Source organism: Xenopus tropicalis, chromosome 8 (assembly GCF_000004195.4).
Source record: "Xenopus tropicalis strain Nigerian chromosome 8, UCB_Xtro_10.0, whole genome shotgun sequence".
NCBI classification, from domain to species: Eukaryota; Metazoa; Chordata; class Amphibia; order Anura; family Pipidae; genus Xenopus; species Xenopus tropicalis.
This window is the reverse complement of record NC_030684.2, coordinates 144,036,234-144,149,093: the sequence shown is the minus strand read 5'-3', so window position 1 is coordinate 144,149,093 and position 112,860 is coordinate 144,036,234. Positions and strand designations below refer to the sequence as shown.

General features: G+C 52.5%; 7 protein-coding genes across 15 annotated transcripts; 3 read left to right on the top strand and 4 right to left on the bottom strand.

Moving 5' to 3' along the window:
* Positions 1–7,512: 7,512 nt before the first annotated feature.
* smad4.2 (SMAD family member 4, gene 2) lies at positions 7,513–21,987 on the bottom strand. The gene is made up of 12 exons (XM_031891857.1): positions 21,652–21,987; positions 21,402–21,432; positions 15,792–15,966; positions 14,645–14,665; positions 14,300–14,527; positions 13,093–13,251; positions 12,898–13,002; positions 12,757–12,810; positions 12,495–12,678; positions 10,749–10,917; positions 10,500–10,638; positions 7,513–8,491 (listed from the first exon to the last, which is right to left on the bottom strand). The coding sequence occupies exons 1-12, from the start codon at positions 21,831–21,833 to the stop codon at positions 8,280–8,282; spliced, it is 1,659 nt and encodes a 552-aa protein (XP_031747717.1). The 5' UTR covers positions 21,834–21,987; the 3' UTR covers positions 7,513–8,279.
* A 9,176-nt stretch (positions 21,988–31,163) lies between these two features.
* Positions 31,164–39,665, bottom strand: chtop (chromatin target of PRMT1). Its single transcript, NM_001011274.1, has 6 exons — positions 39,556–39,665; positions 37,604–37,685; positions 36,095–36,248; positions 32,363–32,546; positions 32,160–32,285; positions 31,164–31,675 (listed from the first exon to the last, which is right to left on the bottom strand). Exons 2-6 carry the CDS (start codon positions 37,666–37,668, stop codon positions 31,479–31,481), a joined length of 726 nt encoding a protein of 241 aa, NP_001011274.1. The 5' UTR covers positions 37,669–37,685; positions 39,556–39,665; the 3' UTR covers positions 31,164–31,478.
* Positions 39,666–41,755: 2,090 nt separating this feature from the next.
* s100a1 (S100 calcium binding protein A1) lies at positions 41,756–63,737 on the bottom strand. Of its 3 annotated transcripts, none has more exons than XM_031891672.1 (3): positions 63,676–63,737; positions 42,542–42,749; positions 41,756–42,012 (listed from the first exon to the last, which is right to left on the bottom strand). In XM_031891672.1, the coding sequence occupies exons 2-3, from the start codon at positions 42,680–42,682 to the stop codon at positions 41,869–41,871; spliced, it is 285 nt and encodes a 94-aa protein (XP_031747532.1). In that variant the 5' UTR covers positions 42,683–42,749; positions 63,676–63,737; the 3' UTR covers positions 41,756–41,868. The 3 variants fall into 3 exon arrangements, with proteins under 3 accessions (XP_031747532.1, XP_031747531.1, XP_004920660.1); XM_031891671.1 differs by lacking the exon at positions 63,676–63,737 and adding an exon at positions 43,117–43,517; XM_004920603.4 differs by lacking the exon at positions 63,676–63,737 and adding an exon at positions 42,994–43,104.
* s100a13 (S100 calcium binding protein A13) lies at positions 46,893–53,652 on the top strand. 3 transcript variants are annotated; one of them, XM_031891667.1, is made up of 3 exons: positions 46,893–47,193; positions 50,325–50,481; positions 53,428–53,652. In XM_031891667.1, exons 2-3 carry the CDS (start codon positions 50,332–50,334, stop codon positions 53,563–53,565), a joined length of 288 nt encoding a protein of 95 aa, XP_031747527.1. In that variant the 5' UTR covers positions 46,893–47,193; positions 50,325–50,331; the 3' UTR covers positions 53,566–53,652. The 3 variants fall into 3 exon arrangements, with proteins under 3 accessions (XP_031747527.1, XP_031747530.1, XP_031747529.1); XM_031891670.1 differs by lacking the exon at positions 46,893–47,193 and adding an exon at positions 47,242–47,319; XM_031891669.1 differs by lacking the exon at positions 46,893–47,193 and adding an exon at positions 48,683–48,785.
* Positions 57,751–62,446, top strand: LOC116406777 (protein S100-A13-like). The gene is made up of 3 exons (XM_031891666.1): positions 57,751–57,859; positions 61,797–61,990; positions 62,232–62,446. The coding sequence occupies exons 2-3, from the start codon at positions 61,826–61,828 to the stop codon at positions 62,367–62,369; spliced, it is 303 nt and encodes a 100-aa protein (XP_031747526.1). The 5' UTR covers positions 57,751–57,859; positions 61,797–61,825; the 3' UTR covers positions 62,370–62,446.
* A 237-nt stretch (positions 63,738–63,974) lies between the features above and the next one.
* s100a16 (S100 calcium binding protein A16) lies at positions 63,975–97,178 on the top strand. Of its 5 annotated transcripts, XR_004219797.1 has the most exons (5): positions 64,011–64,101; positions 70,201–70,294; positions 94,767–94,815; positions 96,154–96,297; positions 96,972–97,178. XR_004219797.1 is itself a non-coding variant. In XM_031891589.1 (4 exons), the coding sequence occupies exons 3-4, from the start codon at positions 72,874–72,876 to the stop codon at positions 75,964–75,966; spliced, it is 306 nt and encodes a 101-aa protein (XP_031747449.1). In that variant the 5' UTR covers positions 63,975–64,063; positions 70,201–70,294; positions 72,855–72,873; the 3' UTR covers positions 75,967–76,416. The 5 variants fall into 5 exon arrangements, 4 of the variants coding, with proteins under 4 accessions (XP_031747449.1, XP_031747447.1, XP_031747448.1 ...); XM_031891589.1 differs by lacking the exons at positions 94,767–94,815; positions 96,154–96,297; positions 96,972–97,178 and adding exons at positions 72,855–73,023; positions 75,811–76,416 and having other exon boundaries at positions 63,975–64,063; XM_031891587.1 differs by lacking the exons at positions 94,767–94,815; positions 96,154–96,297; positions 96,972–97,178 and adding exons at positions 72,855–73,023; positions 75,811–76,416.
* A 3,753-nt stretch (positions 97,179–100,931) lies between these two features.
* On the bottom strand, positions 100,932–103,502 carry LOC100494786 (protein S100-G). The gene is made up of 3 exons (XM_002942677.5): positions 103,395–103,502; positions 101,507–101,653; positions 100,932–101,128 (listed from the first exon to the last, which is right to left on the bottom strand). Exons 2-3 carry the CDS (start codon positions 101,645–101,647, stop codon positions 100,982–100,984), a joined length of 288 nt encoding a protein of 95 aa, XP_002942723.1. The 5' UTR covers positions 101,648–101,653; positions 103,395–103,502; the 3' UTR covers positions 100,932–100,981.
* Between the last annotated feature and the right edge of the window lie 9,358 nt (positions 103,503–112,860).

The window sequence follows — 112,860 nt, the reverse complement described above, 5'->3', positions numbered from 1 at the left end:
TCAGTGGGGGGAATTGGGGTGTAATTAGGGTGGGCCTCAGCGTGTGGGTGTCAGTGGGGGGAATTGGGGTGTAATTAGGCAAACGCCTCAGCGTATGGGTGTCAGTGGGGGGAATTGGGGTGCAATTAGGCAAACGCCTCAGCGTGTGGGTGTCAGTGGGGGGAATTGGGGTGTAATTAGGCAAACGCCTCAGCGTGTGGGTGTCAGTGGGGGGAATTGGGGTGTAATTAGGGTGGGCCTCAGCGTGTGGGTGTCAGTGGGGGGAATTGGGGTGTAATTAGGCAAACGCCTCAGCGTATGGGTGTCAGTGGGGGGAATTGGGGTGCAATTAGGCAAACGCCTCAGCGTGTGGGTGTCAGTGGGGGGAATTGGGGTGTAATTAGGCAAACGCCTCAGCGTGTGGGTGTCAGTGGGGGGAATTGGGGTGTATTTAGGCAAACGCCTCAGCGTGTGGGTGTCGGTGGGGGGAATTGGGGTGTAATTAGGCAAACGCCTCAGCGTGTGGGTGTCAGTGGGGGGAATTGGGGTGCAATTAGGCAAACGCCTCAGCGTGTGAGTGTCAGTGGGGGGAATTGGGGTGTAATTAGGCAAACGCCTCAGCGTGTGGGTGTCGGTGGGGGGAATTGGGGTGTAATTAGGCAAACGCCTCAGCGTGTGGGTGTCAGTGGGGGGAATTGGGGTGTAATTAGGCAAACGCCTCAGCGTGTGGGTGTCAGTGGGGGGAATTGGGGTGTAATTAGGCAAACGCCTCAGCGTGTGGGTGTCAGTGGGGGGAATTGGGGTGTAATTAGGCAAACGCCTCAGCGTATGGGTGTCAGTGGGGGGAATTGGGGTGTATTTAGGCAAACGCCTCAGCGTGTGGGTGTCAGTGGGGGGAATTGGGGTGTAGGTAGGCAAACGCCTCAGCGTGTGGGTGTCAGTGGGGGGAATTGGGGTGTAATTAGGCAAACGCCTCAGCGTGTGGGTGTCAGTGGGGGGAATTGGGGTGTAATTAGGCAAACGCCTCAGCGTGTGGGTGTCAGTGGGGGGGAATTGGGGTGTAATTAGGCAAACGCCTCAGCATGTGGGTGTCAGTGGGGGAATTGGGGTGCAATTAGGCAAACGCCTCAGCGTGTGGGTGTCAGTGGGGGGAATTGGGGTGCAATTAGGCAAACGCCTCAGCGTGTGGGTGTCAGTGGGGGGAATTGGGGTGCAATTAGGCAAACGCCTCAGCGTGTGGGTGTCAGTGGGGGGAATTGGGGTGTAATTAGGCAAACGCCTCAGCGTGTGGGTGTCAGTGGGGGGAATTGGGGTGTAATTAGGCAAACGCCTCAGCGTGTGGGTGTCAGTGGGGGGAATTGGGGTGTAATTAGGCAAACGCCTCAGCGTGTGGGTGTCAGTGGGGGGAATTGGGGTGTAATTAGGCAAACGCCTCAGTGTATGGGTGTCAGTGGGGGAATTGGGGTGTAATTAGGCAAACGCCTCAGCGTGTGGGTGTCAGTGGGGGGAATTGGGGTGTAATTAGGCAAACGCCTCAGCGTGTGGGTGTCAGTGGGGGGAATTGGGGTGTAATTAGGCAAACGCCTCAGCGTGTGGGTGTCAGTGGGGGGAATTGGGGTGTAATTAGGCAAACGCCTCAGCGTGTGGGTGTCAGTGGGGGGAATTGGGGTGTAATTAGGCAAACGCCTCAGCGTGTGGGTGTCAGTGGGGGGAATTGGGGTGTAATTAGGCAAACGCCTCAGCGTGTGGGTGTCAGTGGGGGGAATTGGGGTGTAATTAGGCAAACGCCTCAGCGTGTGGGTGTCAGTGGGGGGAATTGGGGTGTAATTAGGCAAACGCCTCAGCGTGTGGGTGTCAGTGGGGGGAATTGGGGTGTAATTAGGCAAACGCCTCAGCGTATGGGTGTCAGTGGGGGGAATTGGGGTGTAATTAGGCAAACGCCTCAGCGTGTGGGTGTCAGTGGGGGGAATTGGGGTGTAATTAGGCAAACGCCTCAGCGTGTGGGTGTCAGTGGGGGGAATTGGGGTGTAATTAGGCAAACGCCTCAGCGTGTGGGTGTCAGTGGGGGGAATTGGGGTGTAATTAGGCAAACGCCTCAGCGTGTGGGTGTCAGTGGGGGGAATTGGGGTGTAATTAGGCAAACGCCTCAGCGTGTGGGTGTCAGTGGGGGGAATTGGGGTGTAATTAGGCAAACGCCTCAGCGTATGGGTGTCAGTGGGGGGAATTGGGGTGTAATTAGGCAAACGCCTCAGCGTATGGGTGTCAGTGGGGGGAATTGGGGTGTAATTAGGCAAATGCATCAGCGTGTGGGTGTCAGTGGGGGGAATTGGGGTGTAATTAGGCAAACGCCTCAGCGTGTGGGTGCCAGTGGGGGGAATTGGGGTGCAATTAGGCAAACGCCTCAGCGTGTGGGTGCCAGTGGGGGGAATTGGGGTGTAGGTAGGCAAACGCCTCAGCGTGTGGGTGCCAGTGGGGGGAATTGGGGTGTAATTAGGCAAACGCCTCAGTGTGTGGGTGCCAGTGGGGGGAATTGGGGTGTAATTAGGCAAACGCCTCAGCGTGTGGGTGCCAGTGGGGGGAATTGGGGTGTAGGTAGGCAAACGCCTCAGTGTGTGGGTGCCAGTGGGGGGAATTGGGGTGTAATTAGGCAAACGCCTCAGTGTGTGGGTGCCAGTGGGGGGAATTGGGGTGTAATTAGGCAAACGCCTCAGTGTGTGGGTGCCAGTGGGGGGAATTGGGGTGTAATTAGGCAAACGCCTCAGCGTGTGGGTGCCAGTGGGGGGAATTGGGGTGTAGGTAGGCAAACGCCTCAGCGTATGGGTGTCAGTGAAGTCACAATCATGGGTACAGCCGTCCCGGGGGGCTAATCCCAAGCATCTCCTTTGTGTCGGTGTCTCAGTGCCCCCCCGTGAGGGTTCGACCCCCACCAGGCTGGACTAGCCATTTGGGCACTCTGGCTAATGCCAAAGGGGCTGCTGTAAACCTCAAATCGCAACCCAGACATGATCCCTATAAGGCAGAACAGTTTACTCTCATGATCCCCTATAAATGGGTTCAGTCGGCCGGAGGATCCCACAGACACGGTGAAGGCAAGGAGAGACGAGCAGGTCCAGTTCTGTTGGGCCGGAGAGTGCTGAAGGGACATCTCTCTATTCAGCCTTACAGTGTAAGCGATGGATCTTCAGCCCTAGCGAGAGTGCTACCCCTGCTGCCACAGGGTGGCGCTAAAGGGACACCACCGAACAATATTGAAGGGGAGACCTGTGAGGGTTGGGGGGCTCTGTGCCCATGAAGGAGAGACCTGTGAGGGTTGGGGGGCTCTGTGCCCATGAGGGAGAGACCTGTGAGGGTTGGGGGCTCTGTGCCCATGAAGGAGAGACCTGTGAGGGTTGGGGGGCTCTGTGCCCATGAGGGAGAGAGCTGTGAGGGTTGGGGGGCTCTGTGCCCATGAGGGAGAGACCTGTGAGGGTTGGGGGCTCTGTGCCCATGAAGGAGAGACCTGTGAGGGTTGGGGGGCTCTGTGCCCATGAGGGAGAGAGCTGTGAGGGTTGGGGGGCTCTGTGCCCATGAGGGAGAGACCTGTGAGGGTTGGGGGGCTCTGTGCCCATGAGGGAGAGACCTGTGAGGGTTGGGGGGCTCTGTGCCCATGAAGGAGAGAGCTGTGAGGGTTGGGGGGCTCTGTGCCCATGAAGGAGAGACCTGTGAGGGTTGGGGGGCTCTGTGCCCATGAAGGAGAGACCTGTGAGGGTTGGGGGGCTCTGTGCCCATGAAGGAGAGACCTGTGAGGGTTGGGGGGCTCTGTGCCCATGAGGGAGAGACCTGTGAGGGTTGGGGGGCTCTGTGCCCATGAGGGAGAGACCTGTGAGGGTTGGGGGGCTCTGTGCCCATGAGGGAGAGACCTGTGAGGGTTGGGGGCTCTGTGCCCATGAAGGAGAGAGCTGTGAGGGTTGGGGGGCTCTGTGCCCATGAGGGAGAGACCTGTGAGGGTTGGGGGGCTCTGTGCCCATGAAGGAGAGACCTGTGAGGGTTGGGGGGGCTCTGTGCCCATGAAGGAGAGACCTGTGAGGGTTGGGGGGCTCTGTGCCCATGAAGGAGAGACCTGTGAGGGTTTGGGGGCTCTGTGCCCATGAAGGAGAGACCTGTGAGTTTTGGGGGGCTCTGTGCCCATGAAGGAGAGACCTGTGAGGGTTGGGGGGCTCTGTGCCCATGAGGGAGAGACCTGTGAGGGTTGGGGGGCTATGTGCCCATGAAGGAGAGACCTGTGAGTTTTGGGGGGCTCTGTGCCCATGAAGGAGAGACCTGTGAGGGTTGGGGGGCTCTGTGCCCATGAGGGAGAGACCTGTGAGGGTTGGGGGCTCTGTGCCCATGAAGGAGAGAGCTGTGAGGGTTGGGGGGCTCTGTGCCCATGAGGGAGAGACCTGTGAGGGTTGGGGACTCTGTGCCCATGAAGGAGAGAGCTGTGAGGGTTGGGGGGCTCTGTGCCCATGAAGGAGAGACCTGTGAGGGTTGGGGGGCTCTGTGCCCATGAAGGAGAGACCTGTGAGGGTTGGGGGGCTCTGTGCCCATGAAGGAGAGACCTGTGAGGGTTGGGGGCTCTGTGCCCATGAAGGAGAGAGGTGTGAGGGTTGGGGGGCTCTGTGCCCATGAAGGAGAGACCTGTGAGGGTTGGGGGGCTCTGTGCCCATGAGGGAGAGACCTGTGAGGGTTTGGGGGGCTCTGTGCCCATGAGGGAGAGACCTGTGAGGGTTGGAGGGCTCTGTGCCCATGAAGGAGAGACCTGTGAGGGTTGGGGGGCTATGTGCCCATGGAGGAGAGAGCTGTGAAGGTTGGGGGGGCTCTGTGCCCATGAGGGAGAGACCTGTGAGGGTTGGGGGGCTCTGTGCCCATGGAGGAGAGAGCTGTGAGGGTTGGGGGGCTCTGTGCCCATGAGGGAGAGACCTGTGAGGGTTGGGGGCTCTGTGCCCATGAAGGAGAGACCTGTGAGGGTTGGGGGGCTCTGTGCCCATGAAGGAGAGACCTGTGAGGTTTGGGGGGCTCTGTGCCCATGAAAGAGAGAGGTGTGAGGGTGTGGGGGCTCTGTGCCCATGAAGGAGAGACCTGTGAGGGTTGGGGGGCTCTGTGCCCATGAGGGAGAGACCTGTGAGGGTTTGGGGGGCTCTGTGCCCATGAGGGAGAGACCTGTGAGGGTTGGGGGGCTCTGTGCCCATGGAGGAGAGAGCTGTGAAGGTTGGGGGGGCTCTGTGCCCATGAGGGAGAGACCTGTGAGGGTTGGGGGCTCTGTGCCCATGAAGGAGAGACCTGTGAGGGTTGGGGGGCTCTGTGCCCATGAGGGAGAGACCTGTGAGGGTTGGGGGGCTCTGTGCCCATGGAGGAGAGAGCTGTGAAGGTTGGGGGGGCTCTGTGCCCATGAGGGAGAGACCTGTGAGGGTTGGGGGGCTCTGTGCCCATGGAGGAGAGACCTGTGAGGGTTTGGGGGCTCTGTGCCCATGAAGGGAGACAGCTGTGAGGGTTGGGGGGCTCTGTGCCCAATGAGGGAGAGAGCTGTGAGGGTTGGGGGGCTCTGTGCCCATGAAGGAGACAGCTGTGAGGGTTGGGGGGCTCTGTGCCCATGAAGGAGAGACCTGTGAGGGTTTGGGGGCTCTGTGCCCATGAAGGGGAGAGCTGTGAGGGTTGGGGGGCTCTGTGCCCATGAAGGAGAGAGCTGTGAGGGTTGGGGGGCGCTGTGCCCATGGAGGAGAGAGCTGTGAGGGTTGGGGGGCTCTGTGCCCAATGAGGGAGAGAGCTGTGAGGGTTGGGGGGCTCTGTGCCCATGAAGGAGAGACCTGTGAGGGTTGGGGGGCTCTGTGGCCATGGAGGAGAGTGCTGTGAGGGTTGGGGGGGCTCTGTGCCCATGAAGGAGAGACCTGTGAGGGTTGGGGGCTCTGTGCCCATGAAGGAGAGAGCTGTGAGGGTTGGGGGGCTCTGTGCCCATGAAGGAGAGACCTGTGAGGGTTGGGGGGCTCTGTGCCCATGGAGGAGAGACCTGTGAGGGTTTGGGGGCTCTGTGCCCATGAAGGAGAGAGCTGTGAGGGTTGGGGGCTCTGTGCCCATGAAGGAGAGAGCTGTGAGGGTTGGGGGGGCTCTGTGCCCATGAAGGAGAGAGCTGTGAGGGTTGGGGGGCTCTGTGCCCATGAAGGAGAGAGCTGTGAGGGTTGGGGGGCTCTGTGCCAATGAGGGAGAGACCTGTGAGGGTTGGGGGGCTCTGTGCCCATGGAGGAGAGACCTGTGAGGGTTGGGGGGCTCTGTGCCCATGAAGGAGAGAGCTGTGAGGGTTGGGGGGCTCTGTGCCCATGAAGGAGAGAGCTGTGAGGGTTGGGGGCTCTGTGCCCATGAAGGAGAGACCTGTGAGGGTTGGGGTGCTCTGTGCCCATGGAGGAGAGAGCTGTGAGGGTTGGGGGCTCTGTGCCCATGGAGGAGAGAGCTGTGAGGGTTGGGGGCTCTGTGCCCATGAAGGAGAGAGCTGTGAGGGTTGGGGGCTCTGTGCCCATGAAGGAGAGAGCTGTGAGGGTTGGGGGGCTCTGTGCCCATGGAGGAGAGCGCTGTGAGGGTTGGGGGGCTCTGTGCCCATGGAGGAGAGAGCTGTGAGGGTTGGGGGGCTCTGTGCCCATGAAGGAGAGAGCTGTGAGGGTTGGGGGGCTCTGTGCCCATGGAGGAGAGCGCTGTGAGGGTTGGGGGGCTCTGTGCCCATGGAGGAGAGAGCTGTGAGGGTTGGGGGGCTCTGTGCCCATGAAGGAGAGACCTGTGAGGGTTGGGGGGCTCTGTGCCCATGAAGGAGAGAGCTGTGAGGGTTGGGGGGCTCTGTGCCCATGGAGGAGAGCGCTGTGAGGGTTGGGGGGCTCTGTGCCATGGAGGAGAGAGCTGTGAGGGTTGGGGGGCTCTGTGCCCATGAAGGAGAGACCTGTGAGGGTTGGGGGGCTCTGTGCCCATGGAGGAGAGCGCTGTGAAGGTTGGGAGGCTCTGTGCCCATGAAGGAGAGCGCTGTGAGGGTTGGGGGGCTCTGTGCCCATGGAGGAGAGACCTGTGAGGGTTGGGGGGCTCTGTGCCCATGGAGGAGAGAGCTGTGAGGGTTGGGGGGCTCTGTGCCCATGGAGGAGAGCGCTGTGAGGGTTGGGGGGCTCTGTGCCCATGGAGGAGAGAGCTGTGAGGGTTGGGGGGCTCTGTGCCCATGAGGGAGAGACCTGTGAGGGTTGGGGGGCTCTGTGCCCATGAAGGAGAAAGCTGTGAGGGTTGGGGGGCTCTGTGCCCATGAAGGAGAGACCTGTGAGGGTTGGGGGGCTCTGTGCCCATGAAGGAGAAAGCTGTGAGGGTTGGGGGGCTCTGTGCCCATGAGGGAGAGACCTGTGAGGGTTGGGGGGCTCTGTGCCCATGAGGGAGAGACCTGTGAGGGTTGGGGGGCTCTGTGCCCATGAAGGAGAGACCTGTGAGGGTTGGGGGGCTCTGTGCCCATGGAGGAGAGAGCTGTACCCACACACAGAGGGACGGCAGAGTTATAAGTAACAGTACATAAATATTTTATTTAGAATACGTCGGAAGCTATTGGGCAGGTTCTGTATAATGGGAACCCTTTGGGCTGCACACACGGCGCTGCTGTTCGGTAGCACATTTGGCCTGGAAATGATACCACAATACAAAACAAATAAATGTGGTTGCTGCTAAAAAAACAAACAAATCCCAAGCATTGGAAAAGCAGCAAAGGCCACGTGTTAGTACCAATGGGGCGGGAATGGGGGGGCAAAATGGCTGGGGGGGCAGTGAGAGAGGAGCCCAGGCAGAGGGGGGAGGGGGGGGCTGAGGTAGCCACATCATTTTAAACGGCACATTAAAAAAAAGCATTTATACTATCTGCATTTTATTTACCCTTTAAACGCCAGGGAAACAGCTGGGGGGGTGTCCTCCAGGCACCAAAGAGCCAAGTGCTAAATATCAGACCAAAAATAAATCTTCTGACCAAAAAAATAAGGGACATTTAAGCCATAAAAACACAGTTCCTCTCTGTCACCCCAAGGTTCTGCGCCTCGGGGCCCGGATCAGCCCAACTACAGTCCGACGGGTTCCACCCATCAGCGGGAAGATCCAAGGGGAGGTTAGCGGTTCCCCCCGTGCCCAATGGTTCAGCCGAGACCACAAGTCTATAGCAAAGGTTGTTCTTGAGCTAAAAATCTGATGAATCCTGATTGGCTCGTTCTTGGTCACGTCTCACCCGGGCCTTGGAAGCCGGTCTGCCATTGGCTGGCTGACGAGAGCTCGGGGTCTGCCATTGGTTAGTTGACGGAGCTGGGGTCGGCCATTGGCAACGTATGGAGAACTTCATCCAGAAGCTGCAGGGCACGGTGAAGGTGGACCTCTATCCAGCAGGGGGTCTGCTTGATGCTCTGCCGGGGGTAATCGGGGCCCCACCCCTTGACGAAACTCAGGCGCAAGATACAGAGGCGCCGCAGGTCGTCCACCCCGATGCCGGCGGCAGCAGACAGGCCTAGGGAACAACATGGGTTAATCATGGAGACAGAGGTAATTTGAGTTTCAGCAGCTATCTGGTTGCTAGGGTCCCCAATTACCTTAGTAACCAGGGAGTGGTTGGAATGAGAGGCAGGTATATGAATAGGGGAGGGGCTGAATAGAAAGATAAGGAATAAAAAGTAACAATAACAATAAAACTGGAGCCTCACAGAGCAATAGGGTTTGGCTGCCGGGGTCAGTGACCCCCATTTAAAAGTAGGAAAAACTATATGAAATAAATAATGAAGACCAATTGAATAGTTGCTAGGAATAGGACATTCTATAAAGTACTAAAAGTTAACATAAAAGATAAACCAGCCCTTTAATGGCTACTCGCCCATAGTTCTAGGGGTACCCCCCATAAGTACTGAGCAGTATCCCAGCTGCCCTTTAGGCAGAGGGTGACAGTTGGGCACCACTGGTTTAGGCCATCGCCTCTATATGCGTAGATTTTACCCAGGAAACATACATTTAAAGGGGCGGTGACTCATCTTCAAGGTAACTGTTAGTATGTTATAGAACTAAATCAACTTTTCCATTGGTCTTCATTATTTATATTTTAGCGTTTTTGAATTACTCGGCGCCTTCTTCTTCTGCCTCTTTGCAGCTTTCAAATGGGGGTCACTGACCCCGGCAGCCAAACCCTATTGCTCTGTGAGGCTCCAGTTTTATTGTTATTGTTACTTTTTATTCCTTATCTTTCTATTCAGCCCCTCCCCTATTCATATACCCGCCTCTCATTCAAATCACTCCCTGGTTGCTAAGGTAATTTGAGCCCTAGCAACAGTATATCTGACCCCGGCAGCCAAACCCTATTGGTCTGTGAGGCTCCAGTTTTATTGTTATTGTTACTTTTTATTCCTTATCTCTCTATTCAGCCCCTCCCCTATTCATATACCCGCCTCTCATTCAACCCACTCCCTGGTTGCTAAGGTAATTTGAGCCCTAGCAACAGTATATCTGACCCCGGCAGCCAAACCCTATTGCTCTGTGAGGCTCCAGTTTTATTGTTACTTTTTATTCCTTATCTTTCTATTCAGCCCCTCCCCTATTCATATACCCGCCTCTCATTCAACCCACTCCCTGGTTGCTAAGGTAATGTGAACCCTAGCAACCAGATAGCTGCTGAAACTTCAAACTGCAGAGCTGCTGAACAAACAGGGAAATAACTAAAAAACTACAAATAATAAAAAATGAAGACCAATTGCACATTGTTTCGGAATATCACTCTTTACATCATATTAAAAGTTAACTCAAAGGTGAACATCCCCTTTACAAGTATGATGTAGAGAGTAATATTCTAAGACAATTTGCAATTGGTCTTTGTGTTATTTTTAATTATTTCACGTTTTGCTGCAGTTTAAAAGTGCAGCAGTTAGCTGGTTGCTAGGGTTCACCTTACCTTAGCAACCAGGGAGAGGTTTGAATGAGAGGCGGGTATATGAATAGGGGAGGGGCTGAATAGAAAGAAAAGGAATAAAAAGTAACAATAACAATAAAACTGGAGCCTCACAGAGCAATAGGGTTTGGCTGCCGGGGTCAGATATACTGTTACTAGGGCTCAAATTACCTTAGCAACCAGGGAGCTGTTTGAACAAGAGGCTGATATATGAATAGGGGGAGGGACTGAATAGAAAGATAAGGAATAAAAAGTAACAGTAACAATAAAACTGGAGCCTCACAGAGCAATAGGGTTTGGCTGCTGGGGTCAGTGACCCCCATTTGAAAGCTGCAAAGAAGAAGGCAAATAGTCACAAAACTATAAGAAATAAATAATAAAGACCAATTGAAAAGTTGCTTAGAATTGGCCATTCTATAATCTATGTCCCTGCTGTGGTTTCCATTAAAGTCAACGGGGCTGGTAGAAACCCACTTACCTAGCATAGGGGTTCTATGAGCTGCCCAAGGGGGGGCAAATATAGGAAAGAATGGTATAACTAGAGGGCAAATAGGCACCCAACAGCACATTCAGGCGCATTACTTACTGACAGCAGGGGCGATGCCACCCACTGACCCAGGGCCGGGTATTGTGCCGGCCACGGCCGCCGCTTGGGCCGCCGCCGCTGCTTGAGCCGTAGCCGCCTGTTGCTGCATCTGTCGGTGGCACTGACGCAAGTCGAACACCTGCAGGGGGAGAGGGAAATAAAGTTATAGCACGGGGGGGGGGGGTAATCCTGTGCACCCAGATATCCCACAATGCTTTGCACTGGTTAGTAAATAGCAGGGCTCTTTACCTTAATGTAGGCGCCCGGGTAAATCTTGTGCACGGCGTCCCCCGGCGCTCGCCCCGCCTCCCTGTCCAGGTAATAACTCTGCACGAACACCGCGTGGTCACTGAGGCACCTCATCCACACGTCGCCCTCTCCCCGACACTCAAGCTGCACCCCCTTCCCAATGTGAAGTCTGCAAGGGGTTAAATAAACTTTTAGTATGATACAGACAGTGATATCCTTAGACCATTTGCAATTGGTCTTCATTTTAGCCGCTATCTGGTTACTAGGGTCTTGTTTACCTTAACAACCAGGCAGCAGTTGATATATGGAGTGGAGAGGAAGGGAATAGAAAGAGAAGTAATAAAAAGTAACAATAATAATAAAAATGTAAGATCACAGAGCAATAGGTTTCGGCTGCCGGGGTCAGGGACAAACTAAAATTTAATGTAAAGGTGAACCCACGTGCCCAATGGGTTTCTGGGTCAGGGCCGCCATCATGGGGGCACAGTCGGCCCGGGCAATCTTCACTTCATTATGGGCCCTGTTATGCTTATTCAAATCCGATTGGTCGCAACCTTATAAAAGGGCCTGTTTAGCAGAGGAGCCCAAAGTTGCCGCCAAAGAAGACTGTCTTCCGGAGGCACTGTGTATGGGGGCTATTGGGGGCACTGTGTATGGGGGATATTGGGGGCTATTGCGGGCACTGTGTATGGGGATATTGGGGGACACTGTGTATGGGGCTATTGGGGGCACTGTGTATGGGGGCTATTGGGGGCACTGTGTATGGGGGATATTGGGGGACACTGTGTATGGGGGCTATTGGGGGCACTTTGTATGGGGGCTATTGGGGGCACTGTGTATGGGGGATATTGGGGGGCACTTTGTATGGGGGCTATTGGGGGCACTGTGTATGGGGCTATTGGGGCACTGTGTATGGGGGCTATTGGGGGACACTGTGTATGGGGGCTATTGCGGGCACTGTGTATGGGGATATTGGGGGACACTGTGTATGGGATATTGGGGGACACTGTGTATGGGGGCTATTGGGGGGCACTGTGTATGGGGGATATTGGGGGACACTGTGTATGGGGGCTATTGGGGGACACTGTGTATGGGGGCTATTGGGGGCACTGTGTATGGGGGCTATTGGGGGCACTGTGTATGGGGGCTATTGGGGGACACTGTGTATGGGGGCTATTGGGGGCACTGTGTATGGGGGCTATTGGGGGCACTGTGTATGGGGGCTATTGGGGGCACTGTTGGGGGCTGGGGGCTATTGGGGGCACTGTGTATGGGGCTATTGGGGGCACTGTGTATGGGGGCTATTGGGAGCACTGTGTATGTGGAAAAACTGAGGGTCCTGTGTAATGGGGGCCCTTTGTATGGGGGGCAATTGTGGGCCCTGTGTATGGGGGGGCACTGTGTATGGGGAGCAAATGGGGGCCCTGTGTATGTGGAAAAATTGAGGGTCCTGTGAATTGGGGGCAATTGGGGGACACTGTGTATGGGGGGCAATTGGGGGATACTGTGTATGGGGGGCAATTGGGGGATACTGTGTATGGGGGCAATTGGGGGGGGGCCTGGCCAGCATAGCATATGGGGGGCCCTGATACTTTTTATGTCTGTGTGTCCTCTGTATTGCTGGGAGGGGCCATGGGGGGGCCCAGAAAATTTTGTTGTGAGGGGCCCCGTGATTTCTGAAAGTGGCCCTGTTCTGGGTATCCATATATAACGTAGCAACCAACAGTTGTCAGGGAGACTGCTTACCGTGCGCGCTCGCTAGTGTCTGTGCGATGCACGTTAGAAAGCTGGCCAAGGCAAAAACGGTCACCGCCAGAGGGGTCAACGTATCCGTCCACCGTGACCACGGGGCAGTTAGACGGCACTTTAAATATCTCTCCAACCTGAACGTCCATCTCGAAATAGGCAACGGAGCACCAGAACTCTGGGCCTGACACAGAAGGTAACGGGTTAGATGGGAGGTTCAGATGCGGTCTCGCACAGTCGCTGCCCTTCATACGGCCCTCACCTGGGTGGTTCGATACGGGGTGCTGATACTGGGGGGAGCTCTGGTGAAGGGGCCCTGCAGGGGGGGGAAAGATATTTGAAGACACAGGGCAGGAAGGTGGAGGGGCAGGCAAGTAGGAGGAGACGGGAGGGGAAGGCGTACAGTAGTGGTTTGGGTGGTGAAGTGGAGGTTGCTGGTTTCCTCTGCCGTTCTGCTGCCCCCCAGGGCTCGGGGTATATACGGCTGTGCTGCTCCCAGTCCATGAAGCTGGTAAAGAATAGGGACTGTGAGTACAATATATTGTATATATACATCTGCCCCAAACAGGGCAATTCCTGGTAACTGGTATGCACTCACCATGGAAGGGCTGCTTGGGTGGGGAAGGGTAACCATTCTGCTGGGAGTTCTGGCCCGGTGTGGAAGGCGGAGATGTGGATACCATCTGCTGGGGGTGGGATGGAGCTATCTGTAGGAGCCCCTCGCCATGCAGGGGGACAAGGGGGCAACCAGGAGCCACTGGAATGGGGAAACTTGTTTTTAGAACTGAACCCAGAGCTCTAGGTGAGACCTTACCCAGGGATCTATAGGTGGTACCGCTGTCTCTCTCTGCCCCCTGGGGATCTGCTCTGTAGAACCCAGAGCTCTAGGTGAGACCTTACCCAGGGATCTATAAAGCGGTACCGCTGTCTCTCTCTGCCCCCTGGGGATCTGCTCTGTAGAACCCAGAGCTCTAGGTGAGACCTTACCCAGGGATCTATAAAGCGGTACCGCTGTCTCTCTCTGCCCCTTGGGGATCTGCTCTGTAGAACCCAGAGCTCTAGGTGAGACCTTACCCAGGGATCTATAAAGTGGTACCGCTGTCTCTCTCTGCCCCTTGGGGATCTGCTCTGTAGAACCCAGAGCTCTAGGTGAGACCTTACCCAGGGATCTATAAAGCGGTACCGCTGTCTCTCTCTGCCCCCTGGGGATCTGCTCTGTAGAACCCAGAGCTCTAGGTGAGACCTTACCCAGGGATCTATAAAGCGGTACCGCTGTCTCTCTCTGCCCCCTGGGGATCTGCTCTGTAGAACCCAGAGCTCTAGGTGAGACCTTACCCAGGGATCTATAAAGTGGTACCGCTGTCTCTCTCTGCCCCCTGGGGATCTGCTCTGTAGAACCCAGAGCTCTAGGTGAGACCTTACCCAGGGATCTATAAAGCGGTACCGCTGTCTCTCTCTGCCCCCTGGGGATCTGCTCTGTAGAACCCAGAGCTCTAGGTGAGACCTTACCCAGGGATCTATAAAGTGGTACCGCTGTCTCTCTCTGCCCCCTGGGGATCTGCTCTGTAGAACCCAGAGCTCTAGGTGAGACCTTACCCAGGGATCTATAAAGTGGTACCGCTGTCTCTCTCTGCCCCCTGGGGATCTGCTCTGTAGAACCCAGAGCTCTAGGTGAGACCTTACCCAGGGATCTATAAAGTGGTACCGCTGTCTCTCTCTGCCCCCTGGGGATCTGCTCTGTAGAACTGAACCCAGAACCTCTAACTGGTTATGTCGTACAATGAAACATCACCTTACGTACTTACCAGAGGGAGACAGAGGCATGTTGGGATACATGCTGATAGCAGTCTGGGGGCTCTTGGGCAGGGTGAGTGGGGGCAGCGGCTGCCGATAGGGCTCTGACTGAGGCATTGGAGGAAGGGATGCATGTTTGATGGCAGGTGGAAGTTCCTGGGATGTTGGGAGACACGAAGATGCTTCCATTTCACACTCATGGGCATACTCCTCTTTTACTGACCGGCATGGAGTGGTTGCTAAACACAAGCGGAAAAACAGACTAGTGTGAATGAGAAGTCGAGTGAATAAGAAACAAATTAGGGAAAGCTCAGTTGGCTTAGCGTTGGGTGCACATAGAAATACTGGTTACTCACCGGTGCTGGGGATACTCAGACCTGGAACAGAAAGAAAAGCAATGTCAGACTATGAAGGGAAACCAGTTCCTTCTAGCTTGGCCTTTCCATTGGCCTCCCGCTACTGTAGGTACAAAGGGCACCCCCGATCCCAGCAGGACAACCCCCGATCCCAGCAGGACAACCCCCATTCCATGCAGAGCACCCCCATTCCCCACAGGGCACCCAGCAGGGCACCCCCGTTCCCAGCAGGACAACCCCCGTTCCCAGCAGAGCACCCCCGTTCCCAGCAGAGCACCCCCGTTCCCAGCAGAGCACCCCCGTTCCCAGCAGAGCACCCCCGTTCCCCACAGGGCACCCAGCAGGACAACCCCCGATCCCAGCAGGACAACCCCCGATCCCAGCAGGACAACCCCCGATCCCAGAAGGACAACTCCCGATCCCAGCAGAGCATCCCCATTCCTAGCAGAGCACCCCCATTCCCAGCAGGACAACCCCCATTCCCAGCAGAGCACCCCCATTCCCCACAGGGCACCCCTGTTCCCAGCAGGACAACCTCCGTTCCCAGCAGGACAACCCCCGTTACCCACAGGGCACCCCTGTTCTCAGCAGGACAACCCCCATTCCCAGCAGAGCACCCCCATTCCCCACAGGGCACCCAGCAGGGCACCCCCGTTCCCAGCAGGACAACCTCCGTTCCCAGCAGGACAACCCCCGTTCCCAGCAGAGCACCCCCGTTCCCAGCAGAGCACCCCCATTCCCAGCAGAGCACCCCCATTCCCAGCAGAGCACTCCCGTTCCAAGCAGAGCACCTCCGTTCCCAGCAGGACAACCCCCATTCTCAGCAGATCACCCCCGTTCCCAGCAGGACCACCCCCATTCCCAGCAGGGCACCCCCGTTCCCAGCAAGAGCACCCCCGTTCCCAGCAGGACAACCCCCGTTCCCAGCAGAGCACCCCCGGGCCCAGCAGAGAACCCCCGGGCCCAGCAGAGAACCCCCGGGCCCAGCAGGGCACCCCGTTCCCAGCAGGGCACCCCCATTCCCAGCAGGGCACCCCCATTCCCAGCAGGGCACCCCCATTCCCAGCAGGGCACCCCTATTCCCAGCAGGGCACCCCTATTCCCAGCAGGGCACCCCCATTCCCAGCAGGGCACCCCTATTACTCACCAATGCCGGGCGAAACCACCCGCTCATAGTGATAGGGGTTGACGCAGACGCTGTCGTACTTCAGGTCGAAGGCAAACTGGCAGAACTTGACGTGTTTCAGCTCATTCTTGTGCAGGTCCGGCCAGCGCCACAAGCGCGCGTAGATCACGTGCGGGAAACCTTTGCGGCCCGCTACCTGCGATTAAAGGCAAACCAACTTTTAGTATGTTATATGATGATTCTAAACAACTTTTCAATTGGTCTTCATTATTTATTTCTTATAGTTTTTGAATGATTTGCCTTCTACTTGTCAAATGGGGGTCAGTGACCCCGGCAGCCAAACCCTATTGCTCTGTGAGGCTCCAGTTTTATTGTTATTGGTACTTTTTATCCCTTATCTTTCTATTCGGCCCCTCCCCTATTCATATACCAGCCTCTCATTCAAGCCACTCCCTGGTTGCTATGGTAATCTGGACCCTAGCAACCAGATAGCTGCTGAAACGCCAAACTGGAGGACCTGCAGAACAATTATTGAAATAACTAAAAAAAACTTCAAATAAAGACCAATTGCAAAATCTCAGAAAAGTTAACTCAAAGGTGAACCACCCCTTTAAGAGTCTGTTGCAGGGAATGCTGGGAAACACCTCTGTTCTAGAGCAGCTGGGTAAGGAAGATTTATTCATAATAATCCCAAGACCTGTGTGGGAGAGGATGCTGGGAGATGTAGTTGTATAAATTGAGAATCCATCCGACACCGCCCCCCCCCCCAATTCTGTGGTTATGTAAGAATACGGGCAGTGTTGGAGACTCGGAGACATGTGGGGGGAGGTGTGCGAGCTGCGCCTCCTCCCTCTTGTTTATATTAAGCATCTCGTCCCCTCTCGCACTCCTTCCCCTGGAGGCTTCTGAGCAGACAAAACAAACCCCCCCCCCCCAGTAACTGCCAGACAGTGACTCATCAGTACCGGCGGGCTGGCAGCTAATTGCTCAGGAGGGAGAAACTCAGGGTGAGAGCTCTGAGAATAAGTGGGGGAGCACAGCGAGACTCCCAACCTGCAGCCCTTCTACTCGCGTCAAGGTGTCTGGGAGTTGTAGTTTAATGGTAGCAGGGTATTGCTGCTCAGATGAATAGAGAGGAGAGAGGTCAGGAGGTTAATTATATGTGGGGGTGAGTATAAGTGCGCCCCTATCCCCCCCTAACTGGCCTTCAGGCTGGGCCCCCTTAGCCATGAACAAGGTTACAGATATATAGAAACATTGGGGTAACAGTCACCCCGGCTATAGTTCCAGGAGACCCAGGCACCAATAAGCACCACCCCATCCCCCCCTACTGGCTTCGGCTGGGCCCCCTTAGCCCATTAACAAGCGTATTACAGCATTATAGAAACCATTGGGTAACCAGTTCACCCCGCTATAGTTCCAGGGGTACCCAGGGCACAAATAAGCACTCACCCAAATCCCCCCCTAACTGCGCCTTCAGGCTGGGCCCCCTTAGCCCATAACAAGGTTACAGATATATAGAAACATTGGGGGTAACAGTCACCCTGCTATAGTTTCCAGGGGTTACCCAGGGCACAAATAAGCACTCACCCCAAATCCCCCCCTAACTGGCCTTCAGGCTGGGCCCCCCTTAGCCCATAACAAGGTTACAGATATATAGAAAACATTGGGGTAACAGTCACCCCCGCTATAGTTCCAGGGGTACCCAGGGCACAAATAAGCACTCACCCCCAAAATCCCCCCCTAACTGGCCTTCAGGCTGGGCCCCCTTAGCCCATAACAAGGTTACAGATATATAGAAAACATTGGGGTAACAGTCACCCCGCTATAGTTCCAGGGGTACCCAGGGCACAAAATAAGCACTCACCCAAATCCCCCCTAACATGGCCTTCAGGCTGGGGCCCCCTTAGCCCATAAGCAACTAACAAGGTTACAGATATATAGAAACATTGGGGTAAACAGTCACCCCTGCTATAGTTCCAGGGTACTCAGGGCACAAATAAGCACTCACCCCAAATCCCCCCTAACTGGCCTTCAGGGCTGGGCCCCCTTAGCCCATAACAAGGTTACAGATATATAGAAACATTGGGGTAACAGTCACCCCCGCTATAGTTCCAGGGGTACCCAGGGCACAAATAAGCACTCACCCCAAATCCCCCCCTAACTGGCCTTCAGGCTGGGCCCCCTTAGCCCATAACAAGGTTACAGATATATAGAAACATTGGGGTAACAGTCACCCCGCTATAGTTCCAGGGGTACCCAGGGCACAAATAAGCACTCACCCCAAAATCCCCCCCTAGACTGTCCGTTGTAGGGGGAGAAACCAGAGCAATTAATGGCAACAGCCACCGGGCAGGAACAGGTTAATAGGGGAAAGGAATCAGCTGGGGGAGGGGAGCAAGTATTTAAAGGCAAACCATACCCAAACAACAAACTTGTAATAAAGGGAGAGTAAGAAGCACCTATAGTAGCAGTAAGGGATAATAGCCTCTGGGAAGGGACTGGGGCTGTGGGATAGCAGGTATAGTAGGGAGAGATGGTGCCTATAGTAGCAGTGGGGGATAATAGCCTCTGGGAAGGGACTGGGGCTGTGGGATAGCAGGTATAGTAGGGAGAGATGGTGCCTATAGTAGCAGTGGGGGGATAATAGCCTCTGGGAAGGGACTGGGGCTGTGGGATAGCAGGTATAGTAGGGAGAGATGGTGCCTATAGTAACAGTGGGATAATAGCCTCTGGGAAGGGACTGGGGCTGTGGGATAGCAGGTATAGTAGGAGAGATGGTGCCTATAGTAGCAGTGGGGGGATAATAGCCTCTGGGAAGGGAAGCAGGTATAGTAGGGAGAGATGGTGCCTATAGTAGCAGTGGGGGGATAATAGCCTCTGGGAAGGGACTGGGGCTGTGGGATAGCAGGTATAGTAGGGAGAGATGGTGCCTATAGTAGCAGTGGGGGGATAATAGCCTCTGGGAAGGGACTGGGGCTGTGGGATAGCAGGTATAGTAGGGAGAGATGGTGCCTATAGTAGCAGTGGGATAATAGCCTCTGGGAAGGGACTGGGGCTGTGGGATAGCAGGTATAGTAGGGAGAGATGGTGCCTATAGTAGCAGTGGGGGGATAATAGCCTCTGGGAAGGGACTGGGGCTGTGGGATAGCAGGTATAGTAGGGAGAGATGGTGCCTATAGTAGCAGTGGGGGGATAATAGCCTCTGGGAAGGGACTGGGGCTGTGGGATAGCAGGTATAGTAGGGAGAGATGGTGCCTATAGTAGCAGTGGGGGGATAATAGCCTCTGGGAAGGGACTGGGGCTGTGGGATAGCAGGTATAGTAGGGAGAGATGGTGCCTATAGTAGCAGTGGGGGGATAATAGCCTCTGGGAAGGGACTGGGCTGTGGGATAGCAGGTATAGTAGGGAGAGATGGTGCCTATAGTAGCAGTGGGGATAATAGCCTCTGGGAAGGGACTGGGGCTGTGGGATAGCAGGTATTAGTAGGGAGAGATGGTTGCCTATAGTAGCAGTGGCGGGGATAATAGCCTCTGGGAAGGGACTGGGGCTGTGGGATAGCAGGTATAGTAGGGAGAGATGGTGCCTATAGTAGCAGTGGGGGGATAATAGCCTCTGGGAAGGACTGGGGCTGTGGGATAGCAGGTATAGTAGGGAGAGATGGTGCCTATAGTAGCAGTGGGATAATAGCCTCTGGGAAGGACTGGGGCTGTGGGATAGCAGGTATAGTAGGGAGAGATGGTGCCTATAAGTAGCAGTGGGGATAATAGCCTCTGGGAAGGGACTGGGGCGTGGGATAAGCAGGTATAGTAGGAGAGATGGTGCCTTATAGTAGCAGTGGGGGATAATAGCCTCTGGGAAGGGACTGGGGCTGTGGGATAGCAGTATAGTAGGGAGAGATGGTGCCTATAAGTAGCAGTGGGGGATAATAGCCTCTGGGAAGGGACTGGGGCTGTGGGATAGCAGGTATAGTAGGGAGAGATGGTGCCTATAGTAGCAGTGGGGGGATTAATAGCCTCTGGGAAGGGACTGGGGCTGTGGGATAGCAGGTATAGTAGGGAGAGATGGTGCCTATAGTAGCAGTGGGGGGATAATAGCCTCTGGGAAGGGACTGGGGCTGTGGGATAGCAGGTATAGTAGGGAGAGATGGTGCCTATAGTAGCAGTGGGGGATAATAGCCTCTGGGAAGGGACTGGGGCTGTGGGATAGCAGGTATAGTAGGGAGAGATGGTGCCTATAGTAGCAGTGGGGGGATAATAGCCTCTGGAAGGGACTGGGGCTGTGGGATAGCAGGTTATAGTAGGGAGAGATGTGCCTATAGTAGCAGTGGGATAATAGCCTCTGGGAAGGGACTGGGGCTGTGGGATAGCAGGTATAGTAGGGAGAGATGGTGCCTATAGTAGCAGTGCGGGGATAATAGCCTCTGGGAAGGGACTGGGGCTGTGGGATAGCAGGTATAGTAGGGAGAGATGGTGCCTATAGTAGCAGTGGGGGATAATAGCCTCTGGGAAGGGACTGGGGCTGTGGGATAGCAGGTATAGTAGGGAGAGATGGTGCCTATAGTAGCAGTGGGGATAATAGCCTCTGGGAAGGGACTGGGGCTGTGGATAGCAGGTATAGTAGGGAAGAGATGGTGCCTATAGTAGCAGTGGGAATAATAGCCTCTGGGAAGGGACTGGGGCTGTGGGATAGCAGGTATAGTAGGAGAGATGGTGCCTATAGTAGCAGTGGGGGGATAATAGCCTCTGGGAAGGGACTGGGGCTGTGGGATAGCAGGTATAGTAGGGAGAGATGGTGCCTATAGTAGCAGTGGGATAATAGCCTCTGGGAAGGGACTGGGGCTGTGGGATAGCAGGTATAGTAGGGAGAGATGGTGCCTATAGTAGCAGTGGGATAATAGCCTCTGGGAAGGGACTGGGGCTGTGGGATAGCAGGTATAGTAGGGAGAGATGGTGCCTATAGTAGCAGTGGGATAATAGCCTCTGGGAAGGGACTGGGGCTGTGGGATAGCAGGTATAGTAGGGAGAGATGGTGCCTATAGTAGCAGTGGGATAATAGCCTCTGGGAAGGGACTGGGGCTGTGGGATAGCAGGGTATAGTAGGAGAGATGGTGCCTATAGTAGCAGTGGGGGATAATAGCCTCTGGGAAGGACTGGGGCTGTGGGATAGCAGGTATAATAGGGAGAGATGGTGCCTATAGTAGCAGTGGGGGGATAATAGCCTCTGGGAAGGGACTGGGGCTGTTGGGATAGCAGGTATAGTAGGGAGAGATGGTGCCTATAGTAGCAGTGGGATAACAGCCTCTGGGAAGGGACTGGGGCTGTGGGATAGCAGGTATAGTAGGGAGAGATGGTGCCTATAGTAGCAGTGGGGGGATAATAGCCTCTGGGAAGGGACTGGGGCTGTGGGATAGCAGGTATAATAGGGAGAGATGGTGCCTATAGTAGCAGTGGGTGTGTGCCACAGAGCTTACAATCTAGTACCAGAGGGAGCCCAATCTGCCCAGTACAAGGGATGATTCCCTGCAGGTTATTGGATGCTAAGCAGGGAGGGGGTAGGGGGGCAAAGGAATTCAGTGTGGGGATAAATGGAGTTGGGGGGGGGGGGGGTGGGACAAGTACAAATAAATACAATGAGGGGCACAGACCACACAGGGGGGCAGCTGTGCAGACAGTGAGAGGCACATATGTACAGAAATGGGTACCCCCCCGCCCCCACTACAGTACCCCCCATATATTGCCCGTGGGCTCCGGACATCACCAATACTAGGCTTTACTTGCCCTTTACCCACTACAGGTAGTAACGGTGCTTGTAGTTTCAGAGCAGCTTGGGGTTCAGCTTGTGAACTACAACTCCCAGCATGCCCCTCAGCCAGCACAGCTAGAGCCTGTGAGAGGATGCTGGGAGCTGTAGTACAACAAGAGCAGGATATCCCTTTTTTAGAGTGTAAGCTCTTGTTACCGAGCTCCTTACCCCTTCGGACAAGCCTTCCCCGTAGATCTCCTCATCCCCACACACGCCGGGCACTCGGTGCAGGGCCAGCTCCAGGCTGGCAAACGCCATCTTTCCCCCTTAGTTTTACACCTCCATGGGGGGGGGGGGGGTTTATTGGCCGCCCGAACCAAACGCTGGTTCCTGGTACAAAAAGCCGGAGCGTGCTCAGTGGCGCAGGTAAATACCCAGCATGGGTCTCAGGTGCAGCTCATCTCCCTTGTTAACCCTTAGCAGGCTAAGGCTGAGATTACTACTAGGGGTAATTAATCCCAATTAAGAGCCATAAAGCTGCCCTGCCTCTGCACACATGCTGCTTAGCCACTCATTTAAATGCATGTTACATGGCTGCCCACTAACCAGTGTAGCCTGCAGCATGCATAGAAATGATAATTAAACCCCCCTGGCACCCCACAGCCCTCATCTGCAAAATGAATTTGACCAATCAGCAGCCCCCATATCTATAGCTGCTGCTCTGGGGGGTCCCGCTGTGGGGCCCTTGCCCCTAGTTACACCCTGATGCTTACAGGCTGCAGCATCATACACAGAGTGCCAGCTTGTGCCCCAATGCCACCCCTTTGCCCTCTCTGAATGCCAGCAGCTAGGGGAGAGTCAGGGTAAGCCCAAAGGGGCATTAGTGGGGTACAAGCAGCACCCCCTGCCTAACCGGGGGAATGAGAGCAGCCCAGAAGGGACAAACAACCTGAGCTGTGGGTTATTAGAATCCGATTACTGGGCCTCAAGTGGGACAAACAGTGGTACCAAAGCCACTAATATATATATTGGTATTGGGAGTCAGAGAGTGCAGGGGTGTTAGGGAGAGACAGAGAGCACAGAGATGGCAGGGGAGTCAGAGAACACAGAGATGGCAGGGGAGTCAGAGAGCACAGAGATGGCAGGAGAGTCAGAGAGCACAGAGATGACAGGGGAGTCAGAGAGCACAGAGATGGCAGGAGAGTCAGAGAGCACAGAGATGGCAAGGAGAGTCGGAGAGCACAGAGATGACAGGGGAGTCAGAGAGCACAGAGATGGCAAGGAGAGTCGGAGAGCACAGAGATGACAGGGGAGTCAGAGAGCACAGAGATGGCAAGGAGAGTCGGAGAGCACAGAGATGACAGGAGAGTCAGAGAGCACAGAGATGGCAGGAGAGTCAGAGAGCACAGAGATGACAGGGGAGTCAGAGAGCACAGAGATGGCAGGAGAGTCAGAGAGCACAGAGATGGCAGGAGAGTCAGAGAGCACAGAGATGACAGGGGAGTCAGAGAGCACAGAGATGACAGGGGAGTCAGAGAGCACAGAGAAGGCAGGGGAGTCAGAGAGCACAGAGATGACAGGGGAGTCAGAGAGCACAGAGATGACAGGGGAGTCAGAGAGCACAGAGAAGGCAGGAGAGTCAGAGAGCACAGAGATGACAGGGGAGTCAGAGAGCACAGAGAAGGCAGGAGAGTCAGAGAGCACAGAGATGGCAAGGAGAGTCGGAGAGCACAGAGATGACAGGGGAGTCAGAGAGCACAGAGATGACAGGGGAGTCAGAGAGCACAGAGATGACAGGGGAGTCAGAGAGCACAGAGAAGGCAGGAGAGTCAGAGAGCACAGAGATGACAGGGGAGTCAGAGAGCACAGAGAAGGCAGGAGAGTCAGAGAGCACAGAGATGGCAAGGAGAGTCGGAGAGCACAGAGATGACAGGGGAGTCAGAGAGCACAGAGAAGGCAGGGGAGTCAGAGAGCACAGAGATGACAGGGGAGTCAGAGAGCACAGAGATGACAGGGGAGTCAGAGAGCACAGAGATGGCAGGAGAGTCAGAGAGCACAGAGATGGCAAGGAGAGTCGGAGAGCACAGAGATGACAGGGGAGTCAGAGAGCACAGAGAAGGCAGAGAGCACAGAGATGGAAGGAGAGTCAGAGAGCACAGAGATGGCAGGAGAGTCAGAGAGCACAGAGATGACAGGGGAGTCAGAGAGCACAGAGAAGGCAGGGGAGTCAGAGAGCACAGAGATGACAGGGGAGTCAGAGAGCACAGAGATGGCAGGAGAGTCAGAGAGCACAGAGATGGCAAGGAGAGTCGGAGAGCACAGAGATGACAGGGGAGTCAGAGAGCACAGAGATGGCAGGAGAGTCAGAGAGCACAGAGATGGCAAGGAGAGTCGGGGAGCACAGAGATGACAGGGGAGTCAGAGAGCACAGAGAAGGCAGGGGAGTCAGAGAGCACAGAGATGGCAGGGAAAGTGAAAGAGCACGGAGATGACAGGGGAGTCAGAGAGCACAGAGATGACAGGGGAGTCAGAGAGCACAGAGATGACAGGGGAGTCAGAGAGCACAGAGATGACAGGGGAGTCAGAGAGCACAGAGATGGCAGGAGAGTCAGAGAGCACAGAGATGGCAAGGAGAGTCGGAGAGCACAGAGATGACAGGGGAGTCAGAGAGCACAGAGAAGGCAGGGAAAGTGAAAGAGCACGGAGATGGCAGGGAGAGTCAGAGAGCACAGAGATGGCAGGGAGAAAGCACAGAGATGGCAGGGAGAGTCAGAGAGCACAGAGATGGCAGGGAGAAAGCACAGAGATGGCAGGGAGAGTCAGAGAGCACAGAGATGGCAGGGAGAAAGCACAGAGATGGCAGGGAGAGTGAAAGAGCACAGAAATGACAGGAAAGTTAGAGAGCACAGAGATGAAAGGGAAAGTGAAAGAGCACAGAGATGACAGGGGAGTTAGAGAGCACAGAGATGGCAGGGAGATTATGGAGAATGAGACACAACATAGATGGCAGGGAGAGTAAGAGGCAACAGAGGTAGGAGGGAGAGAGCACAGAGACAGCAGGGAGAGTCAGAGAGCACAGAGGAAGCAGGGAGAGAGCACAGAGACGGAAGGGAGAGTCAGAGAGCACAGAGACGGAAGGGAGAGTCAGAGAGCACAGAGACGGAAGGGAGAGTCAGAGAGCACAGAGACGGAAGGGAGAGTCAGAGAGCACAGAGACGGAAGGGAGAGTCAGAGAGCACAGAGACGGCAGTGGAGTCAGAGAGCACAGAGACGGAAGGGAGAGTCAGAGAGCACAGAGACGGAAGGGAGAGTCAGAGAGCACAGAGACGGAAGGGAGAGTCAGAGAGCACAGAGACGGAAGGGAGAGTCAGAGAGCACAGAGCAGACAGAGGGCACAGGGCAGTGTGTATGTATAATGTCTGGTTACTCACGTTTCTGGCAGCTTCTCACCCTCAGTTTCTATTATGAGGAACCCTGAATGATCATCTTCAGCCAGCAGCTCCGAGACTGTCCCCACCGTAGGTCTCTCCTATTCCCCCTGTGCTACCCCTCATATCTCTCTATGGGTACCACTCTCACCATCGCTATTGGCCTCCTCACTCTCTCCTAATAGGTACTGGGCCCTCAGCCTTCAGCTATAGGTACTGGGCCCTCAGCCTACCCCTATAGGTACTGGGCCCTCAGCCTACCCCTATAGGTACTGGGCCCTCAGCCTACCCCTATAGGTACTGGGCCCTCAGCCTACCCCTATAGGTACTGGGCCCTCAGCCTCCACCTATAGCTACTGGGCCCTCAGCCTACCCCTATAGGTACTGGGCCCTCAGCCTACCCCTATAGGTACTGGGCCCTCAGCCTACCCCTATAGGTACTGGGCCCTCAGCCTCCACCTATAGCTACTGGGCCCTCAGCCTACCCCTATAGGTACTGGGCCCTCAGCCTCCACCTATAGCTACTGGGCCCTCAGCCTACCCCTATAGGTACTGGGCCCTCAGCCTACCCCTATAGGTACTGGGCCCTCAGCCTACCCCTATAGGTACTGGGCCCTCAGCCTACCCGTATAGGTACTGGGCCCTCAGCCTCCACCTATAGCTACTGGGCCCTCAGCCTACCCCTATAGCTACTGGGCCCTCAGCCTACCCCTATAGGTACTGAGCCCTCAGCCTTCAGCTATAGGTACTGGGCCCTCAGCCTCCTCCTATAGCTACTGGGCCCTCAGCCTCCACCTATAGCTACTGGGCCCTCCGCCTCCACCTATAGCTACTGGGCCCTCAGCCTCCACCTATAGGTACTGGGCCCTCAGCCTACCCCTATAGCTACTGGGCCCTCAGCCTCCACCTATAGCTACTGGGCCCTCCGCCTCCACCTATAGCTACTGGGCCCTCAGCCTCCACCTATAGCTACTGGGCCCTCAGCCTCCACCTATAGGTACTGGGCCCTCAGCCTCCACCTATAGCTACTGGGCCCTCACTGTCTCCTTACAGATTATGGGCCCTCAGTCTGTCTCTGACCTGTGCCCACAGATACCCAGCTCCTTATTCCCCACCAACAGATATCTGACTCTCCATGTAACAGATCTGCCCCTCACTCCCCCCCACTGTGGTTACTCTGCCTCTCACTCACTCTCTCACTGCTGCCTGTCCCCTCACTCACACTCACACTCTCTCACTGCTGCCTGTCCCCTCACTCACACTCTCTCACTGCTGCCTGTCCCCTCACTCACACTCTCTCACTGCTGCCTGTCCCCTTACTCACACTCTCTCACTGCTGCCTGTCCCCTCACTCACACTCTCTCACTGCTGCCTGTCCCCTCACTCACACTCTCTCACTGCTGCCTGTCCCCTCACTCACACTCTCACTCTCTCACTGCTGCCTGTCCCCTCACTCACACTCTCACTCTCACTGCTGCCTGTCCCCTCACTCACACTCTCACTCTCACTGCTGCCTGTCCCCTCACTCACACTCTCACTCTCACTGCTGCCTGTCCCCTCACTCACACTCTCTCACTGCTGCCTGTCCCCTCACTCACACTCACACTCTCTCACTGCTGCCTGTCCCCTCACTCTCTCAGTCCCTGACTCTCTCAGTAACTAACTCTCTCTTCTCCCTCACTCTAACCCAGTCCCAGACTGTCTCTTCTGCCTCACACTCTAACCCAGTCTGTCTCTTCTGCCTCACACTCTAACCCAGTCTGTCTCTTCTGCCTCACACTCTAACCCAGTCTGTCTCTTCTGCCTCACACTCTAACCCAGTCTGTCTCTTCTCCCCTACACTCTAACCCAGTCTGTCTCTTCTCCCCTACACTCTAACCCAGTCTGTCTCTTCTCCCCTACACTCTATCACACTCTCTCTCCCTCACACCTTGGCTCCTCCCACACAGAGCCCGGGCCGCGCTGTAACAATAGGTGAAGCCGGTCCCCGAGTCAGTCGCTTTCCTGGAAGCATTAGCCAATCACGGCACGGCTTTTATTAGTTGGCCCCGCCCTCAGCCAATCACAAAGCTCGTACCTTGCGAAGCTGTTTTTGCCAGACGCGCACAGACTTGTTTACTTTGGCTCCGGAGCGGTGTGTGCCGCGCTGTAACTGGGGGGGGGGGGGGCTGGGAGCGGGCTCACTGACTGGCATTGCCGTAAACACGGGTGCAGCGAGGGGCCCTGTGCTGAGAGGGATATGGGGAAAGGAATTCCCTTATCCGGGGTGGGTGTAAGGGCTTGGCGCTACAAACAGGCCGGGGCACTGGGACTGGCCCCCCCTCTGCCTGGGGTATAGGGACAGCCCCCCCTCTGCCTGGGGTATAGGGACTGGCCCCCCCTCTGCCTGGGGTATAGGGACAGCCCCCCCTCTGCCTGGGGTATAGGGACTGGCCCCCCTCTGCCTGGGGTATAGGGACTGGCCCCCCTCTGCCTGGGGTATAGGGACTGGCCCCCCTCTGCCTGGGGTATAGGGACTGGCCCCCCCTCTGCCTGGGGTATAGGGACTGGCCCCCCCTCTGCCTGGGGTATAGGGACTGGCCCCCCCTCTGCCTGGGGTATAGGGACTGGCCCCCCCTCTGCCTGGGGTATAGGGACTGGCCCCCCCTCTGCCTGGGGTATAGGGACCGGCATTGTGGGTAATGGAGTCCTGGCAGGAGAGTGGAACCATGATGCATTATGGGATAGGCACAGTTACACAACTATAAACCCAGTGAGAATGAGGGATGAATGGATATTGGGGAGTTGTATCAGGAGTCAGAACCAGCAGTGCAGAGAAGGGAAAGGGACAGACACAGTGACAGTTACACATAACTATAAACCCAGTGAGAATGAGGGATGAATGGGTATTGGGGAGTTGTATCAGGAGTCAGAACCAGCAGTGCAGGGAAGGGAAAGGGACAGACACAGTGACAGTTACACATAACTATAAACCCAGTGAGAATGAGGGATGAATGGATATTGGGGAGTTGTATCAGGAGTCAGAACCAGCAGTGCAGGGAAGGGAAAGGGACAGACACAGTGACAGTTACACATAACTATAAACCCAGTGAGAATGAGGAATGAATGGGTATTGGGGAGTTGTATCAGGAGTCAGAACCAGCAGTGCAGGGAAGGGAAAGGGACAGACACAGTGACAGTTACACATAACTATAAACCCAGTGAGAATGAGGAATGAATGGGTATTGGGGAGTTGTATCAGGAGTCAGAACCAGCAGTGCAGGGAAGGGAAAGGGACAGACACAGTGACAGTTACACATAACTATAAACCCAGTGAGAATGAGGGATGAATGGATATTGGGGAGTTGTATCAGGAGTCAGAACCAGCAGTGCAGAGAAGGGAAAGGGACAGACACAGTGACAGTTACACATAACTATAAACCCAGTGAGAATGAGGGATGAATGGATATTGGGGAGTTGTATCAGGAGTCAGAACCAGCAGTGCAGGAAAGGGACAGACACAGTGACAGTTACACATAACTATAAACCCAGTGAGAATGAGGAATGAATGGGTATTGGGGAGTTGTATCAGGAGTCAGAACCAGCAGTGCAGGGAAGGGAAAGGGACAGACACAGTGACAGTTACACATAACTATAAACCCAGTGAGAATGAGGGATGAATGGATATTGGGGAGTTGTATCAGGAGTCAGAACCAGCAGTGCAGGGAAGGGAAAGGGACAGACACAGTGACAGTTACACATAACTATAAACCCAGTGAGAATGAGGAATGAATGGGTATTGGGGAGTTGTATCAGGAGTCAGAACCAGCAGTGCAGGGAAGGGAAAGGGACAGACACAGTGACAGTTACACATAACTATAAACCCAGTGAGAATGAGGGATGAATGGATATTGGGGAGTTGTATCAGGAGTCAGAACCAGCAGTGCAGGGAAGGGAAAGGGACAGACACAGTGACAGTTACACATAACTATAAACCCAGTGAGAATGAGGGATGAATGGATATTGGGGAGCTGTATCAGGAGTCAGAACCAGCAGTGCAGAGAAGGGAATGGATATTGGGAAGTTACCCAGAATTCCATTATTTTTCATTAGGCTTTATGGCCTGTTTATAGCCTGATTGCCCTCTGGTTCACCACAAGGGGGTAGCAGTGCGCTTGAGGGGCACAAGTGGCGCCAAATGGGCTGTGGGCGGGGCCTGTGTAACAGTGGGCTCTCTGTAGCAGAATCAGCCAATGAACAGTACTGAATAGGCACAGACAGAATTGTGGGAATTAGGGCAGAGCTGCTTTCTGCTACTTTATTTCCAAACTCAGAACCAGCAGTGAGGAGATACCATTCCATGTAGCACCTACACACAGTACAACCCACATCGGATTCATAGGGAGTTGCTGAAAAGTCTATCAGTTTACTTCCCCTTTAATATCTTCCATTGGGCAGGGTGGTTAGCAGTCTAATCCAATAGCAGTCTAATAGTGACTGGGGTCACTGACCCCCCGCTAGCAAATGGCGGACCAACATATTCCTACTTTCCTTTCCAGGCTTTCTACCAGTCATCTGCTATTGGGACCCCCAAACTGCTATCTGGTTGCTACAGTATTACATCCTAGCAACCAGACTGCAGATGGAATTCCATGCCTGAAGGGGCTGCTCAGCAAATTGTTTCAGTATGATGTAGACATTGATATTCTGAGAATTTGCAATTGGTCTTCATTTTTTATTTAGCTTTTTGTTCAGCAGCTGCTCTCCAGTTTTGAATTTCAGCAGTTAACTGGTTGCCATGGTGTTTACCTTAGCAACCAAGCAGTGGTTTGATATGAAGAGGAAGGGGCCTGAATAGAAAGCCAAGAAATACAAAGTAATAATAATGGAACTAAGCTCAAAAAGCAATAGTTTCTGCATTTGAAAATATGAAACTAAAAATAATGAAGACCAATTGCAAAGTTGCTAGGAATAGGGCATTGACATAAGTTAACGTAAAGGTGAACCACCCCTTTTCAAAAGAAAATTATTTCCAAGACTTACACAAAAGAACTAATTGCAAACGTTTAGAATGCTGCTAAAATGTGAATTGTAAGGTGAACTTGCCCTTTAATCCATAACTGACTCTCACCGGCTCACCACCGGAGGGCACTGTTTTACCAACTGTGAAAGAGACTAACAAGGCTGTGGTGCAACTAAGGAAGCTGGCTACTGACTATTTCTGTATTATACCCCCCCCCCAAGGGAAACCCTATGTGGGAGCTGCCCCCTAGCCCCCCTCTATGAGTATAAGGATATAACTCGTGCCATCATTATGAACTGGGCTGTAGTTTAGAGTGGACCCTAAAAAAGGCAAGAACAGTGTCAGGGTCGGACTGGGCTAAAACCCTGGTGGGCCCCCACCCTTGGTAGGTCCTGCTGGCCCAGACCTGATTCCGACACGGCAAGGGCCCCTGGGGCAGAAGCCTCTGTAAGCCCTGCACCCCCAGTCCGACCCTGAATAAAGCCCCGTTGCACCTCTGAAAGCCCTGCACCCCCAGTCCGACCCTGAATAAAGCCCCGTTGTTCCTCTGTAAGCCCTGCACCCCCAGTCCGACCCTGAATAAAGCCCCGTTGTTCCTCTGTAAGCCCTGCACCCCCAGTCCGACCCTGAATAAAGCCCCGTTGCACCTCTGTAAGCCCTGCACCCCCAGTCCGACCCTGAATAAAGCCCCGTTGCACCTCTGTAAGCCTTGCACCCCCAGTCTGACCCTGAATAAAGCCCCGTTGCACCTCTGAAAGCCCTGCACCCCCAGTCCGACCCTGAATAAAGCCCCGTTGTTCCTCTGTAAGCCCTGCACCCCCAGTCCGACCCTGAATAAAGCCCTGTTGCACCTCTGTAAGCCCTGCACCCCCAGTCCGACCATGAATAAAGCCCTGTTGCACCTCTGAAAGCCCTGCACCCCCAGTCCGACCCTGAATAAAGCCCCGTTGTTCCTCTGTAAGCCCTGCACCCCCAGTCCGACCCTGAATAAAGCCCTGTTGCACCTCTGTAAGCCCTGCACCCCCAGTCCGACCATGAATAAAGCCCTGTTGCACCTCTGAAAGCCCTGCACCCCCAGTCCGACCCTGAATAAAGCCCCGTTGCTCCTCTGTAAGCCCTGCACCCCCAGTCCGATCCTGAATACAGCCCCCTTATAAATAAAGGCACCCCGACAATGGCCGGAACAGCACCACACAATACAAACCCACAGAAAACAAGTTTTTACAAAACGCACAAAACTTTATGAGTGGTATCCAAGTGCAGCAGCATACCGAGGGGCAACGTAAACTTTGCACAAACTGACGGCAATCGAACCCAAGGGGCGGCACGGGGCCGCGGGAACTTAGTGTGCCAACCTGTCGCTCGCCTCCGTACATTCAATGGTTAATAAAATAGAGTCAAAAGAACAAATAGGTATGAAAAATGTAAAAGGAACGCTAAAACCAGGGGGCGGTACCAAAAGGAGGCGTGGCACAGTCGTGCGCGTGCTGGTAAGAGTCTGTTCCTTAGAAATATATAAAAACATTCGGCGGCTCAGTCGTTGGACTCGGGGTCTGCCTGTGCCATGTAGGCGTCCAGCTCGGCATCCAGGTGCCCCTTGGTCTTTGACATGTACGCGTCCAATTGGTTATCCAGCTGCTCCTTGGTTATCGCTGGGCGGGCCACGCCCCTTCCTCTCCCTCGTCCTCTGCCGCGCACAAAGCCCCTCCCTCTGGTCATGCCCCCGCGTCCTGCGCAGAGGGAAAGAGGCTCAGTAAGGGGCTACCACTTAAGGCACACAGCCAGGAGGTGGGGGTAAAGTTTAGTAAGGATCTCAGGTGCAACCAGTCCTGCCTACTGATCATTGGCCACAGACACCCCAGGGTTATATACTAAGGAGAGTATCCCAACACATATGACTGGGACACACAGATACCCCAGGGCTATATACTAAGGAGAGTATCCCAAAATATCTATCAATACCAATGACTGACACACAGACCCCCCCAGGGCTATATACTAAGGAGAGTATCCCAACACATCTATCAATACAGATGACTGGGACACACAGATACCCAGGGGCTATATACTAAGGAGAGTATCCCAACACATCTATCAATACAGATGACTGGGACACACAGATACCCAGGGGCTATATACTAAGGAGATTATCTATCTGGTACCGCCAGGCCCTAAGGTTGATGTACTACACAGGTACAGGATCACGTCACTTACCTCTTGCACTCATACCGCCTCGGCCCATAGCCCCTCTCATCATTCCCCTCCCGGGACCCCCGCGGCCCCGCATCCCTCTCCTCAGACCCATTCTGGCTACTCCACCTCGGCCTCGGAGGTTCTGCCCTGAAGGAGAAGATACAAGTTAGGATTACACGTTCCATAACCCGGCAGTGTTAGGGTGCAGGGAATCCAGAACTAACCCCTCATAGCCATGGCTCCCCTGGCCATTCCTCTCCCCCCGCGGCCAATACGCATCATCCCTCTCTGTGCGCCTCGTAGTCCCATTCCTGCTCCTCTCATCCCTATGGCTCCGCGTACGAGACCTCCCACCGGCCTTCCCAGCCTGGCCTGGATATTGCTCTTACCGAGACGCTGCTTTAGGCTCTAGCGAGAGAAAGGGACAGTGTTAGGCAGGGAAATTCAGTAACATAAGCTACATCCATAGACAGAAGCCCGAGAGCCAATGAGCAGCCTCTATAGAGGCAGTTTCTTCCAATCAGAGATATAGCGGTGCCACCACAGCACCACCCTACACAGTCATGTTCCTGGCCGTTTGGCCGAGGGACGGAGGCTTTGGTGCTAGAATGTTACACAGCCTCCAGTCCAAGCACCGGAGTCCCTATTGCCAAGCAATAGAGGGGGGCAGTGTAAGGCACCCCACTCACTGTAACAGGACACAAGGAGGCATCTATACGATTCCGCTGAGCCTATGTAGGTCAGGCCTCACTTAGTATTAATCAGAGGATCAGCCAACACAGAGGCCATGGGATACCATCAGATACTGTATCAGCCTGGTATCTCACTGAGGCAAAAGCTTCATATAATATATTTATTACTTTACAGTTACTCTGGCATACTAGCCCAAATGGCCCGGAACCCGTCTGGGTTGGTTGGGTGAACCGTGGCGGATCGTTACACTTGTACCTGCAAAAAAAGTTGTGTATTAATAATGGTGTCTTATGTAGTTCTGCCTCTCCCCTCACTCATCTACTGCTTCTGTCTGCTTGCTACTCAGGCGCTTAGTAATGCCTGGGTGTACCCCTGCCTCACCATGGGCCTCTCCTCAGCTACAATCAACTGTATCTTCCAACCTGGTGTTTATATACTTCATGCCCTCAGTCTGTGAGGTTCAGATGCCAACAGGATACTAGTGTTCAGCATAGTTATACATCCCCCTAACTGGCCTTCAGGCTGGGCCCCCTTAGCCCATAACAAGGTTACAGATATATAGAAACATTGGGGTAACAGTCACCCCGCTATAGTTCCAGGGGTACCCAGGGCACAAATAAGCACTCACCCCAAATCCCCCCCTAACTGGCCTTCAGGCTGGGCCCCCTTAGCCCATAACAAGGTTACAGATATATAGAAACATTGGGGTAACAGTCACCCCGCTATAGTTCCAGGGGTACCCAGGGCACAAATACCCACTCACCCCAAATCCCCCCCTAACTGGCCTTCAGGCTGGGCCCCCTTAGCCCATAACAAGGTTACAGATATATAGAAACATTGGGGTAACAGTCACCCCGCTATAGTTCCAGGGGTACCCAGGGCACAAGCACTCACCCCAAATCCCCCCCTAACTGGCCTTCAGGCTGGGCCCCCTTAGCCCATAACAAGGTTACAGATATATAGAAACATTGGGGTAACAGTCACCCTGCTATAGTTCCAGGGGTACCCAGGGCACAAATAAGCACCCCAAATCCCCCCCTAACTGGCCTTCAGGCTGGGCCCCCTTAGCCCATAACAAGGTTACAGATATATAGAAACATTGGGGTAACAGTCACCCCGCTATAGTTCCAGGGGTACCCAGGGCACAAATAAGCACTCACCCCAAATCCCCCCCTAACTGAACTTCAGGCTGGGCCCCCTTAGCCCATAACAAGGTTACAGATATATAGAAACATTGGGGTAACAGTCACCCCACTATAGTTCCAGGGGTACCCAGGGCACAAATAAGCACTCACCCCAAATCTCCCCCTAACTGGCCTTCAGGCTGGGCCCCCTTAGCCCATAACAAGGTTACAGATATATAGAAACATTGGGGTAACAGTCACCCTGCTATAGTTCCAGGGGTACCCAGGGCACAAATAAGCACTCACCCCAAATCCCCCCCTAACTGGCCTTCAGGCTGGGCCCCCTTAGCCCATAACAAGGTTACAGATATATAGAAACATTGGGGTAACAGTCACCCCGCTATAGTTCCAGGGGTACCCAGGGCACAAATAAGCACTCACCCCAAATCCCCCCCTAACTGGCCTTCAGGCTGGGCCCCCTTAGCCCATAACAAGGTTACAGATATATAGAAACATTGGGGTAACAGTCACCCCGCTATAGTTCCAGGGGTACCCAGGGCACAAATAAGCACTCACCCAAAATCCCCCCTAACTGGCCTTCAGGCTGGGCCCCCTTAGCCCATAACAAGGTTACAGATATATAGAAACATTGGGGTAACAGTCACCCCGCTATAGTTCCAGGGGTACCCAGGGCACAAATAAGCACTCACCCCAAATCCAGTTAAAGGGGAAGTTGACCATTAAGTTACTTGTGTTTTTTTCTGTGCCACTTTAGCCCTTGCCCAAACACTGGGGGGGTAATTAGAGTGCATATGACTAATGATGACCAGCTCTGTGTATGTCTCTGTACAAGCACCTAAAGAACAAACCAACCCCCCACTCTCCCCATTACTGGGCAAATAGTCAGCCTTGAGGGCCACAAACCTTACGGTCCCAGTAACATAGAACTCTCTAAGAGATCAGCATCTCACACTTAACCCTGTGTGTCCCACTCTACATATTATGAATAAAATCATAGCAATTAAAGGTGTTGTTCACCTTCGAGCTAGCTTTCAGCATGATTTAGTGGGGACAATTTGCAGTTGGTCTTCATTTTCTATTATCTGTAGTATTTTTTAATTTACATTTTTGTTCAGCAGCTATCTGGTCGCTAGGGTCCAAATTACCTTAGCAACCAAGGACTGGTTTGAATGGTATATAAATAGGAGGACCATAGGGCGAGGGCAGACGAAGCATTTATCCACTTCTCTCAGCCCTATATCAAAAGATTAGTAACAATAACACTGGAGCCTCACAGAGCAATCGTTTTTGGCTGCCGGGGTCAGTGACCCCCCTTTTGAAGGGGAGGAGAATTATAAGGCGGCAGCAAATGATTCAAAAACTATAAAAATAACGAAGACCAATTGAAAAGTTGCATAGAACGGGCCAAAGGGATACCCTTGAATGTAAATGAGACGACAGAATGGATGGGGGGGGGGGGGGGGCTTTTCTTAGGCAATAGGAAACAAATGCCTGGCTATTCCTCTCACTGGGGGCAATTAAACCTTTCAAGTGAGCAGATAATAGGGCAGAGGCTGCCCTCACAATCTCATTGGCTGTTAGAAGATTCCACACATTGCCTATGGAACAATGGAGTGAATAAGCCATAATGGCTAGTGCCTATATCAGTGTGTCTAGCTCAGGTCACAGACCCTGCTGTATCGGCCATTCAGCCTCTAGTAGAGAAACCGGCCAACTGGACTTCATGTGGGGTCCCCCTGCTACTGCTGCACCTGAAGGCAGGGGGGGCTACACACATTTTGGGGGGTTACCGCATTGAGGTAAGCAGCAACCAATGGCCTGCAACGGCCCATAGGCACAGTATTTATATTTACTATATGTTTGGCCCATAGGCGCAGCCCCGAGTGCCAGCTGTCGGCAGCTAATTACGCCGGCTGCGGCACGAGTGCCTCATTAGCGCATAAGTGATAAACGCGAGGAAAGGGGATACCCCCATAAACGCTTCACGTGCAGCACAACACGAGTCGGACATAAGAGAGTAGGTAAATAATTAAAGCAGTCGCATTGTTACAGTGGCGAGAGTATTGTGTGTGTATATGTTTCCCTAGTCGTGCTTACCCCCCGGGGGGGGGCTCTCACCTGTTTGAGCTTGAGGGCCGCCTGCACAGACGGTCGGTTCTCCATCTGCTGAGCAAGGCGTCGGTTCTTAGCACTGGCCATGTGCTGCTGTTGCTGCATGGTGGCGCGGATATTCACCGGCATCGGCTGTTTATTCTTCAGCATATTAGTAAAGCTTCAAGGTCGAACAGAAATCAGGGGGGGGAAGGGTTTAATAACTTGCAACAGACACTACCCCGTACCTCAATGCCCCACCAGAGGGCGATCTAGATGCCATCAACTTTCGGGGAGGGGTACACACGCCTCCTCCATTTCCACAACAGTAATAAATAGGAATCCTAATACCCGGGGGAGGGGAGAGCGGTGCTGGGGGGGGGCAGGATATATATGAAAGAGAGAGAGGGGGGGGGGGGGGGGTAGGTGGGTAAGAGACAAGACAGAAGAGCTCAGTATAAACGTGGTGCATCTGGGAACCCAACAGTATGCCGAGGCATAAGGGGTAGTTGTGTTAAAGGGGAAGTTCACCTTTCAGTTAACTTGTAGTAGGTTATAGTGTGACCTATTCCATTGGTCTTCATTAGTTATTTGCTATCGTACTTCCATTAATTGTCTTCTTCCAACTCGTTTTCAAATGGGGGGTAATTGTAAGTAACAACAACAATAAAAGTGTAGCCTTGCAGAGCAGTAGGGGACTGGCGGCCAAAAAACGACTGCTCTGCAAGGCTACTATTTTATTGCAGCGGTTACTTATTTTTTCTATTTAAGTCCTCTCCTACCTATATAGCACTACCTGGTTGCTAAGGTAATTTGAACCCTAGCAACCAGATAACTGCTGAAATTCCAAACTAGAGCATTGCTGAACAAAAAGTGAAAAAAAAAAAAAACGAAGACCAATTGCAATTTACTCTCTACATCATACTAAAAGTTAACTCAAAGGTGAACTTCCCCTTTAATACCAACTGCACCAGTTACGGGAAAGACCATGGCACGAGAGGGGTACAGATGGAACAGGAAGGCATGAATGGGATGGTTAAACCCCAGGGGGACCCCAAGAAATGAGGGGGTGCAAGAGCAGACACATGCAGGGAATGGACTGAGCAAAGCGGTTGCCTCTTACAAGACCCTAGAACGAGGTTAAAGGGCCTCTGGGCAGGGAGAGAGACCCCCGAATCATGCCTCTTACAGGAGCGACCACACGCGGGCATGTGTCGCCCCCCGGGCACGGCAGCGGGTGTAACGCAGCGCAGGTAACATGCTACCAGGCCGCAGCTGAGATTCTGACCCATGTACATACGTGTGGAAGAGAAGGGGGGGAGTGAGTGTATCACATTGCCTGATTATACTTTACCAACTGCTAGTGACAATCTCACACACAGGCCCGGCCCCCTGTGGTACAGCTGCCGCAGCAGCGGGCGCCCACTTTTGTGTTTAAGGGGGGGTGGGCACGGGGCGAGGCATGCCCATGTGAGGCAGTGTGAGACACGGGCTACATATGCTATAGCAGCTGCCCGGCCTGTGGGGCTTCCTCACCGCTCATTCAGCGACAGCTTTGTGGTACTCTTTAGCACAACTTTAGATGCAGACGGGGCGGCCATCTTGAAGTCTGGCAAACCTGCAAGGGACACAGCAAAGTTAGTCACGTGTTTGTAACACACAGTCCCCTTTACTCTAAACAGGGAGTGTAGGACATGAGCAGCACTGGTACCGACCCAACCCTGCCCCCCCCCGAACCACTGTCCCATAAACAGAACTATACCTCTCAGCCCCCCAAAGCCCTTTAGTACCCTGCCCCCCCCAGAACCACTGTCCCATAAACAGAACTATACCTCTCAGCCCCCCAAAGCCCTTTAGTACCCTGCCCCCCCCCCAGAACCACTGTCCCATAAACAGAACTATACCTCTCAGCCCCCCAAAGCCCTTTAGTACCCTGCCCCCCCCAGAATCACTGTCCCATAAACAGAACTATACCTCTCAGCCCCCCAAAGCCCTTTAGTACCCTGCCCCCCCCAGAATCACTGTCCCATAAACAGAACCTATACCTCTCAGCCCCCCAAAGCCCTTTAGTACCCTGCCCCCCCAGAATCACTGTCCCATAAACAGAACTATACCTCTCAGCCCCCAAAGCCCTTTAGTACCCTGCGCCCCCCCAGAATCACTGTCCCATAAACAGAACTATACCTCTCAGCCCCCCAAAGCCCTTAGTACCCTGCCCCCCCAGAATCACTGTCCCATAAACAGAACTATACCTGCTCAGCCCCCCAAAGCCCTTTAGTACCCTGCCCCCCCAATCCCCCCCAAAGACTAACCCTCTCCAACCAAGCCTTTAAAACCCTTGCCCCCCCCCCCAAAGCCCCTTAGTACCCTGCCCCCCCCCCCCCAGAAGCCCTTTAGTACCCTGCCCCCCCCCCAAAGCCCTTTAGTACCCTGCCCCCCCCCCAAAGCCCTTTAGTACCCTGCCCCCCAAAAGCGGCTAGGACCCTCCCCCCCCCCAAAGCCCTTTAGTACCCTGCCCACCCCCCCAAAGCCCTTTAGTACCCTGCCCCCCCCACAAAGCCCTTTAGTACCCTGCCCCCCCCCCAAAGCCCTTTAGTACCCTGCCCCCCCCCAAGCCCTTTAGTACCCTGCCCCCCCCCCAAAGCCCTTTAGTACCCTGCCCCCCCCCAAAGCCCTTAGTACCCTGGCCCCCCCCCAAGCCCTTTAGTACCCTGCCCCCCCCCCAAAGCCCTTTAGTACCCTGGCCCCCCCAAGCCCTTTTAGTACCCTGCCCCCCCCCAAAGCCCTTTAGTACCCTGCCCCCCCCCCAAAGCCCTTTAGTACCCTGCCCCCCCCCAAAAGCCCTTTAGTACCCTGCCCCCCCCAAAGCCCTTTAGTACCCTGCCCCCCCCCAAAGCCCTTTAGTACCCTGCCCCCCCCCCAAAGCCCTTTAGTACCCCTGCCCCCCCCCCAAAGCCCTTTAGTACCCTGCCCCCCCCAAAGCCCTTTAGTACCCTGCCCCCCCCAAAGCCCTTTAGTACCCTGCCCCCCCCCCAAAGCCCTTAGTACCCTGCCCCCCCAAAGCTTAGACCTGCCCCCAAAGCCCTTTAGTACCCTGCCCCCCCCCAAAGCCCTTTAGTACCCTGCCCCCCAAGCCCTTTAGTACCCTGCCCCCCCAAAGCCCTTTATACCCTGCCCCCCCCCAAAGCCCTTTAGTACCCCTGCCCCCAAAGCCCTTTAGTACCCTGCCCCCCCCAAAGCCCTTTAGTACCCTGCCCCCCCCCAAAGCCCTTTAGTACCCTGCCCCCCAAAGCCCTTTAGTACCCTGGCCCCCCCTCCCAGCCCCCCAAAGCCCTTTAGTACCCTGCCCCCCCAGAATCAGTCCCATAAACAGAACTATACCTCTCAGCCCCCCAGGCCTCTATGCCCAGGGGCGTGGGAAGCAGTTACCCCCGGCCCCCCATTCATACCCCAGCACCGAGCCCGGTACCCCCTCCCCTCACACTCACCGAGCGGCTCTGGAGTCCGGGGTGCGCTTGGCTAACGGACGGGATCCCCCCAAATAAAAGCAAGAGGGCTACGGTAGCACTGACTCTCCCTGCCTATCGCTCTACTCCCGACACACAGCACAAAATGGCGCCTAACACTGACCCTACGCCGGCAAAATGGAGGCGGCTTTAATGCGTCGAGCCACGTATCTCCATTCCCCGCCCCTTCCGAGCCTCTTAGTGGATGGTTACTATGGATACCTGCCCGGGATGGGTGTCCATCTTGGGAAGGGAAATGCGCTACAAATCAACGAGAGGTCGCCGCCATCTTGGGATGGGCACGCAAAACACTCACCTACATAACTGACTAGTTTCATTTTCAGCAATTGCGCTCTTTACATTGCAGAATCTCAGAATGTAGGGGTTGCTAAACTATATCTGACGTTATTATTAGCTAAAAAACAAAACTTTGTTGTTTCTGAGGTACAGGTCCTGAACTGAACTGTGTTACATGTGCTGCTTAATGGCAGCATTAATGTGTCTATGAACATTCCCATTCATCCAGGCCATGATATACAGTATCTAGCAGAATTAAGTCTAAAGCAACTGGACTTTTCTGAGTTTTTTTCTTGAAAACATTTCACCACTCATCCCAGTGGCTTCTTCAGTTCTGAAGAAGCCACTCAGATGAGTGGTGAAATGTAAACTCAGAAAAGTCCAGTTGTTTTTAGACTTAATTCTATAATGTCTTATTTTCACAGCCGCTGGTCTTACATATCAACTGGACAGGCCTAGCAGAACCCACTGATGGTACTGGACTGAACTCCCATGTTCCACACTAATATAATGGACCATTTCTCATGAATGTCTCCGTTAGGCAGCACACACTAATGTCTTTGTTAGAAGCCGGTCTCATTCCCAAGAATGTAATAAAGTCACTTATGTTGTCTTGAAGCAGAGAGCAGACAGCAAAAACCAATAGGAATGTGTATCCAAGCTGGGACCCGGTATTAAGCGGATATTTCCAGATGGTACCTGGCCGTCCATAAACAACACCCTGTCCTTAATTCTTCATGTCAATGTGGAACTCTGGGTAATCAGTTGTGGGGGGGGGGGGCAGGTAACCGAGCACTATGGCATTGTCCCATTTACAAGTGGGGAATCCCCTTACCGGGAATGGATTTGCCCTTCTATCCCTCACTAATACCAGCGCCCTCCCCTGTGGAACCTGTGTGTTGGGGCAAAATCGTCCCACTGGTAAAGGAGCAAGAAGCCCCCAGGTACCCGTGGGCCAGCAACTCACAGTGGCCAGAGAAATTATGTTTACAGACGTGTTCTCGGAACTCCCTGGTAAGACATATAAAGTAGGAAGAGACCCAGGGGTGAAAGTCAGATCTCACCCCTCAAAAGTCTAATAGTGACTGGCATAGCTCCATAGTCCTGGTCCCTAAGCCATATGGGCCAATAAGGTTTTGTATAGACCTGTGCAAGTTCAATGCCCTGAGTGGATAAGCGAATGGACTCCTTGGGGGAGGCAGTGTATATATATCTACCTTAGACTATTGGCAGATTCCCCTTGTGGAAAATTCCAAACTCAAAACTTCTTTGTAACCCACTATGGATTATAACAAATTAACATGATGCCATGTGGCCTACATGGAGCCCCTGCTACCTTCCAAAGGCTCATAGGTAAGGAGTTGGGCCCTCATACGGGTTATGCTGCTGCCTATCTGGAGGACATGGTAGTTTACAGAAAAACCTGGCAAGGTCACCTGGACTGGGTAGCAAATTCCAAGAAATATGCATTGGGTTAAACTGAGACAAAGTACTTAGGGTATGGAGTAGGTAATGTGCAGGTTGAGACCTGTGGTAGATAAAGCAGCTCTCAAACAGACCCCAGAACCAAAAACTGAAGTAAAGTACTACCTAGCGAGAGTGGTACATGACCCTCCAACCCTTTGAGGTTCAACACAAGCCTGAGAAAGCAAATCAAAATGCCATATTTCTTTAAGAGACCTTTGTTGTCCCAGTTGCCACCATCCTCTACAACAGCTCAGTTATGGGGACCTGCTCTGGTGCATAGGTTTATGTAAGGACTTTGGTATTGGAGCAGTTGGCCTACCCAAAGCCAACCAGGACCATGCTGGGTACAACAGGGTGGCTTCTGGACTCCTTGTGCATTCTAGGAACATCTCATAAAAGAAAAGAGATCTGAGCCAAGAACAGTGTATTTGTCATGTTTAATCAGAAACAAAGGTTCTATGATGATGTGGTATCCCAGCATGCATCATGTCCTGGCAGAGAGCCCCAACCCACTCCCACCCCCGAACAGTGTCAGTTTTCCTGGTTGAAGAAAGAATTACACGCCACGGTCAGGGACGCCACCAGGATCACAAATTCTTGGAAGTCCACCTCGCCGTCTCCGTTCTCGTCTAACTCGCTCATGATCTTGTCCACGGGCATGGCATCTTTCTGGGTCTGGAGAGCCAGGGACAACATCTCAGTTTGTATTTTATTCTCTATTTCCCTTATTTCTCCACCTCTCCCCAAGTTCTGCCCCTCTCTTGCCATACATAGAATTCTCCTAGTCAGTTACATCAATGTACCAGATGGAGCTTTCACTCAACATATGACTTCCTCCTCCTCATCACCTACCTTTTCTTCACACTCCCACATCCAGAACTTCAGGCTGCACCTATCCTGAGGGATCCCCCCTGGCCCATTTAGACCCATAACCTCCAGGCCATAAAATTTCACTTAAAACCCAGACCTAAACACTTGGCCACCATCCTAACCCTATAAGTCTTTTCCTGGAACTTCTCCAAACCAACTACTGGTTCACCCATTTTCACTTTACACATCCTTCAATGAAGGACTGACCCATAAACATGTAAGTAACATTAGCGCACTTTGGGTCCAGGAAGGACCGATCGTCACTGTCATCAGGACACTTAGGGCCTTGGAGGAACCAACCCATAAACACGTTACTAAATTACCAGGTTCTTACCTCGAGATACTCTGCAAGCTCGTTCTGTATCAGGTCCCTCATTTCCCTTTTGCTCAGTTTGCACTTGTCTCCTTCCCGTCCGGAGTAGGTGTGGAAGACGGAGATCAGCGTCTCTATAGCCTGTACCAGTTTAGAACTCATGGCTGAATGGGTAAATCAGGGCCGGTGGGCAGAAGGAGTTAGGAGTCAGTAGGAGTTATCCAGGGGCCTGAAAATGAATTGGACAAGCTTAGCTCTGGTTCAATGAGGTTTGATGTGGACTTGAATCAAGAGGAGATGTTGAAAGAGGAAGAATACGATGGGTGGATGGAGATAGATAGAGATAGATAGATAGATAGATAGATAGACAGACAGATTTGCACCCAAAAGTCAATGGCAAGGCCACCAGGATTAGAAGTGGAACTCAGCCTTGGCCAAGTGTTGAGTTGAATCCTCCAGAGCACCCAACGCACCAAATCTCTTGCGGTTGCCCTCGTCCAACTCCAGCTCATTGGGGGACTGGGCATAAATACTGCTGTCTGCCCACTGCCGTCTACCTGGCAGCCGATTTCTCCTCCCAGCGGGGTATCCATTACCTCCAAAACAAAGAGGCACGAGGCTCTCCAATATCAGTGCTCTATTTCCAGCTCGCCATTGTGGACCTCTGGATCATTGCCATGGAGACGGCCGAAACTGGACTCCCGAGTGGAAGCTTGTTAAAGAACTTTCCAGGATCTATGGGGAGGGGAAGGCGTTGACTGTAATGTAGCTAAATCCTACATCATATATGAGCCCTAAGGGGAAACAAACCCTACAGATGGGGAACGGAGCTGACAATAAAAAAATATAATAGCTCAGCGATAGTGTTGCTCCTGCCAGTAATGACATTTTCCCTCACAAAGGCATCACTCTTTGGCTCTTATCCAACTGGTATCATAACACTGCCGGCTTCTAGGCACAAACTCTGTAATTATACTGCTAGAGTGTAATCTCCTAGGGGCAGGGTCTCCCATTATACCACTAGAGTGTAAGCTCCTAGGGGCAGGGCCTCCCATTATACCACTAGAGTGTAAGCTCCTTGGGAACAGGCCTCCTATTATACCACTAGAGTGTAAGCTCCTTGGGAACAGGCCTCCCATTATACCACTAGAGTGTAAGCTCCTTGGGACTGGGTTTCCCATTATACCACTAGAGTGTAAGCTCCTTGGGGCAGGGCCTCCCATTATACCACTAGAGTGTAAGCTCCTTGGGAACAGGCCTCCCATTATACCACTAGAGTGTAAGCTCCTTGGGAACAGGCCTCCCATTATACCACTAGAGTGTAAGCTCCTTGGGACTGGGTCTCCCATTATACCACTAGAGTGTAAGCTCCTTGGGGCAGGGTTTCCCATTATACCACTAGAGTGTAAGCTCCTTGGGGCAGGGTTTCCCATTATACCACTAGAGTGTAAGCTCCTTGGGGCAGGGCCTCCCATTATACCACTAGAGTGTAAGCTCCTTGGGGCAGGGCCTCCCATTATACCACTAGAGTGTAAGCTCCTTGGGGCAGGGTCTCCCATTATACCACTAGAGTGTAAGCTCCTTGGGACAGGGCCTCCCATTATACCACTAGAGTGTAAGCTCCTTGGGGCAGGGCCTCCCATTATACCACTAGAGTGTACGCTCCATGGGACATGGTCTCCCATTATACCACTAGAGTGTAAGCTCCTTGGGACAGGGCCTCCCATTATACCACTAGAGTGTAAGCTCCTTGGGGCAGGGCCTCCCATTATACCACTAGAGTGTAAGCTCCATGGGACATGGTCTCCCATTATACCACTAGAGTGTAAGCTCCTTGGGACAGGGTCTCCCATTATACCACTAGAGTGTAAGCTCCTTGGGACTGGGTCTCCCATTATACCACTAGAGTGTAAGCTCCATGGGACATGGTCTCCCATTATACCACTAGAGTGTAAGCTCCTTGGGGCAGGGCCTCCCATTATACCACTAGAGTGTAAGCTCCTTGGGGCAGGGCCTCCCATTATACCACTAGAGTGTAAGCTCCTTGGGACAGGATCTCCCATTATACCACTAGAGTGTAAGCTCCTTGGGACAGTGCCTCCCATTATACCACTAGAGTGTAAGCTCCTTGGGACAGGGTCTCCCATTATACCACTAGAGTGTAAGCTCCTTGCGACAGGGTCTCCCATTATACCACTAGAGTGTAAGCTCCTTGGGACAGGGTCTCCCATTATACCACTAGAGTGTAGGCTCCTTGGGGCAGGGCCTCCCATTATACCACTAGAGTGTAAGCTCCTTGGGACAGGGTCTCCCATTATACCACTAGAGTGTAAGCTCCTTGGGGCAGGGCCTCCCATTATACCACTAGAGTGTAAGCTCCTTGGGACAGGGTCTCCCATTATACCACTAGAGTGTAAGCCCCCTGAAACAAGGTCTCCCCTTATACCACTAGAGTGTAAGCTCCTTGGGACAGGGCCTCCCATTATACCACTAGAGTGTAAGCTCCTTGGGGCAGGGCCTCCCATTATACCACTAGAGTGTAAGCTCCTTGGGGCAGGGCCTCCCATTATACCACTAGAGTGTAAACTCCTTGGGGCAAGGTCTCCCATTATACCCATAGAGTGTGAGCTCCTTGGGCCAAGGTCTCCCATTATACCACTAGAGTGTAAGCTCCTTGGGACAGGGCCCCCATTATACCACTAGAGTGTAAGCTCCTTGGGGCAGGGTCTCCCATTATACCACTAGAGTGTAAGCTCCTTGGGGCAGGGCCTCCCATTATACCGCTAGAGTGTAAACTCCTTGGGGCAAGGTCTCCCATTATACCCATAGAGTGTGAGCTCCTTGGGCCAAGGTCTCCCATTATACCACTAGAGTGTAAGCTCCTTGGGACAGGGCCCCCATTATACCACTAGAGTGTAAGCTCCTTGGGGCAGGGTCTCCCATTATACCACTAGAGTGTAAGCTCCTTGGGACTGGGTCTCCCATTATACCACTAGAGTGTAAGCTCCTTGGGGCAGGGCCTCCCATTATACCACTAGAGTGTAAGCTCCTTGGGACAGGGCCTCCCATTATACCACTAGAGTGTAAGCTCCTTGGGGCAGGGTCTCCCATTATACCACTAGAGTGTAAGCTCCTTGGGACAGGGCCTCCCATTATACCACTAGAGTGTAAGCTCCTTGGGGCAGGGCCTCTCATTATACCACTAGAGTGTAAGCTCCTTGGGACAGGGCCTCCCATTATACCACTAGAGTGTAAGCTCCTTGGGGCAGGGCCTCCCATTATACCACTAGAGTGTAAGCTCCTTGGGGCAGGGCCTCCCATTATACCACTAGAGTGTAAGCTCCTTGGGGCAGGGTCTCCCATTATACCACTAGAGTGTAAGCTCCTTGGGACAGGGTCTCCCATTATACCACTAGAGTGTAAGCTCCTTGGGGCAGGGTCTCCCATTATACCACTAGAGTGTAAGCTCCTTGGGACAGGGTCTCCCATTATACCACTAGAGTGTAAGCTCCTTGGGACAGGGTCTCCTATTATACCACTAGAGTGTAAGCTCCTTGGGGCAGGGTCTCCCATTATACCACTAGAGTGTAAGCTCCTTGGGGCAGGGTCTCCCATTATACCACTAGAGTGTAAGCTCCTTGGGACAGGGTCTCCTATTATACCACTAGAGTGTGAGCTCTTTGGGACAGGCTCTAACCTTATATAACTAGATTGTAAGCTCCTTTGGAACACATTTCAGAGATTTGCCAGCAGACGGAAGGAACATCCCTCATACACACCATGAAAGATTAATGCCAGGGACCCCAAGTTCCAGGGGAGTTTTGGGGGCCCCTGGCTGTACCATAACATGCCTAGCATGGACATGCTACCCTCCCATATAGATTGTAAGCTCTACGGGGCAGGGACCTCCATCCTCTTGTGTTTTTGACTCTTATTGCAACTGTATCTTATTTATTTGTCTTTATTGTAATACTTTATATTTATCTATTATCTTAACCCCCTGTTTGTATTACTGTATCCTACTGTACAGCGCTGCGTACATAAGTAGCACTTTATAAATAAAGATATACACATACATACAAGTGTCCCCCTCGCAAGGCTGCGCCCCTATATTATATATACTATTCCCTATAACTTATTGTACAGCGCTGCGGAATATGTTGGCGCTTTATAAATAAATGTTAATAATAATAATAATATAGGAATCTACTGATGGAAAGAATATTTTTCTGCCCAACCCACAGGAGAGCAGCTGCGGTGATCGTGCCCCAGGGGTTAGTGGCACGGCTACTCTGCTGCCCTCTGCTGCTCAGACTGGGGGTATAACCACCCTGCCAGCCGGAAACTCCCAGCAATCACACCCCCCAACTCCCTGACACCTCCCTCCCAGCACAAAGGTCCCAAACAAACGTCTGAGTGTGGGGAAGACACTAGGCCTCCTTTCTCCCGGACCAGCAGCCCCTGAGCATTCCCTACCCTAGCAGCCCTGCCCTGGGGGTAAATGAGCTCTTTGTATTGGAACGGATTGTGGAATGGAGTTTGGGGGAGCCCCACAGTAACCTGTATGGTTTAACTGTCCAACTTCCTGGTTATCAAACTATAATGGCAGCCACCTTCCTCCAATGAGAGGCCATCAGAGTGCCAGTGACATCACTGAGTCTGTCAGGAACAGGGTGAGTGTTGTTCCCCCCCTTCCCAGAATGCATAGCTGGAAGGTGGGTGGCACAGGGTTTCAGGGGGTGGGGTGGGGTTAATGAATAGGGCAAAGAATTCTGCAGATGTTTCCATACCTTGTTACAGTAAGTACTATTGTATTCACTTAGTGGCTTATTCACAGCCTCCTGACTGGGGGAACCTTTATCCAGGGCACCTCTCACTTCCTGGTTGATAATCTCCAGGAAACAGCCTGATGGGGTAACTTAATTACTGCCCCAACTCCTGACTTACTGCCCCTATCCCTGACTTACTGCTCCTACCCCTTACTTACTGCCTCTCCCCCTGACTTACTACCCCTATCCCTGACTTACTGCCTCTCCCCCTGACTTACTGCCCCTACCCCTTACTTACTGTCTTTCCCCCTGACTTACTACCCCTATCCCTGACTTACTGCCTCTCCCCCTGACTTACTACCCCTATCCCTGACTTACTGCCTCTCCCCCTGACTTACTGCCCCTACCCCTTACTTACTGTCTTTCCCCCTGACTTACTACCCCTATCCCTGACTTACTGCCTCTCCCCCTGACTTACTGCCCCTATCCCTGACTTACTGCTCCTACCCCTTACTTACTGCTCCTACCCCTGACTTACTGCCCCTATCCCTGACTTACTGCCTCTCCCCCTGACTTACTGCTCCTACCCCTGACTTACTGTCTTTCCCTGTGAATTACTACCCCTAAACCTGACTTACTTACTGCCCCTAACCCTGACTTACTACCCCTACCCCTGACTTACTTACTTACTGCCCCTACCCCTGACTTACCTACTGGGGGAACCTTTATCCAGGGCACCTCTCACTTCCTGGTTGAAAATCTCCTACCTGAGTTACAGCAGGGGATCATGGGTATTGTAGCATATACGTGATGCAGAAACTTTAGAGCAGCTTTACCTATGGAAAGAGGGGGGGGGGGGGCATGGAAGTACAAACAGCCTGATGAAAAATGGGGTGCAACATAAAACACTTCCCCCATCCCGTTCACATGTGAGTGGGCCCCGCTGCAAACTCATTTATTTTAGGCCCCCCTGAAACTGTGGGTATGAGATGTATAATAATAATAGTCACTGGCACCCCCATACCCCCTGAGCCCCCCAATAGTGGCAGTGCCTGTTTGCTCTGTAGTTTTAACACTTTATTCCCCTGTGACACCCCAAAAGTTTTATTATCATGTACAGTGTAATGCAGAAGGGGGTCTGTGCCCCTGAGCAGTTTATACAGGAGATTGTGGGGCTCAGGGGGGGGGGCGCTAGGAAGGCGCCACTTAGTGCCGTGGGGGGGTGACAAGTTGCCAGGTGCCCAAGTCTCTGCTGGTGGCTACAAAGGGGGCTGCCAACACAAAGACGGCAGTTTGGGGAAGGGGCCAGAAAGGCAGCACTGTGAGTGGCGGGGCAGGAATTAGGGTGGGTCACACACAGAACACAGAGGTGCTGTTCTAGAGCCAGGCCCAAGGGGTGGGTCCCACAATCTGCTGCCTATGTAAGTAGGGGGGTCAGTAGTGAAGGGACAGTGCTTTCCTGGGTCTCCTTACTGCCAGACACCTCCACCGAACTGGTAAGTTACCTACCTTACTGCGGGCTGACCCCTAACCTGTTCTGCCTCCACTCTCTCCCTGACTTACTGCCCCTACCCCTGACTTACTTACTGCCCCTACCCCTGACTTACTTACTGCCCCTACCCCTGACTTACTTACTGCCCCTACCCCTGACTTACTTACTGCCCCTACCCCTGACTTACTTACTGCCCCTACCCCTGACTTACTTACTGCCCCTACCCCTGACTTACTTACTGCCTCTACCCCTGACTTACTTACTGCCCCTACCCCTGACTTACTTACTGCCTCTACCCCTGACTTATTTACTGCCCCTACCCCTGACTTACTTACTGCCTCTACCCCTGACTTACTTACTGCCCCTACCCCTGACTTACTGCCCCTACCCCTGACTTACTTACTGCCTCTACCCCTGACTTACTTACTGCCTCTACCCCTGACTTACTTACTGCCTCTACCCCTGACTTACTGCCCCTACTCCTGACTTACTTACTGCCTCTACCCCTGACTTACTTACTGCCCCTACCCCTGACTTACTTACTGCCTCTACCCCTGACTTACTTACTGCCTCTACCCCTGACTTACTTACTGCCTCTACCCCTGACTTACTTACTGCCTCTACCCCTGACTTACTGCCCCTACTCCTGACTTACTTACTGCCTCTACCTATGACTTACTTACTGCCCCTACCCCTGACTTACTTACTGCCCCTACCCCTGACTTATTTACTGCCCCTACCCCTGACTTACTTACTGCCTCTACCCCTGACTTACTTACTGCCTCTACCCCTGACTTACTGCCCCTACTCCTGACTTACTTACTGCCTCTACCCCTGACTTACTTACTGCCTCTACCCCTGACTTACTGCCCCTACTCCTGACTTACTTACTGCCTCTACCCCTGACTTACTTACTGCCTCTACCCCTGACTTACTGCCCATACCCCTGACTTACTGCCCCTACTCCTGACTTACTTACTGCCTCTACCCCTGACTTACTGCCCCTACCCCTGACTTACTTACTTACTGCCTCTACCCCTGACTTACTGCCCCTACTCCTGACTTACTTACTGCTCCTACCCCTGACTTACTTACTGTCTTTCCCCCTGAATTACTTATTTACTGCTTCTACCCCTGACTTACTACCCCTAAACCTGACTTACTTACTTACTGCCCCTAACCCTAACTTACTACCCCTAAACCTGACTTACTTACTGCCTCTCCCCTGGACATACTGCCTCTCCCCCTGACTTACTGCCTCTCCCCCTGACTTACTGCCTCTCCCCCTGACTTACTGCCCCTATCCCTGACTTACTGCCCCTACCCCTGACTTACTGCCTCTCCCCTAACCCTGACCCTAGCCCCTTTTCCCAATGACCCATTCCCTTACCTGTAGGACAGTTCCCTAACTTAGACCCCCCCCGTGACTCCGCCTCCTGCAGGGTGGTTTCTCTCCCTAACCCAATTCTCTCTGCCCTTTTCCCTTGACTCCCTAAGTCTCTCCCAGGCCTTATACCCCCATTGATTTCTCTCTCTATTGCAGATAAGAAATGGCTGAGGGACAGAGCGAGGTGGAACAGGCCATCGTGACCATAGTTGCCTCCTTCTATAAACACGCGGGGGAAGAGGGCAAAGGAGAGACACTCACCTCCGAGGAGTTCAACAAACTGTTAAATGAGGAGCTTCCTCAACTCTCACAGGTACGAGACTACAGTAGGGTAGTGCCCTCACTCTGCCACATGGGGGTGCCAGCAAGCACTGGGCTAATTATATATCTGTGGGTGTAGGGGACAAGCTCTAGGCAGGGGTAATCACAATGAAGTCACCCCAGGCCCCAAATATTATACATGGAATTGGCACTGTATTTATCTGCTGTGGGTTCTGGGGTATTATACATGGAATTGGCACTGTATTTATCTGCTGTGGGTTCTGGGGTATTATACATGGAATTGGCACTGTATTTATCCTGCTGTGGGTTCTGGGGTATTATACATGGAATTGGCACTGTATTTATCTGCTGTGGGTTCTGGGGTATTATACATGGAATTGGCACTGTATTTATCCTGCTGTGGGTTCTGGGGTATTATACATGGAATTGGCACTGTATTTATCCTGCTGTGGGTTCTGGGGTATTATACATGGAATTGGCACTGTATTTATCTGCTGTGGGTTCTGGGGTATTATACATGGAATTGGCACTGTATTTATCTGCTGTGGGTTCTGGGGTATTATACATGGAATTGGCACTGTATTTATCCTGCTGTGGGTTCTGGGGTATTATACATGGAATTGGCACTGTATTTATCTGCTGTGGGTTCTGGGGTATTATACATGGAATTGGCACTGTATTTATCCTGCTGTGGGTTCTGGGGTATTATACATGGAATTGGCACTGTATTTATCCTGCTGTGGGTTCTGGGGTATTATACATGGAATTGGCACTGTATTTATCTGCTGTGGGTTCTGGGGTATTATACATGGAATTGGCACTGTATTTATCCCGCTGTGGGTTCTGGGGTATTATACATGGAATTGGCACTGTATTTATCCTGCTGTGGGTTCTGGGGTATTATACATGGAATTGGCACTGTATTTATCCCGCTGTGGGTTCTGGGGTATTATACATGGAATTGGCACTGTATTTATCCTGCTGTGGGTTCTGGGGTATTATACATGGAATTGGCACTGTATTTATCCCGCTGTGGGTTCTGGGGTATTATACATGGAATTGGCACTGTATTTATCCCGCTGTGGGTTCTGGGGTATTATACATGGAATTGGCACTGTATTTATCCCGCTGTGGGTTCTGGGGTATTATACATGGAATTGGCACTGTATTTATCCCGCTGTGGGTTCTGGGGTATTATACATGGAATTGGCACTGTATTTATCCCGCTGTGGGTTCTGGGGTATTATACATGGAATTGGCACTGTATTTATCTGCTGTGGGTTCTGGGGTATTATACATGGAATTGGCACTGTATTTATCCCGCTGTGGGTTCTGGGGTATTATACATGGAATTGGCACTGTATTTATCTGCTGTGGGTTCTGGGGTATTATACATGGAATTGGCACTGTATTTATCTGCTGTGGGTTCTGGGGTATTATACATGGAATTGGCTCTGTATTTATCTGCTGTGGGTTCTGGGGTATTATACATGGAATTGGCACTATATTTATCCTGCTGTGGGTTCTGGGGTATTATACATGGAATTGGCACTGTATTTATCCTGCTGTGGGTTCTGGGGTATTATACATGGAATTGGCACTGTATTTATCTGCTGTGGGTTCTGGGGTATTATACATGGAATTGGCACTGTATTTATCTGCTGTGGGTTCTGGGGTATTATACATGGAATTGGCACTGTATTTATCTGCTGTGGGTTCTGGGGTATTATACATGGAATTGGCACTGTATTTATCTGCTGTGGGTTCTGGGGTATTATACATGGAATTGGCACTGTATTTATCCTGCTGTGGGTTCTGGGGTATTATACATGGAATTGGCGCTGTATTTATCTGCTGTGGGTTCTGGGGTATTATACATGGAATTGGCACTGTATTTATCCTGCTGTGGGTTCTGGGGTATTATACATGGAATTGGCACTGTATTTATCCCGCTGTGGGTTCTGGGGTATTATACATGGAATTGGCGCTGTATTTATCCCGCTGTGGGTTCTGGGGTATTATACATGGAATTGGCACTGTATTTATCTGCTGTGGGTTCTGGGGTATTATACATGGAATTGGCCCTGTATTTATCCTGCTGTGGGTTCTGGGTATTATACATGGAATTGGCACTGTATTTATCTGCTGTGGGTTCTGGGGTATTATACATGGAATTGGCACTGTATTTATCCCGCTGTGGGTTCTGGGGTATTATACATGGAATTGGTGCTGTATTTATCTGCTGTGGGTTCTGGGGTATTATACATGGAATTGGCACTGTATTTATCCTGCTGTGGGTTCTGGGGTATTATACATGGAATTGGCACTGTATTTATCCCGCTGTGGGTTCTGGGGTATTATACATGGAATTGGCACTGTATTTATCTGCTGTGGGTTCTGGGGTATTATACATGGAATTGGCACTGTATTTATCCCGCTGTGGGTTCTGGGTATTATACATGGAATTGGCACTGTATTTATCCTGCTGTGGGTTCTGGGGTATTATACATGGAATTGGCGCTGTATTTATCTGCTGTGGGTTCTGGGGTATTATACATGGAATTGGCACTGTATTTATCCTGCTGTGGGTTCTGGGGTATTATACATGGAATTGGCACTGTATTTATCCCGCTGTGGGTTCTGGGGTATTATACATGGAATTGGCACTGTATTTATCCTGCTGTGGGTTCTGGGGTATTATACATGGAATTGGCACTGTATTTATCCCGCTGTGGGTTCTGGGGTATTATACATGGAATTGGCACTGTATTTATCCTGCTGTGGGTTCTGGGGTATTATACATGGAATTGGCACTGTATTTATCCCGCTGTGGGTTCTGGGGTATTATACATGGAATTGGCACTGTATTTATCCTGCTGTGGGTTCTGGGGTATTATACATGGAATTGGCACTGTATTTATCTGCTGTGGGTTCTGGGGTCAATGATCTGATTTTGGTTCTGATTCTGCCCCCCCAGGATGTGCCCCTAGAGGACAGGCTGAAGGAGCTGGACATTAACAAGGACAACGAGCTGAATTTTGCAGAGTACTGGAAGCTGATTGGAGAACTGGCCAAGGCAAAACAGAAAGAGCTGAAAGACAAGAAGAAGAAATGAGCTGGTTCCAGAGAGAGAGGAGACTGGGCCGGGGGGGTGGGGGGTAAATAAGTGACTGTTCTATTGAATAAAAACAAAGCAAAACGATCCACGGATCCTTCTTTTTGGGGGTAAATTGGGGAGAAAATCTGTAGCTTGGCACCAATGGAATTGTGGGCGGGGGGGTGTATTTATGAAAAGGGGAGAAATACCCCTTGGGAGGGGCAGGGCTGCTCTATCCAAAACAAACAGTAATGTAACTGACCCCCTATGCAAAGGGACCAGGGCCCCCTTCCTCCCCATTGGGTAAAAAATTACCCTAGTGCACTTGCAAAAGATGCAGCCAATCAGCAGTTAAGTTTGAACATCATATCAGGAGTTGGAAAATAAAAGCATAAATCTGATTGGTGGCTTCTATGTCACCTGTGGAGGCAGGAGCAGGGCCATTATCAGGGGGTACTGCAGTCAGGGGGGCCCCAAAACAAAAAGGTGGAGATTCATAGAAAGGGCGGAGCATGAGGGGGAGTAGACAGAGTTTTGGCATAAAAAGGGCGTCGTCAGGAGAGATGAGGGGTGTGGCCATCCATGCAAGGGACATTTTTTTTCATTGGGACCCCATTTTGTTAGCTGGGCCCAACACCCAGAGGACCCACATGACTGGTGGGCTAGTAGTTCATGCCCTGGGCATGGAAGGAGGGCTGCCCCATTGCATTATGGGGCAGTACCATACCCATTGCTAAATCCAACAGCCCAGAAAGCCCCACCGGAATGGGGTGCTAGCTGAGATCAATAGACCCCATTTCCATCAGGGCCAGCCCCTCCCTGAGATAACTCCTCCCCCGGAGTAATAAAGGGTAACTGCAACTGGGAATATAATGCTAAATGCAGGTTATTGTAGCTGTTAGTGCTGCCCCCTGCTGCCCACATCGGGGTATGGCAGTTGTTATGATTTACTGGAAATTCCATGGAATGAGGGAAATGTTCCATTCCGCCCGGCACGAATGCCCCCAATAAATCCAGCTCTGTGTGTTTGTACCAAAGGGGGGGCCCTGGGCAGCCCCAGAACCAGACCAGTATCCGGGCTGTGCTGACTACACCGGTTTCTGAGCAGCCACGTCCCACTCATCCACATCAATTGCTTCTCAGCACGGAGATTATATAAGTGTCTGTGGCTCTAGGGGTAGGAGCTGCCATAGCGCATTCACATTCACCAACTACACAAGGTGCAGAATTCATCTAAAAGTGCTTTTTTGAACATTTTATTTTGCACTTGACTTGCCCTTTACGTCCCCTCCAGGCTAAAAACATAAGGAAGTCTGTGCCGAGCCCATAATTACCCCTACAGTGTGCGGGCGTGGCCCCGGTATTGTCACCTCCCTGTCACAGCTTGTCTGTAGCCCTGCCCCGGGGCCCCGGGATTGTGTAACGCACTGCATTATGGGATTGCCCAATGCACCTACCCCCCCTTATATATAGTGACCCCCCCCTTAACTGCCCCCCCCCCAGTGTAACCAATCCCAACTGGGCCAGCCTTTCCCCATAACTGAGCCCATTCCCTTTATCAGCTTAGTCGCTCTTCCCTGTACTTTCTCTATTTCATTACTGCCCCCCCTTATATATTTATATATAGTGACCCCCCCCCCCTTAACTGCCCCCCCCCCCCCCCCCCCCCCCAGTGTAACCAATCCCAACTGGGCCAGCCTTTCCCCATAACTGAGCCCATTCCCTTTATCAGCTTAGTCGCTCTTCCCTGTACTTTCTCTATTTCATTACTGCCCCCCCTTATATATTTATATATAGTGACCCCCCCCCTTAACTGCCCCCCCCCAGTGTAACCAATCCCAACTGGGCCAGCCTTTCCCCATAACTGAGCCCATTCCCTTTATCAGCTTAGTCGCTCTTCCCTGTACTTTCTCTATTTCATTACTGCCCCCCCTTATATATTATATATAGTGACCCCCCCTTAACTGCCCCCCCCCAGTGTAACCAATCCCAACTGGGCCAGCCTTTCCTCATAACTGAGCCCATTCCCTTTATCAGCTTAGTCGCTCTTCCCTGTACTTTCTCTATTTCATTACTGCCCCCCCCTTATATATTTATATATAGTGACCCCCCCTTAACTGCCCCTTCCCCAGTGTAACCAATCCCAACTGGGCCAGCCTTTCCCCATAACTGAGCCCATTCCCTTTATCAGCTTAGTCGCTCTTCCCTGTACTTTCTCTATTTCATTACTGCCCCCCCTTATATATTTATATATAGTGCCCCCCCTTAACTGCCCCTTCCCCAGTGTAACCAATCCCAACTGGGCCAGCCTTTCCCCATAACTGAGCCCATTCCCTTTATCAGCTTAGTCGCTCTTCCCTGTACTTTCTCTATTTCATTACTGCCCCCCCCTTATATATTTATATATAGTGACCCCCCCTTAACTGCCCCTTCCCCAGTGTAACCAATCCCATCACATTTGTTATGTATATTTAACCCTTGTGCAGTGGATCAGGACGGGGGGAAGAAGTGTGTGTTGCACATGTCAGTACCACTATAGGAAGGGGTAGGTTATACAAGGGGGGGGACATACCTGTTTGGGGGTGGGTTCCTAGAATATACAATGAGGCTGTTGATAGGGCCGTGCCAGTCAGAAGGTGCTTGGGGGGGGGGGGGGAACGGAATACACAGGGCTCCTGTATGTCTGGATTGAAGTTTGTCTCTGGCAGGGGGGGACCAGTATTGGGGGTGGGGGAATTACTGCTGAATAGCCCCCCCAACACATGTCCCAAGCAAGTTCTCTTAATTAACCCCTGCCCTGCCATACACCTATATATATCCCTGTAGCTGGGTGCCAGTGTATCCCTGTAGCTGGGTGCCCGTGTATCCCTGTAGCTGGGTGCCCGTGTATCCCTGTAGCTGGGTGCCAGTGTATCCCTGTAGCTGGGTGCCAGTGTATCCCTGTAGCTGGGTGCCCGTGTATCCCTGTAGCTGGGTGCCAGTGTATCCCTGTAGCTGGGTGCCCGTGTATCCCTGTAGCTGGGTGCCCGTGTATCCCTGTAGCTGGGTGCCGTGTATCCCTGTAGCTGGGTGCCCGTGTATCCCTGTAGCTGGGTGCCAGTGTATCCCTGTAGCTGGGTGCCAGTGTATCCCTGTAGCTGGGTGCCAGTGTATCCCTGTAGCTGGGTGCCAGTGTATCCCTGTAGCTGGGTGCCAGTGTATCCCTGTAGCTGGGTGCCAGTGTATCCCTGTAGCTGGGTGCCCGTGTATCCCTGTAGCTGGGTGCCCGTGTATCCCTGTAGCTGGGTGCCCGTGTATCCCTGTAGCTGGGTGCCCGTGTATCCCTGTAGCTGGGTGCCCGTGTATCCCTGTAGCTGGGTGCCCGTGTATCCCTGTAGCTGGGTGCCCGTGTATCCCTGTAGCTGGGTGCCCGTGTATCCCTGTAGCTGGGTGCCCGTGTATCCCTGTAGCTGGGTGCCCGTGTATCCCTGTAGCTGGGTGCCAGTGTATCCCTGTAGCTGGGTGCCCGTGTATCCTGTAGCTGGGTGCCCGTGTATCCCTGTAGCTGGGTGCCAGTGTATCCCTGTAGCTGGGTGCCCGTGTATCCCTGTAGATGGGTGCCCGTGTATCCCTGTAGCTGGGTGCCCGTGTATCCCTGTAGCTGGGTGCCAGTGTATCCCTGTAGCTGGGTGCCCGTGTATCCCTGTAGATGGGTGCCCGTGTATCCCTGTAGCTGGGTGCCAGTGTATCCCTGTAGCTAGGTGCCCGTGTATCCCTGTAGCTGGGTGCCAGTGTATCCCTGTAGCTAGGTGCCACTGTATCCCTGTAGCTGGGTGCCCGTGTATCCCTGTAGCTGGGTGCCAGTGTATCCCTGTAGCTGGGTGCCAGTGTATCCCTGTAGCTGGGTGCCAGTGTATCCCTGTAGCTGGGTGCCCGTGTATCCCTGTAGCTGGGTGCCAGTGTATCCCTGTAGCTGGGTGCCAGTGTATCCCTGTAGCTGGGTGCCAGTGTATCCCTGTAGCTGGGTGCCAGTGTATCCCTGTAGCTAGGTGCCCATGCCTCATATTAGTTAGGTGCCCGTGTCTCTGCCATGCCAGCAAAGGGTTACCAGGCAGGGGCTGGCCAAGCAGGGCAACAGTGTGACGGATGAATGTGGGCAAGCGAGTTTGACAGAACACGGAGAAGCTGTTCTTGTGCCAGACCCAGTGGGTGGGGCAGTTACACCCATGTCTATATGACTGGGGGGGCATTGCGCTCGGTACAGTCTGGCATCCCGGGCATCTCCCTGCGCTACTGTGTATCGGGCTCTCCTGGGACCTCTAACAGCAAACAGGTATTACTCCTAAGGGGCAACTGTTGGGGACTGCCCTCCTGTCTCTCTAGCCTGCCCCCTAGTGCCCCAACTGGGGGGGATACAGTGCTAATTCCCCTCACTTTAGCTCCGGCACCTGCACCCCCTAATGTGTTGCCCCCAATCTCGTATCATTCCCCCATTCATTATTCTCTCCAGGGGCCCCCTCCCTGTCTAACCTGCCCCCCATCAACCCCTTTCTCTCTCCACCTCCCTCTCCCAGAATTTCACTCTCATCCTGCCCCCAATCCTCATCATCTCCCCTCACTAACCTGCCCCCAATCCTCATCATCTCCCCTCACTAACCTGCCCCCAATCCTCATCATCTCCCCTCACTAACCTGCCCCCAATCCTCATCATCTCCCCTCACTAACCTGCCCCCAATCCTCATCATCTCCCCTCACTAACCTGCCCCAATCCTCATCATCTCCCCTCACTAACCTGCCCCCAATCCTCATCATCTCCCCTCACTAACCTACCCCCCAATCCTCATCATCTCCCCTCACTAACCTGCCCCCAATCCTCATCATCTCCCCTCACTAACCTGCCCCCAATCCTCATCATCTCCCCTCACTAACCTGCCCCCAATCCCCATCATCTCCCCTCACTAACCTGCCCCAATCCTCATCATCTCCCCTCACTAACCTGCCCCCCAATCCCCATCATCTCCCCTCACTAACCTGCCCCCAATCCTCATCATCTCCCCTCACTAACCTGCCCCCCAATCCTCATCATCTCCCCTCACTAACCTGCCCCCAATCCTCATCATCTCCCCTCACTAACCTGCCCCCAATCCCCATCATCTCCCCTCACTAACCTGCCCCCAATCCCATCATCTCCCCTCACTAACCTGCCCCCAATCCTCATCATCTCCCCTCACTAACCTGCCCCCAATCCTCATCATCTCCCCTCACTAACCTGCCCCCAATCCTCATCATCTCCCCTCACTAACCTGCCCCCAATCCCCATCATCTCCCCTCACTAACCTGCCCCCAATCCTCATCATCTCCCCTCACTAACCTGCCCCAATCCTCATCATCTCCCCTCACTAACCTGCCCCCAATCCTCATCATCTCCCCTCACTAACCTGCCCCCAATCCTCATCATCTCCCCTCACTAACCTGCCCCCAATCCTCATCATCTCCCCTCACTAACCTGCCCCCAATCCCATCATCTCCCCTCACTAACCTGCCCCCAATCCCCATCATCTCCCCTCACTAACCTGCCCCCAATCCTCATCATCTCCCCTCACTAACCTGCCCCCAATCCCATCATCTCCCCTCACTAACCTGCCCCCAATCCTCATCATCTCCCCTCACTAACCTGCCCCCAATCCTCATCATCTCCCCTCACTAACCTGCCCCCAATCCCCATCATCTCCCCTCACTAACCTGCCCCCCAATCCCCATCATCTCCCCTCACTAACCTGCCCCCAATCCTCATCATCTCCCCTCACTAACCTGCCCCCAATCCCCATCATCTCCCCTCACTAACCTGCCCCAATCCCCATCATCTCCCTCACTAACCTGCCCCCAATCCTCATCATCTCCCCTCACTAACCTGCCCCAATCCTCATCATCTCCCCTCACTAACCTGCCCCCAATCCTCATCATCTCCCCTCACTAACCTGCCCCCCATCCTCATCATCTCCCCTCACTAACCTGCCCCCCAATCCTCATCATCTCCCCTCACTAACCTGCCCCCATCCTCATCATCTCCCCCCTCACTAACCTGCCCCCCAATCCTCATCATCTCCCCTCACTAACTCTGCCCCCCAATCCCCATCATCTCCCCTCACTAACCTGCCCCCAATCCCCATCATCTCCCTCACTAACCTGCCCCCCAATCCCTCATCATCTCCCCTCACTAACCTGCCCCCAATCCTCATCATCTCCCCTCACTAACCTGCCCCCCAATCCCCTCCATCATCTCCCCCTCACTAACCCTGCCCCAATCCCCATCATCTCCCCTCACTAACCTGCCCCCAATCCCCATCATCTCCCCTCACTACCTGCCCCAATCCTCATCATCTCCACCTCACTAACCTGCCCCCAATCCTCATCATCTCCCTCACTAACCCTGCCCCCCAATCCCCATCATCTCCCCTCACTAACCTGCCCCCCAATCCCCATCATCTCCCCTCACTAACCTGCCCCCAATCCCCATCATCTCCCCTCACTAACCTGCCCCCCATCCTCATCATCTCCCCTCACTAACCTGCCCCCAATCCCCATCATCTCCCCTCACTAACCTGCCCCCAATCTCATCATCTCCCCTCACTAACCTGCCCCCAATCCCCATCATCTCCCCTCACTAACCTGCCCCCAATCCCCATCATCTCCCCTCACTAACCTGCCCCCAATCCTCATCATCTCCCCTCACTAACCTGCCCCCCAATCCTCATCATCTCCCCTCACTAACCTGCCCCCAATCCTCATCATCTCCCCTCACTAACCTGCCCCCAATCCTCATCATCTCCCCTCACTAACCTGCCCCAATCCTCATCATCTCCCCTCACTAACCTGCCCCAATCCTCATCATCTCCCCTCACTAACCTGCCCCCAATCCTCATCATCTCCCCTCACTAACCTGCCCCCAATCCTCATCATCTCCCCTCACTAACTGCCCCCAATCCTCATCATCTCCCCTCACTAACCTGCCCCCAATCCTCATCATCTCCCCTCACTAACCTGCCCCCAATCCCCATCATCTCCCCTCACTAACCTGCCCCCAATCCTCATCATCTCCCCTCACTAACCTGCCCCCAATCCTCATCATCTCCCCTCACTAACCTGGCCCCAATCCGCCAAAACCTGCCCCCAATCCCCATCATCTCCCCTCACTAACCTGCCCCCCAATCCTCATCATCTCCCCTCACTAACCTGCCCCCAATCCTCATCATCTCCCCTCACTAACCTGCCCCCAATCCCCATCATCTCCCTCACTAACCTGCCCCCAATCCTCATCATCTCCCTCACTAACCTGCCCCCCAATCCTCATCATCTCCCCTCACTAACCTGCCCCCAATCCCCATCATCTCCCCTCAGCTAACCTGCCCCCCAATCCTCATCATCTCCCCTCACTAACCTGCCCCAATTCCCATCTATTTCCCCCAATTCCCATTTATTTCCCCCACTCACCTCCCCCCAATTCTCATCTTTCCCCCCCACTCACCTCCCCCAATTCCCATCTATTTCCTCCAATTCCCATTTATTTCCCCCACTCACCTTCCCCCAATTCCCATCTATTTCCCCCACTCACCTTCCCCCAATTCCCATCTATTTCCCCACTCACCTTCCCCCAATTCCCCATCTATTTCCCCCACTCACCTCCCCCCAATTCCCATCTATTTCCCCCACTCACCTCCCCCCAATTCCCATCTATTTACCCACTCACCTTCCCACTCACCTTCCCCCATTCCCATCTATTTCCCACTCACCTTCCCCCAATTCCCATCTATTTCCCCCACTCACCTCCCCCCAATTCCCATTTATTTATCCCCACTCACCTTCCCCCATTCCATCTATTTCCCCCACTCACCTCCCCCATTCCCATCTATTTCCCCACTCACCTTCCCCATTCCCATTTATTTCCCCCAATCACCATCTATTTCCCCCACTCACCTCCCCCCAATTCTCATCTTTCCCCCCCACTCACCTCCACCAGTTCACATCCTTCCTTCATACCTCCCCCCAATTCTATTACCCCATTACTCACCCCCTAACTTTAATCTCATCTATTTATCTTTACCCCAACTCTCATTTAGGAGCAGGGTGGAAGGTTTCTTGTGGGGGCCCCCAGTAGATGGCTTCCCATGGGGGAGACTATAACTATATATGGTAGATGGTTTCATGATCCTCTTCTATGGGAGTCTCTCTCTTTACCCGGTCTCTCAGCCGCTGCTCTTGCCCCTTCTTAGTGCAAATACCCTACTGCCCCAGTTGGACAATGGCCGCTGAACAGTCTGCCACCAAACTGACCCACGCAGAGAAATGTATCAGGGACTTGGTCCAGACCTTCTATGACTGCTCCAGGAAAGACGCGGATCAGGAGAACCTCTCATTGGGGGAATTTACAGAGCTGGTGAAGAAGAACTTCCCCCACTACCTGGAGGTGAGAGCCTGCTGCCCATAGTATTGCCCTAGCGCCACCTTGTGGTGAGACAGGGAGCTACAGGCTCTGTACTGGGTCACTACTTTGGGTGGGTGTATATATACAAATACTGACCCATAAGGAAGGCTCAGAGCTTGCAATCTAAGGGGTAATACCATATGAAGTAAAAGTGGGGAGGAGCTACTGGGTAGAACTAACGGACCAATGAGCATGTAGGAGACTAATGACCCTGTGTCTCTAGGGGGTGAATATGGAGGACAAGATCAAGGAGTTGGACACCAACAATGACAAACAGATGAAGTTCAGCGAATACTGGAAGCTGATTGGAGAATTGGCCAAAAACGCGAAGCGATGTGAGAAGGCAAAACACCAGTGTTAGTGGGGGGGGGCGTTACTGGCAGTGGCCAACTGCCCCAGGGGCAAATATCATAATAAAAAATCATGTTCTGAATGATCTTTCTGTTCTTCTTCATGTTGTCTTCTTCAGCCACCGACTCACTCGTGCCCCCCCCCCAGCCTAAAGGTGTAACCAACTGACCCATGTGCCCCCCCCCCCAGCCTAAAGTGTAACCAACTGACCCATGTGGCCCCCCCCCCAGCCTAAAGGTGTAACCAACTGACCCATGTGCCCCCCCAGCCTAAAGGTGTAACCAACTGACCCATGTGCCCCCCCCCCCAGCCTAAAGGTGTAACCAACTGACCCATGTGCCCCCCCCCTGCCTAAAGGTGTAACCAACTGACCCATGTGCCCCACCCCTGCCTAAAGGTGTAACCAACTGACCCATGTGCCCCCCCCCCCCAGCCTAAAGGTGTAACCAACTGACCCATGTGCCCCTCGCCCCCCCCCCCCAGCCTAAAGGTGTAACCAACTGACCCATGTGCCCCCCCCCAGCCTAAAGGTGTAACCAACTGACCCATGTGCCCCCCGCCCCCAGCCTAAAGGTGTAACCAACTGACCCATGTGCCCCCCCCAAGCCTAAAGGTGTAACCAACTGACCCATGTGCCCCCCCCCAAGCCTAAAGGTGTAACCAACTGACCCATGTGCCCCCCCCAGCCTAAAGGTGTAACCAACTGACCCATGTGCCCCCCCCCAGCCTAAAGGTGTAACCAACTGACCCATGTGCCCCCGCCCCCAGTAAAGGTGTAACCAACTGACCCATGTGCCCCCCCCCCCCCAGCCTAAAGGTGTAACCAACTGACCCATGTGCCCCCCCCCAGCCTAAAGGTGTAACCAACTGACCATGTGCCCCCCCCCCCCCACGGGCCTAAAGGTGTAACCAACTGACCCATGTGCCCCCCCCCCCCCAAGCCTAAAGGTGTAACCAACTGACCCATGTGCCCCCCCCCCAGCCTAAAGGTGTAACCAACTGACCCATGTGCCCCCCCCCAGCCTAAAGGTGTAACCAACTGACCCATGTGCCCCCCCCCCCAGCCTAAAGGTGTAACCAACTGACCCATGTGCCCCCCCCCCCGTCCTAAAGGTGTAACCAACTGACCCATGTGCCCCCCCCCCAGCCTAAAGGTGTAACCAACTGACCCATGTGCCCCCCCAGACCTAAAGGTGTAACCAACTGACCCATGTGCCCCCCCCCAGCCTAAAGGTGTAACCAACTGACCCATGTGCCCCCCCCCCCCAGCCTAAAGGTGTAACCAACTGACCCATGTGCCCCCCCCACACAAATACCTGCTGCCTCCAACTTCCCCACAAGAATCTCAGGAGTCACAGAAACACAATGGGAGCGGAAGGAGCGGAAGGAAAGAGCGCCCTGAGGCCCGGGGGGGGGGGGCAGCCGTAAAGTGAGAACTGAGCCGCCGACAGGCAGCGGGAATGGATAAGGAGAAACAGGAAGGACACGCCCACTAAATATGAGCTGGGAGCAGGGGGCGGGGCACATGGGCGGGCTCAGGAGAGAGGGCGGGAAGTGATTGAGGGAGATAGCTGCAGTGGGCGTGGCGGGAGATAATTGGGAGGAAGGATTGGTTGGAAAGACTTTGGGATAGAGGAGAAGGCGGAGCCTGGCGGTGAGGGGCTGGGCTTCGGCGGAGAGAGGAGCAAGGGGCGTGTCAGAAGGGTGAGAATAAGGAGACTGGCCGGGGGCAGAGCGGGCAGGTACCGGGGAACTGGGGCCGGGATATTGGCACAACCGGGAATGGGAGGGGCCGGGATATTGGCACAACCGGGAATGGGAGGGGCCGGGATTGGCACAACCGGGAATGGGAGGGGCCGGGATATTGGCACAACCGGGAATGGGATGGGAAGGAATGGGGCAATAGGTCGGGGAATGTGGGAAACATACAGAGGAGCCCCCCATAAAGAAACCCCGAAATAGGGAGCAGGGGGGGCTGTGTAATATCCGCCCCATTATCCCAAACCCCCCCCCCCTGTGTGTATTGGTCCCTGGGGCCCCCCAGTCCCAGTGTGGGGCCCCCCAGTCCCAGTGTGGGGCCCCCCAGTCCCAGTGTGGGGCCCCCCAGTCCCAGTGTGGGGCCCCCCAGTCCCAGTGTGGGCCCCCCCAGTCCCAGTGTGGGCCCCCCCAGTCCCAGTGTGGGGCCCAGTTCCGCTCATTGGCCTCAGACTGACAGCTGCACCCACTGTCACCTGATATATGGGGGGCTGGGGGGCGGGGCTGGGGGGAGGAGAAGGGGGCGGGGCAGATGGGGGGCCAGTAATGTTAGCTCCTAATCATTAGCCACAGTGTCGGACTGGGACCCCAGGGGCCCCCCAGTAACCCTTACACCCTAGCCCTGCTCTCCCTCCTTTCCTCCCCCAACCTCTTCATTCTCCCAGTCTCATTTATTTCCCTGCTAATATCTATCCTTCCGTCTATCCTTCCATCTATCCTTCCGTCTATCCGTCTATCCTTCCATCTATCCTTCGGTCTATCCTTCCGTCTATCCTTCCGTCTATCCTTCCGTCTATCCTTCCGTCTATCCTTCCGTCTATCCTTCCATCCTTCCATCCTTCCGTCTATCCTTCCATCCTTCCGTCTATCCTTCCGTCTATCCTTCCGTCTATCCTTCCGTCTATCCTTCCGTCTATCCTTCCATCCTTCCGTCTATCCTTCCGTCTATCCTTCCGTCTATCCTTCCATCCTTCCGTCTATCCTTCCGTCTATCCTTCCATCCTTCCGTCTATCCTTCCGTCTATCCTTCCGTCTATCCTTCCGTCTATCCTTCCATCCTTCCGTCTATCCTTCCGTCTATCCTTCCGTCTATCCTTCCGTCTATCCTTCCGTCTATCCTTCCGTCTATCCTTCCATCCTTCCGTCTATCCTTCCGTCTATCCTTCCATCCTTCCGTCTATCCTTCCGTCTATCCTTCCGTCTATCCTTCCATCCTTCCGTCTATCCTTCCGTCTACCCTTCCGTCTATCCTTCCATCCTTCCGTCTATCCTTCCGTCTATCCTTCCGTCTATCCTTCCGTCTATCCTTCCGTCTATCCTTCCATCCTTCCGTCTATCCTTCCGTCTATCCTTCCATCCTTCCGTCTATCCTTCCGTCTATCCTTCCGTCTATCCTTCCATCCTTCCGTCTATCCTTCCATCCTTCCGTCTATCCTTCCGTCTATCCTTCCGTCTATCCTTCCGTCTATCCTTCCATCCTTCCGTCTATCCTTCCGTCTATCCTTCCATCCTTCCGTCTATCCTTCCGTCTATCCTTCCATCCTTCCGTCTATCCTTCCGTCTATCCTTCCATCCTTCCGTCTATCCTTCCGTCTATCCTTCCGTCTATCCTTCCGTCTATCCTTCCATCCTTCCGTCTATCCTTCCGTCTATCCTTCCATCCTTCCGTCTATCCTTCCATCCTTCCGTCTATCCTTCCGTCTATCCTTCCATCCTTCCGTCTATCCTTCCATCCTTCCGTCTATCCTTCCGTCTATCCTTCCATCCTTCCGTCTATCCTTCCATCCTTCCGTCTATCCTTCCATCCTTCCGTCTATCCTTCCGTCTATCCTTCCATCCTTCCGTCTATCCTTCCGTCTATCCTTCCATCTATTTCTCCATCTATCCTTCCATCCTTCCGTCTATCCTTCCATCCTTCCGTCTATCCTTCCGTCTATCCTTCCGTCTATCCTTCCGTCTATCCTTCCATCTATCCTTCCATCTATCCTTCCATCTATTTCTCCATCTATCCTTCCATCTATTTCTCCATCTATCCTTCCATCTATTTCTCCATCTATCCTTCCATCCTTCCGTCTATCCTTCCATCTATCCTTCCGTCTATCCTTCCATCCATCCTTCCGTCTATCCTTCCGTCTATCCTTCCGTCTATCCTTCCGTCTATCCTTCCGTCTATCCTTCCGTCTATCCTTCCATCTATCCTTCCATCTATCCTTCCATCTATTTCTCCATCTATCCTTCCATCTATTTCTCCATCTATCCTTCCATCTATTTCTCCATCTATCCTTCCATCCTTCCGTCTATCCTTCCATCTATCCTTCCGTCTATCCTTCCGTCTATCCTTCCATCCTTCCGTCTATCCTTCCGTCTATCCTTCCATCCTTCCGTCTATCCTTCCGTCTATCCTTCCATCCTTCCGTCTATCCTTCCATCCTTCCGTCTATCCTTCCGTCTATCCTTCCGTCTATCCTTCCGTCTATCCTTCCGTCTATCCTTCCGTCTATCCTTCCATCCTTCCGTCTATCCTTCCGTCTATCCTTCCATCTATTTCTCCATCTATCCTTCCATCCTTCCGTCTATCCTTCCATCCTTCCGTCTATCCTTCCGTCTATCCTTCCGTCTATCCTTCCGTCTATCCTTCCGTCTATCCTTCCATCTATCCTTCCATCTATTTCTCCATCTATCCTTCCATCTATTTCTCCATCTATCCTTCCATCCTTCCGTCTATCCTTCCATCTATCCTTCCATCTATCCATCTATCCTTCCATCCTTCCGTCTATCCTTCCATCTATTTCTCCATCTATCCTTCCATCCTTCCATCTATCCTTCGATCTATCCATCTATCCTTCCATCTATCCTTCCATCCTTCCATCTATCCTTCCATCTATCCTTCCATCCTTCCATCTATCCTTCCGTCTATCCTTCCGTCTATCCTTCCATCTATCCTTCCATCTATCCTTCCATCCTTCCATCTATCCTTCCATCTGTTTCTCCTCTCTCTTCCCATACAGAAATAAGGAATGACCATGAAACAGGCCAAATGGGCAGGAGCAGGAGGGCCCACTGACACCTGGGCCTCCCGGGAGTTTTCCTGGTATACTGGTGGGCCAGTCCCACACTGATTAGCCATGCATTCATATGGGCCACACAGTGCCTGTTCTTTGGCTCCTTCCACTGGTTTAAATGGCTGTGGCCCCTACAATGACCGGCAGGGGGATCGGCACACAAACACAGGGACCGGCGGGGGGATCGGCACACAAACACAGGGACCGGCGGGGGGATCGGCACACAAACACAGGGACCGGCGGGGGGATCGGCACACAAACACAGGGACCGGCGGGGGGATCGGCACACAAACACAGGGACCGCGGGGGTATCGGCACACAAACACAGGGACCGCGCGGGGGGATCGGCACACAAACACAGGGACCGGCGGACGGCTGGGATCGGCACACAAACACAGGGACCGGCGGGGGGCGATCGGCATACAAACACAGGGACCGGCGGATCGCATGGGATCGGCACGGGGATCGGCACACAAAACACAGGGACCGGCGGGGGATCGGCACACAAACACAGGGACCGGCGGGGGGATCGGCACGGGGATCGGCACACAAACACAGGGACCGGCGGGGGGATCGGCCACACAAACACAGGGACCGGCGGGGGGATCGGCACGGGGATCGGCACACAAACACAGGACCGGCCGGGCGATCGGCACACAAACACAGGGACCGGCGGGGGGATCGGCACACAAACACAGGGACCGGCGGACGGGATCGGCACACAAACACAGGACCCGGCCGGTAGCGGGATCGGCACACAAACACAGGGACCGGCGGGGGGGCGAATCGGCACACAAACACAGGGACCGGCGGGGGGATCGGCACACAAACACAGGGACCGGCGGGGAGTGGATCGGCACACAAACACAGGGACCGGCGGGGGGCGGGATCGGCACACAAACACAGGGACCGTCGGAGGGATCGGCACACAAACACAGGACGGCCGGCAGCCCAAGCAAGTTAGCGGATCGGCACACAAACACAGGGATCCGGCCGGGATTGGTGTACGCGACATAGGGACTGGTGTATGGACCTAGGGACCAGCCGGGGGATTGGGGTAGGGACCGGCCGGGGGATTAGGGTACGGACATAGGGTCCGGCTGGGGGATTGGTGTACGGACATAGGGACTGGTGTATGGACCTAGGGACCAGCCGGGGGATTGGGGTAGGGACCGGCCAGGGGATTAGGGTACGGACATAGGGACCGGCCGGGGGATTAGGGTACGGACATAGGGACCGGCCGGGGGATTAGGGTACGAACATAGGGACCGGCCGGGGGATTAGGGTACGGACATAGGGTCCGGCTGGGGGATTGGTGTACGGACATAGGGACTGGTGTATGGACCTAGGGACCAGCCGGGGGATGGGTAGGGACCGGCCGGGGAATTGGGGTACGGACATAGGGACCGGCCGGGGGATGCGGGTACGGACATAGGGACCGGCCGGGGGATTAGGGTACGGACATAGGGTCCGGCTGGGGGATTGGGGTAGGGACATAGGGTCCGGCTGGGGGATTGGGGTATGGACATAGGGTCCGGCTGGGGGATTAGGGTACGGACATAGGGTCCGGCTGGGATTAGGGTACGGACATAGGGTCCGGCTGGGGGATTGGGGTATGGACATAGGACCGGCCGGGGGATTGGGGTACGGATATAGGGAACGGCCGGGGATTGGGGTACGGATATAGGGAACGGCCGGGGGATTGGGGTATGGACATAGGGTCCGGCTGGGGGATTAGGGTACAGACATAGGGTCCGGCTGGGGGATTGGTGTATGGACATAGGGACCGGCTGGGGGATTGGGGTAGGGACATAGGGACCGGCCGGGGGATTGGGGTACGGACATAGGGACCGGCCGGGGGATTGGGGTACGGACATAGGGACAGGCCGGGGGATTGGGGTACGGATATAGGGAACGGCCGGGGGAATGGGGTAGGGACATAGGGACAGGCCGGGGGATTGGGGTATCGGATATAGGGAACGGCCGGGGGATTGGGGTACGGACATAGGGACAGGCCGGGGGATTGGGGTACGGATATAGGGAACGGCCGGGGGAATGGGGTAGGGACATAGGGACAGGCCGGGGGATTGGGGTAGGGACATAGGGACCGGCCGGGGGAATGGGGTAGGGACATAGGGACCGGCCGGGGGATTGGGGTATGGACATAGGGACCGGCCGGGGGATTGGGGTACGGACATAGGGACCGGCCGGGGGATTGGGGTAGGGACATAGGGCCCGGCCGGGGGATTGGGGTACGGACATAGGGACCGGCCGGGGGATTGGGGTATGGACATAGGGACAGGCCGGGGGATTGGGGTATGGACATAGGGACAGGCCGGGGGATTGGGGTAGGGACATAGGCCCGGCCGGGGATTGGGGTACGGACATAGGGACCGCCGGGGGATTGGGGTAGGGACATAGGGCCCGGCCGGGGGATTGGGGTACGGATATAGGGACCGCCGGGTGATTGGGGTAGGGACATAGGGACCGGCCGGGGATTGGTGTATGGACCTACGGCTGGGGGATTGGGGTACGGACATAGGGACCGGCCGGGGGATTGGGGTACGGACATAGGGACCGGCCGGGGGATTGGGGTACGGACATAGGGACCGGCCGGGGGATTGGGGTAGGGACATAGGGCCCGGCCGGGGGATTGGGGTACGGATATAGGGACCGGCCGGGTGATTGGGGTAGGGACATAGGGACCGGCCGGGGGATTGGTGTATGGACCTACGGCTGGGGGATTGGGGTACGGACATAGGGACCGGCTGGGGGATTGGGGTACGGACATAGGGACCGGCTGGGGGATTGGGGTACGGACATAGGGACCGGCCGGGGGATTGGGGTACGGACATAGGGACCGGCCGGGGGATTGGGGTACGGACATAGGGACCGGCCGGGGGATTGGGGTACGGACATAGGGACAGACCCCAATAAGATATAATCTAGGATCTAGTTTACTGGTTTGGGGCCCCATGAGATGTTTTGCAGTTATTTATTTATTTCTCCCCCCCCCATAAGCAGTAGAGGAAGAGATCGGGGCAGACTGCGCTGGATCCCCAGAGGAATCCCTGTAACGGATCAGAACAAACTCTTGTTGCCACGGAGACGCATTCAGGTTTGTTACTTTCAGGACCCAACCGGGTCTGTTACAGACTGAACCCCAATAATTACAGCCAGGCTGGGCCCAACCTGATAGCCGGGTGCCTGTTTAGCAAGGGAGAGAATACAAGGGGATTGGTATTAATCTGATTGGTTAAATGTTCATCCAGGGAATGCTGTGATTGGCTGAGGGATCTTTTCACCCTCTGAGTAAATCTCTGCACAACTCCATTTTGTTAATATTTAACTTTTATTCTTTGGGAAACCTCTTTGATTCTGATTATAATCAGAGGTTGGAGACGCCCCACCCATTGTAACATATGAAGATATTAAAGGTCACCTTGGAGTTCCATTAAATGTAAAGAGTGACCTCGTCCCTTCATTTTGTCCCAGAACCCCTCAGTGACTGCTAATATCCTTATCATTTACAGTAGGGGGTACATTATCCCTTATAATACATGAGTGATACTCAGAGTTCCCTGTATAACTCAGCCTGCAGCCTTGTGCCTTTATATGGGGGGGCACAGAACCCCTCAGTGACTGCTAATATCCTTATCATTTACAGTAGGGGGTACATTATCCCTTATAATACATGAGTGATACTCAGAGTTCCCTGTATAACTCAGCCTGCAGCCTTGTGCCTTTATATGGGGGGCACAGAACCCCCAGTGACTGCTAATATCCTTATCATTTACAGTAGGGGGTACATTATCCCTTTATAATACATGAGTGATACTCAGAGTTCCCTGTATAACTCAGCCTGCAGCCTTGTGCCTTTATATGGGCACAGAACCCCTCAGTGACTGCTAATATCCTTATCATTTACAGTAGGGGGCACATTATCCCTTATAATACATGAGTGATACTCAGAGTTCCCTGTATAACTCAGCCTGCAGCCTTGTGCCTTTATATGGGGGGCACAGAACCCCTCAGTGACTGCTAATATCCTTATCATTTACAGTAGGGGGTACATTATCCCTTATAATACATGAGTGATACTCAGAGTTCCCTGTATAACTCAGCCTGCAGCCTTGTGCCTTTATATGGGGGGCACAGAACCCCTCAGTGACTGCTAATATCCTTATCATTTACAGTAGGGGGTACATTATCCCTTATAATACATGAGTGATACTCAGAGTTCCCTGTATAACTCAGCCTGCAGCCTTGTGCCTTTATATGGGGGGCACAGAACCCCTCAGTGACTGCTAATATCCTTATCATTTACAGTAGGGGGTACATTATCCCTTATAATACATGAGTGATACTCAAAGCCAGAGTGAGGGCACAAATACAGTTATAAAGCTCTGGGGATAGGAAAGCTTTCAGCCTGGGTGCCATCCCACTCCCAGTATTGGGTGCCGCCCCACTCCCAGTATTGGGTGCCGTCCCACTCCCAGTATTGGGTGCCGCCCCACTCCCAGTATTGGGTGCCGTCCCACTCCCAGTATTGGGTGCCGTCCCACTCCCAGTATTGGGTGCCGCCCCACTCCCAGTATTGGGTGCCGTCCCACTCCCAGTATTGGGTGCCGCCCCACTCCCAGTATTGGGTGCCGCCCCACTCCCAGTATTGGGTGCCGCCCCACATCCAGTATTGGGTGCCGCCCCACTCCCAGTATTGGGTGCCGTCCCACTCCCAGTATTGGGTGCCGCCCCACTCCCAGTATTGGGTGCCGTCCCACTCCCAGTATTGGGTGCCGTCCCACTCCCAGTATTGGGTGCCGCCCCACTCCCAGTATTGGGTGCCGTCCCACTCCCAGTATTGGGTGCCGTCCCACTCCCAGTATTGGGTGCCGTCCCACTCCCAGTATTGGGTGCCGTCCCACTCCCAGTATTGGGTGCCACCCACTCCAGTATTGGGTGCCGTCCCACTCCAAGTATTGGGTGCCGCCCCACTCCCAGTATTGGGTGCCGCCCCCACTCCAGTATTGGGTGCCGTCCCACTCCCATATTGGGTGCCGTCCCACTCCCAGTATTGGGTGCCGCCCACTCCCAGTATTGGGTGCCGCCCCACTCCCAGTATTGGGTGCCGTCCCACTCCCAGTATTGGGTGCCGCCCCACTCCCAGTATTGGTTGCCGTCCCACTCCAGTATTGGGTGCCGTCCCACTCCCAGTATTGGGTGCCGCCCCACTCCCAGTATTGGGTGCCGCCCCACTCCCAGTATTGGGTGCCGTCCCACTCCCAGTATTGGGTGCCGCCCCACTCCCAGTATTGGGTGCCGCCCCACTCCCAGTATTGGGTGCCGTCCCACTCCCAGTATTGGGTGCTGCCCCACTCCCAGTATTGGGGAGATGAATACATGTATAAGAGAGGATGGTGGCTTTGGGCCAGGACGGAAGCTTAGTACTAATAGGACAGGGAAGGTTCTGCAGGAAAGGGCAAGTCTATGTGTGGGGGAGGAATCCAGTCTTTCCTGCTCTCCGGCGCTGGTTCTGTAGTGAAACCCTTTGCCCCAGAATCTCTCTCCCATTCAGCCCTGTGCTCCCCCCGGGGGGGCTCATACGTTCGCTCACTGGCGCGTTTATGCACGGGGGGCAACATGCAGTTTGTGAGGTCCATACAATGTCTCCATGGCAGCGCCCAGTGTCCCCCCCACATGGCGTCGGGCTGCAGCAAGCTGGAATCCGCCATCGAGGTGCTGGTGCAGAACTTCTATGTGTATGCGGAGAAGAAGGGCAAGCAGGACAAGATGAACAAGAAGGAGTTCCGCAAGATGGTGACGCAGGAGCTGCAGCATGTCCTGACGGTGAGACCCCCCCGTGTACCTGCCCCCCGTGTACCTGCCCCCGGTAATTGGGAAGTACCTGCCCCCGGTGTACCTGCCCCCCGTGTACCTGCCGCCCCTGTACCTGCCCCCCGTGTACCTGCCGCCCCTGTGTACCTGCCCCCCCTGCGGGTAACTGCCCCCCGTGTACCTGCCGCCCCTGTGTACCTGCCACCCCGTTGTACCTGCCCGTGTACCTGCCCCCCCTGTACCTGCCCCCGTGTACCTGCCGCCCCTGTGTCCTGCCCCCTGGTTAACCTGCCCCCCGTGTACCTGCCCCCCGTGTACCTGCCCCCTGCTACCTGCCCCGGTTGTACCTGCCGCCCCTGTGTACCTGTGCCCCCTGTGTACCTGCCCCCCGTGTACCTGCCGCCCCTGTGTACCTGCCACCCCCCCGTGTACCTGCCCCCGTGTACCTGCCGCCCCCGTGTATGTGTATGGTTCTGTATGTACTATGGCACCTGTCCCCCCCAGCCTGGCCCCTATTACTGCCCTACAGCATTGGTGGCGCGTGGGTGGTTTCCCCATCTCTGTGCCCCCCTTTTGCTCTCTGTCCCATTATGCACCATGTTTGGGTTTGGGGGTGTAACACCTAATAACCTGCTTAACCCCTCAGTAACGTACTTGGCTCTTATTGTTCAATGGTTTCCTAATAATTCCTCCCCCGTCATTCACTTTCCATCAGTCACCTCCCCTTTCTTTCATTTCTTTGTCATTTTGCTCTCTCAGCTTCCTGTTTCCCTTGTCTCAGTGTTTTCTCTCAGCTTCCTGTTTCCCTTGTCTCAGTGTTTTCTCTCAGCTTCCTGTTTCCCTTGTCACAGTGCTTTCTCTCAGCTTCCTGTTTCCCTTGTCACAGTGCTTTCTCTCAGCTTCCTGTTTCCCTTGTCACAGTGCTTTCTCTCAGCTTCCTGTTTCCCTTGTCTCAGTGTTTTCTCTCAGCTTCCTGTTTCCCTTGTCACAGTGTTTTCTCTCAGCTTCCTGTTTCCCTTGTCACAGTGTTTTCTCTCAGCTTCCTGTTTCCCTTGTCACAGTGTTTTCTCTCAGCTTCCTGTTTCCCTTGTCACAGTGTTTCTCTCAGCTTCCTGTTTCCCTTGTCTCAGTGTTTTCTCTCAGCTTCCTGTTTCCCTTGTCACAGTGTTTTCTCTCAGCTTCCTGTTTCCCTTGTCTCAGTGTTTTCTCTCAGCTTCCTGTTTCCCTTGTCTCAGTGCTTTCTCTCAGCTTCCTGTTTCCCTTGTCTCAGTGTTTTCTCTCAGCTTCCTGTTTCCCTTGTCACAGTGTTTTCTCTCAGCTTCCTGTTTCCCTTGTCACAGTGTTTTCTCTCAGCTTCCTGTTTCCCTTGTCTCAGTGTTTTCTCTCAGCTTCCTGTTTCCCTTGTCTCAGTGTTTTCTCTCAGCTTCCTGTTTCCCTTGTCACAGTGTTTTCTCTCAGCTTCCTGTTTCCCTTGTCACAGTGTTTTCTCTCAGCTTCCTGTTTCCCTTGTCTCAGTGTTTTTTCTCGGCTTCCTGTTTCCCTTGTCTCAGTGTTTTCTCTCAGCTTTCTGTTTCCCTTGTCTCAGTGTTTTCTCTCAGCTTCCTGTTTCCCTTGTCACAGTGTTTTCTCTCAGCTTCCTGTTCCTTGTCTCAGTGTTTTTCTCTCAGCTTCCTGTTTCCCTTGTCTCAGTGCTTTCTCTCAGCTTCCTGTTTCCCTTGTCTCAGTGCTTTCTCTCAGCTTCCTGTTTCCCTTGTCTCAGTGTTTTCTCTCAGCTTCCTGTTTCCCTTGTCACAGTGTTTTCTCTCAGCTTCCTGTTTCCCTTGTCACAGTGTTTTCTCTCAGCTTCCTGTTTCCCTTGTCTCAGTGTTTTCTCTCAGCTTCCTGTTTCCCTTGTCTCAGTGTTTTCTCTCAGCTTCCTGTTTCCCTTGTCACAGTGTTTTCTCTCAGCTTCCTGTTTCCCTTGTCACAGTGTTTTCTCTCAGCTTCCTGTTTCCCTTGTCTCAGTGTTTTTTCTCGGCTTCCTGTTTCCCTTGTCTCAGTGTTTTCTCTCAGCTTCCTGTTTCCCTTGTCTCAGTGTTTTCTCTCAGCTTCCTGTTTCCCTTGTCTCAGTGTTTTCTCTCGGCTTCCTGTTTCCCTTGTCTCAGTGTTTTCTCTCGGCTTCCTGTTTCCCTTGTCACAGTGTTTTCTCTCAGCTTCCTGTTTCCCTTGTCTCAGTGTTTTCTCTCGGCTTCCTGTTTCCCTTGTCTCAGTGTTTTCTCTCAGCTTCCTGTTTCCCTTGTCTCAGTGCTTTCTCTCAGCTTCCTGTTTCCCTTGTCTCAGTGCTTTCTCTCAGCTTCCTGTTTCCCTTGTCTCAGTGCTTTCTCTCAGCTTCCTGTTTCCCTTGTCTCAGTGCTTTCTCTCAGCTTCCTGTTTCCCTTGTCTCAGTGTTTTCTCTTAGCTTCCTGTTTCCCTTGTCACAGTGTTTTCTCTCAGCTTCCTGTTTCCCTTGTCTCAGTGTTTTCTCTCAGCTTCCTGTTTCCCTTGTCTCAGTGTTTTCTCTCAGCTTCCTGTTTCCCTTGTCTCAGTGTTTTCTCTCAGCTTCCTGTTTCCCTTGTCTCAGTGTTTTCTCTCAGCTTCCTGTTTCCCTTGTCACAGTGTTTTCTCTCAGCTTCCTGTTTCCCTTGTCACAGTGTTTCCCTTGTCACAGTGTTTCCCCTCAGCTTCCTGTTTCCCTTGTCAGTGTTTTCTCTCAGCTTCCTGTTTCCCTTCTCTCAGCTTCCCTTCAGTTAGTCTAATGCCCCGCCCCTCTGTCCCCCCCAGAACACACAGAACAAGGAGGCGGCCAACAAGCTCATCCAATCCCTGGATGCGGATGAAGACGGGAAGATCAGCTTTGATGAGTACTGGACTCTGATTGGAGAGATTGCCAAGAAGCTGAGCATGCAGATGGCCACGCAGTGCCAGGAGGGGCGCTAGGGGCTGGGTGCACCCTACTCGCCTTCACTGGCACCCACTGGGGGGGCATCACCCTATGTAATAGGCCTGTAGCCTCTGTTCACTGAGATGGGCGACTTATCAATAGTTAGAGGCACCACCCACGGGTGCAACCTGGGAACAAAGAGACAACCTCCCCGCACCCTCTTGTTACCCCCCCCCCCCATATTATCTGAGCCAGGGAACAAATGTGAGGAAACTACCTCTCCATCAGCCCCACCCAGGGTCATTGTGATTGGGTCTGCCTTGGGGTTCCTCTGATTTGCACCCCCAAAGGACACGTGATTTTATACCGACAATCTGAACCAAAGGTCTGCTGGAAATTCTGTCAAGAACTCTCACCCCTACAGCCCCACTGTGTGTCTGTATTGCCCCCGTCAGGGGCAGTTGTGCTGTGTTCTTGTGCAGTAAAATTGTGGTGATCAAAGTGTACTCACAGCAGTGATTTATGGGTCGGTCCCCCCCAGGCCCAAACTGTACTAATGGCACCAATGTGTTTATGGGTCGGTCCCCCCTAGGCCCAAACTGTACTAATGGCACCAATGTGTTTATGGGTCGGTCCCCCCTAGGCCCAAACTGTACTAATGGCACCGACGTGTTTATGGGTCAGTCCCCCCTAGGCCCAAACTGTACTAATGGCACCGACGTGTTTATGGGTCGTCCCCCCTAGGCCCAAACTGTACTAATGGCACCGACGTGTTTATGGGTCAGTCCCCCCCTAGGCCCAAACTGTACTAATGGCACCGCCGTGTTTTATGGGTCAGTCCCCCCTAGGCCCAAACTGTACTAATGGCACCGACGTGTTTATGGGTCAGTCCCCCCTAGGCCCAAACTGTACTAATGGCACAGACGTGTTGTATGGGTCAAGTCCCCCTAGGCCCAAACTGTACTAATGGCACCGACGTGTTTATGGGTCAGTCCCCCCTAGGCCCAAACTGTACTAATGGCACCGACGTGTTTATGGGTCAGTCCCCTAGGCCCAAACTGTACTAATGGTACCGACGTGTTTATGGGTCAGTCCCCCCTAGCCCCAAACTGTACTATCACCGACGTGTTTATGGGTCAGTCCCCCCTAGGCCCAAACTGTACTAATGGCACCGACGTGTTTATGGGTCATCCCCCCTAGGCCCAAACTGTACTAATGGCACCGACGTGTTTATGGGTCAGTTCCCCCCTAGGCCCAAACTGTACTAATGTACCGACGTGTTTATGGGTCAGTCCCCCTAGGCCCAAACTGTACTAATGGCCACCGACGTGTTTATGGGTCAGTCCCCCCCTAGGCCCAAACTGTACTAATGGCAGTGACGTGTTTATGGGTCAGTCCCCCCTAGGCCCAAACTGTACTAATGGCACCGACGTGTTTAGGTCGCCCCCCTAGGCCCAAACTGTACTAATGCACCGACGTGTTTATGTCCCCCCTAGGCCCAAACTGTACTAATGGCACCGACGTGTTTATGGGTCAGTTCCCCCCCTAGGCCCAAACTTACTAATGGTACCGACGTGTTTATGGGTCAGTCCCCCCTAGGCCCAAACTGTACTAATGGTACCGACGTGTTTATGGGTCAGTCCCCCCTAGGCCCAAACTGTACTAATGGCACCGACGTGTTTATGGGTCGGTCCCCCCTAGGCCCAAACTGTACTAATGGTACCGACGTGTTTATGGGTTCAGTCCCCCCTAGGCCCAACTGTACTAATGGCACCGACGTGTTTATGGGTCAGTCCCCCCTAGGCCCAAAACTGTACTAATGGCACCGACGTGTTTATGGGTCAGTCCCCCCTAGCCCAAACTGTACTAATGTACCGACGTGTTTATGGGTCAGTTCCCCCTAGGCCCAAACTGTACTAATGGCACCGACGTGTTTATGGGTCAGTCCCCCCTAGGCCCAAACTGTACTAATGGTAGTGACGTGTTTATGGGTCAGTCCCCCCTAGGCCCAAACTGTACTAATGGCACCGACGTGTTTATGGTCAGTCCCCCCTAGTTACTAATGGCACCGACGTGTTTATGGGTCAGTCCCCCTAGGGCCCAAACTTACTAATGGTACCGACGTGTTTATGGGTCAGTCCCCCCTAGGCCCAAACTGTACTAATGTACCGACGTGTTTATGGGTCATCCCCCCTAGGCCAAAACTGTACTAATGGTACCGACGTGTTTATGGGTCAGTCCCCCCTAGGCCCAAACTGTACTAATGCACCACTGTGTTTATGGGTCATCCCCCCCTAGGCCCAAACTGTACTAATGGCACCGACGTGTTTATGGGTCAGTCCCCCCTAGGCCCAAACTGTACTAATGGCACCGACGTGTTTATGGGTCAGTCCCCCCTAGGCCCAAACTGTACTAATGGCACCGACGTGTTTATGGGTCAGTCCCCCCTAGGCCCAAACTGTACTAATGGCACCGACGTGTTTATGGGTCAGTCCCCCCTAGCCCAAACTGTACTAATGGCACCGACGTGTTTATGGGTCAGTCCCCCCTGGCCCAAACTGTACTAATGGGTACGACGTGTTTATGGGTCAGGTCCCCCCCTAGGCCCAAACTGTACTAATGGCACCGTACGTGTTTATGGGTCAGTCCCCCTAGGCCAAACTGTACTAATGCACGACGTGTTTTATGGGTCAGTCCCCCCTAGGCCCAAACTGTACTAATGGCTACCGAGCTGTCTTATGGGTCAGTCCCCCTAGGCCCAAACTGTTAACTAATGGCAGTGACGTGTTTATGGGTCGTCCCCCCTAGGCCCAAACTGTTACTAATGGTACCGACGTGTTTATGGTCAGTCCCCCCTAGGCCCAAACTGTACTAATGGCACGACGTGTTTATGGGTCAGTCCCCCTAGGCCCAAACTGTACTAATGGCACCGACGTGTTTATGGGTCAGTCCCGCCCTAGGCCCAAACTGTACTAATGGCACCGACGTGTTTATGGGTCAGTCCCCCCTAGGCCCAAACTGTTACTAATGGTACCGACGTGTTTAGGTCAGTCCCCCGAAACTGTACTAATGGCCGAGTGTTATGGGTCAGTCCCCCCTAGGCCCAAACTGTACTAATGGCAACCGACGTGTTTATGGGTCAGTCCCCCCTAGGCCCAAACTGTACTAATGGCACCGACGTGTTTTATGGGTCAGTCCCCCCCTAGGCCCAAACTGTACTAATGTACCGACGTGTTTATGGGTCAGTCCCCCTAGGCCAAACTGTACTAATGGCACTGACGTGTTTATGGGTCAGTCCCCCCCTAGGCCCAAACTGTACTAATGGCACCGACGTGTTTATGGGTCAGTCCCCCCCTAGGCCCAAACTGTACTAATGGCACCGACGTGTTTATGGGTCAGTCCCCCTAGGCCCAAACTGTACTAATGCAGTGACGTGTTTATGGGTCGGTCCCCCCTAGGCCCAAACTGTACTAATGGTACCGACGTGTTTATGGGTCAGTCCCCCCCTAGGCCAAACTGTACTAATGCACCGACGTGTTTATGGTCAGTCCCCCCTAGGCCCAAACTGTACTAAATGGTACCGACGTGTTATGGGTCAGTCCCCCCTAGGCCCAAACTGTACTAATTGGTACCCAGTACGTGTTTATGGGTCAGTCCCCCCCTAGGCCCAAACTGTACTAATGGCAGTGACGTGTTTATGGGTCGGTCCCCCCTAGGCCCAAACTGTACTAATGGTACCGACGTGTTATGGGTCAGTCCCCCCTAGGCCCAAACTGTACTAATTACCGACGTGTTTATGGGTCAGTCCCCCCTAGGCCCAAACTGTACTAATGGCAGTGACGTGTTTATGGTCTCGTCCCCCCTAGGCCCAAACTACTAATCCGACGTGTTTATGGGTCAGTCCCCCCCTAGCCCAAACTGTACTAATGGCACCGACGTGTTTATGGGTCAGTCCCCCCTAGGCCCAAACTGTACTAATGGCACCGACGTGTTATATGGGTCAGTCCCCCCTAGGCCCAAACTGTACTAATGGCACCGACGTGTTATGGGTCAGTCCCCCCTAGGCCCAAACTGTACTAATGGCACCGACGTGTTTATGGGTCAGTCCCCCCTAGGCCCAAACTGTACTAATGCAGTGACGTGTTTATGGGTCAGTCCCCCCTAGGCCCAAACTGTACTAATGGCACCGACGTGTTTATGGGTCAGTCCCCCCTAGGCCCAAACTGTACAATGGCACCGACGTGTTTATGGGTCAGTCCCCCCTAGGCCCAAACTGTACTAATGGCACCGACGTGTTTATGGGTCAGTCCCCCCTAGGCCCAAACTGTACTAATGGCACCGACGTGTTTATGGGTCAGTCCCCCTAGGCCCAAACTGTACTAATGGCACCGACGTGTTTATGGGTCAGTCCCCCCTAGGCCCAAACTGTACTAGGCATGGTACTGTTTATGGGTCAGTCCCCCCTAGCCCAAACTGTACTAATGGCACCGACGTGTTTATGGGTCAGTCCCCCAGGCCCAAACTGTACTAATGGCACCGACGTGTTTATGGGTCAGTCCCCCCTAGGCCCAAACTGTACTAATGGCACCGACGTGTTTATGGGTCAGTCCCCCTAGGCCCAAACTGTACTAATGTACCGACGTGTTTATGGTCAGTCCCCCCTAGGCCCAAACTGTACTAATGGCACCGACGTGTTTATGGGTCAGTCCCCCCTAGGCCCAAACTGACTAATGGCACCGACGTGTTTATGGGTCAGTCCCCCCTAGGCCCAAACTGTACTAATGGCACCGACGTGTTTATGGGTCAGTCCCCCCTAGGCCCAAACTGTACTAATGGTACCGACGTGTTTATGGGTCAGTCCCCCCTAGGCCCAAACTGTACTAATGGCACCGACGTGTTTATGGGTCAGTCCCCCCCTAGGCCCAAACTGTACTAATGGTACCGACGTGTTTATGGGTCAGTCCCCCCTAGGCCCAAACTGTACTAATGGCACCGACGTGTTTATGGGTCAGTCCCCCCTAGGCCCAAACTGTACTAATGGCACCGACGTGTTTATGGGTCAGTCCCCCCTAGGCCCAAACTGTACTAATGGCACCGACGTGTTTATGGGTCAGTCCCCCCTAGCCCAAACTGTACTAATGGCACGACGTGTTTATGGGTCAGTCCCCCCTAGGCCCAAACTGTACTAATGGCACCGACGTGTTTATGGGTCAGTCCCCCCTAGGCCAAACTGTACTAATGGCACCGACGTGTTTATGGGTCAGTCCCCCCTAGGCCCAAACTGTACTAATGGTACCGACGTGTTTATGGGTCAGTCCCCCCTAGGCCCAAACTGTACTAATGGTACCGACGTGTTTATGGGTCAGTCCCCCCTAGGCCCAAAACTGTACTAATGGCACCGACGTGTTTATGGGTCAGTCCCCCTAGGCCCAAACTGTACTAATGGTACCGACGTGTTTATGGGTCAGTCCCCCCTAGGCCCAAACTGTACTAATGGCACCGACGTGTTTATGGGTCAGTCCCCCCGGCCCAAACTGTACTAATGGCACCGACGTGTTTATGGGTCAGTCCCCCTAGGCCCAAACTGTACTAATGGCACCGACGTTTTATGGGTCAGTCCCCCCTAGGCCCAAACTGTACTAATGGCACCGACGTGTTTATGGGTCAGTCCCCCCTAGGCCCAAACTGTACTAATGGCACCGACGTGTTTATGGGTCAGTCCCCCCTAGCCCAAACTGTACTAATGGCAGTGACGTGTTTATGGGTCAGTCCCCCTAGGCCCAAACTGTACTAATGGCAGTGACGTGTTTATGGGTCAGTCCCCCCTGGCCCAAACTGTACTAATGCACCGACGTGTTTATGGGTCAGTCCCCCCTAGGCCCAAACTGTACTAATGGCAGTGACGTGTTATGGGTCAGTCCCCCCTAGGCCCAAACTGTACTAATGGCAGTGACGTGTTTATGGGTCAGTCCCCCTAGGCCCAAACTGTACTAATGGCCACGCGCCCAAAACTGTACCGACGTGTTTATGGGTCAGTCCCCCCTAGGCCCAAACTGTACTAATGGCACCGACGTGTTTATGGGTCAGTCCCCCCTAGGCCCAAACTGTACTAATGGCACCGACGTGTTTATGGGTCAGTCCCCCTAGGCCCAAACTGTACTAATGGGTGACGTGTTTATGGGTCAGTCCCCCCTAGGCCCAAACTGTACTAATGCACCGACGTGTTTATGGTCAGTCCCCCTAGGCCCAAACTGTACTAATGGTACCGACGTGTTTATGGGTCAGTCCCCCTAGCCCAAACTGTACTAATGGTACCGACGTGTTTATGGGTCAGTCCCCCCTAGGCCCAAACTGTACTAATGGCACGACGTGTTTATGGGTCAGTCCCCCTAGGCCCAAACTGTACTAATGGCAGTGACGTGTTTATGGGTCAGTCCCCCCTAGGCCCAAACTGTACTAATGGCAGTGACGTGTTTATGGGTCAGTCCCCCCTAGGCCCAAACTGTACTAATGGCACCGACGTGTTTATGGGTCAGTCCCCCCTAGGCCCAAACTGTACTAATACCGACGTGTTTATGGGTCAGCCCCCCTAGGCCCAAACTGTACTAATGGTACCGACGTGTTTATGGGTCAGTCCCCCCTAGGCCCAAACTGTACTAATGGTACCGACGTGTTTATGGGTCAGTCCCCCCTAGGCCCAAACTGTACTAATGGCACCGACGTGTTTATGGGTCAGTCCCCCCTAGGCCCAAACTGTACTAATGGCAGTGACGTGTTTATGGGTCAGTCCCCCCTAGGCCCAAACTGTACTAATGGTGTTTATGGGTCAGTCCCCCTAGGCCCAAACTGTACTAATGGCGTCAGTCCCCCTAGGCCCAAACTGTACTAATGGTACCGACGTGTTTATGGGTCAGTCCCCCCTAGGCCCAAACTGTACTAATGGCACCGACGTGTTTATGGGTCAGTCCCCCCTAGGCCCAAACTGTACTAATGGCACCGACATGTTTATGGGTCAGTCCCCCCTAGGCCCAAACTGTACTAATGGTACCGACGTGTTTATGGGTCAGTCCCCCCTAGGCCCAAACTGTACTAATGGCAGTGACAGTTGCCCCCCCTGCCGATGACTAAACCAGTAGATCACACCATTGGCTGAGGCTGAGGCTCGGAAGTCAGGTTGCCCAGACAAGGCTACTATAGTGGCAGAACAAACAGGTAGGTAAAAGAAGCCTGGCAATCTCTAGAGGGTTTTGAAACCAACGGAACCTTATCTTAGATAGGACTGAACCATTATGACTCTAGGGGAGAGAAATCTTTTATACAGTGGTGGGGGTGTCATCTGACGCTGATATCGTTATCATGGCTCCCTGCCCGCTTCACCCCAAGGAAATATCCCGGCATCCATAATCGCTATGGGGAGAGGGCACAAGCTACTGCGGAATGGTTCTGAATTACATCCGCACATGGGAGATGGGAGTGCAGCCATCATCGTTGAATCGCCCATAGGTTCTGTAAAGTTGCAAACTTCCTACTTCCCACTGGGTGGCGCCCCTCCTCCTAAATCCTGATTCTCTCCAAACTAAGTCATAGTCCTTCATTCTAATTCCATATGAATCCCTTGCAGGCCTCTGATCTAGTTCCAATGCCAATTGTCCTGTAGAACCTGATGAAATAATACACGATTTACCTATGTTTGTGTTTGTATACAGATATACAGCTATGGGGTCTGTGTAGCCCCTTAATCTAGATTATGTTGTGATATAATGGGGGAACCCAGCCCCAAGGATCTCACAGTCTAATAAATTATAACTATATATCAGTCATAACAGTTTTAATCTTAGAAAAAAGTTAGATATGCCTCCTCTCCAAGAATGGGGGTTACTGTAGGGCTTACTGGGTCTACAAGGATCAGACAAGCTCCTCTCATGGCCTAGAAGCTGCGTGCTCCGCTGATGGGTGGTTCTCCAGGCAAGACCCACCAGATTGTAGAGAATCCATTGGTTAGGGCCCAGGATGGCGCAAAATCCCTGAGAGATACTGCTTGTGGTGAGCAGCAGGAGATACCCTCTACTGAAGAGCCATTGGTCCATTATGTTTAACCCAAACTTTCCACAGCAGTAGGCTGGCAAGAAGCCCGGGCAACGGATGTATTTTCTCTGCTGATCTTAGAATGAAACATTGCCATTGGCTGGTCAAGCAGTTTTTTCCTTGATAGGTGTCCTTGTGAAGGCGTCAACTTAAGGAGGAGTCAGCATTGTCTCTATCCGATCCTCGTGAAATTAAGAGATGCTTTTATCAGGATCCTTATGTTCTTCCTGTACCTCTTGTGGGGTGAATTCAAAATGAATTGTTTTTGGGCTGATTTAAGTGGTGTTGTCCATCTTTGAAGTTGTCTTCTAAGGATCCCCCAACTCAACTTAGTTGATGATTTTATCAGAATCCTTATGTTCCTCCTCTACCTCTTGTGAGATGGATTCCAAATTAATGTTTTTTTGGGTTGATTTAACTGGTGCGTTGTCCATCTTTGAAGTTGACTTCTGAGGATCCCCCAACTCAGCTTAGGAGATGTTTTTATCAGGATCCTTACGTTCCTCCTCTACCTCTTGTGAGGTCAAAATGAATTGTTTTTGGGTTGATCTAACTTGTGTGTCCATCTTTGAGATTGTCTTCTGATTATCCCCCAACTCTTGGGTTTTTGACATAAAGTCCATCAAGGGGGATGCCGCTAATTCCAGATCACATTTCGATTGGTGAGGTTTGTCAGGTTCTACATAAAACCATCTTTGAGGTTGTCTTCTGAGGATCCCCCAACTCAACTTAGGAGATGATTTTATCAGGGTCCTTACGTTCCTCCTCTACCTCTTGTGAAATGAATTCAGAATGAATGTTTTTGGGTTGATTTAACCGGTGTGTTGTCCATCTTTGAGGTTGTCTTCTGAGGATCCCCCAACTCAATTAAGTGATGTTTTTATCAGGACCTTACATTCCTCCTCTACCTCTTGTGAGGTGAATTCAAAATAAATTGTTTTTGGGCTGATTTAAGTGGTGTTGTCCATCTTTGAGATTGTCTTCTGAGGATCCCCCAACTCTTGGGTTTTTGACATAGAGTCCATCAAGAGGGATGCCGCTAATTCCAGATCACATTTCGATTGGTGAGGTTTGTCAGGTTCTACATAAGACACTTCCTCGAGGTCTCCTTCAGAATTGTCTATTAACGACGGGGGTTTCTTCTCAGTATCCTGAACTTGGGGTCTCTTTCACAAACGCCGAGAAAAAAGGGTCGGTATTTTAGCCCTGAAATGATCCTGATGGGTAGTCGTATTGCTAGGAACATGTGGCCTAACCTTCTGCCTTGAGTAACAAGGATATCACTGGTTGTTTCAAGCTTTTTGGAACTGTTAGAAGGTGGGCCACCCTAAATTATAGGAAAAGTCTGTTTCTCCGAGCTTATACCTTTTAAGGGAGTTGACTGAGACTGAATAATGATTGGCACCTACATAACTGGGCACCTCCTGGCCAAAGGTATTCAATAACCAGCAGTTACAATAGGGCCCAGAGCTTAGGTGGCCCCCCAGGACTGAGGAACAGTGGCTTCTACTTGATGCCTTGAGTCAACTGTAAATGGGTCCAATCCTGTACATTATCCAACCTATTGGCCAACATAGGATCCCTATATATAAAGGGGCCACACAATGAGCTCTCTGTCGCATTATTTACCAGTAGTTTCTTCCCAAAGACTCTGGACATATTTTCAGAGTAGGAGAAAGGGGGTTCTATGTTAAGGTGCAAATAGAGACTGTTACTCTGATACTTGAGAAACTACAGGCAGTTTGAGTTTTGGGCTCGATAGATGTTTGTCTTGTTCTCAACCTTATTTACTGTGTTACTAAGCTACAGGTGTTTGTCAGAACCTGAAAATCCAGTGTTGGATCCCAATAGAAGCTTCACTCTAATAATATTTCAGATGGCAGTTTTACTGCTGGGATTTAAGGATTAACAACTCACGCTCTTTATAGAGTTATCTGTGGTTTCCTGAACCTTTAGATAACAGAAACCTAAAGAGACCTGAGACCCTGGTGTGAAGTGCTGACGTGGCCTTCAGAGATACTGACAAGATAGCTTGCTCAAATAGGCATTCAGCCATTCAAACATTGGGGTAACAGTCACCCCGCTATAGTTCCAGGGGTACCCAGGGCACAAATAAGCACTCACCCCAAATCCCCCCTAACTGGCCTTCAGGCTGGGCCCCCTTAGCCCATAACAAGGTTACAGATATATAGAAACATTGGGGTAACAGTCACCCTGCTATAGTTCCAGGGGTACCCAGGGCACAAATAAGTACTCACCCCAAATCCCCCCCTAACTGGCCTTCAGGCTGGGCCCCCTTAGCCCATAACAAGGTTACAGATATATAGAAACATTGGGGTAACAGTCACCCCGCTATAGTTCCAGGGGTACCCAGGGCACAAATAAGTACTCACCCCAAATCCCCCCCTAACTGGCCTTCAGGCTGGGCCCCCTTAGCCCATAACAAGGTTACAGATATATAGAAACATTGGGGTAACAGTCACCCCGCTATAGTTCCAGGGGTACCCAGGGCACAAATAAGTACTCACCCCAAATCCCCCCCTAACTGGCCTTCAGGCTGGGCCCCCTTAGCCCATAACAAGGTTACAGATATATAGAAACATTGGGGTAACAGTCACCCTGCTATAGTTCCAGGGGTACCCAGGGCACAAATAAGTACTCACCCCAAATCCCCCCTAACTGGCCTTCAGGCTGGGCCCCCTTAGCCCATAACAAGGTTACAGATATATAGAAACATTGGGGTAACAGTCACCCCGCTATAGTTCCAGGGGTACCCAGGGCACAAATAAGTACTCACCCCAAATCCCCCCCTAACTGGCCTTCAGGCTGGGCCCCCTTAGCCCATAACAAGGTTACAGATATATAGAAACATTGGGGTAACAGTCACCCCGCTATAGTTCCAGGGGTACCCAGGGCACAAATAAGTACTCACCCCAAATCCCCCCCTAACTGGCCTTCAGGCTGGGCCCCCTTAGCCCATAACAAGGTTACAGATATATAGAAACATTGGGGTAACAGTCACCCCGCTATAGTTCCAGGGGTACCCAGGGCACAAATAAGCATTCACCCCAAATCCCCCCTAACTTGCGTTCAGGCTGGGCCCCCTTAGCCCATAACAAGGTTACAGATATATAGAAACATTGGGGTAACAGTCACCCCGCTATAGTTCCAGGGGTACCCAGGGCACAAATAAGCACTCACCCCAAATCCCCCCCTAACTGGCCTTCAGGCTGGGCCCCCTTAGCCCATAACAAGGTTACAGATATATAGAAACATTGGGGGAACAGTCACCCCGCTATAGTTCCAGGGGTACCCAGGGCACAAATAAGTACTCACCCCAAATCCCCCCCTAACTGGCCTTCAGGCTGGGCCCCCTTAGCCCATAACAAGGTTACAGATATATAGAAACATTGGGGTAACAGTCACCCTGTATAGTTCCAGGGGTACCCAGGGCACAAATAAGCACTCACCCCAAATCCCCCCCTAACTGGCCTTCAGGCTGGGCCCCCTTAGCCCATAACAAGGTTACAGATATATAGAAACATTGGGGTAACAGTCACCCCGCTATAGTTCCAGGGGTACCCAGGGCACAAATAAGCACTCACCCCAAATCCCCCCCTAACTGGCCTTCAGGCTGGGCCCCCTTAGCCCATAACAAGGTTACAGATATATAGAAACATTGGGGTAACAGTCACCCTGCTATAGTTCCAGGGGTACCCAGGGCACAAATAAGCACTCACCCCAAATCCCCCCCTAACTGGCCTTCAGGCTGGGCCCCCTTAGCCCATAACAAGGTTACAGATATATAGAAACATTGGGGTAACAGTCACCCCGCTATATTTGTGCTTCTTTCCCTCCACTCTCCTCCCCCTTTAACTTTTGACCCAACGAATAGTCAATTCATCATATCATGGGAAACAAGCCCAATATTTTGAAATAGATTAATGACTGATAATTGTATTGTACTGGATCAGTTGGCATTTCAGTTGGCCTCCTTTATTCCAAGATGTTCCTTAGACAAAGAAGAAAACGCCTGCACATCAGAACTTGTTCTTCTGGCGCCTGTAATCCTATCAGTGAAAGAAATTAGCCCCACGGCTGCCAAATAATGCCTAATGCCATGTTTAACCTCCAGTCTTACATTTTCAGGTGGGGATTTACTAAGCTGTGCTAAAATTAACTTAGGTGTGTTGACCTCTGACCTCCCCAAATACTTGAGGGCGTGAAGAGCCTCAATATCTAGTAATGTGGTGCCAGGTTGTTCCATAGCTCCCTGTTATCATTAGAAGCCCCCACCTTTGGGGGTACTAAGGCAGTAGGTGAGTATTCATACAGGGCAACCTTGGAACAAACTGGTCTTGAGTTTACCTCACCTTTAAACCTTACAGATTGGCTGGGGGTTGGGTCTGACAATCATTTTGCTTCAGTAAGGCTGAGGAACTCTAGAATCCCATCTCAGGACGGGACCCTTACCATTGGTATTAGACTGAACACCGTCCTGTGGATTTTGTAACACCTTTCAAAGAAGCCACTCCAAAGCCCATTGGCTGGTTTTGCCCCAGTGTGAAGTTAAAAGTGGGGGCATGCAAAAACCACAGTAGTGAAACAGAACCCCAAATTACCCGAATAACAATGGAAGAAAGTCCCATAATGGAAGGAAGACCCATAATGGAAGGAAGACCCATAATGGAAGAAAGTCCCATAATGGAAGAAAGTCCCATAATGGAAGGAAGACCCATAATGTAAGGAAGACCCATAATGGAAGAAGTCCCATAATGGAAGGAAGACCCATAATAGAAGAAGTCCCATAATGGAAGAAAGTCCCATAATGGAAGAAAGTCCCATAATGTAAGGAAGACCCATAATGGAAGAAGTCCCATAATGGAAGGAAGACCCATAATAGAAGAAGTCCCATAATGGAAGAAAGTCCCATAATGGAAGAAAGTCCCATAATGGAAGAAGTCCCATAATGGAAGGAAGACCCATAATAGAAGAAGTCCCATAATGGAAGAAAGTCCCATAATGGAAGAAGTCCCATAATGGAAGAAAGACCCATAATGGAAGAAAGTCCCTTAATGGAAGAAAGTCTCATAATGGAAGAAAGTCCCCTAATGGAAGAAAGTCCCATAATGGAAGAAAGTCCCATAATGGAAGAAGTCCCATAATGGAAGGAAGACCCATAATAGAAGAAGTCCCCTAATGGAAGAAAGTCCCCTAATGGAAGAAAGTCCCCTAATGGAAGAAAGTCCCCTAATGGAAGGAAGACCCATAATGGAAGAAAGTCTCATAATGGAAGTAAGACCCATAATGGAAGGAAGGAAGACCCATAATGGAAGGAAGGAAGACCCATAATGGAAGGAAGTCTCATAATGGAAGGAAGACCTATAATGGAAGAAGTCCCATAATGGAAGGAAGTCCCATATTAGAATAAAAAGGTAGAACACTTGGTTCTATGAAGTTCATGGTGCCCTCATAATGTTCTTTCAAACCAACAACCCACCTTCTGTTGTAGCCCCACCCTCAAACTGACATGTACAAGGGCTTTTAAGAGTTTTCTGATAGTTCTGAAAGGTTTTCTGCTTTCTAATTGCCACCCAAAGACTAATTGAACCAATTATCAGCTAATGGACCTTGAAATTGCCTTCAGGCCTGCGCTACAAAGCTTCAGTAGGATTTGCTGAATGAATCATGGAGATATGTATGATATTTCTGTACTACACCCGAGGGGCAATACTGGTCCCCTTGTTGTCGCGTTGTTTACCAAATACTCCAAACACTAAGATGCTAATCCTCCAGGGCTTTGGTTCTCTAGCGGGTGGTTGAAGTTAAAACCCAACTTTGAAGTCCAACTTGTAGTCATAACTTCATTGCAGATACACAAAACATTACCACCTAATCATGTGTCCATAATTCCATTAGTATCTATGATTGATTGGTGTTGACTTCAAACCATAATGTCAGGGTCGGACTGGGCCTCCGGGACACCGGGAAAAATCCCGGTGGGCTCCGGCGGCCCAGACTCGTCCCTTGCTGGCACTCCCCTGCCCGACCGCTCCTCCCCATAACCGTTAAATTTAGGCGCTTGGGGGAGGACGTCGGATGGGGGGCCCTGCGAGGGGGGTTAGGGGGGACCCTGTAGGTGGGGGCGGTGTGGGCACCTGCAGGGCCCCTGGGGCAGGAACCCAGGGGGCCCTTGACCACCCAGTCCGACCTTGCATAATGCACCTAGCCATCAGTACCTCCCCCTTGATCCACTGTGTTGGAACCCCTGTAATGAGAAGCAGAACTGGGCCAAAGAGGAAAGACACCTAAGGTCATGCCTCCATTTGCTCGGCAACTCTACTCTTCCACCACTGCTCCCTAGGCACGTGTCTCTTCTCCCTACCACTAGTTTGACCCTAATGAGCAACCCTACATCCTCCTAAACTCATTGCATGAATAATAATGACTATAATAAAAAGAACTATCTTCAACTTGTAACTGCAGACCAGTAAGCCTGACACTGAAGCATGGGAACAGCCAGGATCTTGATACCACTGATTTAGAAGCAGGTGTGTCAGCTGGTGTTGGTGCTGGAATTTGTTTCTTTTAGGTCTTTCTTATGAGGAAACCCCAAATAGCACACTTGTCTACAAACGAGCCCCTGTCTGCCCTTTGGAGGCTTCTGATATGTGCACTCCCTTTTTCGTAGTCTTTGCAGCTGATTTGACTGGTTGAGCTGGTTCTGGGCCATGAGAAATGGGTTAAACAAACAGAAAAGCAAATATAGACACTGATATACGTGTGTGCAGAATAAATATCTTCCCACTATTATTAGTTCTCATTGTATAGCAGCCTCCATTGTGGCCTCTATTTGCTCTGGTCTCCAGGGGAACCCTGACAATAAATGGTATCTCCCAACCTTCTGATTTGCTTCAGATATAACAGAAATATCACATTTTCTATGATCACATTGTCTCCGTTCGATGAACTTCTATTGTCAAAGCAGCACAAAAAGCCACACAAGACAATGCATAAGCAGTAGAATTTAGTTGGGTGGGGGTTAAACCACAAAGAATCTGCCCTGGGGGAGGCTTATTGCTTTGTGCCTTTAGGGAGGGAGTGGCTTGTCAGTAGGTGACTTGTGACTACAAAAGGCCAATGGCACGGAGGTTCCATGTTGGTGGGATCATGTCCATGGGGGCAATGGCATCCCTATACCTAAGCCCTGCTCTGGGCATTTCTTATAAGCACGTAGACCAAGCATTGAGCGGGATTCATTGGTAGTGCCCGACTGTTGGTTTAGGCATCACCTGCTCCAATCTGCCCCCCTGTACATGCCCTTCCCTTTGTGTTTGGTTGGAGTGAGTCACAGAGAGGGGCCTATTGTCCTCTCCTACCCATGCTCCTCCCTGTCCCATTCATTCAGGCACAATGGGACATCGCCATTGTGATGAGCAGTTATGGGCTCATCACTGGGTCATTGTCTTCTAGTTCCTCCAATCTAAGACTTCTTTGTTCCCCATTGGTTCTTAACCTGGTGGAGCTCATGGAGGAGTAGCCTATTGGCCAAAGCAACCAATAAGTCTTCTGCTCTTACTGAGCAGTCACTATACAAGAGAATTGTTTCCCAAGATGGACACCAAGTAGTTGACCCCTATCATTGTCTTACATAGTGGCTCCTCCAAACCCACTGGAGAGGTCCTCATCCGCAGCCAGATGGAGTCCATGGTTGAACCCAAGTCAGATACCCATTGAGGAAGCCATAACTTTGGCACCATAGATGGGCAAAGAAGCCCCTTGGCCTCAAAAAACGAATGCAAACAAAAATTTTCTGCAACCCTTGTGCTGCCATATTGTTTTTGGAATTACCCAGAAGCACTCAGTATCTATCCTCAGTCAAATGTCTTTCCTGACCTGCTCACTCCTGCTTCTCCTCTGATTGGGGCCAACAGCCTCATTGGTTGAGCTCTCCTGCCACACCCCCAAAGGCCCTTAAACCTTTAGACCTGACACCCAGTATTTGCACCAATCCGACCCCCGCTATTGGCACAGACCCGACCCCCGCTATTGGCACATACCCGACCCCCGCTATTGGCACAGACCGACCCCCGCTATTGGCACATACCCGACCCCCGCTATTGGCACAGACCCGACCCCCGCTATTGCCACAGACCCGACCCCCGCTATTGGCACAGACCCGACCCCCGCTATTGGCACATACCCGACCCCCGCTATTGGCACAGACCCGACCCTGGAGAGTAATGGGTGTTACACAAAGGGATAATATAATTGAGGATTTCCACCCCCCCATAATAAGGAACCCCCCACCCAACCCGTAAATGTCAGAAACGCCAAAAATGTATCTGGGCCACATTTTCCCCTGACTCAGAAATTCTGCTCCGGAGCAACTTGGCCCAGAACCAGATGAAGGGAATGTTCTGATTTACTTGTTTCCATCGGCCCACGGGAGGGAGGAGGAACAATGCACTTGCTGATATCTGCCTGCTACTGGGGGGGCCGGGGGGCAGCAGAAAGCACTATTTGTCTACCCTTCTCTGCACTGCTGGTTCTGACTCTGGAATTAATAGAGCAAAAGTCCGCTCTGCTCCAGCCCCACAATGTCTTGCGTGTGTTTTCTGCTACATTGTTTCATGAGTCAGAACAAAGAGTTAAAGTTTGATGCACAGAGCAATACACACCCCGGGGTGGGGGGGCAGGAGAGGAGCGTGGGCTGTTTAGGGTTAAGCGCCGGATGGTTATTGGGTGACTCACTGGGCGTTGGCTGCCGACTGTAAAGCACAACTGTGTTCCCCCTGCCAGCAGCTCCGACTCCAGCAATGGAACAGGGGGGGGGGATCAAGGCAATGTGGGGGGTTCTGTAGTGGGGGCCAATAAGCGGCCCCTCTCCCAGCCCAAAGGCCTTACACCCGGGGATATTCCTGCTCAGGGTCCTCCCACTCCCCCCCCCAGCGTCCTCCCACATTCTTCGTCCCCCACCCAGTGTCCTACAGCATCTTCCGGCTCCCCCCAGCATCCTCTTGCTTCCTCCCAGCCCACACAGCATCCTCCAGCTCCCCCCAGCATCCTCCTGTTTCCCCCAGCATCCTCCCGACGCCCCAGCATCCTCCAGCTTCCCCCAGGGCCCCCCCTGCATCCTCCTGCTTCCTAACGCCCCCCAGCATCCTCCAGTTCCCCTCAGCATCCTCCTGCTTCCCCCAGTGCTCCCCCAGCATCCTCCAGCTACCCTCAGCATCCTCCTGCTTCCCCCAGTGTCCCCCCCAGCATCCTCCTGCTTCCCCAAGGGCCCCCCCCAGCATCCTCCAGCTCCCCTCAGCATCCTCCTGCTTCCACCAGGGCCCCCCTCAGCATCTTCCTGCTTCCCCAAGGGCCCCAAGCTAAGAAAACTCTAGCACGGCCGGGCCCCCTTTAAAGTTAGAAACGCCCAGGCCCGGGAAGAGTGTACCCCCTGTGCCCCTCCTGATGGCGGCCCTGGGTGTGACCCAAAGTCATGTGATTCAGGGGGTTCAGTTGGGCACTCGAAGTCGGCCAAATCCTGCTGAATAAGGACTCGGATTGGCCCGAATATGTGAATGTAGAAATCGGTGCACCCCTATTAATTTTGAGATGAACCCCATTTTTTTGTCTTACTACACACACTGTCCCACAGTTACAACTCTGCCCCCAGTTACCACTACACACACTATCCTACAGGCCCAGGCCCCCATATAGTCTCCCTATGTTAAATAAGGGTAAGATGGCTGACATAGCAATCCCGAGCTTTTCATTGGATCATCCTCTTGCATATATAATTAAGTCTATGCCCTAATCCTGGTTTGGCTGTGGGAGAGCTTTGCAACCATTTCTCCTACTTTCTCCTGTGAGTCAGAAAAGCAGTGAAGGGACGATGCCAGTAACAATGATACATTCCCTTAAGCTGCAGGGAGTTGTGGGACCTGAGACTCCCTGCCCACTCCCGTCAGATGCATCGGCACAAGGGATTGTGGGAGTGGAGGGGGGAACTAAGGGAAATGCCCATTGCCATGGTGGGTGTGGCTTAATGCAGGGGTTAAGCACAGGGTCATTTTGCCCCCTACCAATGGTTACCCCCAGCACTTGCCCCCCTCTGGCAGTCTCCGAGCCCTTAGCTGGATTCCAGTAGCCACATCTTGGTCAAGGCAACTGCTTTAGGAATCTTGGGACTTGTGAATCTTGCGCTAATTGTAGGGGTGCGGGAATCCTTTAGAAATATGCGCCCCCCCCCCGTGTTATATACAGAGTGGGGGGGGGGGGGGGGTTGGAACATGATGTGTGGGAGCAATGCCCCCCTGGGGGGCAGATGATAGGTCAGTGGCTTGTAGCCAAATCCATAACAACTTTATGAGCTAAGGAAATGCATTTAACTGCATTAAAGGGCAAGTTAAGCCACTTTTCTCCTGCATAAGGGAGGGCGGGGCCTCTAGGGGCGCCCAAATCCAGCCTGTACCCTAACTAGAGCCTCCGAGGGCTGGGGGGGGGGGGTCAGGCCGGTGTAGGCAGGATCTGGGCACTTTGCATTGTGTATAGTAATAGTATAAACACACTGCTCTGGAAAGGGTTAAGCCAACCGGAGCGCAGACAGATGCAGGGTGTTGTAAATCCCTCAGGGATTGGCCGTTCCATAACCCCAGGGCCTGTAGCAGCAAATGACAAGGGGTGAGGTCTGACGTCCACTTACCTACCCCATCCCACTATCTGTAGGAGGGGTAAGTCCTTCAACCCTGTATATAAACGGCACTTCTCTCTGTCACAGGATTTCTGCTTGTCTCTCCATCACTTACCTGCGCGGTCTCATAGTCTCGGTAAGTGACTGCTACTGCTGTCTCCTCTATGTCTCATCCCTAGGTACCTAATGTATAGGGGCAGAGACAGGGGAAAGTGTTGGAAGGGTTACTGCCTGCTCTGCTCTCATTTCCCTACAGAAATAGGGGTTGGTAGCACTAGGTAGGTACCTAATATATAGGGGCAGAGACAGGGGAAAGTGTTGGGAGGGTTACTGCCTGCCCTGCTCTCATTTCCCTACAGAAATAGGGGTTGGTAGCACTAGGTAGGTACCTAATATATAGGGGCAGAGACAGGGGAAAGTGTTGGAAGGGTTACTGCCTGCCCTGCTCTCATTTCCCTACAGAAATAGGGGTTGGTAGCACTAGGTAGGTACCTAATATATAGGGGCAGAGACAGGGGAAAGTGTTGGAAGGGTTACTGCCTGCCCCGCTCTCATTTCCCTACAGAAATAGGGGTTGGTAGCACTAGGTAGGTACCTAATATATAGGGGCAGAGACAGGGGAAAGTGTTGGAAGGGTTACTGCCTGCTCTGCTCTCATTTCCCTACAGAAATAGGGGTTGGTAGCACTAGGTAGGTACCTAATATATAGGGGCAGAGACAGGGGAAAGTGTTGGAAGGGTTACTGCCTGCCCTGCTCTCATTTCCCTACAGAAATAGGGGTTGGTAGCACTAGGTAGGTACCTAATATATAGGGATAGAGACAGGGGAAAGTGTTGGAAGGGTTACTGCCTGCCCTGCTCTCATTTCCCTACAGAAATAGGGGTTGGTAGCACTAGGTAGGTACCTAATATATAGGGGCAGAGACAGGGGAAAGTGTTGGAAGGGTTACTGCCTGCCCTGCTCTCATTTCCCTACAGAAATAGGGGTTGGTAGCACTAGGTAGGTACCTAATATATAGGGGCAGAGACAGGGGAAAGTGTTGGAAGGGTTACTGCCTGCCCTGCTCTCATTTCCCTACAGAAATAGGGGTTGGTAGCACTAGGTAGGTACCTAATATATAGGGACAGAGACAGGGGAAAGTGTTGGAAGGGTTACTGCCTGCCCTGCTCTCATTTCCCTACAGAAATAGGGGTTGGTAGCACTAGGTAGGTACCTAATATATAGGGGCAGAGACAGGGGAAAGTGTTGGAAGGGTTATTGCCTTCCCTGCTCTCATTTCCCTACAGAAATAGGGGTTGGTAGCACTAGGTAGGTACCTAATATATAGGGGCAGAGACAGGGGAAAGTGTTGGAAGGGTTACTGCCTGCCCTGCTGTCATGAAGGGTGTAGATATAGAATTTTTTTTTAATTTTTTGCCCCAGGGCCCTGGCAAAAAGTGCCCATCAGAATGAAAGAACCTTTTTATTTCCATAGGGGACAATGGCAATAAATCTGGAGCAAATGGCTATGCATCTGAACGTCATTTTCAAAAAGTACGCCGGCAAGGATGGAGACTGTTCCAGCTTGAACCAAAATGAACTTTGCGAAATGGCCTTGAAGGAATTCCCCCATCTGTGTGTAAGTACATTGGCCCCTGAGACATGTGGCTCCTCCTTCTCATTATCCTGTGCTCTATGGCAGCTCCTACCCATATGTATAAATACAAATATACAGAGAAGGAATGTTCTGGGCACACAATAAGCTGTACCCCCATACTGTACTGTCTAAGGGAAACACTATGGCACCCCCTACCCATATGTATAAATACAAATATACAGAGAGGGAATGTTCTGGGCACACAATAAGCTGTACCCCCATACTGTACTGTCTAAGGGAAACACTATGGCACCCCCTACCCATATGTATAAATACAAATATACAGAGAGGGAATGTTCTGGGCACACAATAAGCTGTACCCCCATACTGTACTGTCTAAGGGAAACACTATGGCACCCCCTACCCATATGTATAAATACAAATATACAGAGAAGGAATGTTCTGGGCACACAATAAGCTGTACCCCCATACTGTACTGTCTAAGGGAAACACTATGGCACCCCCTACCCATATGTATAAATACAAATATACAGAGAGGGAATGCTCTGGGCACACAATAAGCTGTACCCCCATACTGTACTGTCTAAGGGAAACACTATGGCACCCCCTACCCATATGTATAAATACAAATATACAGAGAGGGAATGCTCTGGGCACACAATAAGAGTAATGTAGAGTGTCTCTCTGGCCAACAGACGAGTGAAAAGAAAGACGCCATTCTGAATGGGGTGATCGGCAAGATGGACATGGATGGAGACAAGAAAGTGACCTTTGAGGAATTCGCATTGTTCTTCGCTTTCATCTCCATCGCGTTGCATGGGTAATTGTGAGACTGAGGGGTATTGGGGCAAATTTGCTGTATGTGTCATGGCTGTGCCAATAAAACTCTCTATTAGTTGGTATTTTGGTTTGTTTTGACTTTGTTTGTCCCCCATATTGTTCACTGTGGTGGAACCAGTTGGCCAGTCCTCTCTAATTGGCCAGTGTGTGATGGTTCCCATGGTATGTAGGGCTGGTGAAGTGGAAGGGGGTCCTGGTCCAAACTAAAGGGTCCTTGCCTGGGTCTGAGATTTGCTTTGGTGAGCTCAGCTATGAAAGCCAGGAGGTGGCCAGAAGATCACACCAAGGTCCTCTAGGGTTCAAGGGGCCAGTGTCTGATGGTTCCCATGGTATGTAGGGCTGGGGAAGTGGAAGGGGGTCCTGGTCCAAACTAAAAGGGTCCTTGCCTGGGTCTGAGATTTGCTTTGGTGACCTCAGCTATGAAAGCCGGAAGGTGGCCAGAAGATCACACCAAGGTCCTCCAGGGTTCAAGGGGAGAGGCCCGTGTAGAAGGAAGAGTTATACTGAGCAGTTTGTTTTAGCTCCTGTAACCCGCAGAACCAGTGGGAAAGATAAACACATAACAATAAACTCGGTGTGAGTCACAGCCCCAGTATGTGCCCGATTGGGCGACATAGGCCTCTATGATGGTGGTGCAACCTCCTGCCCCGGGCTCCATGGGCTTCAAGCCAACACAGGTGCAGATCTTGCAATGTTTGCTAATAGGCGACACGGGGGTGGGGAACATCGTTTTCTCACCATTCCCCATGGCCGTTTAGACCAGTCTGAAGATTTGGCTTGCCCCTATTGGTCAGGTCAGAGGTTGGGCTTCATAATCTCTAGATGGAGCTGGGAATGTTCTAGGATCCAGAAGACACTTGGGCTATCTGCTGGCCTCCAGCTTTGCTTGGAATTGTGCCGCCCCCTGGTTGCTTGTCTTCCTACAGTGTCTCATAAGGCAGTGCTTTATATATTTTTTCCATTTGAACCCCCCCACCTTGAGGTCCAACATTTGGTCAGAGCCCCGTTGGCTTATAATAAGGTGACAGATACTTGAGAACCCAGCCATTTGGGCCAGTAGTAAGTATCGGGGCCCAAATATGACCCTTCTTCAACCTGGTGCCCCCCCCCACTCACCTTGGTGTTGGACAGGCCAAATCATTTGGGTGCAAAAAAATTAAACTCTAGTTGTACGTTGAATGAGAGAGTGTTGGGGAATCCTTAATTGAGAAGGATTGGGGGAATTTGTGGATAACAGACTGTGCAGCTCTAGGCAGTGTCACTCATTGGCTACTAAAGCAAATAATGTTCTGTCTGGCATGAAAAAGGCATTGACTCGAGGGGTGAAAACATAATTTTGCCTCTTTATAGCTCTCTGGTAAGGCCTCACCTTGAGTATGGGGGGCAGTAACAGTGAGTATGGGGGGCAGTAACAGTGAGTATGGGGGGCAGTAACAGTGAGTATGGGGGGCAGTAACAGTGAGTATGGGGGGCAGTGACAGTGAGTATGGGGGGCAGTGACAGTGAGTATGGGGGGCAGTAACAGTGAGTATGGGGGGCAGTAACAGTGAGTATGGGGGGCAGTAACAGTGAGTATGGGGGGCAGTGACAGTGAGTATGGGGGGCAGTGACAGTGAGTATGGGGGGCAGTAACAGTGAGTATGGGGGGCAGTGACAGTGAGTATGGGGGGCAGTAACAGTGAGTATGGGGGGCAGTAACAGTGAGTATGGGGGGCAGTAACAGTGAGTATGGGGGGCAGTGACAGTGAGTATGGGGGGCAGTGACAGTGAGTATGGGGGGCAGTAACAGTGAGTATGGGGGGCAGTAACAGTGAGTATGGGGGGCAGTAACAGTGAGTATGGGGGGCAGTGACAGTGAGTATGGGGGGCAGTGACAGTGAGTATGGGGGGCAGTAACAGTGAGTATGGGGGGGCAGTGACAGTGAGTATGGGGGGCAGTAACAGTGAGTATGGGGGGCAGTGACAGTGAGTATGGGGGGCAGTGACAGTGAGTATGGGGGGCAGTAACAGTGAGTATGGGGGGCAGGGGCAGTGACAGTGAGTATGGGGGGCAGTAACAGTGAGTATGGGGGGCAGTAACAGTGAGTATGGGGGGCAGTAACAGTGAGTATGGGGGGCAGTTACAGTGAGTATGGGGGGCAGTAACAGTGAGTATGGGGGGCAGTAACAGTGAGTATGGGGGGCAGTTACAGTGAGTATGGGGGCCAGTTTTGGGCTCCAGTCCTTAAGAAGTAGCAAGGACATTAGAAGGGAATATAGACAGATAGCAGGGGGGTCACATAGAAAAGAATAAAGCATTAGGGCCCCCCCATATTTTGGCTCGGACGGCAGCAGAAAGTTCCGGGGCCCCAGAAGGGCGTCAGTGAAGAGCTGGGTGTCCCTGCTTTACCGTAAGAGACAAATGAAACATCAGCGGTCTCATAAAGGTTCCTGCCTAACTACTACGGGACTCTGGGACTCAGGCAACACGGCGGCCATTATGGGGCAGTTAACTCTTTATGGTACAGGGCTTGGTGCCGAGGGATCTCCACTGGTTTCTCTACTCTCAGACACATATCAGGATCTTCTCAACTCACTAGTGACGGGCGAAATAATTGGCCAGGCTTGGATTTGTGGGGAATATTCCGCGTTTTGCCCATGAATTGTCATGGCGACCGGTTTGCTCATCACTAGAAGTCACCCCTCAGCTCTATTATAAGGATATGCTGGGTGGGGGGGCATCCAGCTCTCCCCCATTTCTCTGGTGTGCCCACAAACAATCTATGTCCTTATCTCCAGCCGTCTCACCACAGCTCCACCAGGTTCTCTCTCAGCTGTCTACACACTGTCTCTCTCCCCTAAATACTCCTCGTTGGGACACAGGCTGTCATCTCTGGATACCCTGACTGTCTCTTGTTTCTAGAGTGAGCTGATAACAGTCTCTTAGTCAGGCTCAGTATTGTCTGTCTCTCCTGTAGATGTTCTTAGGCCAAAGCACTTCTTTATATAGGCTCCTCATGGGGAATCCTGCCTACAGGCCAACCTTATGGGCTGCTGCCCCCTGCTGGCCAAGCTAAATATAGTCTTACTATATACACATTGACACTAATTATATTCTACCTCCCTGCAAGCTAAATTATTATTCCTATGCTGATGGTGAGATCCCCTTTCCTCCCCACCCCCAATGTATCACTCATTCCCCCTCTCTTGGTAGGGAACCCCATAACCTGACTGCCCTTACAGTAAGGAACCCCATCCTATGCTGATGGTGAGATCCCCTTTCCTCCCCACCCCCAATGTATCACTCATTCTTCCTCTCTTGGTAGGGAATCCCATAACCTGACTGCCCTTACAGTAAGGAACCCCTTCCTATGCTGATGGTGAGATCTCCTTTCCTCCCCACCCCCAATGTATCACTCATTCCCCCTCTCTGGGTAGGGAACCCCATAACCTGACTGCCCTTACAGTAAGGAACCCCTTCCTATGCTGATGGTGAGATCCCCTTTCCTCCCCACCCCCAATGAATCACTCATTTCCCCTCTCTTGGTAGGGAATCCCATAACCTGACTGCCCTTACAGTAAGGAACCCCTTCCTATGCTGATGGTGAGATCTCCTTTCCTCCCCACCCCCAATGTATCACTCATTCCCCCTCTCTGGGTAGGGAACCCCATAACCTGACTGCCCTTACAGTAAGGAACCCCTTCCTATGCTGATGGTGAGATCCCCTTTCCTCCCCACCCCCAATGAATCACTCATTTCCCCTCTCTTGGTAGGGAATAAAGTCGTGCACTTCTGGGGGAGACCCAGGAATAAAGGGAAAGCAAAGGATCCCCAGGAAGGTGGGAAGTGATGTTTATTGACATTTCACACAATACAATAACAGAGCTACTTGCACTTATACATCAGATCGGCCAGAGAGATGGAGATGAAACAGTAGAAAAGGGCAAATTCCTTGAAGGAGACCTTGTTGTCGTTGTCCATGTCCATCTGCTGGAACACGTCCTTCATAATGCTGTCCTTCTGGTCACTCTCCTGTTGGGGAGCAAGAGACGCCGCGTCAGGGGAAGGATCAACGAGAACCAACTGTACCCCCAGTGTGATGCCCCCCAAGGTGTAGAAAAATCAGACCCCCGAGGTACTGATACCCCAGTGCAGGTTCAAGGGTAAATACCCCACTCGCTAGGGCCCCCAGATTTAGCCTTGAGCTCTCCATGAATAACAGCACATATAAGGTCCCTATAATTGTTTTACAGGTAAGTTCCTCAATATTGGTCATTTACTTAAGGTCAGGTCTGGCCTACACCCCCCCACACCGCGCTCTGCACCCCCCACACCGCGCTCTGCACCCCTAGTCACATGTGCACTACAGAATGGGGGGGGGCTCCGGGGTTTAGGGGCCAATGTACTTACACACAGAGTGGGGAATTCCTTCATGGCCATGTTTCTCAGCTCATTGGGGTCTAGGACACCGTCTGCGCCCGCGTATCTTCTGAAAGTTTCGACCAGATCGCAGATAGATTTTTCGAGAGTGGATTTAGGGCAACTGGCCATGGCTCACTGGGAAGGAAAGGGGGGTCTGTTAGTGTCATGTTGGTACAACCTGAGGCTTTGGGACCCTGTAGTGTTGTGGCCTCACTTACCCATATATCCCCCAACCCTAAGCCCCTCTCTTACCCATATATCCCCCAACCCTAAACCCCTCTTGAGAATGCCAGTCTCAAACAGAGAGAATGCCAGGCTCAAACAGAGAGAATGCCAGGCTCAAACAGAAAGAATGCCAGGCTCAGAGAGAATGCCAGGCTCAAACAGAGAGAATGCCAGGCTCAAACAGAGAGAATGCCAGTCTCAAACAGAGAGAATGCCAGGCTCAAATAGAGAGAATGCCAGGCTCAAACAGAGAAAATACCAGGCTCAAACAGAGAGAATGCCAGGCTCAAACAGAGAGAATGCCAGTCTCAAACAGAGAGAATGCCAGTCTCAAACAGAGAGAATGCCAGGCCCAAACAGAGAGAATGCCAGGCTCAAACAGAGAGAATGCCAGGCTCAAACAGAGAGAATACCAGGCTCAAACAGAGAGAATGCCAGGCTCAAACAGAGAGAATGCCAGGCTCAAACAGAGAGAATGCCAGGCTCAAACAGAGAGAATGCCAGGCCCAAACAGAGAAAATGCCAGGCTCAAACAGAGAGAATGCCAGGCTCAAACAGAGAGAATGCCAGGCTCAAACAGAGAGAATGCCAGGCTCAAACAGAGAGAATGCCAGGCCCAAACAGAGAGAATGCCAGGCTCAAACAGAGAGAATGCCAGGCTCAAATAGAGAGAATACCAGGCTCAAACAGAGAGAATGCCAGGCTCAAACAGAGAGAATGCCAGTCTCAAACAGAGAGAATGCCAGTCTCAAACAGAGAGAATGCCAGTCTCAAACAGAGAGAATGCCAGGCTCAAACAGAGAGAATGCCAGTCTCAAACAGAGAGAATGCCAGTCTCAAACAGAGAGAATGCCAGTCTCAAACAGAGAGAATGCCAGTCTCAAACAGAGAGAATGCCAGGCTCAAACAGAGAGAATACCAGGCTCAAACAGAGAGAATGCCAGTCTCAAACAGAGAGAATGCCAGTCTCAAACAGAGAGAATGCCAGTCTCAAACAGAGAGAATGCCAGGCCCAAACAGAGAGAATGCCAGGTTCAAACAGAGAGAATGCCAGGCTCAAACAGAGAGAATGCCAGGCTCAAACAGAGAGAATGCCAGGCTCAAACAGAGAGAATGCCAGTCTCTAACAGAGAGAATGTCATTCTGAAACAGAGAGAATGCCAGGCTCAAACAAAGGCAGAGTGCCAGCAGTAGACAGAGAGAGTACTAAGTTGCGACAGAGAAGGAGTGCCAAGACCAGGCATAGACAGAGTCCCTGTTTTAGAGAATGCCAGGCTCAGAGAGAGACAGAATATCAGGTTTGGAGAGAAATACAGAGACAAACAAAGCTCAGATAGAGAGTGTCAGGACCAGATATAGAGACTGCCAGGCTCAGACAAACAGACTGCTGGGATTAGACAGAGTGCCAAACTTAGACAGACTGGCTGCTGGGATTAGACAGAGTGCCAAACTTAGACAGACTGGCTGCTGGGATTAGACAGAGTGCCAGGCTCAGACAGACAGAGTGCCAGGCTCAGACAGACAGACAGAGTGCCAGGCTCAGACAGACAGAGTGCCAGGCTCAGACAGACAGACAGAGTGCCAGGCTCAGACAGACAGAGTGCCAGGCTCAGACAGACAGGATTAGAGAGCAGAAGTAGCAGCTACTTACACAGACAGGGAAGGGACGTTATGAAGAAGCTGAGGAAATGCCCAGTAAGAGGGAGGGGGCGGCTTATAAAGGGCGATGGCTCTGCCCCTCCCATTGGTGCTGGGGGGTACCCCTGTGCGTGGCACAGCCTCATTACCTGCCCCGCGCCACTCTGGGGCTGGCATAATGGCACCTCCCTGGCACCTCCCTCCCCTCAGGCTTAACTCTTTCCCAGCGCAGGAAAGCAGCGTCTCCTACTCAGGGGCCCCACCCCAAACGGCTCCCCCTCTTCTGCTCCCCCATACGGAGCCAACAGAGCCATTATGTAACCCCCAACTGCGGAGCCTGTGAACCCCCTGCCTGCAGATACGCTGGATATAGCACAGGGTACAGAACCCCCCTTTACCCTCTTACCCCATATAGGTACCCTTTGCCCCTGTTACCCTGTATAAATACCCTTTGCCCTGTAGAAGGGAGATGCCCCTCTTACCCCATATAAATACCCTTTGCCCCTGTTACCCTGTATAAATACCCTTTGCCCAATAGAAGGGAGACACCCCCTGTTACCCTGTATAAATACCCTTTGCACTATAGAAGGGAGGTGCCCCCTGTTACCCCTTATAAATACCCTTTGCCCCTGTTACCCTGTATAAATACCCTTTGCCCTGTAGAAGGGAGATGCGCTTCTTACCCCATATAAATACCCTTTGCCCCTGTTACCCTGTATAAATACCCTTTGCCCTATAGAAGGGGGCCCCCCTGTTACCCTGTATAAATACCCTTTGCACTATAGAAGGGAGATGCCCCTCTTACCCCATATAAATACCCTTTGCCCCTGTTACCCTGTATAAATACCCTTTGCCCAATAGAAGCGGGGCCCCCCTGTTACCCTGTATAAATACCCTTTGCCCTATAGAAGGGGGGCCCCCTGTTACCCCTTATAAATACCCTTTGCACTATAGAAGGGGGCGCCCCCTGGCTGCTATGAGAGGTACTTCCCAGGTTAAGGTGCCACTTAGCTGCCAGTAGTTGCCAGTTCTGTTGAGGAGACAAACAGTTTTATTTACAAAACTCCCGGTACCCATGATGCCTCTGAGTAATCTGTGCCCCTCCCCCACCCTCTCCCGCTGTTCGGAGCCCAGTGCAGCTGAACAATGTGCCAGTCTGTGCCACTCTGTGCCCGGCAGACAGGGAGTTAATGGGGGCTCGGCTGGGTTTGGGAGAGATCTGTAAGTTACCCGGATACTGAGTTTTATGGTATTTATTGCACTAAATAAGTCACTGTTTGCAGAGCGGAAGCTGCCGAAGCCACTGATTGGCCCTCTCTGCGGTCAGCTGCTCCTTATCTCAACGGCTGCAGCTTAGGGTTTGTTTATACAGAACTCATTAGTTAGTGTGCCAGTCAAGGGGGCCATTCTCATGTCTACCCAATAGGCAATGTTTTTACCCATCTGGGTGGGCTCTACATTCCTTTTGATGCCAGTGTATGTCTTGGTACAGTCGCCAACGAGCCGGGCAAGGCTCACAAACCACTTATAACCACAATAATCTATTGCCCCTGCACGCTGCTTTAGGGGGACGTTCTCTCCTGCCCCTATTTCTTTATTTTATTTTCATAACTCCGTGTAGCACCCCCCTCCCTCACATGGACTCTCCCACCCCTGCAGCCACAGCCCCATGGCACCCAGCCAGTGCTTTCCTGTCCCCCTCTGCTACACCGCCACCTAGTGGGGGAAATCTAGAGCCCTGTGAGTAAGACTTGGCATAGGGATCCCTTCTGCTCTGTTATTAACCAGTTCAGCCCACATATCCACTTACTTGCTTATTAAGCTACAGACACTGATTGAGTAATCAGGCTACTGACGTTTAAAGGAAAAGTAACACCAAAAAATGAAAATGAAATTAAATAGGATGGGGGTTAAGAAAGGTTTAGATTTTATAGTTAAAGCCCTGAAATCTCCGTTAAGTCTTCCCCCATCCTCTTGTATTCTCCGTGCAGCCAAGAGACTATTGGTGCTTGTCTATCCGTCATAAAGTCTGATGACTTGCTCGCCAGCGCCACCTGCTGGGCTAAAGAAACATAAACGCTTTTAGTGGCTCACTAGGGCCACGGGGTGTGAGCCAATTGCAGTTGGTCGGTCTTTGCAGCCTCACTCAGATGACCAAGTCCATTCGGGGAGCACATTTAGCGATACAAACAGTTTCTGAATTTGTTCTAAACTCTGCAATGAAATCTTCTCCAGCCTTCAGGGAAACCTGCTGTTTGGGTGGGTAGGGGGGTCTGGGGGGTCGGAAACCATTGCCCCTCCCTGTGTGTGATGTATCTGGGGCTGAAGGTCCCATTGATGCTCTTTAGGGCAGGACTAGACAATATCATTAGATAATTCCCTAGTGTTCCAGAGACTGAGAGGAGATTGTTCCTTATGGAGAAATTCAGGGATGGAATCTCAGAGGGAAGGAGCAGCGAGGTAGAAAGGGTTAAGCCGAGAGAGCGCAGTGGGTGTGGGAAAAAGATGGAGGCTCTGAGAGGAGCGAATGAGACGGCCAGGAATGAGCAGGGAGTTGCAGGAGTTCATGTAGGAGCTGCAGCAATGGGGACAGATTGGGAAGAAACCGTCCATAGCAATTTAGTGATCCTGAGGAAGAGCCAGGGTTGGACTGGGGGGTTCCCCAGGGGCCCCGCACCACCCAAGGTGCCTCCTCTGGCCACGCCCCCCGCAGGGGCCCCACCGCGCACCCCTGACCCCCCACCCAGCAGGGGCCCCTGTCCTGAACACGCATATCTGCCACTTTCTTCAACAGCTTGTGGGTCCAAAATCCAATCTGGGGGTGCGAGTAAAATCGTCTAAGTGCCACTTTCTCCAACAGCTTGTAGGGTCCTTAGTACTTGGGTCTTCACCCAACAAAACCCAAGTTACCTGCTATTATTAATACACCCTCACCTTCAAATGAGTCTGAACTGCGCTCTTCCCAGGGTCGGGGCCCATTGGGTATTTTCCCGGTGTCCCGGCGGCCCAGTCCGAGCCTGGGAAGAGCGCAGTTCAGACTCTATTGAAGGTGACGGGGCATTAATAATAGCAGGTAACTTGGGTTTTGTTGGGTGAAGACCTAAGTACTAAGGACCCACAAGCTCTTGGAGAAAGTGGCACTTAGACGATTTTACTCGCACCCCCAGATTGGATTTTGGACCCACAAGCTCTTGGAGAAAGTGGCACTTAGACGATTTTACTCGCACCCCCATATTGGATTTTGGACCCACAAGCTCTTAGAGAAAGTGGCACTTAGACGATTTTACTCGCACCCCCAGATTGGATTTTGGACCCACAAGCTCTTGGAGAAAGTGGCACTTAGACGATTTTACTCGCACCCCCATATTGGATTTTGGACCCACAAGCTCTTGGAGAAAGTGGCACTTAGACAATTTTACTCGCACCCCCAGTTTGGATTTTGGACCCACAAGCTCTTGGAGAAAGTGGCACTTAGACAATTTTACTCGCACCCCCAGATTGGATTTTGGACCCACAAGCTCTTGGAGAAAGTGGCACTTAGACGATTTTACTCGCACCCCCAGATTGGATTTTGGACCCACAAGCTCTTGGAGAAAGTGGCACTTAGACGATTTTACTCGCACCCCCATATTGGATTTTGGACCCACAAGCTCTTGGAGAAAGTGGCACTTAGACAATTTTACTTGCACCCCCAGTTTGGATTTTGGACCCACAAGCTCTTGGAGAAAGTGGCACTTAGACGATTTTACTCGCACCCCCATATTGGATTTTGGACCCACAAGCTCTTGGAGAAAGTGGCACTTAGACAATTTTACTCGCACCCCCAGTTTGGATTTTGGACCCACAAGCTCTTGGAGAAAGTGGCACTTAGACAATTTTACTCGCACCCCCAGATTGGATTTTGATAGCACCTTATCCAACAGGGCCATTTGCTCTGCAACAAAACAAACCATGTGATCCATTCCCTAAAGGGGCTGCTCCATGGGGCGCTGACAGATTGCTGGTTCTGTTGATAGTCCAAATGGTAATGGTGCTGGTACTGAAAGAACCCCCTCATGGCTATGAATCAGGGGACAATTCCAGCTGTTGAATCAGTATTTGCCTCCAGCGAATGGGCCCCCTGCGTTTGTTAGTGGGTTGTGGTTCTGGTTCTACTCAGCGATTGGTAGAGACCTTGTAGTCACCATAGTGACTAATGTTTTTGTCCTTTTTGGGAACCACACGGGACACATGACACAATTCAATTCGTTTTAGTTCTAAGGGCGTATGGCAAGGGGCGTGGCTTATAAAAAATGGGCGTCGCAATTAGCCCCTTTATAGCTCCAATTCCATCTTTAAAGAGACAGTCGCGCTTATTCCAAACCTGTTCTAGACAGCTGGAGTTTGATAGTAAATATTTCATCCCAATTCCACTTTATTTGCTATTTGTCCCCAATAGTCGCCCTCCCATAGGATCTCTCCAAGAGCAGCAATCTCCCCTAAGTAGAACATTTACTGTAACTATGGAATTTCCAACCATGCAGCTCCTGCGGTACCTGAGTCCAGTCCATAATCAAATACTCTATGTACAATGTTGGGGTAACGAACCCCTAAAATTTCCTCCCTAAGATATGTAGGAAGGTTTAGAAATGCTGTTCTCATCTCTACCCCTAGGTGGGGCTGGGGAGCACATTTAGCGATACAAACAATTTCTGAATTTGTTCTAAACTCTGCAATGAAATCTTCTCCAGCCTTCAGGGAACCTGCTGTTTGGGTGGGTAGGGGGGTCTGGGGGGTCGGAAACCATTGCCCCTCCCTGTGTGTGATGTATCTGGGGCTAAAGGACCAATTGATGCTCTTTAGGGCAGGACCAGACAATATCATTAGATAATTCCCCAGGGTTCCAGAGACTGAGAGGAGATTGTTCCTTATGGAGAAATTATAATAGTCGGGGCAGATATTACAATAGAGTGGGGGGGGGGCAGAGAGGCAGATATTACAATAGAGTGGGGGGGGGGCAGAGAGGCAGATATTATAATAGAGGGGGGGGGGGCAGAGAGGCAGATATTACAATAGAGTGGGGGTCAGAGAGGCAGATATTACAATAGAGTGGGGGGGGGGGGCAGAGAGGCAGATATTACAATAGAGTGGGGGGGGGGCAGAGAGGCAGATATTACAATAGAGTGGGGGGCAGAGAGGCAGATATTACAATAGAGTGGGGGGGCAGAGAGGCAGATATTACAATAGAGTGGGGGGGCAGAGAGGCAGATATTACAATAGAGTGGGGGGGGGGCAGAGAGGCAGATATTACAATAGAGTGGGGGGGCAGAGAGGCAGATATTACAATAGAGTGGGGGGGGGCAGAGAGGCAGAAATTACAATAGAGTGGGGGGGCAGAGAGGCAGAAATTACAATAGAGTGGGGGGGCAGAGAGGCAGAAATTACAATAGAGTGGGGGGGGCAGAGAGGCAGATATTACAATAGAGTGGGGGGGGGGCAGAGAGGCAGATATTACAATAGAGTGGGGGGGCAGAGAGGCAGATATTACAATAGAGTGGGGGGGGGGCAGAGAGGCAGATATTACAATAGAGTGGGGGGGCAGAGTGGCCAGATATTACAATAGAGTGGGGGGGGCAGAGAGGCATATATTACAATAGAGTGGGGGGGGGGCAGAGAGGCATATATTACAATAGAGTGGGTGGGGCAGAGAGGCAGATATTATAATAGAGGGGGGGGGCAGAGAGGCAGATATTACAATAGAGTGGGGGGGGGGCAGAGAGGCAGATATTATAATAGAGGGGGGGGGCAGAGAGGCAGATATTACAATAGAGTGGGGGTCAGAGAGGCAGATATTACAATAGAGTGGGGGGGGGGGCAGAGAGGCAGATATTACAATAGAGTGGGGGGGGGGCAGAGAGGCAGATATTACAATAGAGTGGGGGGGGCAGAGAGGCAGATATTACAATAGAGTGGGGGGGGGGGCAGAGAGGCAGATATTACAATAGAGTGGGGGGCAGAGAGGCAGATATTACAATAGAGTGGGGGGGGGGGGGCAGAGAGGCAGATATTACAATAGTGTGGGGGGGGGGCAGAGAGGCAGATATTACAATAGAGTGGGGGGGCAGAGAGGCAGATATTACAATAGAGTGGGGGGGGCAGAGAGGCAGAAATTACAATAGAGTGGGGGGGGGGGCAGAGAGGCAGATATTATAATAGAGGGGGGGGGCAGAGAGGCAGATATTACAATAGAGTGGGGGGGGGCAGAGAGGCAGATATTACAATAGAGTGGGGGGCAGAGAGGCAGAAATTACAATAGTGTGGGGGGGGGGCAGAGAGGCAGATATTACAATAGAGTGGGGGGGCAGAGAGGCAGAAATTACAATAGAGTGGGGGGGCAGAGAGAAAGAGATTACAATAGAGTGGGGGGGCAGAGAGGCAGATATTACAATAGAGTGGGGGGGCAGAGAGGCAGATATTACAATAGAGTGGGGGGGCAGAGAGGCAGACATTACAATAGAGTGGGAGGGGGCAGAGAGGCAGATATTACAATAGAGTGGGGGGGCAGAGAGGCAGATATTACAATAGAGTGGGGGGGGCAGAGAGGGCAGATATTACAATAGAGTGGGGGGGGGGCAGAGAGGCAGATATTACAATAGAGTGGGGGGGGCAGAGAGGCAGAAATTACAATAGAGTGGGGGGGCAGAGAGGCAGATATTACAATAGAGTGGGGGGGGGCAGAGAGGCAGATATTATAATAGAGGGGGGGGGGCAGAGAGGCAGATATTACAATAGAGTGGGGGGGGGGGGGCAGAGAGGCAGATATTATAATAGAGGGGGGGGGCAGAGAGGCAGATATTACAATAGAGTGGGGGGGGGGGGGCAGAGAGGCAGATATTACAATAGAGTGGGGGGGGGCAGAGAGGCAAGATATTACAATAGAGTGGGAGGGGGGGGCAGAGAGGCAGATATTATAATAGAGGGGGGGGGCAGAGAGGCAGATATTACAATAGAGTGGGGGTCAGAGAGGCAGAATATTACAATAGAGTGGGGGGGCAGAGAGGCAGATATTACAATAGAGTGGGGGGGGGCAGAGAGGCAGAAATTACAATAGAGTCGGGGGGGGAGGGGGGGGGCCAGAGAGGCAGAAATTACAATAGAGTGGGGGGCAGAGAGGCAGATTACAATAGAGTGGGGGGGGCAGAGAGGCAATATACAATAGAGTGGGGGAGGGGCAAAAGATGCAGAGAGGCAGATATTACAATAGAGTGGGGGGGGGGCCAGAGAGGCAGATATTACAATAGAGTGGGGGGGGCATCAGAGAGGCAGATATTACAATAGAGTGGGGGGGGGGCAGAGAGGCAGATATTACAATAGAGTGGGGGGGGCAAGAGAGGCAGATATTACAATAGTGGGGGGGGCAGAGAGGCAGATATATTACAATAGAGTGGGGGGGCAGAGAGGCAGATATTACAATAGAGTGGGGGGGGCAGAGAGGCAGATATTACAATAGAGTGGGGGGGGCAGAGAGGCAGATATTACAATAGAGTGGGGGGGCAAGAGAGGCAGATATTACAATAGAGTGGGGGGGGCAGAGAGGCAGATATTACAATAGAGTGGGGGGGGCAGAGAGGCAGATATTACAATAGAGTGGGGGGGCCAAGAGAGGCAGATATTACAATAGAGTGGGGGGCAGAGAGGCAGATATTAAAATAGGTGGGGGGCAGAGAGACAGATATTACAATAGAGTGGGGGGGGCAGAGAGGCAGATATTACAATAGAGTGGGGGGGCAAAGAGAGGCAGATATTACAATAGAGTGGGGGGCAGAGAGGCAGATATTACAATAGAGTGGGGGGGCAGAGAGACAGATATTACAATAGAGTGGGGGGCAGAGAGGCAGATATTACAATAGAGTGGGGGCAGAGAGACAGATATTAATAGAGTGGGGGGGGGCAGAGAGGCAGATATTACAATAGAGTGGGGGGGCAGAGAGACAGATATTACAATAGAGTGGGGGGCAGAGAGGCAGATATTAAAATAGAGTGGGGGGGGGGGGCAGAGAGGCAGATATTACAATAGAGTGGGAGGGGGCAGAGAGGCAGATATTAAAATTAGAGTGGGGGGGCAGAGAGGCAGATATTAAATATAGAGTGGGGGGGGGGCAAGGAGACAGATATTACAAATAGAGTGGGGGGGGAGCAGAGAGGCAGATATTACATAGAGTGGGGGGGCAGAGAGGCAGATATTAAAATAGAGTGGGGGGGGGGGCAAGAGAGGCAGAATATTTCAATAGAGTGGGGGGGCCAGAAGAGGCAGATATTAAAATTAGAGTGGGGGGGGGGGAGAGAGGCAGATATTACAAAATAGAGGTGGGGGGGCAGAGAGGCGACAGATATTACAATAGAGTGGGGGGGCAGATGAAGACAGATATTACAATAGAGTGGGGGGGGCAGAGAGGCAGATATTCAATAGAGTGGGGGGGGCAGAGAGACAGATATTAACAAATAGAGTGGGGGGGCAGAGAGGCAGATATTAAAATAGAGTGGGGGGGGGGGGGCAGAGAGGCAGTATATTACAATAGAGTGGGGGGCAGAGAAAGGCAAGATATTTAAAATGAGTGGGGGGGCAGATGAGGCAGATATTACAATAGAGTGGGGGGGCAGAGAGGCAGATATTACAAAAATAGAGTGGGTGGGGCAAGAGAGGCAGATATTAAAATAGAGGTGGGGGGGAGGGGCAGAGAGGCAGAATAATTACAATAGGAAGTGGGGGCAAGGAGGCAGATATTAAATAGAGTGGGGGGGGGTGGGGGTGGGGGGGGTGGCGGGTGGGGGGGGGCAGAGAGGCAGATATTAACAATAGAGTGGGGGGGGCAGAGAGAGGCAGATTATTACAATAGAGTGGGGGGGGGCAGAGAGGCAGATATACAATAGTAGAGGGGGGCAGAGAGGCAGATATTACAATAGAGTGGGGAGGGCAAGAGAGGCAGATATTACATAATAGGTGGGGTGGGCAGAGAGGCGATATTACAATAGAAGTGGGGGGGCGGGGGGCAGAGAGGAGATATTAGCAATAGGAGTGGGGGGCAGAAGAGCGGCAGATACTTAAAAATAGAGTGGGGGGGGGGGGGGCAGAGAGGCCTAGATATTTACAATAGAGTGGGGGGGGCAGAGAGACAGATATTACAATAGGAGTGGGGGGGGGGGGGCAGAGAGGCAGATATTCATGAGAGGGGGGGGGCCAGAGAGGCAGAATATTAGAAATAGAGTGGGGGGGGGGGCAGAGAGGCAGAATATTACATATAGAATGTGGGGGGGGCAGAAGAGGCAGATATTACAATAGAGTGGGGGGGGGGGAGGGGGGGGGGGGCAGAGAGGTCAGAATTACAATAGAGTGGGGGGGGCAGAGAGGCAGAATATTACATATAAATAGAGTGGGCGGGCAGAGAGGCAAGATTATTCATATAGAGTGGGGGGGGCCAGCCCCCAGAGAAGGCAGATAT

Bases quoted from the DNA above. Each gene is read 5' to 3' on its own strand.
- LOC116406777 (XM_031891666.1), top strand. From the start codon at position 61,826: ATGGCCGCTGAACAGTCTGCCACCAAACTGACCCACGCAGAGAAATGT. The intron at 61,991-62,231 runs GTGAGAGCCTGC...CTGTGTCTCTAG, and splicing joins ACTTCCCCCACTACCTGGAG to GGGGTGAATATGGAGGACAA.
- smad4.2 (XM_031891857.1), bottom strand. From the start codon at position 21,833: ATGGCGTTTGCCAGCCTGGAGCTGGCCCTGCACCGAGTGCCCGGCGTG. The intron at 21,433-21,651 runs GCTGTGCTGGCT...CTGTCTGCACAG, and splicing joins GCATCCTCTCACAGGCTCTA to CTGCCCCCCTGTGTGGTCTG. The intron at 15,967-21,401 runs GTATTTATTTGT...CTTTAATCGCAG, and splicing joins TGTGGTCTGTGCCCCTCATT to GTAGCGGGCCGCAAAGGTTT.
- LOC100494786 (XM_002942677.5), bottom strand. From the start codon at position 101,647: ATGGCCAGTTGCCCTAAATCCACTCTCGAAAAATCTATCTGCGATCTG. The intron at 101,129-101,506 runs GTAAGTACATTG...GCTCCCCAACAG, and splicing joins AGGAATTCCCCACTCTGTGT to GAGAGTGACCAGAAGGACAG.
- s100a16 (XM_031891586.1), top strand. From the start codon at position 72,664: ATGTGTGGGGGAGGAATCCAGTCTTTCCTGCTCTCCGGCGCTGGTTCT. The intron at 73,024-75,810 runs GTGAGACCCCCC...TGTCCCCCCCAG, and splicing joins AGCTGCAGCATGTCCTGACG to AACACACAGAACAAGGAGGC.
- chtop (NM_001011274.1), bottom strand. From the start codon at position 37,668: ATGGCCGCCCCGTCTGCATCTAAAGTTGTGCTAAAGAGTACCACAAAG. The intron at 36,249-37,603 runs GTGAGGAAGCCC...TCGACCTTGAAG, and splicing joins AAGCTGTCGCTGAATGAGCG to CTTTACTAATATGCTGAAGA. The intron at 32,547-36,094 runs GTGAGAGCCCCC...TTCTCTCGCTAG, and splicing joins CGGCCCTCAAGCTCAAACAG to AGCCTAAAGCAGCGTCTCGG.
- s100a1 (XM_031891672.1), bottom strand. From the start codon at position 42,682: ATGAGTTCTAAACTGGTACAGGCTATAGAGACGCTGATCTCCGTCTTC. The intron at 42,013-42,541 runs GTAAGAACCTGG...CTGGCTCTCCAG, and splicing joins AGCTTGCAGAGTATCTCGAG to ACCCAGAAAGATGCCATGCC.
- s100a13 (XM_031891667.1), top strand. From the start codon at position 50,332: ATGGCTGAGGGACAGAGCGAGGTGGAACAGGCCATCGTGACCATAGTT. The intron at 50,482-53,427 runs GTACGAGACTAC...CTGCCCCCCCAG, and splicing joins AGCTTCCTCAACTCTCACAG to GATGTGCCCCTAGAGGACAG.